This window comes from Ranitomeya imitator, chromosome 4, assembly GCF_032444005.1.
Source record: "Ranitomeya imitator isolate aRanImi1 chromosome 4, aRanImi1.pri, whole genome shotgun sequence".
Classification (NCBI taxonomy): domain Eukaryota; kingdom Metazoa; phylum Chordata; class Amphibia; order Anura; family Dendrobatidae; genus Ranitomeya; species Ranitomeya imitator.
Window position 1 is genome coordinate 644,716,741 of NC_091285.1, and position 125,563 is coordinate 644,842,303.

Here is a 125,563-nt window from a genome sequence, read left to right on the forward strand (position 1 = left end):
GCCAAATGCAGTGTTGTTTCAACAACTACTTAACAAGAGCTTCAAGATAGAATCTAGGGAGAGACAACCAGGAGAACACCTTGGAGCGGCAGACACCGTCTCTACAACCCAGACCCAACTTGTAGGCCTAATGCAGTGCTGTTTCAACAACTACTTAACAAGAGCTTCAAGATAGAAGCGAGGGAGAGACAACATAGAGAACACCTTGGAGCGGAAGACTCAGTTTGTAGACCACAACAAAACTTGTGGCCCCAATGCAGTTTTATAATTCCGACAGGCTGAAAACCAGACAATTGTTTTTTTTTGTTTTTGTTTTTTTAGAGGAGGACAGCTGTATTAAGTGGCGCAGACAGACACTGCTAGTAGGCCTTACACCACAAAGTAGGCTCACTGCAGGTTGAAAAAAAGTTACATGGGTACACGGTCGGCATTGGTGTGCTCAGCGGAGGGCAAAAGGAAGGAGGGACCGCAGACAGACTTAGTAGGCCTAAAATTTAAAAAAGTAGGCTAAAAGCTGTTTGAATTATCTTGCAGGGGTACACATGCAGCATTGGTGTGGTCAGCGGAGGACAATTTGAAGGAGGGACCGCAGACACACTTAGTAGGCCTAAAATTAAAAAAATAGGCTCAAAGCAGTTTGAATTATCTTGCAGGGGTACACAGGCAGCATTGGTGTGGTCAGCGGAGGACAATTTGAAGGAGGGACCGCAGACACACTTAGTAGGCCTAAAATTAAAAAAATAGGCTCAAAGCACCTTCGATTATGTGGCAGGGGTACACAGGCAGCATTGGTGTGGTCAGCGGAGGACGATTGGAAGGAGTGTCTGATACAGTTAGTACTCCCAAAAAATAAATAGATGTTAATGTCTCGCAAAACAACAAAACCCCCCAAAAAAGGGTGGCTTACTTAGGAACAGGGGTGGGCTCCTCTGCTGAGTTTCAGACATAGTAATTTGGCGCTAAGTATTTACTGGTGTCAATATAGGACACTGACCCTGACTATTTTAACTAGCATCATACATGTCAACAAATTGGTATTGTCAGTGCCAGGCATTGAAGGATGTCAGCGCATAGACTAAACATTGGTGGAGCTGTGAGAGATAATTTTGCAAGTAGAAGAGCACTGTTTGAGCTGGGGGGGGGGAAACTCTCTTGTGGCCGGCGGTACAGGCCCAGGGCCCCTCATGTTACAACGGTGTGTCTGATGTTGGGTGCGCGCCACCACCGCCAGGGACACTTTATTGTATTATGAGGGACCCAGTGGCAGTGCCGTTGACCGAAAGCGGGCACACCCACCTCTTCAGACAAACGGCACTCTCACGAGTGCTTGTGCCAAGTGGCGAGACCACGGCCCCGTGGGGGGAGTTAGCCCATTTAGGGAGGTCTAAACATGTCATATGCTGGACAAACAGCTGCTGCAAATTAAGAGATTGGAACAGAGGCAGAAGGGCCAATCTTAATCTCCCACTATTTTATTTTTTTCCTGGGAGAATTGTCAAAAAATCTGGCCCAGTGTTACACACTAGGTTTTCTGTGGCACAAAATGAGAGACAGATGCCACACACAGGACTGGCACAGAAGCAGAATGGCCAATCTTAATCTCCCACTTGTTTTACTTTATTGTGGGAGAATTGTCAAGAAATCAGGCCCAGTGTTACACACTAGGTTTTCTGTGGCACAAAATGAGAGACAGATGCCACACACAGGACTGGCACTGAGGCAGAATTGCCAATCTTAATCTCCTACTATTTTTTTTTTCCTGGGAGAATTGTAAAAAAATCTGGCCCAGTGTTACACACTAATGTTTTTGTGCCACTTATGTGGCACAAAATGAGAGACAGATGGCACACACAGGACTGGCACTGAGGCAGAAATGCCAATCTTAATCTCTCACTATTTTTTTTTCCTGGGAGAATTGTCAAAAAATCTGGCCCAGTATTACACGCTAGGTTTTCTGTGGCACAAAATGAGAGACAAATGCCACACACAGCACTGGCACTGAGGCAGAATTGCCAATCTTAATCTCCCACTATTTTTTTTTATTTATGGGAGAATTGGCAAGAAATCAGGCCCACTGTTAGACTGTATGTTTTCTGTGCCAGAAAATGAGACACAGATGCCACACACAGGACTGCCATTGATGCAGATTTGCCAATTTTAATCTGCACCCTTTTATTTTTTTTCTTCAGGGAGACTAGTGAATAAATCTGGGCCACTGTATTAGAGTATATTTTCTGTGGCAGAAAGTGGCTTGAAGAGATATAACGAAAAAAAAAAAAGGGGGACTGTACTACAATTACTATCTCCCTGCAGTAATCTCAGCAAAGTATGGCAGGCAGCAATAACAAGGAGTGGACTGCTGCACAAAAAAGTCAAAAGTGTGGACAAACAAACAAGATAGCTGTGCAGAAAGGAAGGAGCAGCAGGATTTGTGCTTTGAAAAAAGCAGTTGGTTTGCACAGCGGCGTACAAACAGCAATGCAGCTATCAGGGAGCCTTCTAGAGCAGCCCAATGAGCTACAGCGCTGAGGAAAAAAAATGTAGCCTCCACTGTCCCTGCAAACAAAAGGTGGTGTTGGACAGTGGAAATCACTACAGCACAAGCAGTTTGGGGGTTAATGTACCCTGCCTAACGCTATCCCTGCTTCTGACGAAGCTGCAGCAACCTTTCCCTATGCTCAGATCAGCAGCAGTAACATGGCGGTCGGCGGGAACGCCCCTTTATAGCCCCTGTGACGCCGCAGAAATCAAGCCAATCACTGCCATGCCCTTCTCTAAGATGGTGGGGACCAGGAACTATGTCATTATTATTATTATTATTATTATTATTTATATAGCACCATTGATTCCATGGTGCTGTACATGAGAAGGGGTTACATACAAGTTACAGATATCACATACAGTAAACAAACTAACAATGACGGACTGATACAGAGGGGCGAGGACCCTGCCCTTGCGGGCTTACATTCTACAGGATTATGGGGGAGGAGTCAGTAGGTTGAGGGTTGCGGGAGCTCCGGTGTTGGTGAGGCAGTAGCTTCGATAGTGATGAGGCGGCAGCGGTGTCAGTGCAGGCTGTAGGCTTTCCTGAAGAGATGAGTTTTCAGGTTCCGTCTGAAGGATCCGACTGTGGTTGATAGTCGGACGTGTTGGGGCAGAGAGTTCCAGAGGATGGGGGATATTCGGGAGAAGTCTTGGAGGCGACTGGATGAGGAGCGAATAAGTGTGGAGGAGAGAAGGAGGTCTTGGGAGGACCGGAGATCACCTGTTCTGTCTCCGCCATCTAATATTGTTACCCTGATTATTTGCTTGCATAATTGCAGTTTCCTCAGTATACAGTATTGATATATTCATGCCTTTATTCATCTGTGATGCTTTGGCTCCCTCTAGCGGCCAGAGTTATGTTGGCAGTTCAATCTTGTTTTTGTATTATCCATGTCTGATTCTCCTCCTCCTTTGCAATGCATTATGGTAGCTCAGCCTCCATTTCCCTCCATTTTTCCTTTCACTTTCTTCAGTTTGCCTTCAAGGAAAGACGCTTCACTTCATCCCCCTTGCGATTGCATTGCCGGTATGTCTTTATGCTTCATATAGATATTCCTGCTCTATATTAGCTTAGTTTAACCAGTTGTACTCCCAGTTTAGTCACTAGCTTTCTAAATGTTATGCATAATGTATATCATGTGTATTATGTATCTGTTCTATACCTGCACTGATTCTATGTATATCATTGTTCACAGTTTCACCGCATCAATATACCACTACGTTTAATAAAGCACAGACTCAACCACAGTCTCCTTATTGGACCCCGGTATAGCGGTTTAGCTGACTATATAGCTACGTATGAGCCTGCCTCAACTAGTGAGGACAGAACAGTGAAACGGCAATCATCCAACTAGTGGGATTCAAGTCACCGGCTACACAGAGACTGAATACAGCTGCAGCAATCTCTGCACAGCCAAGCACTTTCCCAAGACACCATGTCTCACAAATCACATAGGACAAGATCTGTTACTTCCGTCTCCTCAAAGACAACATACATCAGCAGCGCGGTCGCCATTGCCCGCGCAAATGCTGAAGCCGCCAAAATACGAGCGAGCTTTGCTGACCAAGAGATGCAACTTAAATTAGAAAAAGCACGCCTAGATGACGAAGAGAGAAGGTCACGCTTAGAAAGAGACGAGCAAGAGAGAAGGTTGTGCTTAGAGAGAGACGAGCAAGAGAGAAGGTCACGCTTAGAGAGAGACGAGCAAGAGAGAAGAATGCAGTTAGAGAGAGCCGACCAAGAGAGAAGAATGCAGTTAGAGAGAGCCGACCAAGAGAGAAGAACGCAGTTAGAGAAGGCACGTGTGGATGCCGCCTTAGAAAGCCTAGCAGCAAAAAGGGAAGCTGCCGCAGCCCTCGCCGAAGCAGAATCGCTAGAAGCCGCGCAAAATCCCAAGCTGCATAGCCAAAGCAGTACGTCGAGTCTGGAGTTTCCACTGCAGGACTCACCACAACGCACATCTCAGTATGTTAATGACCTTCCTGATCCAAACTATAACCCTGAACCAGTACCAAAACCAGAATTCGACACCTCCAGCGAAGTGAGCGAGAGTCGTCACGAGGCTCAGGACAGAAACAAACTCGAAAATGTGAGGCAAAACAACTCTGCTAATGACTACCCTGCCCCTCATCAGGTAACCAACGTGAATCACCCTGCTGACATACCTTACGTCAGACCAAAGCATTACGACACCGGCTGGCGCCACCATGAGGACACTAACAGGTACGAACGCACCTCACATCACTATCAGGGCGACCCATCACCAGTATACTCTGCTGACAACCGGTTCACGACAGAATTTGCCAAGTTCTTCACACGACGTGAACTGGTTGCCAAGGGACTCATGAAATTCACTGACCGAGCTGAAGGTTACAGAGCTTGGAAAGCTTCCTTCCAAAATGTCATTAGAGACTTGGGGCTACAACACAGGGAAGAGATAGACCTGTTAGTCAAATACCTGGGAGAAGAGTCAGTCAAACACGCAGTAAGGATCAGAGACATTAATATAAACCGCCCTGAGACTGGCCTCAAAGAGATCTGGAAAAGGCTGGATGAGTGTTACGGCTCAGCAGAAGTAATAGAAAGAGCCTTGTTCAAAAGAATCGATGACTTTCCTAAAATATCTAACAAAGGTCTCCAGAAACTTAGAGAGCTAAGCGACTTGCTAAAGGAAGTCCAAGTTGCCAAATACGAGGACGACCTACAGGGACTTACATTTCTCGACACAGCCAGAGGTGTTAACCCTATAGTCCAGAAGTTGCCCTACAATCTACAGGAGAGGTGGCTCACACATGGTTCCACGTACAAATACAAACACAGCGTTCCATTCCCTCCCTTCTCCGTTTTTGTAGACTTCATACACCAACAAGCGAGAATTAGAAACGATCCCAGCTTTGACTTTGCAATACCATATGCCACACCATCACCACCTGCAAATCCACGCAGAACATCTGTAGCAGTACACAAGACTTATGTTTCTTCTTCAGATTCTAATTACAGGTCTGCTGGCTGCTCCCAATCAGAGACAAAGGTGCAGGACCCTGACAAGCAGTGCCCACTTCATCAGAAGCCTCATCCTCTCCTGAAATGCAAAACCTTCAGAGGAAAGTCTATGCCAGATCGTAGAAGCTTCCTGAAAGAAAATGGTATCTGCTACAAGTGCTGCTCGTCCACAGCTCATCTCGCCAAGGATTGCAAGGTCAGTGTAAAATGCACAGAATGTGGCACCACAGATCATAACACTGCTCTACACCCCGGCCCAGCTCCATGGAGTACACAAAACACGCCAGCTGACAGTAAGCATGGCGGGGAGGAAAGGAACACTGATACAGCTACGCCAGAGATCACTTCACAATGTACCGAGGTCTGCAAAGGGACAATAGACAGTAGGTCCTGTTCAAAAATATGCCTCGTCAAAGTATACCCGAAGGGCCATAGAGACCAAGCTGTAAGACTGTATGCTATCTTGGATGATCAAAGTAATCGATCCTTGGCTAGATCAACGTTCTTTGACCTATTCAACATCAAAGGGCCAAGCACTCCCTACTCCTTAAAGACGTGTGCAGGTACTGTGACAACAGCAGGCAGGAAAGCTACTGACTACCAGATCGAGTCTTTAGACGGACAATTCTGCCTACCGCTACCTACGATCATCGAATGTAACCAGATCCCAGACAACAGATCTGAAATCCCTACGCCAAATGTAGCAATCCATCACGCTCACTTAAAACAAATAGCACACCTCATACCGGAACTCGACCATCAGGCCCAGATAATTCTGCTGTTGGGGAGAGATATCCTACAGGTTCATAAAGTGAGACGTCATATCAATGGACTTCACAATGCTCCCTATGCCCAAAGGCTAGACCTAGGATGGGTCATAATTGGCAACATATGCTTGGGACGCATGCACGCCCCATCTTTTGTGACAAGCATGCTGACAAATACATTGGAGAAAGGACGTCCATCTCTGTTTCAACCTTGTAACAATGAGTTCCATGTCAGGGAACTGCCACACAGCATCCAACTGCCCAACCATCTAATAGACTTTACTCACGACAGCAGTATAGTGTCGGGAAGCTATGAGGATCAGTTAGGGTGCACAGTCTTCCAGAGAACTAAGCAGGACAACCAAGTGGCAATGTCGGTAGAGGACAAGTTGTTCTTAGAGGTAATGGACAAGGGACTCGTTAAAGATGAGACCAACAGCTGGATCGCACCTCTTCCCTTCAAAACCCACAGACCACATCTACCGAACAACAGAAATCAGGCATTACAATGTTTCTCCTCTCTCATTCGTAATCTGCCAAAGAAACCAGAGATGAAAGATCACTTTTTCTCCTTCATGTCAAAGATTTTTGAAAACCGTCACGCAGAACTAGCTCCCACTCTCAAAGACTGTGAAGAATGCTGGTTCCTACCCATGTTCGGAGAATACCACCCTAAGAAACCAGGCCAGATCAGAGTCGTGTTTGATTCCAGTGCTAAATTTAATGATGTCTCCCTGAATGACGTTCTACTGACAGGACCAGACCTCAATAACAAACTACTGGGTGTACTTATGCGCTTCCGTAAGGATTCCATTGCCTTCATCGCGGACATCCAGCAAATGTTCCATTGTTTCCTTGTGAGAGAGAGAGACAGGAACTTCCTAAGATTCTTCTGGTACAGAGACAATGATCCTACTAAAGAAGTCACAGATTATCGCATGAGAGTGCACATCTTTGGCAACAGTCCTTCACCTGCAGTCGCCATTTACGGACTCAAAAGGTCAGCTCAGGAAGGAGAACCAGAATACGGAGCAGATGTCAGACAATTCATAGAAAAGGACTTTTATGTCGACGACTGTCTAAAAGCCATGCCTTCAAATGAGACTGCCATCAGTCTTCTCAGGAGAGCTCAGGACATGCTTGCCTGCTCGAACTTTAGGCTTCATAAAATAGCCTCAAACAGCCAAGAACTCATGGAAGCGTTCCCTTCTCAAGACCTATGTAATGGTCTCAGAGACCTGGACCTGGGGTCAGACCCCGCACCAATGCAACGCAGCCTCGGGCTTCTCTGGAATCTACAATCAGACACTTTCACCTTTCACGTCAGCCAGGAAGAAAGGCCTTTCACACGTAGAGGCGTCCTGTCTACCATCAACAGTCTGTACGACCCCTTGGGTTTCGCAGCTCCTGTTACTATACAAGGCAAGGCCCTACTAAGAGACTTAACTAGGGAAACATCTGACTGGGATGCACCTCTGCCACCTGATAAGAGGATCCAGTGGGAAGAGTGGAAGAACTCGTTAGCGGCATTCTCCAACTTGCATATGCCAAGACCATACACCCCTGTGCCATCTACTGAGATACAGAGATAAAGACTGTACGTATTTGCAGATGCTTCTGTCAAAGCAATTGCCGCTGTTGCCTACCTCAAAACTGTAGACTCCAAATGTCAGTGCCACATTGGTTTCGTCATGGGAAAGGCCAAACTCGCACCACAACCAGAGCACACTATACCCAGGTTAGAGCTTTGTGCCGCAGTCTTAGCCGTTGAGTTAGCGGAGTTCATCGCATCCGAAATGGATATCGACCTGACACAAGCCAAGTTCTACTCAGACAGCAAAGTAGTCCTGGGATATATCCACAACGAAACCAGGCGATTCTACGTTTATGTCAATAACAGAGTGCTACGAATCAGGAGATCAGTTCACCCACAGCAGTGGCATTACATACCCACAGACCAGAATCCCGCAGATCATGCAACTAGAGCAGTTGACGCAAGTCGACTAGGAAGCACAACATGGCTCTCTGGACCAAAACTCTTGTACATTGAGGAATGTTTTCCAGACACCTTTGAACTAGTAGGAGAGGACTCAGATGCTGAAATCCGCCCTCAGGTGTCTACACTACATACAATGACCTCTGTTATCCATCTTGGATCTTGCAGGTTCGACAGATTCTCAAGTTGGAAGTCACTTACTCGAGCCATTACCTGCCTGACTCATATAGCTCGCTCATTCAGGACCAACAGAACTCGTGACATGGAAAAATGTAAAGGAGCAGCGAGACTCACCCACGAAAGTCTCATCACCTTCATGGCTGAAGCTGCAGCTATAATTAACGCAAGACCCCTGGTTCCAGTTCCTAACGACCCTGAGGAGCCTTTGTTATTGACTCCAGCTACTTTACTTACCCAGAAAACAGGACTGTCCAGTGCCCCTCCAGGAGGATTCGACGCGAAGGACCTCTACAAGCGCCAATGGAGACAGGTACAAAGTCTTGCAAATACTTTCTGGGACAGGTGGCGCAAACAATATTTGTCTACCCTGCAGCCACGGACGAAGTGGCAATCTACTAAACCTAATCTGAACATAGGTGACCTTGTTCTTGTGAAAGACTGTCAGATTCACCGGAACCAGTGGCCATTTGGTCTAGTTACCGCAACGTTCCCGAGCAAGGACGTCAACGTCCGCAAAGTTGAGCTAAGGATGACCAAAGGGAATGAACCTAAGACATTTTCCAGACCGGTATCTGAACTGGTCCTATTGTTGCCTTCGGAAGAAAGGAGTAGTGACATCCGTTGATGCCAGACGGGGAGTGTTCTGTCTCCGCCATCTAATATTGTTACCCTGATTATTTGCTTGCATAATTGCAGTTTCCTCAGTATACAGTATTGATATATTCATGCCTTTATTCATCTGTGATGCTTTGGCTCCCTCTAGCGGCCAGAGTTATGTTGGCAGTTCAATCTTGTTTTTGTATTATCCATGTCTGATTCTCCTCCTCCTTTGCAATGCATTATGGTAGCTCAGCCTCCATTTCCCTCCATTTTTCCTTTCACTTTCTTCAGTTTGCCTTCAAGGAAAGACGCTTCACTTCATCCCCCTTGCGATTGCATTGGCGGTATGTCTTTATGCTTCATATAGATATTCCTGCTCTATATTAGCTTAGTTTAACCAGTTGTACTCCCAGTTTAGTCACTAGCTTTCTAAATGTTATGCATAATGTATATCATGTGTATTATGTATCTGTTCTATACCTGCACTGATTCTATGTATATCATTGTTCACAGTTTCACCGCATCAATATACCACTACGTTTAATAAAGCACAGACTCAACCACAGTCTCCTTATTGGACCCCGGTATAGCGGTTTAGCTGACTGTATAGCTACGTATGAGCCTGCCTCAACTAGTGAGGACAGAACATCACCTGAGGGAAGATATCGGGAGATTAGTTCAGAGATATATGGAGGAGACAGGTTGTGGATGGCTTTGTAGGTCAGTATTAGTAATTTGAACTGGATACGCTGAGGGAATGGGAGCCAGTGAAGAGATTTGCAGAGGGGGGAAAGGGAGGAGTAGCGAGGAGAGAGATGGATTAGTCGGGCAGCAGAGTTAAGGATGGACTGGAGAGGAGCAAGGGTGCTAGCAGGGAGGCCACAGAAAAGGATGTTGCAGTAGTCAAGGCGGGAGATGATGAGGGCGTGCACAAGCATTTTAGTAGATTGGGGGTTGAGGAAAGGAAGGATCCTGGAGATATTTTTGAGCTGGAGGCGACAGGAGGTGGAAAGAGCTTGGATGTGTGGTTTGAAGGACAGGGCAGAGTCGAAGGTTACTCCGAGGCAGCGGACTTCGGGTACGGGAGAAAGCATGATGTCATTGATTGCGATAGATAGGTCAGGTAAGGAAGATTTGTGGGATGGAGGAAAGATGATGAGTTCAGATTTGTCCACATTGAGTTTGAGGAAGCGAGAGGAGATGAAGGAGGATATGGCTGATAGGCACTCTGGGATTCTGGACAGCAGAGCGGTGACGTCTGGGCCAGAGAGGTAGATCTGAGTGTCATCAGCATAGAGGTGGTACTGGAATCCATGGGACTTTATGAGTTGTCCCAAGCCAAGTGTATAGATTGAGAAGAGTAGGGGTCCTAGATCAGAGTGTAGCATGGCTAAAGGGTGTGTAGTTGATGGGAGGTATGTGCCACATAAGTGCCTTGTTGCTGTAATGTAGCCCGGAATATTGCGTTGTTTTATATAACCATATGTTTGTGTTTCAGGACCTGTGGTGATGTCAGACCACATGGCTAATCATGTGATAGATTACTGGGTGTGGTTAGTCCTATATAAGACTGGCTAATCCTTTACACAGCAGATATGTGTGGAGGTGAAACCCTCCTGAGTGTGTTCGGCTTCAGGACTGAGCCGGATGAACTGGACACTTGTTTTCCTTTGCCTGAACCAAAGGCTATTTTGCTTTCTGTTGTTTTGCCTCATGGTTTATGAAGCAATAAACCCAGTGAACTTTAAAGGAACACGTCTCCTGAGTGTCAGCCTTCGCAGCTGAGTGAGTGAAATCGCTACAATTGGTGGAGACCTGCGAGCAGCGTTCCCAGCGGAGACGTGAGTTTATTTTTGAATGTCCTGGGTCAAGGCTGTTGCAAGCCAGCAAGCATTGCCGGAGAAAATGGAGGACCTGCTGAAACACTTGGTCCAGCAGGAGCAAAGGCAGCAAGAGACCAACAGGCTGTTGATGCAGCAGATACAACAGAGCCAGCAGCAGATACAACAGAGCCAGCAGGAGCAACGGCAGAGTCAGCAGGAGCAACGGCAGCAGTTACAACAGAGCCAGCAGGAGCATCAGCAGCAGATGCAGCTTCTGGCAACCGCCATCCAGGGCAAGGCGAGCGCCCCAACCCCAGGTTTGGCTGATGACACCCACGTCCGGAAGACGGTAAGACGTGCATTGCAGAAAATGACTCCCGGGGATGATGTTGAGGCCTTCCTGACGGTGTTTGAGAGGGTCGCTGAGAGGGAAAAACTTCCGCCAGAGCAGTGGGCAGAGGTACTTGCGCCATACCTGACGGGAGAACCCCAGAAGGCGTACTATGATTTGACCTTGCAGGATGCCAAAGAGTATCACAAATTGAAAGCCGAGATTCTCGCACGTCTGGGGGTGACACTGACTGTCAGGGCACAGCGAGTTCACTCCTGGGGCTATCACCGGGACAAACCACCTCGTTCCCAAATGTTTGATCTGTTGCACCTGGTCCAGAAATGGCTGCAGCCAGAGACCTCCGCGCCTGCACAGATGGTAGAACGGGTGATGATGGATCGGTTTGTCCATTCCCTCCCGAGGCCTATACAGTCTTGGGTTGCCCAGGGTGATCCCCAGAATGCCGACGAGCTGATCGGACTGGTTGAGAGATACCAAGGGTTGGAAGGCTCCTTCGGGAGGCAGCCCATGCCGTACTGGGGGTCCCAGAGGGCAGCTGAGTCCCAAAAAGGGGTGGTGCGTCCAAGGTCACAAAGGGCGGGGGAGGTGGTGCCCAAGGTCCCCACGGGTGATGTTATTTGTTGGAGGTGCCACAAGCCAGGACATATAGCTGCCCGTTGTTCCCAAGCCACTGAGCAGATGGACTGCAGCATGGGACGCCGTTGTTCATACTATGCGTATCCAGTCTGTAGTGTGAACTCTCCATCCAACGAGGGACCTCAAGCGTGTCCCGTAAAGGTGAACGGTCGAGCAGTAACGGCACTGTTAGACTCGGGGAGCCTAGTGACCCTGGTGAGGGCCACTTTTCCTCTTCATCTGCTCCCAGGAAAGAAGGTCGGAGTGCGGTGCATACATGGTGATGCAAAGGACTACCCTATGGCCAGGGTGGACATTGAAACGGCATGTGGCACTGAATCCCACATAGTCGGCGTAGTTCAGGACTTGTTGCACCCTATAATTATTGGCCGGGATTTCTGTTTGTTTTGGGATTTGTGGGGAAAGGGTTCTGAGCTCCCTGGCAGGGAATCAGTGAACCCTGGAACGGTATCGCCACACCCAGAGGCAGACAGCTTTCCTTTTTGTGTTCTGGTTGGGTATGAGGAGGAAGTATCCCCTACATCTGACATTCTGGAGTTAGAGGTTACCGGTGAAAATTTTGGGACTGCCCAACATAGGGACCCCACTCTGAGGGAAGCCTTTAATAATGTCACAGTTATTGACGGGGTGGTACAGGAGCCGGGGGCAGACAAAAGATTTCCCCATTTTCTGTTGAGGGGGGAATTGTTGTACCGGGTCACGAAAATAAGGGAGGAGTTGGTAGAGCAGTTGATAGTGCCGGGTCCGTATAGACGGAAAGTGTTGGACATGGCCCATTCACACATCTTGGGTGGACACCTAGGGGTGGAAAAAACGCAGGAACGGGTTGTGCAGAGGTTCTATTGGCCTGGGTGTCACCGGGAAATAGTGAACTATTGCAGGTCCTGCCCTACATGTCAGCTAACTGCTCCTACTCCTCATTTCCGGAACCCCCTTGTGCCACTGCCCATTATTGAGGTACCGTTCGAGAGAATTGCCATGGACTTGGTCGGTCCCTTAGTTAAATCAGCTCGGGGCCATCAGTATATATTAGTCATCCTGGACTATGCCACACGCTATCCTGAGGCAATTCCCTTGAGGAATTCTTCCTCAAAGAGCATAGCCCGCGAGTTGGTCCATGTCTTTTCCCGGACAGGTCTGCCAAAGGAGATCCTGACTGACCAGGGTACACCTTTCATGAGCAAGGTGATGAGGGAGTTATGCAAAGCCCTGAAGATCTCCCAGTTGAGGACCTCGGTGTACCATCCCCAGTCAGATGGTCTTGTTGAGAGGTTTAACAAGACTCTAAAGAGCATGCTGAGAAAAGCTATAGAGAAAGACGGTAGAGACTGGGATTGTCTCTTACCCTATCTGATGTTTTCCATTCGTGAAGTTCCACAGGCCTCCACAGGGTTCTCACCGTTTGAGCTTCTATATGGCCGACATCCACGAGGACTCCTGGATATAGCCAAGGAAACCTGGGAAGCCGAAGTCACGCCCCACAGAAGCGTCATTGAGCATGTGGCCCTGATGCAGCAGAGGATTGCAAAGGTGATGCCTATCGTGAAAGAACACCTTCTCCAAGCACAAGAAGCTCAAGCCAGGGTCTACAACCGGTCTGCAAGAGTGAGGCAGTTCAATTCGGGAGACCGAGTTCTGGTGTTAGTTCCAACGGTGGAAAGCAAGTTCTTGGCCAAATGGCAAGGGCCATATGAGGTTGTCGAGAAACTTGGTGAGGTAAATTATAAAATTCACCAACCAGGAAGACGGAAACCATTCCAAGTTTACCATGTCAACCTCATCAAGCCATGGCAAGATAGAGAGCCGACAGTTACTCCGTCATTGTTAAGCAACCCAGAAGGTGAGGTTGGAGCGGTTACTATAGCAGAGACGCTATCGAAAACCCAGAAACAGCAGTGCCGGGAGTTACTCCAGAAAAACAGGGACCTGTTTTCAGAATTGCCAGGATACACGAAGGTCATAGAGCACGAGGTCCTAACAGAGCCCCATGTGCGGGTGAATGTGAAACCTTATCGTATTCCTGAGGCTCGTCGAGAAGTTATCTCCAAGGAAGTGGAGCGTATGTTGAGGCTTGGAGTCATTGAGGAATCCAAGAGCGGTTGGTCAAGCCCAATTGTCCTGGTCCCAAAACCTGATGGAGAGTGGAGGTTTTGCAACGACTATCGGAAGTTGAATGAGGTCTCCAAGTTCGACGCTTATCCCATGCCCCGTATTGATGAGCTCATCGAAAGGCTTGGGCACGCCAGATATATATCCACCTTGGATCTGACAAAGGGGTATTGGCAGATCCCCATGGCGCAGGAAGCCAAGGAGAAGACAGCCTTTTCGACACCTGATGGATGCTTCCAGTATGCCCGGATGCCATTTGGCCTACAGGGAGCTCCGGCGACCTTCCAGAGGGCTATGGATAGAGTTCTTGCACCCCATAAGGCCTACGCTGCTGCGTACCTAGATGATATCGTCATCTTTAGCCCGGACTGGGAGAGTCATCTGGAGAAAGTCCAAGTGGTGTTGGATGCTATAAGAGAGGCCGGATTTACTATAAACCCAAAGAAGTGTGCCTTGGGTAAAGAAGAAGCTAAGTACCTTGGATACATAGTGGGTCACGGAGAAATAAAACCCCAAATCAGTAAAGTGGAGGCAATTCAAACGTGGCCAAAACCAGTTTCCAAGAAGCAAGTTAAAGCCTTCCTGGGAATCGTGGGATATTACAGGAGGTTCATCCCAAACTTCGCCACGATGGCTGCGCCTCTGACTGACCTGCTAAAAGGGACAAAACCAGTAATGGTTAAGTGGTCCGAAGAAACAGAGTCAGCCTTCCAAGAAATGAAAAACGCTTTGTGTAAGCAACCCGTTCTGATGGCCCCAAACTTCAAGAAAGAGTTTATTCTTCAGACAGATGCCTCAGATGTTGGGGTGGGAGCAGTCCTTTCCCAAGAACTACATGGGGAGGAGCATCCTGTTCTCTATCTGAGTAGGAAGCTGTCCTCATCTGAAAAGAACTACTCAGTCGTTGAGAAGGAGTGCTTGGCCATAAAATGGGCAGTGGACACATTACGGTACTATCTGCTGGGACGTAAATTTAGACTGATATCCGACCATGCCCCACTTAGGTGGATGAGGGAAACGAAGGGTAGAAATGCTAGGGTCACCCGTTGGTTCTTATCCCTGCAGGACTTCAGTTTCCATGTGGAACATCGGGCCGGAAAGCTGCACGGTAATGCGGATGCCCTATCAAGAATCCCTTGTTTAGTGGGAGAAAGTGCCAAGCCCCACGGCTTTAGGCAGAGGGGGGAGGTATGTAGCATGGCTAAAGGGTGTGTAGTTGATGGGAGGTATGTGCCACATAAGTGCCTTGTTGCTGTAATGTAGCCCGGAATATTGCGTTGTTTTATATAACCATATGTTTGTGTTTCAGGACCTGTGGTGATGTCAGACCACATGGCTAATCATGTGATAGATTACTGGGTGTGGTTAGTCCTATATAAGACTGGCTAATCCTTTACACAGCAGATATGTGTGGAGGTGAAACCCTCCTGAGTGTGTTCGGCTTCAGGACTGAGCCGGATGAACTGGACACTTGTTTTCCTTTGCCTGAACCAAAGGCTATTTTGCTTTCTGTTGTTTTGCCTCATGGTTTATGAAGCAATAAACCCAGTGAACTTTAAAGGAACACGTCTCCTGAGTGTCAGCCTTCGCAGCTGAGTGAGTGAAATCGCTACAAGAGCCTTGGGGGACTCCAACAGAGAGAGGGTGGGATGAGGAGGTAGTATGGGAGTGGGAGACGCTGAATGTGTCATCACGCTGCCCACACTCTGTGTCCACCTTCATTGGCTTAGAAATGGCGCTGAACGCGTCATCGAAACGCGACTTTGGCGCGAAGGTCGCCGACCGCGTGGCCAACCCCACACAGAGATCGGGTTGGGTTTCATGAAACCTGACTTTGCCAAAAGTCAGCGACTTATAAAAATGACCGATCCGTTTCGCTCAACCCTAATTGTCACTAATAACAGACATAATGAACAAGTCACATGTCAATCTTACACCCGGCCAGACAGTAGAAATCCTTAACCTCTTCATCATCTTGTTTTTTTTCGTTCTTGAGTTTTCGTTTTTTGCTCCCCTTCTTCCCAGGGCCATAACTTTTTTCCGGCCAATATGGCCATGTGAGAGCTTGTTTTTGGTGGGACTAGTTGTACTTTTGAACAACACCATTAGTTTTACCAAATAATGTATAGGAAAATGGGGAAAAAAATCAAAGTTCATTAAGATTGCAAAAAAAGTGCAATTCCACAATTGTTTTTTTTTTTTTAAATTATGTTCACTAAATGTTAAAACTGACCTGCCATTATGATTCTCCAGGTTATTACAAGTTCGTCGACACCAAACATGGCTAGGTTCTTTTTTATTTAAATAGTGAAAAGAAAAATCCAAAGTTTGAAAAAAACAAAGAAGAAAAGTCATAATTTTCAAAGACCCGTAGCTAGTCTCTATATAAAGACCAACGTGTATATTATCGCCATGTGGTCAGTGGTAAATACCAGCCCTACAGAACATATAAGAGATCATAGCACAGTTATCAGTTATAGCTAGTGACTTACAGATGACATTCTTTCTGATGGAATCATTTACTTTTCCATCTGGCCCAGACCGGCACTACCACTTCTTCCAGCCAGGACTTGGCTGCAGAGATTACAACAAAGACACATTTCACATCTCACATTTTCAGCATTGTCCCCAATGGAACCATTACCGACCTGCACAAACTCCTCCTCCTGTGTTCTCTGTGCCTTCTAAATTCTAAAGCAACCCTCTAGTGCTGGGTGCAAGTGCGCTAGAAAACAGTGCCCATATTTTGCCCTCCCCCCCCCAGAAAGTAATAATGCCCTGTCATGCCTCCCAACCGTCCCGGATCCAGCGGGACTGTCCCGATTTTTACAGTCAGCCCCGCGATCTCATGCGGGACATTAGCTGTCCCGCAGTGGTTGGGAGATGTGCTGCAATATCAGGCGGCCAGCCTCATCCCTGCACCCGCAGAGCAGCCTGAGCACAGTACACCACATATTGGCTGCTCCGTGCGCACAGGACCTATGATGAGTTCACAGGAGGGGAGGAGCAGGGGTCACATGATCGGGACCTCCGTGGATTGCAGGACTCGGCTGTGCTGGTTGCCATCTTGCCATGGTGCTGCTGGAATAGGTAAGTAAGCTGCCTTGTGTGTGGGGTCAGGAGGTGTTTACAGTGTGGATGTAGCAGAGCCATGTGTGTACGAGGTGTACGGAGCAGAGCCGTGTGTGTATGAAGTGTATGAAGCGGAGCCGTGTGTATGAGGTGTATGGAGCGGAGCTGTGTGTGTATGAGGTGTATGGAGTGGAGCTGAATGTGTACGAGGTGTATGAAGTGGAGCTGAATGTGTGCAAAGTGTATGGAGCGGAGCTGAATGTGTACGAGGTGTACAGAGTGGAGCCGTGTGTGTATGAGGTGTAAGGAGCGGAGCTGAATGTGTACGAGGTGTATGGAGTGGTGCTGAATGTGTACAAGGTGTACGGAGCGGAGCCGAGTGTGTATGAGGTGTATGGAGCGGAGCTAAATGTGTACGAGGTGTATGGAGCGGAGCTGAATGTGAACGAGGTGTATGGAGCGGAGCTGAGTGTGTACAAGGTGTATGGAGCGGAGCTGAATGTGTACAAAGGGTATGGAGCGGAGCTGAATGTGTACGAGGTGTATGGAGCGGAGCTGAATGTGTACAAGGTGTACGGAGCGGAGCCGTGTGTGTATGAGGTGTATGGAGCGGAGCTGAATGTGTACGAAGTGTACGGAGTGGAGCTGAATGTGTACGAGGTGTACGGAGCGGAGCACGTGTGTACGGATCGGAGCAGTGTGTGCAAAGTGTACAGAGCGCAGCCGCGTGTGTAGGAGTAGCTATGTGTGGCCATTATACGGTACAAAGTATCATGTGCAGCCAATATACAGTAGGGAGCATCATGTGCGGTCACTATACAGTATGGAGCATCATGTGCGGTCATTATACAGTATGGAGCATCATGTGCGGTGTTGTGAATTCTGTTGTCGGGCTCCCTCCTGTGGTCATGAATGGTACTTCGGCTGGTTCTGTCCATGGACTTCCTCTGGTGGGTGTTTCTGAGTTTCACAGGTGATGAGGTTAATTCGTTATAAGCTGCTCTATTTAACTCCACTTAGATCTTTGCTCCATGCCACCTGTCAATGTTCCAGTATTGGTCTGTTCACTCCTGGATCGTTCTTGTGACCTGTCTTCCCATCAGAAGCTAAGTTCCAGCTTGTATTTCTTTGGTTTGCTATTTTTCTGTCCAGCTTGCTTTTTAATTTGTTGTCTTGCTTGCTGGAAGCTCTGGGACGCAGAGGGAGCGCCTCCGCACCGTGAGTCGGTGCGGAGGGTCTTTTTGCGCCCTCTGCGTGGTCTTTTTGAAGGTTTTTGTGTTGACCGCAAAGCTATCTTTCCTATCCTCGGTCTGTTCAGTAAGTCGGGCCTCACTTTGCTAAATCTATTTCATCTCTGTGTTTGTATTTTCATCTTTACTCACAGTCATTATATGTGGGGGGCTGCCTTTTCCTTTGGGGAATTTCTCTGAGGCAAGGTAGGCTTTATTTTTCTATCTTCAGGGCTAGCTAGTTTCTTTGGCTGTACCGAGTTGCATAGGGAGCGTTAGGCGCTATCCACGGCTATTTCTAGTGTGTTTGATAGGTTTAGGGATTGCGGTCAGCAGAGTTTCCACGTCCCAGAGCTCGTCCTTATTATCAGTAACATAGTAACATAGTAACATAGTTAGTAAGGCCGAAAAAAGACATTTGTCCATCCAGTTCAGCCTATATTCCATCATAATAAATACCCAGATCTACGTCCTTCTACAGAACCTAATAATTGTATGATACAATATTGTTCTGCTCCAGGAAGACATCCAGGCCTCTCTTGAACCCCTCGACTGAGTTCGCCATCACCACCTCCTCAGGCAAGCAATTCCAGATTCTCACTGCCCTAACAGTAAAGAATCCTCTTCTATGTTGGTGGAAAAACCTTCTCTCCTCCAGACGCAAAGAATGCCCCCTTGTGCCCGTCACCTTCCTTGGTATAAACAGATCCTCAGCGAGATATTTGTATTGTCCCCTTATATACTTATACATGGTTATTAGATCGCCCCTCAGTCGTCTTTTTTCTAGACTAAATAATCCTAATTTCGCTAATCTATCTGGGTATTGTAGTTCTCCCATCCCCTTTATTAATTTTGTTGCCCTCCTTTGTACTCTCTCTAGTTCCATTATATCCTTCCTGAGCACCGGTGCCCAAAACTGGACACAGTACTCCATGTGCGGTCTAACTAGGGATTTGTACAGAGGCAGTATAATGCTCTCATCATGTGTATCCAGACCTCTTTTAATGCACCCCATGATCCTGTTTGCCTTGGCAGCTGCTGCCTGGCACTGGCTGCTCCAGGTAAGTTTATCATTAACTAGGATCCCCAAGTCCTTCTCCCTGTCAGATTTACCCAGTGGTTTCCCGTTCAGTGTGTAATGGTGATATTGATTCCCTCTTCCCATGTGTATAACCTTACATTTATCATTGTTAAACCTCATCTGCCACCTTTCAGCCCAAGTTTCCAACTTATCCAGATCCATCTGTAGCAGAATACTATCTTCTCTTGTATTAACTGCTTTACATAGTTTTGTATCATCTGCAAATATCGATATTTTACTGTGTAAACCTTTTACCAGATCATTAATGAATATGTTGAAGAGAACAGGTCCCAATACTGACCCCTGCGGTACCCCACTGGTCACAGCGACCCAGTTAGAGACTATACCATTTATAACCACCCTCTGCTTTCTATCACTAAGCCAGTTACTAACCCATTTACACACATGTTCCCCCAGACCAAGCATTCTCATTTTGTGTACCAACCTCTTGTGCGGCACGGTATCAAACGCTTTGGAAAAATCGAGATATACCACGTCCAATGACTCACCGTGGTCCAGCCTATAGCTTACCTCTTCATAAAAACTGATTAGATTGGTTTGACAGGAGCGATTTCTCATAAACCCATGCTGATATGGAGTTAAACAGTTATTCTCATTGAGATAATCCAGAATAACATCCCTCAGAAACCCTTCAAATATTTTACCAACAATAGAGGTTAGACTTACTGGCCTATAATTTCCAGGTTCACTTTTAGAGCCCTTTTTGAATATTGGCACCACATTTGCTATGCGCCAGTCCTGCGGAACAGACCCTGTCGCTATAGAGTCACTAAAAATAAGAAATAATGGTTTATCTATTACATTACTTAGTTCTCTTAGTACTCGTGGGTGTATGCCATCCGGACCCGGAGATTTATCTATTTTAATCTTATTTAGCCGGTTTCGCACCTCTTCTTGGGTTAGATTGGTGACCCTTAATATAGGGTTTTCATTGTTTCTTGGGATTTCACCTAGCATTTCATTTTCCACCGTGAATACCGTGGAGAAGAAGGTGTTTAATATGTTAGCTTTTTCCTCGTCATCTGCAACCATTCTTTCCTCACTATTTTTTAAGGGGCCTACATTTTCAGTTTTTATTCTTTTACTATTGATATAGTTGAAGAACAGTTTGGGATTAGTTTTACTCTCCTTAGCAATGTGCTTCTCTGTTTCCTTTTTGGCAGCTTTAATTAGTTTTTTAGATAAAGTATTTTTCTCCCTATAGTTTTTTAGAGCTTCAATGGTGCCATCTGCCATCCTGCTTTAGTAGTGCAAATGCTTTCTTTTTACTGTTAATTGCCTGTCTTACTTCTTTGTTTAGCCACATTGGGTTTTTCCTATTTCTAGTCCTTTTATTCCCACAAGGTATAAACCGCTTACACTGCCTATTTAGGATGTTCTTAAACATTTCCCATTTATTATCTGTATTCTTATTTCTGAGGATATTGTCCCAGTCTACCAGATTAAGGGCATCTCTAAGCTGTTCAAACTTTGCCTTCCTAAAGTTCAATGTTTTTGTGACTCCCTGACAAGTCCCCCTAGTGAAAGACAGGTGAAACTGCACAATATTGTGGTCGCTATTTCCTAAATGCCCGACCACCTGCAGATTTGTTATTCTGTCAGGTCTATTAGATAGTATTAGGTCTAAAAGTGCTGCTCCTCTGGTTGGATTCTGCACCAATTGTGAAAGATAATTTTTCTTGGTTATTAGCAGAAACCTGTTGCCTTTATGGGTTTCACAGGTTTCTGTTTCCCAGTTAATATCCGGGTAGTTAAAGTCCCCCATAACCAGGACCTCATTATGGGTTGCAGCTTCATCTATCTGCTTTAGAAGTAGACTTTCCATGCTTTCTGTTATATTTGGGGGTTTGTAACAGACCCCAATGAGAATTTTGTTACCATTTTTCGCTCCATGAATTTCAACCCATATGGACTCGACATCCTCATTCCCTTCGCTAATATCCTCCCTTAAAGTGGACTTTAGACAAGACTTTACATAGAGACAAACCCCTCCTCCTCTCCGATTTTTACGATCCTTTCTAAACAGACTGTAACCCTGTAAGTTGACTGCCCAGTCATAGCTTTCATCTAACCATGTCTCGGTTATTCCCACTATGTCAAAGTTACCTGTAGATATTTCTGCTTCTAGTTCTTCCATCTTGTTTGTCAGGCTTCTGGCGTTTGCGAGCATGCAGTTTAGAGGATTTTGTTTTGTTCCAATCTCCTCACTGTGGATTGTTTTAGAAATGTTCTTACCTCCCTTCAGAGTATGTTTTCCTGGGTCGTCTTTGTTCGAGTCTAATGTTTTTCTTCCCGTCCCCTCTTCTTCTAGTTTAACGCCCTCCTGATGAGTGTAGCGAGTCTTCTGGCGAATGTGTGTTTCCCAGGTTTGTTGAGGTGTAGTCCGTCTCTGGCGAGGAGTCCATCATACCAGTAATTCACACCGTGGTCCAGGAATCCGAATCCTTGTTGTCTGCACCATCGTCTTAGCCAGTTGTTTGCATCAAGGATCCTGTTCCATCTCCTGGTGCCATGCCCGTCTACTGGAAGGATAGAAGAAAAAACTACCCGTGCATCCAGTTCCTTTACTTTCTTCCCCAACTCTTCAAAGTCCTTGCAGATTGTCGGTAGGTCCTTCCTTGCCGTGTCATTGGTGCCAACATGTATCAGAAGAAATGGGTGGACGTCCTTGGAGCTGAAGAGCTTTGGTATCCTATCGGTCACATCCTTGATCATCGCACCTGGAAGGCAGCATACTTCTCTTGCAGTTATGTCCGGTCTGCAGATGGCTGCTTCTGTGCCTCTCAGTAGTGAGTCTCCCACCACCACCACTCTTCGTTGCTTCTTGGCTGTACTTTTTGCTGTCACTTGTTGCTGTGTGCCCTTTTCTTTTTTGCTTGCTGGTATTGCTTCATTCTTAGGTGTGCCATCTTCATCCTCTACAAAGATTTGATATCGGTTCTTCAGTTGTGTGGTTGGTGATTTCTCCATGGTCTTCTTGCTTCTTTTGGTCACATGATTCCACTCATCTGCTTTTGGAGGTTCTCTGACACTTTTTGCACCTTCTGTGACCAGTAGAGATGCTTCTGTTCTGTCTAGAAAGTCTTCATTCTCTTTGATGAGTTTCAAAGTTGCTATTCTTTCTTCCAGACCCCGCACCTTTTCTTCTAAAAGGGCCACTAGTCTACACTTCTGACAGGTGAAATTGGATTCTTCTTCTGGTCGATCTGTGAACATGTAGCACATGCTGCAGCTCACCATGTAGGTTGTCACATCTGCCATGTTGCTCCTAGATCCTGCTGACTTGCTGTGTGTTTTCCTTCTTGTGTAATCTACTCAGCCAAGCTCTCTTGCAATAATGTCCTACAGGCAAAAATTCCCAGAAGGCACCTGGAATATGCAAATTAGCCTCCTGAAGCTTGAATCCCTGGTTTGGTGATGCTTTCGAAGCAGCTGGTCCCGGCTGTACCCAACGATCTTCTAGCTTAGGGAGACTTCGCTTCTCCCAGAAGGCACCTGGAATATGCAAATTAGCCTCCTGAAGCTTGAATCCCTGGTTTGGTGATGCTTTCGAAGCAGCTGGTCCTGGCTGTACCCAACGATCTTCTAGCTTAGGGAGACTTCGCTTCTCCCAGAAGGCACCTGGAATATGCAAATTAGCCTCCTGAAGCTTGAATCCCTGGTTTGGTGATGCTTTCGAAGCAGCTGGTCCCGGCTGTACCCAACGATCTTCTAGCTTAGGGAGACTTCGCTTCTCCCAGAAGGCACCTGGAATATGCAAATTAGCCTCCTGAAGCTTGAATCCCTGGTTTGGTGATGCTTTCGAAGCAGCTGGTCCCGGCTGTACCCAACGATCTTCTAGCTTAGGGAGACTTCGCTTCTCCCAGAAGGCACCTGGAATATGCAAATTAGCCTCCTGAAGCTTGAATCCCTGGTGGTCAGTAACTATCAGGTCATTCCGTGTGCTCTTAACCACCAGGTCCATTATTGTCCTGACCACCAGGTCATAACAGTGCGGCCAATATACAGTATGGAGCATCATGTGTGGCCATTATACAGTATGGAGCATCATGTGCAGTCATTTTACAGTATGGAGCATCATGTGCAGTCATTATACAGTATGGAGCATCATGTGCGGCCATTATACAGTATGGAGCATCATGTGCGGCCATTATACAGTATGGAGCATCATGTGCGGCCATTATACAGTATGGAGCATCATGTGCGGTCATTATACAGTATGGAGCATCATGTGCGGTCATTATACAGTATTGACCTTCATGTGGTGTGGCCATTATACAGTATGGAGTATCATGTGCGGCCAATATACTGTATAGAGCATCATGTGTGGCCATTGTACAGTATGGAGCATCATGTGCGGTCATTATACAGTATGGCGCATCATGTGCGGTCATTATACAGTATGGAGCATCATGTGCGGCCATTATACAGTATGGAGCATCATGTGCGGCCATTATACAGTGTGGAGCATCATGTGCGACCATTATACAGTATGGAGCATCATGTGCGGCCATTATACAGTATGGAGCATCATGTGCGGTCATTATACAGTATGGAGCATCATGTGCGGTCATTCTACAGTATTGACCATCATGTGTGGCCATTATAATGTATGGAGCATCATGTGTGGCCATTATACAGTATGGAGCATCATGTGCGGCCATTATACAGTATGGAGCATCATGTGTGGCCATTATACAGTATGGAGCATCATGTGCGGCCATTATACAGTATTGAGCATCATGTGTGGCCATTATACAGTATGGAGCACTGTGTGGCCATATTTTTTTGTTTGTAATTATTCTTTATGAAACAGTGTGATCAGCAGTGCTAAATGGGTGTGGTTGGGACATGGATATGGGTGTGACTAGTTATGAATGGGTGTGGTCAGAGGCGTGGCCTAAAATTTCCCGCGCGTTGCGCGCCACAAACTTTATCCCTCTTTCCCATCTTCAAAAGTTGGGAGGTATGCCCTGTGTGTGCCACTTTGAAAATCACAGTAATATGAGTTCCCCTCAACAATAAGTGCCCACTTTACATTTAATAATGTCCCTAGTCTCCCCCTGTACAGCTCCCCTATACACAGCATGATGCTCTCTTATACACAGTATAATGCTCCCTCACTGTATAGTACCACCCACACAGTATACTTAGGCTACTTTCACACTTCTGTCTTTTACCTCCCGTCAAAATCCGTCGAGTTTTGAGAAAACAGGATCCTGTAAATTTTTCTGCAGGATCCTGTTTTTTCCCATAGACTTGTATTAACAACGGATTGTGACGGATGGCCATCTGTTTCATCCGTCGTGCACTGGTGTAAGGATTCTGGACTTTCCTGGTGCCTGTTCGCCCTGATCCAAGATGGAGTCTTGGATTTCGCCCTGTCATGGAACTTCCTGTCTGTCCTATTTATTTAAGTCTGGGTCATGTGTTCTCTTGTGCCTGAGTATTTTGTGCTGTTGGCTCCTGAGCTTCTGCCAGTTTGCTGGTGAACTCCCTGCTTCTGCTCACTACTCGGTGGTCTGCCTTTCTCTAGTCAGCTACCTCTCGCCTCTGGAACTTCTGCGACGAGCTGCGCACCTGTGGAAGTATCTTCTTTGTTTGCAAAACTTTTCCCAGTGTTGTGCCTCTTTGCACAACCACACCAGGTGAGCAAGATTCAAGTTGTGCTTGTCTCATCCAGAAATATTTACTCATCTGCTACGCTTAGATAGCGCTCTCCCTCTTTTACCCTCGTCCTCTCTTTCCCAGGACTGCATTCACACAACGCATCATCTGTGAATTATTGGACTCCTACTAACAAGTACTGGCACATGTGTGATCAAGTTTTGCTGGACTTCCTCATTTAAGTACTGTGTGCATACGCACTAATAACCTTATTGGACTGCCTTGTTTAAATATCCGTTTTTAACACATCCGTTTTTAATTTGTTGTCTTGCTTGCTGGAAGCTCTGGGACGCAGAGGGAGCGCCTCCGCACCGTGAGTCGGTGCGGAGGGTCTTTTTGCGCCCTCTGCGTGGTCTTTTTGAAGGTTTTTGTGTTGACCGCAAAGCTATCTTTCCTATCCTCGGTCTGTTCAGTAAGTCGGGCCTCACTTTGCTAAATCTATTTCATCTCTGTGTTTGTATTTTAATCTTTACTCACAGTCATTATATGTGGGGGGCTGCCTTTTCCTTTGGGGAATTTCTCTGAGGCAAGGTAGGCTTTATTTTTCTATCTTCAGGGCTAGCTAGTTTCTTTGGCTGTACCGAGTTGCATAGGGAGCGTTAGGCGCTATCCACGGCTATTTCTAGTGTGTTTGATAGGTTTAGGGATTGCGGTCAGCAGAGTTTCCACGTCCCAGAGCTCGTCCTTATTATCAGTAACATAGTAACATAGTAACATAGTTAGTAAGGCCGAAAAAAGACATTTGTCCATCCAGTTCAGCCTATATTCCATCATAATAAATACCCAGATCTACGTCCTTCTACAGAACCTAATAATTGTATGATACAATATTGTTCTGCTCCAGGAAGACATCCAGGCCTCTCTTGAACCCCTCGACTGAGTTCGCCATCACCACCTCCTCAGGCAAGCAATTCCAGATTCTCACTGCCCTAACAGTAAAGAATCCTCTTCTATGTTGGTGGAAAAACCTTCTCTCCTCCAGACGCAAAGAATGCCCCCTTGTGCCCGTCACCTTCCTTGGTATAAACAGATCCTCAGCGAGATATTTGTATTGTCCCCTTATATACTTATACATGGTTATTAGATCGCCCCTCAGTCGTCTTTTTTCTAGACTAAATAATCCTAATTTCGCTAATCTATCTGGGTATTGTAGTTCTCCCATCCCCTTTATTAATTTTGTTGCCCTCCTTTGTACTCTCTCTAGTTCCATTATATCCTTCCTGAGCACCGGTGCCCAAAACTGGACACAGTACTCCATGTGCGGTCTAACTAGGGATTTGTACAGAGGCAGTATAATGCTCTCATCATGTGTATCCAGACCTCTTTTAATGCACCCCATGATCCTGTTTGCCTTGGCAGCTGCTGCCTGGCACTGGCTGCTCCAGGTAAGTTTATCATTAACTAGGATCCCCAAGTCCTTCTCCCTGTCAGATTTACCCAGTGGTTTCCCGTTCAGTGTGTAATGGTGATATTGATTCCCTCTTCCCATGTGTATAACCTTACATTTATCATTGTTAAACCTCATCTGCCACCTTTCAGCCCAAGTTTCCAACTTATCCAGATCCATCTGTAGCAGAATACTATCTTCTCTTGTATTAACTGCTTTACATAGTTTTGTATCATCTGCAAATATCGATATTTTACTGTGTAAACCTTTTACCAGATCATTAATGAATATGTTGAAGAGAACAGGTCCCAATACTGACCCCTGCGGTACCCCACTGGTCACAGCGACCCAGTTAGAGACTATACCATTTATAACCACCCTCTGCTTTCTATCACTAAGCCAGTTACTAACCCATTTACACACATGTTCCCCCAGACCAAGCATTCTCATTTTGTGTACCAACCTCTTGTGCGGCACGGTATCAAACGCTTTGGAAAAATCGAGATATACCACGTCCAATGACTCACCGTGGTCCAGCCTATAGCTTACCTCTTCATAAAAACTGATTAGATTGGTTTGACAGGAGCGATTTCTCATAAACCCATGCTGATATGGAGTTAAACAGTTATTCTCATTGAGATAATCCAGAATAACATCCCTCAGAAACCCTTCAAATATTTTACCAACAATAGAGGTTAGACTTACTGGCCTATAATTTCCAGGTTCACTTTTAGAGCCCTTTTTGAATATTGGCACCACATTTGCTATGCGCCAGTCCTGCGGAACAGACCCTGTCGCTATAGAGTCACTAAAAATAAGAAATAATGGTTTATCTATTACATTACTTAGTTCTCTTAGTACTCGTGGGTGTATGCCATCCGGACCCGGAGATTTATCTATTTTAATCTTATTTAGCCGGTTTCGCACCTCTTCTTGGGTTAGATTGGTGACCCTTAATATAGGGTTTTCATTGTTTCTTGGGATTTCACCTAGCATTTCATTTTCCACCGTGAATACCGTGGAGAAGAAGGTGTTTAATATGTTAGCTTTTTCCTCGTCATCTGCAACCATTCTTTCCTCACTATTTTTTAAGGGGCCTACATTTTCAGTTTTTATTCTTTTACTATTGATATAGTTGAAGAACAGTTTGGGATTAGTTTTACTCTCCTTAGCAATGTGCTTCTCTGTTTCCTTTTTGGCAGCTTTAATTAGTTTTTTAGATAAAGTATTTTTCTCCCTATAGTTTTTTAGAGCTTCAATGGTGCCATCTGCCATCCTGCTTTAGTAGTGCAAATGCTTTCTTTTTACTGTTAATTGCCTGTCTTACTTCTTTGTTTAGCCACATTGGGTTTTTCCTATTTCTAGTCCTTTTATTCCCACAAGGTATAAACCGCTTACACTGCCTATTTAGGATGTTCTTAAACATTTCCCATTTATTATCTGTATTCTTATTTCTGAGGATATTGTCCCAGTCTACCAGATTAAGGGCATCTCTAAGCTGTTCAAACTTTGCCTTCCTAAAGTTCAATGTTTTTGTGACTCCCTGACAAGTCCCCCTAGTGAAAGACAGGTGAAACTGCACAATATTGTGGTCGCTATTTCCTAAATGCCCGACCACCTGCAGATTTGTTATTCTGTCAGGTCTATTAGATAGTATTAGGTCTAAAAGTGCTGCTCCTCTGGTTGGATTCTGCACCAATTGTGAAAGATAATTTTTCTTGGTTATTAGCAGAAACCTGTTGCCTTTATGGGTTTCACAGGTTTCTGTTTCCCAGTTAATATCCGGGTAGTTAAAGTCCCCCATAACCAGGACCTCATTATGGGTTGCAGCTTCATCTATCTGCTTTAGAAGTAGACTTTCCATGCTTTCTGTTATATTTGGGGGTTTGTAACAGACCCCAATGAGAATTTTGTTACCATTTTTCGCTCCATGAATTTCAACCCATATGGACTCGACATCCTCATTCCCTTCGCTAATATCCTCCCTTAAAGTGGACTTTAGACAAGACTTTACATAGAGACAAACCCCTCCTCCTCTCCGATTTTTACGATCCTTTCTAAACAGACTGTATCCCTGTAAGTTGACTGCCCAGTCATAGCTTTCATCTAACCATGTCTCGGTTATTCCCACTATGTCAAAGTTACCTGTAGATATTTCTGCTTCTAGTTCTTCCATCTTGTTTGTCAGGCTTCTGGCGTTTGCGAGCATGCAGTTTAGAGGATTTTGTTTTGTTCCAATCTCCTCACTGTGGATTGTTTTAGAAATGTTCTTACCTCCCTTCAGAGTATGTTTTCCTGGGTCGTCTTTGTTTGAGTCTAATGTTTTTCTTCCCGTCCCCTCTTCTTCTAGTTTAACGCCCTCCTGATGAGTGTAGCGAGTCTTCTGGCGAATGTGTGTTTCCCAGGTTTGTTGAGGTGTAGTCCGTCTCTGGCGAGGAGTCCATCATACCAGTAATTCACACCGTGGTCCAGGAATCCGAATCCTTGTTGTCTGCACCATCGTCTTAGCCAGTTGTTTGCATCAAGGATCCTGTTCCATCTCCTGGTGCCATGCCCGTCTACTGGAAGGATAGAAGAAAAAACTACCTGTGCATCCAGTTCCTTTACTTTCTTCCCCAACTCTTCAAAGTCCTTGCAGATTGTCGGTAGGTCCTTCCTTGCCGTGTCATTGGTGCCAACATGTATCAGAAGAAATGGGTGGACGTCCTTGGAGCTGAAGAGCTTTGGTATCCTATCGGTCACATCCTTGATCATCGCACCTGGAAGGCAGCATACTTCTCTTGCAGTTATGTCCGGTCTGCAGATGGCTGCTTCTGTGCCTCTCAGTAGTGAGTCTCCCACCACCACCACTCTTCGTTGCTTCTTGGCTGTACTTTTTGCTGTCACTTGTTGCTGTGTGCCCTTTTCTTTTTTGCTTGCTGGTATTGCTTCATTCTTAGGTGTGCCATCTTCATCCTCTACAAAGATTTGATATCGGTTCTTCAGTTGTGTGGTTGGTGATTTCTCCATGGTCTTCTTGCTTCTTTTGGTCACATGATTCCACTCATCTGCTTTTGGAGGTTCTCTGACACTTTTTGCACCTTCTGTGACCAGTAGAGATGCTTCTGTTCTGTCTAGAAAGTCTTCATTCTCTTTGATGAGTTTCAAAGTTGCTATTCTTTCTTCCAGACCCCGCACCTTTTCTTCTAAAAGGGCCACTAGTCTACACTTCTGACAGGTGAAATTGGATTCTTCTTCTGGTCGATCTGTGAACATGTAGCACATGCTGCAGCTCACCATGTAGGTTGTCACATCTGCCATGTTGCTCCTAGATCCTGCTGACTTGCTGTGTGTTTTCCTTCTTGTGTAATCTACTCAGCCAAGCTCTCTTGCAATAATGTCCTACAGGCAAAAATTCCCAGAAGGCACCTGGAATATGCAAATTAGCCTCCTGAAGCTTGAATCCCTGGTTTGGTGATGCTTTCGAAGCAGCTGGTCCCGGCTGTACCCAACGATCTTCTAGCTTAGGGAGACTTCGCTTCTCCCAGAAGGCACCTGGAATATGCAAATTAGCCTCCTGAAGCTTGAATCCCTGGTTTGGTGATGCTTTCGAAGCAGCTGGTCCTGGCTGTACCCAACGATCTTCTAGCTTAGGGAGACTTCGCTTCTCCCAGAAGGCACCTGGAATATGCAAATTAGCCTCCTGAAGCTTGAATCCCTGGTTTGGTGATGCTTTCGAAGCAGCTGGTCCCGGCTGTACCCAACGATCTTCTAGCTTAGGGAGACTTCGCTTCTCCCAGAAGGCACCTGGAATATGCAAATTAGCCTCCTGAAGCTTGAATCCCTGGTTTGGTGATGCTTTCGAAGCAGCTGGTCCCGGCTGTACCCAACGATCTTCTAGCTTAGGGAGACTTCGCTTCTCCCAGAAGGCACCTGGAATATGCAAATTAGCCTCCTGAAGCTTGAATCCCTGGTGGTCAGTAACTATCAGGTCATTCCGTGTGCTCTTAACCACCAGGTCCATTATTGTCCTGACCACCAGGTCATAACAGTGCGGCCAATATACAGTATGGAGCATCATGTGTGGCCATTATACAGTATGGAGCATCATGTGCAGTCATTTTACAGTATGGAGCATCATGTGCAGTCATTATACAGTATGGAGCATCATGTGCGGCCATTATACAGTATGGAGCATCATGTGCGGCCATTATACAGTATGGAGCATCATGTGCGGCCATTATACAGTATGGAGCATCATGTGCGGTCATTATACAGTATGGAGCATCATGTGCGGTCATTATACAGTATTGACCTTCATGTGGTGTGGCCATTATACAGTATGGAGTATCATGTGCGGCCAATATACTGTATAGAGCATCATGTGTGGCCATTGTACAGTATGGAGCATCATGTGCGGTCATTATACAGTATGGCGCATCATGTGCGGTCATTATACAGTATGGAGCATCATGTGCGGCCATTATACAGTATGGAGCATCATGTGCGGCCATTATACAGTGTGGAGCATCATGTGCGACCATTATACAGTATGGAGTATCATGTGCGGCCATTATACAGTATGGAGCATCATGTGCGGTCATTATACAGTATGGAGCATCATGTGCGGTCATTGTACAGTATTGACCATCATGTGTGGCCATTATAATGTATGGAGCATCATGTGTGGCCATTATACAGTATGGAGCATCATGTGCGGCCATTATACAGTATGGAGCATCATGTGTGGCCATTATACAGTATGGAGCATCATGTGCGGCCATTATACAGTATTGAGCATCATGTGTGGCCATTATACAGTATGGAGCACTGTGTGGCCATATTTTTTTGTTTGTAATTATTCTTTATGAAACAGTGTGATCAGCAGTGCTAAATGGGTGTGGTTGGGACATGGATATGGGTGTGACTAGTTATGAATGGGTGTGGTCAGAGGCGTGGCCTAAAATTTCCCGCGCGTTGCGCGCCACAAACTTTATCCCTCTTTCCCATCTTCAAAAGTTGGGAGGTATGCCCTGTGTGTGCCACTTTGAAAATCACAGTAATATGAGTTCCCCTCAACAATAAGTGCCCACTTTACATTTAATAATGTCCCTAGTCTCCCCCTGTACAGCTCCCCTATACACAGCATGATGCTCTCTTATACACAGTATAATGCTCCCTCACTGTATAGTACCACCCACACAGTATACTTAGGCTACTTTCACACTTCTGTCTTTTACCTCCCGTCAAAATCCGTCGAGTTTTGAGAAAACAGGATCCTGTAAATTTTTCTGCAGGATCCTGTTTTTTCCCATAGACTTGTATTAACAACGGATTGTGACGGATGGCCATCTGTTTCATCCGTCGTGCACTGGTGTAAGGATTCTGGACTTTCCTGGTGCCTGTTCGCCCTGATCCAAGATGGAGTCTTGGATTTCGCCCTGTCATGGAACTTCCTGTCTGTCCTATTTATTTAAGTCTGGGTCATGTGTTCTCTTGTGCCTGAGTATTTTGTGCTGTTGGCTCCTGAGCTTCTGCCAGTTTGCTGGTGAACTCCCTGCTTCTGCTCACTACTCGGTGGTCTGCCTTTCTCTAGTCAGCTACCTCTCGCCTCTGGAACTTCTGCGACGAGCTGCGCACCTGTGGAAGTATCTTCTTTGTTTGCAAAACTTTTCCCAGTGTTGTGCCTCTTTGCACAACTACACCAGGTGAGCAAGATTCAAGTTGTGCTTGTCTCATCCAGAAATATTTACTCATCTGCTACGCTTAGATAGCGCTCTCCCTCTTTTACCCTCGTCCTCTCTTTCCCAGGACTGCATTCACACAACGCATCATCTGTGAATTATTGGACTCCTACTAACAAGTACTGGCACATGTGTGATCAAGTTTTGCTGGACTTCCTCATTTAAGTACTGTGTGCATACGCACTAATAACCTTATTGGACTGCCTTGTTTAAATATCCGTTCGCCTCTCAGTCTGCTGTGATTTACTTTATTGTGCTGAGGACCTTGTTACTACTGCAGTAATATCTGTATTATGCTCTGCTTGCTCTTTACTATATAGACCTGAAGATCTCGCTGCAATTGCAGAAATATCCATGTCAATTCTGTTTACATTTCTGTTTCAAGTAAAAACATTTTTTGCTGCAACTTTGTTCTCGGACTGGCTTTATCCCATGCTATTAGATTGCGTAGTACCCATATAATTATTACAACTGGATCCGTTGGAAAATAGCGGTCCGTCGGGTGGAGAAAACGTTCAGAGGAATGTTTTTTTCTGCACGTCGGAAAAATCGGTTTACCGTCGCTGACCGTCAAACACTGGAATTCAGCGACGCATCCCGTTTTTAAATTCTAAGCATGCCCTGAAGGATTTTTTTTTTCCTCTCTCTTTCTCTCTCTCTCTCTCTCGCTCTCCTCCTTCGACGCATCCGTCATAACACTGGATGCGTTGCACACGTTTTTCCGCCGCTACTTTCACAACATCCATCGATATGTCGCTTCACTACAACACCTTATGATGGCCCCCTCACTGTAATTTCTACACAGTATGATGGCTCCTTAGATAGCCTCCATATAGTATAATGCACTAGATAATCCTCAATATAGTATAATGCACACTCCATAGGCATACTCTATATAGTATAATGCTTTCCCCAGAGGAAGACTCTATATAGTATAATACACTTCCCATAGGCAAACTCTATAGTATAATGAACCCCCATAGGCAGACTCTATACAATAATGCACTCCCAAAGGCAGACTCTATATAGTATAATGCACTCCCCATAGACAGACGCTATAGCATAATGCACTCCCAATAGGCAGACTCTGTATAGTACAATGCTTTGTCCATAGGCAGACCCTATATTGCATAATACACTCCCCATAGGCAGATTCTATAGTATAATGCACTCCACATAGGCAGACTCTATAGTATAATGCACCCCCCATAGGCAGACTATAGTATAACGCATCCCCCATAGGCAGACTCTAAAGTATAATGCACCCCCATAGGCAGACTCTATAGTATAATTCACCCCCATAGGCAGACTCTATAGTATGCAGGTATAAGAAATGCGGCACTCACCATCTGTCTTCAGCTAAAAATGTCCTTTATTTAGCACTTAGGCCTTCACAAACATGATGCGGCATCGGCAGGAGTATACGAGGGAGCGGGGGAGTGACAGGGAAGGACGACGGCCGTTTCGCGCACAGGCGCTTCTACGGGTCTGCCTATGGGGGTTCATTATACTATAGAGTTTGCCTATGGGAAGTGTATTATACTATATAGAGTCTTCCTATGGGGAAAGCATTATACTATATAGAGTATGCCTATGAACATATGAGTATGTTTGTGAAGGCTTAAGTGCTAAATAAAGGACATTTTTAGCTGAAGACAGATGGTGAGTGCCGCATTTCTTTCTTATACCTGCTCACTTTGATTCCTGGATTCTGTATGCAGAGCACCACCTGGATCTCATCAGAGGCCAATAGCGTCCACTCCATGTAAGATCACATGTAAAATTGCTTTGATACACAGCTTTTTAGTGCCGGTCACATTTTCTCTCTATCGATTGTAGACTCTATAGTATAACGCACCCCCATAGGCAGACTCTATATAGTACAATGCACTCCCTATAGGCAGACTCTTCAGTGTAATGCACCCTCATAGACAGACTCTATAGTATAATGCACCTCCCATATGCAAACTCATCGTAAAATGCATGACAATTGGTGTTTATTAGATTCTATGGAGAGTGGAGGCCAACACAGACATTCCGCTGCAAGTTCTCCTGAAACCACAGTTACAGTTCTCCATAGAATTTTATAAGCACCAACTGTCATCTGTCTCAGTAATGGGAAAATCTGTATTCACTGAAAACATATTTTACCTGTGAATTTTGAAATTAAAATATCTGGTCTGGAGTCAGGAAAGTGTTGCATGCTAGTGTGGCATCCGGACTCCTGGGGTTCCACATGACTGTAGGAGAAGGCGACAATAATCCTTAAAGACCCCAGCGCTGTGTATCGTTAGTGCGAGAAGGCTGGCGTCTACTGTTCAAACAGGACCATGTGTGGACTAACCAGAAGAGGAAGAGTTGCTGGGAGGACGATTTTGAATGCAGCACTTAGTCAGGTGACATTAATGACGCAGTTCCTTAGTATAAAATGTTTGTGCCCCAAACCGGAGAGGGTTTTGACACCAGAGGAGAGAGAAGTTCAGACGTGAAAAGGTGAAGATGCTGCAGCCAGAGTGACAGACCTCAGCAGGAAGCGTGTACCAGCAGGCTGTTGTCTGCTTGCAAATAGGACCCAAGTGGTACCAGGTCAGAACTAGAGTCCAGAATACTACAGTCAAGTCCCGAATACCTGATCTGTGCCGGTCAAGACCCAGAGACCAGACTATTGTAAAACAGGTAAACGGATGCAGTAACGCAGAGGCGCAGAGCAAGGGTTATCAAGAGTGTGGTTTAATTAACAATTATTCACTTTATCTAAACAGGAATAACCTCCTCGCAGGGAGAAAACAAGGGAAATACAGTTAAGGGGCTGAGGGTTAAACAGGGTAACAGTTATTCAGAGTAGCAGTCTATCAGTTTCACTTATCGTGACTGGGTTGTCCGTTTCTCTCTGAGTCCGATGGCTGTTTGGATGCCGGCTGAGGCTGGTGCTGAGTCTTCAGGCTTCCCCGCCTAACAAATGGTTCTACGTCTGGTGGCAGGGGGCGGTCACCGGTTTTGCCGGTTAGTCCATCTAACTGTGGAGCTGAAGAGTGAAGCTCTCCACAATATTCCAATCGGCATATGTGCCTCTGAGCAGCCATCGTCACCTGGATATCCACACTGCAACGCTCTTCCCGGCGAACGTCTCCCTGTGTGCCTGCTGGTCCTTGTGAGTCTTTACTGCGCCTGTCCTGGATCTGTGCTCTGCGGTTGGGAGCCTTTCCCAATAACCTCCTACTCGGCGTGCTCTGACCTGCATGCTCACTCCACGGGTCCTTTCTGCACCCGACAATTATTACTGCCGTGTGGCCTATCGCTGCTCGCGGCGCAGGTCCTCTCTCACTCAGCCCTCCGGCGGGAAGCCCCTCTCTTTTCCTGCGCAATCCTCCTTATATTCTTCTCACTCACCACGCCCCCTCCCTGCAGGTAATGGGTCTCTTCCATCCTCAGTCTCCTTCCCCCCAGCAACAGAAGGTGCAGCCTCAGCAGTTCCGGAGCCGGTGCTTCAGCAGCATTTGCAGCCTGGTTCTCACTTCTACACCATGCCGGTCAAGGCCCGAATCCCAGACCTGCACTAGTCAAGACCCAGATCCAGACGTCGCCAGTCAAGAGTCCGAGCCAATACTCATTCCCCTAGAACCGGGAGACACCCGCCATCAGTCAAGCACTGAAGATCCGTTCATACTGTATGTACAGTACAGGGGTTGGCCTTGGCTAGGACACAAGACAGGGTGAGGGTTGATTGAAGTAAATGAGGCCCAATATGCATATGCTTTGGTAGGCTTTGTCAGGAGTACTGTGGCCAATCGGGAAGAACTGGCGACCCTGGCTAGTGCCATAACCAGAGGAGGAGCCATCATGCTAGTTCTGGCATGAATGGGTCTACAAACCCTGTTAGGCAGCCATGAACATAATCCCTAAGGGTATGTTTCCACGTTCAGGATTACATCCGGATTAGCTGCGGATTGAACGCTGCGTACAGCCGCAGCGTTCAACCCACAGCATCCAGATGTTACAGCATAGTGGAGGGGATCTTATAAAATCCCGTCTCCACTATGCGTGCGAACACGCATCCGGCAGCCCTGAGTTTACGGACATGTGGCGCGTCTTTTTAGAATGCATGTCTGTTTATCTTGCGGCAACGCTGCATCGCCGCAGGGTAAATAACAGGGTCCTATGTATAGGGTGTGGAGATTCCGGATGTGTTCACTGAACACATCCGGAATCACTGCGTGTACAGAAGGGGACGGTGCTTTGGGCGGCGGGGTTATCCTCCTCCTCCTGGACCTGTCCTCTGCCTTTGACACAGTGGACCATTCCCTATTACTACAGGCCCTCTCATCCCTTGGCATCACAGACTTGGCCCTATCCTGGATCTCGTCATACCTAACTGACCGAACATTCAGCGTCTCCCATTCACACACCACCTCCTCACCTCGCCCCCTATCTGTCGGAGTCCCACAAGGTTCAGTTCTAGGGCCCCTGCTCCTCTCCATTTACATTTTTGGCCTGGGACAGCTCATAGAATCTCACGGTTTTCAGTATTATTTCTATACTGATGACACACAGATCTACATCTCTGGACCAGATATCACCCCCCTACTATCCAGAATCCCTCAATGTCTATCCGCTATTTCATCCTTCTTCTCCGCTAGATTTCTAAAACTTAACATGGACAAAACAGAATTCATTGTCTTTCCCCCATCTCACGTGACCCCCCTAAACGAACCTATCCATTACAGTAAACGGCTGCCCACTCTCCCCAGACCACAAGCTCGCTGCCTTGGGGTAATCCTTGACACTGATCTCTCCTTCACATCGCATATCCAAGCCCTTTCCATTTCCTGCCGCTTTCAAATCAAAAATATTTCACGGATCTGTACATTCCTAAACCAAGAATCTGCAAAAACCCTAGTCCATGCCCTCATCATCTCCTGCTTCGACTACTGTAACCTCCTGCTCTGTGGCCTCCCCTCTAACACTCTCGCACCCCTCCAATCTATTCTAAACTCAGCTGCCCGACTAATCCACCTGTCCCCCCGCTATTCCCCGGCCTCTCCCCTCTGTCAATCCCTTCACTGGCTCCCCATTACCCAGAGACTCCAGTACAAAAGCCTAACCATGACATACAAGGCCATCCACAACCTGTCTCCTCCATACATCTGTAACCTCGTCTCCCGGTACTTTCTTGCACGCAACCTCCGATCCTCACAAGATCTCCTTCTCTACTCCCCTCTTATCTCCTCTTCCCACAGTCGCATACAAGATTTCTTTTGCGCATCACCCCTACTCTGGAACTCTCTACCACAACATATCAGACTCTCGCCTACCATCGAAACCTTCAAAAAGAACCTGAAGACCCACCTCTTCCGGCAAGCCTACAACCTGTAGTAACCACTGCACGGCCAGCTCTATCCTCACCTACTGTATCCTCACCCATCCCTTGTAGATTGTGATCCCTTGCAGGCAGGGTCCTCTCTCCTCCTGTACCAGCTGTGACTTGTATTGTTCAAGATTATTGTACTTGTTTTTATTATGTATACCCCTCCTCACATGTAAAGTGCCATGGAATAAATGGCGCTATAATAATAAATAATAATAATAATAATAATAGTGAATTTTAGGACTCATTATACATTCTGTATCGTATGATCCAATTTTGATTACTCTGTTTTACATTGTTTAACTGTTGCCATACCTACTACGGTTTCCCACCATATCAGGGGAAATAAATAGTTCATTGACTGTTCCTGCCTCTTGACTATCTGCGTGTTACATGTGATCACCTGCTTTACATGATCTCTCAGGGGGAGAGAGACCTGATTAACTGCATGGCAGCTATGATATAAGAGAACACACAAGCAAGTAGGATGCCAATCTGGGAGCCACTGTGGGCAACATCAAGTTGTGTCTGGTGGTTGATCTATGGGGACGTCATACTGTGTGGTGGGACTGTTGTGAGAATCATGGAATGTGGTGAAGGTTCATTGTTATGTGTAAGGGTACTGTGAGGACATCATACTGTGTGGGGGGGACTGTGGAGGGTATCATACTGTGTGATGGGATTGTGGGGCATCATACAGTGTGGGGGACTGTGGAGGACATCATACTATGTGAGGGGACAGTGGGGGCATCATATTGTGTGGCAGGGAAGCATCATTATGTGTGAGGGAAGTGGGAGGACATCATACTGTGTTGGGTGAACTGGGGAGAAATTATATTATATTGGAGAAATGTGGGGAGAGTCATACTGTGTGAGGGGAGACTCTGGGGACTTTATACTATAAAACCTATAAACAAGGCCTACACCCGCAAACCAATGTGGAAGGTGTACAATAAAGTCAACCAGATTCAGTGCTGAATACACAAGACACTCATTTATAAGAAAAGCACCAACAAGAATCACATAATATAAAAATATCAAAGCTTTATTATAAACTTGTAGGTTGTGAGCCCTCGCGGGCAGGGTCCCCTCTCCTACTGTACCAGTCGTGACTTGTATTTCTAAGATTATTGTACTTGTTTTTATTATGTACAGTACAGAACAAAGGTTTGGACGCACCTTCTCATTTAAAGATTTTTCTGTATTTTCATGACTATGAAAATTGTAAATTCTTCGCACTGAAGGCATCAAAACTATGAATCAACACATGTGGAATTATATACTTAACAAAAAAATGTTAAACAACTGAAAATATGTCTGATATTCTAGATTTTTCAAAGTAGCCACCTTTTGCTTTGATGACTGCTTTGCACACTCTTGGCATTCTCTTGATGAGCTTCAAAACGTAGTTACCGGAAATGGTCTTCCAACAATCTTGAAGGAGTTCCCAGAGATACTTAGCACTTGTTGGCCCTTTTGCCTTCACTCTGCGGTCCAACCAGGGGCGGATTATCAGAGGGTCAATATGGGCGGTAGCCCAGGGCCCAGTGGTGTGGGGGGGCCCTGGGCTACCGCACAGATTGACCCTCTGATAATTGTCTGTGAATGCCCGCCGGCCAGTAGCATAGCTACCAGGGGGGCAGAGGGTGCTGTCGCCCCGGAGCTCAGAGGGGCCCACCTGGAGCTACTGCCGATATAGGTAAGCTCCACTGTAGTGTAGAGAGACATGATCTCCCTGCACTACAGCTGTCTGTTCTATAGACCGGGACGCTGAATGCCGGAACTGTACCTCTGCTGCAGGGGTCAAACTGCAGACACGCCCACATTGCACGCTGTGTCTGCAGGGGAGACCTCACAGCACAGGGCACCGGCTTCTTCCTGCTGAGAGGAGCAGGAGAAAGTCAGGACGCTGCTTCTTCCCTCCCTGAGCCCTTCAGACAGGAGCAGGACAGGAGATAGGACGACATAGAAGCTCAGGCTGCAGGGGGCTGGAGGTGACTGCACTGTGCAGTGAGGAGGAGGCAGGGCACTGTTCCCCCCTCCTGACATGTCCCAGAGGTCTCTTTCAGTCCCCCCTCCCTCTCTGTCAGTCTGTCAGTCGCTCTCTGTCAGTCGCTCTGTCAGTCTGTCAGTCCCTCTCTGTCAGTCGCTCTGTCAGTCTGTCAGTCCCTCTCTGTCAGTCGCTCTGTCAGTCTGTCAGTCCCTCTCTGTCAGTCGCTCTGTCAGTCTGTCAGTCCCTCTCTGTCAGTCGCTCTGTCAGTCCCTCTCTGTCAGTCTGTCTGTCAGTCTGTCTGTCGCTCTGTCAGTCGCTCTGTCAGTCACTCTCTGTCAGTCGCTCTCTGTCAGTCGCTCTCTGTCTCGCTGGAGGACACACTGGGGCAGATTGCTGGAGGACACACTGGGGCAGATGATTGCTGGAGACACTGGGGCAATGCTGGAGACACTGGGGCAGATTGCTGGACACACTGGGGTAATGCTGGAGGACACACTGGGGCAGATTGCTGGAGACACTGGGGTAGATTGCTGGAGACACTGGGGCAATGCTGGAGACACTGGGGGCAATGCTGGAGGACACACTGGGGCAGATGATTGCTGGAGACACTGGGGCAGATTGCTGGACACACTGGGGCAATGCTGGAGGCACTGGAGCAATGCTGGAGACACTTGTGCAGATTGCTGGACACACTGGCGCAGATTGCTGGACACACTGTCTGGGGGCAATACTGGACACACTGGGGCAATATGCTGGACACACTGGGGCAGATTGCTGGACACACTGGGGCAGATTGCTGGACACACTGTCTAGGGGCAATGCTGGACACACTGGGGCAGATTGCTGGACACACTGGGGGCAATATGCTGGAGTCAGACACTGGGGCAGATTGCTGGAGACACTGTCTGGGGGCAGATTGCTGGACACTGGGGCAATATGCTGGACATACTGGGGCAGATTGCTGGACACACTGGGGGTAATATGCTGGACACACTGGGGCAGATTGCTGGACACACTGGGGGCAGGACTGGAGGCATGGGCAGAATGTAGACACGGGGCATGATTGGAGACACGGGGTAGAATGAAAGACATGGGGCAGGATTGGATCATGGGGCAGGATGGATACGATGGAGACAGATGGGGCAGGATGGGGAGATCATATGGTGTAGAATGGATACTCATGAGTGCAGGATGGGAGAACATATGGCTGGAGCCAGGAATGAGACACACGGGGCCAGGATGGCGAATATTATTACCATAGGGGCTAATTAAGGGATATTATTACTGCAGTGATGTATTTATTTTATTTTTTGAGTATACTGTTTTAAATGGGGGGCGGTCCTGTTACTGTGCAGAGTGACACTATATCGCCTTTTTTTCTTCATGTGGTGTAATGTAGAAGTTGTGAAAAATTAAGTAATATGTTGTGCAAGCGGAGCTCGAGATAACTGTGTTATTTCCTGCAGAAACGTGTCCTGGCTGGAAGAAATGATGGCGGTCTGTGCTGGATGAAAGATGAAGGACTTCACCTAGAGACGTCACTGGTGAGTCAGTGTTACCTATACACTGACACTATACACTGTATACTATATACAGAGGTCCTGTGTACAATGTCACCAGTGATCACTGTATTACCTCTACACAGACACTGCATACTAAGTACAGATCTCCTGTGAATACTGGCACTTATGGTGATAGTATTGTGTTTTTTGGTTTTTTTTATTACTGATCAGTATTGTAGTATTCAGTCACTATGTGGTGGTAATATGTGGTCTGAAAATGGTGTTGTGGTATTTGTCCCTTGTATGTGCTATTTGGTCACCAAGTGGTGGTAATATGTGGTCTTGACATGGTGCGGTGGTATTTGTTCCTTGTATGTGATATTATTGGTCAAAATACAGCTAAATTGTATTGCAGATTTTAACAAATATTTAATAGGTTACAGTAGAGTAGGGTCCGGCCATTTTTCTGGAATAATCTGGTTCGGGTATATCATGACCCTCGTCACATGACCCCCGTCACATGACCAGGGGGCCCACAGTGTCTGAACAGCCCGGGGCCCTGGCTACCCTTAATCCACCCCTGGGTCCAACTCACTCCAAACCATCTCGATTGGGTTCTGGTCTGGTGACTCTGGAGACCAGGTCATCTGGCGTAGCACCCCATCACTCTCCTTCTTGGGCAAATAGCCCTTACACAGCCTCGAGGTGTGTTTGAGGTCATTGTCCTGTTGAAAAATGAATGATGGTCCAACTAAACGCAAATAGCATGCCGCTGCAAGATGCTGTGGTAGCCATGCTGGTTCAGTATGCCTTCAATTTTGAATAAATCCCCAACAGTGTCACCAGCAAAGCACCCAAACACCATCACACCTCCTCCTCCATGCTTCACAGTGGGAACCAGGCATGTAGAGTCCATCCGTTCACCTTTTCTGCGTCGCACAAAGACACGGTGGTTGGAACCAAAGATCTCAAATTTGGACTCATCAAACCAAAACACAGATTTCCACTGGTCTAATGTCCATTCCTTGTGTTCTTTAGCCCAAACAAGTCTCTTCTGCTTGTTCCTGTCCTTAGCAGTGGTTTCCTAGCAGCTATTTTACCATGAAGGCCTGCTGCACAACGTCTCCTCTTAACCCCTTTCTGACCTCGGACGGGATAGTACGTCCGAGGTCAGATCCCCTGCTTTGATGCGGGCTCCGGCGGTGAGCCCGCATCAAAGCCGGGGCATGTCAGCTGTTTTGAACAGCTGACATGTGCCCGTAATAGGCGCAAGCAGAATCGCGATCTGCCCGCGCCTATTAACTAATGCTTCCGGCCAGGCGGCCGGAAATGACGTCATCGCCGACCCCCGTCAAATGATCGGGGGTCGGCGATGCTTCAGAATTGTAACCATAGAGGTCCTTGAGACCTCTATGGTTACTGATCGCCGGCAGCTGTGAGCGCCACCCTGTGGTCGGCGCTCACAGCACACCTGATTTTCAGCTACATAGCAGCGAACAGCAGATCGCTCCTATGTAGCAGAGGCGATCGTGCTGTGCCTGCTTCTAGCCTCCCATGGAGGCTATTGAAGCATGGCAAAAGTAAAAAAAAAAAAGTAAAAAAAAAATGTGAAAAAAATATAAAAGTTTAACCCCTTTACCCCCAAGGGTGGTTTGCACGTTAATGACCAGGCCAATTTTTACAATTCTGACCACTGTCCCTTTATGAGGTTATAACTCCGAAACGCTTCAACGGATCCTGGTGATTCTGACATTGTTTTCTCGTGACATATTGTACTTCATGATAGTGGTAAAATTTCTTTGATAGTACCTGCGTTTATTTGTGAAAAAAACGGAAATTTGGCGAAAATTTTGAAAATTTCGCAATTTTCAAACTTTGAATTTTTATGCAATTAAATCACAGAGATATGTCACACAAAATACTTAATAAGTAACATTTCCCACATGTCTCCTTTACATCAGCATAATTTTGGAACCAATTTTTTTTTTTGTTAGGGAGTTATAAGGGTTAAAAGTTGACCAGCAATTTCTCATTTTTACAACACCATTTTTTTTTAGGGACCACGTCTCATTTGAAGTCATTTTGAGGGGTCTATATGATAGAAAATGCCCAGATGTGACACCATTCTAAAAACTGCACCCCTCAAGGTGCTCAAAACCACATTCAAGAAGTTTATTAACCCTTCAGGTGTTTAATAGGAATTTTTGGAATGTTTAAATAAAAATGAACATTTAACTTTTTTACACAAAAAATTTACTTCAGCTCCAATTTGTTTTATTTTACCAAGGGTAACAGGAGAAATTGGACCCAAAAAGTTGTTGTCCAATTTGTCCTGAGTACGCTGATACCCCATATGTGGCAGTAAACCACTGTTTGGGCGCATGGGAGAGCTCGGAAGGGAAGGAGCGCTATTTGACTTTTCAATGCAAAATTGACAGGAATTGAGATGGGACGCCATGTTGCGTTTGGAGAGCCACTGATGTGCCTAAACATTGAAACCCCCCACAAGTGACACCATTTTGGAAAGTAGACCCCCTAAGGAACTTATCTGGATGTGTGGTGAGCACTTTGACCCACCAAGTGCTTCACAGAAGTTTATAATGCAGAACCGTAAAAATAAAAAATCATATTTTTTCACAAAAATTATATTTTTGCCCCCAATTTTTTATTTTTCCAAGGGTAAGAGAAGAAATTGGACCTCAAAAGTTGTTGTCCAATTTGTCCCGAGTACGCTGATACCCCATATGTGGCAGTAAACCACTGTTTGGGCGCATGGGAGAGCTCGGAAGGGAAGGAGCGCCGTTTGACTTTTCAATGCAAAATTGACAGGAATTGAGATGGGACGCCATGTTGCGTTTGGAGAGCCACTGATGTGCCTAAACATTGAAACCCCCCACAAGTGACACCATTTTGGAAAGTAGACCCCCTAAGGAACTTATCTGGATGTGTGGTGAGCACTTTGACCCACCAAGGGCTTCACAGAAGTTTATAATGCAGAGCCATAAAAATAAAACAAAATTTTTTTCCCACAAAAATTATTTTTTAGCCCCCAGTTTTGTATTTTCCCTAGGGTAACAGGAGAAATTGGACCCCAAAAGTTGTTGTCCAATTTGTCCTGAGTACGCTGATACCCCATATGTGGGGGGGAACCACCGTTTGGGCGCATGGGAGGGTTCGGAAGGGAAGGAGCGCCATTTGGAATGCAGACTTAGATGGAATGGTCTGCAGGCGTCACATTGCGTTTGCAGAGCCCCTAATGTACCTAAACAGTAGAAACCCCCCACAAGTGACACCATTTTGGAAAGTAGACCCCCTAAGGAACTCATCTTGATGTGTTGTGAGAGCTTTGAACCCCCAAGTATTTCACTACAGTTTATAACGCAGAGCCATGCAAATAAAATATATTTTTTTTTCCACAAAAAGTATATTTTAGCCCCCAGTTTTGTATTTTTCCAAGGTTAGCAGGAGAAATTGGACCCTAAATGTTGTTGTCCAATTTGTCCTGAGTACGCTGATACCCGATATGTGGGGGGGAACCACCGTTTGGGCGCATGGGAGGGCTCGGAAGGGAAGGAGCATCATTTGGAATGCAGACTTAGATGGATTGGTCTGCAGGCGTCACATTGCGTTTGCAGAGCCCCTAATGTACCTAAACAGTAGAAACCCCCCACAAGTGACCCCATATTGGAAACTAGACCCCTCAATGAACTTATCTAGATGTGTTGTGAGAACTTTGAACCCCCAAGTGTTTCACTACAGTTTATAACGCAGAGCCGTGAAAATAAAAAATCTTTTTGTTTTCCCACAAAAATTATTTTTTAGCCCCCAGTTTTGTATTTTCCCAAGGGTAACAGGAGAAATTGGTCCACAAAAGTTGTTGTCCAATTTGTCCTGAGTACGCTGATACCCCATATGTTGGGGGGAACCACTGTTTGGGCACACAGGAGAGCTCGGAAGGGAAGGAGCACTGTTTCACTTTTTCAACGCAGAATTGGCTGGAATTGAGATCGGACGCCATGTCGTGTTTGGAGAGCCCCTGATGTGCCGAAACAGTGGAAACCCCCCAATTATAACTGAAACCCTAATCTAAACACACCCCTAACCCTAATTCCAACGGTAACCCTAACCACACCTCTAACCCTGACACACCCCTAACCCTAATCCCAACCCTATTCCCAACTGTAAATGTAATCTAAACCCTAACCCTAACTTTAGCCCCAACCCTAACTGTAGCCCCAACCCTAACCCTAATCCTAGCCCTAACCCTAGCCCTAACCCTAGCCCTAACCCTAGCCCTAGCCCTAGCCCTAACCCTAACCCTAGCCCTAGCCCTAACCCTAGCCCTAACCCTAGCCCTAACCCTAGCCCTAACCCTAGCCCTAACCCTAGCCCTAGCCCTAACCCTAGCCCTAACCCTAACCCTAGCCCTAATGGGAAAATGGAAATAAATACATTTTTTTTTATTTTTCCCTAACTAAGGGGGTGATGAAGGGGGGTTTGATTTACTTTTATAGCAGGTTTTTTTGCGGATTTTTATGATTGGCAGCCGTCACACACTGAAAGACCCTTTTTATTGCAAAAAATATTTTTTGCAATACCACATTTTGAGAGCTATAATTTTTCCATATTTTGGTCCACAGAGTCATGTGAGGTCTTGTTTTTTGCGGGACGAGTTGACGTTTTTATTGAAAACATTTTTGGGCACGTGACATTTTTTTATCGCTTTTTATTCCGATTTTTGTGAGGAAGAATGACCAAAAGCCAGCTATTCATGAATTTCTATTGGGGGAGGCGTTTATACCGTTCCGCGTTTGGTAAAATTGATAAATCAGTTTTATTCTTCGGGTCAGTACGATTACAGCGATACCTCATTTATATCATTTTTTTATGGTTTGGTGCTTTTATACGATAAAAACTATTTTACAGAAAAAATAATTATTTTTGCATCGCTTTATTCTCAGGACTATAACTTTTTTATTTTTTTGCTGATGATGCTGTATGGCGGCTCTTTTTTTGCGGGACAATATGACGCTTTCAGCGGTACCATGGTTATTTATATCTGTCCTTTTGATTGCGTGTTATTCCACTTTTTGTTCGGCGGTATGATAATAAAGCGTTGTTTTTTGCCTCGTTTTTTTTTTTTTTTTCTTACGGTGTTTACTGAAGGGGTTAACTAGTGGGCCAGTTTTATAGGTCGGGCCGTTACGGACGCGGCGATACTAAATATGTGTACTTTTATTGTTTTTTTTTTTTATTTAGATGAAGAAATGTATTTATGGGAATAATATTTATTTTTTTTTTTCATTATTTTGGAATATTTTTTTTTATTTTTTTTACACATTTGGAAAAATTTTTTTTTACTTTTTTACTTTGTCCCAGGGGGGGACATCACAGATCAGTGATCTGACAGTTTGCACAGCACTCTGTCAGATCACTGATCTGATAGGAGTGCAGGCTGCTTCACAGTGCCTGCTCTGAGCAGGCTCTGTGAAGCCACCTCCCTCCCTGCAGGACCCGGATCCGCGGCCATCTTGGATCCGGGGCTCGAGCAGGGAGGGAGGTGAGGAGACCCTCGCAGCAACGCGATCACATCGCGTTGCTGCGGGGGGCTCAGGGAAGCCCGCAGGGAGCCCCCTCCCTGCGCGGTGCTTCCCTGCACCGCCGGCACATCGCGATCATCTTTGATCGCGGTGTGCCAGGGGTTAATGTGCCGGGGGCGGTCCGTGACCGCTCCTGGCACATAGTGCCGGATGTCAGCTGCGATAAGCAGCTGACACCCGGCCGCGATCGGCCGCGCTCCCCCCGTGAGCGCGGCCGATCGGCTATGACGTACTATCCCGTCCAGGGTCAGATAAGCCCAGGGCACCTCGACGGGATAGTACGTCTAAGGTCACAGAGGGGTTAAATCACCCCCCTTTCGCCCCAATCAAAATAAATCAATAAAAAAAATATCAAATCTACGCATATCTGGTATCGCCGCGCTCAGAATCGCCGGATCTATCAACTAAAAAAAAACATTAATCTGATCGCTAAACAGCGTAGCGAAAAAAAAATCGAAGCGCCAGAATTACGTTTTTTTGGTCGCCGCGACATTGCATTAAAATGCAATAACGGTCGATCAAAGGAACGTATCTGCACCAAAATGCTATCATTAAAAACGTCATCTCGGCATGCAAAACATAAGCCCTCAACCGACCCCAGATCACGAAAAATGGAGATGCAACGAGTATCGGAAAATGGCGCAATTTTTTTTTTTTTTTTTAGCAAAGTTTGGAATTTTTTTCACCACTTAGATAAAAAATAACCTAGTCATGTTAGGTGTCTATGAACTCGTACTGACCTGGAGAATCATAATGGCAGGTCAGTTTTAGCATTTAGTGAACCTAGCCAAAAAAGCCAAACAAAAAACAAGTGTGGGATTGCATTTTTTTTGCAATTTCACCGCACTTGGAATTTTTTTCCCGTTTTCTAGTACACAACATGCTAAAACCAATGATGTCGTTCAAAAGTACAACTCGTCCTGCAAAAAATAAGCCCTCACGTGGCCAAATTGACGGAAAAATAAAAAGTTATGGCTCTGGGAAGGAGAGGAGTGAAAAACGAACACGGAAAAACGAAAAATCCCAATGTCATGAAGGGATTAACAGTTGTTGTAGAGATGTGTCTGCAGCTAAAACTCTGTGTGGCATTGACCTGGTCTCAAATCTGAGCTGCTGTTAACCTGCGATTTCTGAGGCAAATGACTCAGATAATCTTATCCTCAGAAGCAGAGGTGACTCTTGGTCTTCCTTTCCTGGGGCGGTCCTCATGTGAGCCAGTTTCTTTGTAGCACTTGATGGTTTTTGCCACTGCACTTAGGGACACTTTCAAAGTTTTCCCAATTTTCCGGACTGACTGACCTTCATTTCTTAAAGTAATGATGGCCACTCAATTTTCTTTACTTAGAATTTATATTATGGCAAGAAAAAAGCAGCTAACAGTCTATTCAGTAGGACTATCAGCTGTGTAACCACTAGACTTCTGCACAACACAACTGATGGTCCCAACCCCATTTATAAGGCAAGAAATCCCACTTATTAAACCTGACCGGGCACACCTGTGAAGTGAAAACCATTCCCGGTGACTACCTCTTGAAGCTCATCAAGAGAATGCCAAGAGTGTGCAAAGCAGTCATCAAAGCAAAAGGTGGCTACTTTGAAGAACCTAGAATATAAGGCATAATTTCAGTTGTTTCACACTTTTTTGTTAAGTATATAATTCCACATGTGTTAATTCATAGTTTTGATGCCTTCAGTGTGAATGTACAATTTTCATAGTCATGAAAATACAGAAATATCTTTAAATGAGGTGTGTCCAAACTTTTGGTCTGTACTGTATTCCCCTCCTCACATGTAAAGCGTCATGGAATAAATGGCGCTATAATAATAAATAATAATAATAATAAACAGTACATAAGACATAAAATCAGAAATATATAGGGATGTGACAGGGATGAGCCAAACTGAGTGGAACCACAGTTAAAAACAGATACCACAGGTATATAGAAAAAATCGTTATATAGCTCTAAGAATTGCACGTGCAAAACATGCAGTGAAACATGTCAGAAGTGTACAATCTGGGATAAAGTTAACCAGATCAGAAAGTCTCCAAAAGGGCTGTGTGCCACATCCAGAAAAACGAGCAAAGAAACATCTGAATTGAGTTATAGAGATTACCTGTAGGGTACCTGGAGTTCTGTGGTGCCACCGTCCCCAACGCGCGTTTCGGTGCTCTGCCTTCTTCCGGGGGACTTTATACTATGTAGGAGGCACTGTGAGGATCTGTTACTGTGGTGGCATCATACTCTGGGTAACGTACTGTACTGTAAGGCATCATTCAGTGTTTGGGGGTCTCTGTGGGTATCATACTGTGTGTGGGAGCCACAAAAGGAGTATCATACTGTGTAGGAACATCAATGGTCTTTACGACGAGCAATATTTCTTTGTGGGCACATGTAGACTGGGCGAGGTTAGGCAAGTGGCTTAGCATAGATTAAAAATTGTTGCTATGCATGTCGCAGTATATGTTCCTGTTTCCTATGTTTCTAAGATGGGAGGTACAGGTACTATGTTTCACCATAGCCTTCAGCACATAATATCTCTACTCTATTCACTATGTGGACACTTTACGAATTATGGTCACATTTTTCTATTTCTTGTTTCCTTCATGAGCAATGTTGTAATTCAATCTAAAATGATGCAATACTTTACCACATATTCTATTTATCTGCCCACACCCACGTCTATTACTCAAGGGACAGCTCTGCGTCTTGCACAATGAGACACATTGTTATGGATGTATACTGGTGAGCTCTCGAGAATGGTGATTTGAAGGCAAATGATAAGATTATGACAGCACTGAACTCACCTTCAGCAAAAATAATTGCCATAGGAAACTGGAGGTTCATGTTTGCTTGATTGTTCATTTAAACTCTTTGATTTTTTTTCCTCCTCTTCTTTCAAGAGTTATAAATTGTACATTTTTTTGCAGAGATGGCCATAGAAGGGCTTGATTTTTATGACTGATGAGGCCTAGTTTTGAATGACACTAATCATTTTACCATATAAGATACTGGTAAATATGGAAAAAATTCCAAACAGTGTGAAATGGTGGGAAAAAAAGATTCACAAAATTGTTTTTGGGGGTTTTGTTTTTGCAGTGTTCATCATGCGCTACAACTGACCTGGCAAAGTCATTCATCAGATCAGTACAATTACGTCAGTATCAAACTTTTAGGGCCTAATTCATCAAGTAGTTTCTGAAAGTTTTCTGGTTTAAGACCACTTGAAATTTTGCAAGTTTTTTGTGCAACTTAGGCTACTTTCACACCAGCGTCGGTACGGGCCCGTCACAGTTTGTCGGGCCGACGTACCGACGCATGCTGTGAAGTAAAAGCACAATGGAGGCAGCGGATGCAGTTTTACAACGCATCCGCTGCCCCATTGTAAGGTCCGGGGAGGAGGGGGCGGAGTTCCGGCCGCGCATGCGCAGTTGGAAAAAGCGGACCCGACGGACTGCAAAAACATGTCGCACGACGGATGCAACGTGTGGCAATCCGTCGCAATGCGTCGCTAATGAAAGTCTATGGAGAAAAAACGCATCCTGCAGGCACCTTTGCAGGATGCGTTTTTTCTTCAAAACGACGCATTGTGACGTGCGTCGAACGACGCTAGTGTGAAAGTAGCCTAAACCTGTCTCGGCGAGATTACTTTTTCTATGTACTATTTAGGGTGCATACACTGTTTTCATAGCTTTTTATTGCATTTTTGGGTGTAAGTGCAAAGATCGAAAAAAACAGCAATTCTGAAGTTTTGATTTTTTTTTATTTATGAAGTTTGCCGTATGGATTAATAAATTACATACTGTATTTTGATAGATCAACATTTATGGATACAACAATATCAAATAGCAAAAAAAGTTTAGTTTTTAAATTTAATTATTTTTGAATGAGGAGAAGTGGAGGTAATTTAACATTTTATCGTTTTCAATTTTATTTATTTTTAGCTCGTGCTTGCGATCAGTGGATCGCATGTAATATATATTGCAATGATACTGTAAAATAACGAATTTCTTATGAAGCCAAGCCACAGGGCTACAGTTTGCCCCCTACTGCCAATGTCATCCATTGATGGGTGCAGCTATGCTACTGTGAGAGATTGACAGCAACATTTATCTGGTTAAACAGCAGCAAACATAGATATAGCTCTGATTGCTGCTGTTAATGGAAGGTGCAGGCTGTATAATACAGGCTGTATAATTTTTAGATTATCATCTTGATTTGCATAGTGTGATCGACTACAGGATGCTAAAGCTGGATGGTCACTTATTTGGTGGCAAAAACATAACTGAATATATGAACGGAGCGGGAGGTTCAGTATCGGACACAGCAGTAATCACAGAAGGAGCTACAACAAATTTCATCATTCTACTGCATCCTGACATGAGACTGCCACTGATGAAATATTGGAGTCCTCCTATACTAAGGATAAGGAATCGATATTGCAATCCTTTATTTTCTGTCCATGATTATGTGGTGGTCACCTTGGTTGTGCTGTTGTTGACAAAATGTAGAGATATACCGTACTTTACTACTTTACTATACAGCCATATGGGAATGTAATCTGGAGGTAGCTCATTTACTTCCAGGGGGAATGTTGTGAGCATGCTCTGTGGCTTCTGCAGAGGTCATTGTGCAGGGAGGGTGGAAGGTGAGCTGTGATATCATCTATTGTGAATGGTCGATCTTATGCTATCTATTGCTAAATTGTTGTAATCCTACTTCTGATGATAATGTGATGACTGCCGATAAGTGTCAGTCTATGATGAAGCGATTGAAATCGCTAAGATGTCAGGATTTCTTTAATATAATAATTGAAATAGAAAATAATGTAAATCAAAATAAAACTTAAAAAATGTTTGCCTTCCAAAACAGTAGAACTGATTACATATTATTAGAATGCATTATTCCCCATAAAGAAGCACGCACACTAACTTTCTTATTCATTAAATGTGTGTATATGCATGTAGCATAGTGTAAGTATATTGATATATGCACATACCGCTGCTCTTTCTGGCGTCCAGCGCCATTCTTGTCTGCTTCTCATTGATGTCATCGCAATTGCAACTAGTCGGCTCTATGTGCTGTGCATGAGATGGAAGTCTGTTTTACAATGAAAGCCTATACAGCTGGAGATCGGACTCTCCGTAGACTCACATTGTAAAAGTCACTTCCAGGCTTCGCAGAGCTCAGCGTGACCTGGACAGTCTGCAGAGCGGTGACATCACTGAGAAACAGAGAAGAACGGAGAGAAAAGTGGTAGGTGAGCATATTAAAGAAGCACTCCTCCTCCCATTAAAGTTTTTATCCTCTTAATATATTGTAATCGTCATATCATATAGCACTGTGTTCTTACAATTGCTCATTTTTACTTTCAACCCAGCTAAGTCTTCTTTTTTCTCTGCTCTATGTAGAAACAGGGAGTCTCTTGTCCCTGCATTTATCATTTCCCTCTTAAAGGGAACCTGTCACCCCCAAAATTGAAGGTGAGCTAAGCCCACCAGCATCAGGGGCTTATCTACAGCATTTTGTAATGCTGTAGATAAGCCCCCGATGTATCCTGAAAGAGGAGAAAAAGAGGTTAGATTATACTCACCCAGGGGCGATCCCGGTCCCGGTCCGATGGGCATCACGGTCCAGTCCGGGGCCTCCCATCTTCTTACGATGACGTGCTCTTCTTGTCTTCACATGGCGGCTCCGGCTCCGGCGTACTTTGTCTGCCCTGTTGAGGGCAGAGCAAAGTACTGCAGTGCGCAGGTGCTGGGCCTCTCTGACCTTTCCCGGTGCCTGCGCACTGCAGTACTTTGTTCTGCCCTCAACAGGGCAGACAAAGTACGCCTGCGCCGGAGCCGCAGCGCGACTACAAGAAGAGGACGTCATCGTAAGAAGATGGGAGGCCCCGGACCGCAGCGCCCATCGTACCAGGACCGCCCTTGGGTGAGTATAATCTAACCTCTTTTTCTCATCTTTCCGGATACATCGGGGGCTTATCTACAGCATTACAGAATGCTGTAGATAAGCCCCTGATGCTGGTGGGCTTAGCTCACCTTCAATTTTGGATGTGAGAGGTTCCCTTTAAACTCCTGGCCCAGCTGTTCTCTCCTCCCACCTGCCATAGACTTTTGCAGTGACTCATGACCTATGCAGAGAAAATGTACCTACTGTTTCTACATAAAGCTTAGAAAGATTCAGCTAGTCTGTGTTTAATCACATGGAAAAGAAAATAATTATCTGTGTAGAAAGGCAAAAATAGCAATTGTAAGCGCACAGTGCCATATAATACAATTATTGCAATATATTAAGCTATATTTAGAGGACAAACACTTTGATGGAAGGAGTGCTTCTATAATTCACTCACACTACATTATTTGCACATATACACACATTTAATGAATACAAATCTTAGTGGGAGTGCTTCTTTAAGGGGGGTTCTCAGTCTTTGAATTGCTTTAATTAGATAGACAGTACGAAAATAAGGACGTTTGCAATTGATTTGTGTTTTTTCTATGTACCGTGATTCTCCTGCAATAAGATATTTTATCTTTAATGGTGCCTGGCCTCTGGTACCTGGACCAGGGTGTGCAGTAGTAACATTCCAGGAAAGGGGTTAACTCTTAACATACCAGTCACCTCTCTCAATCCATTGATTTATATACAGCAGTTAGCTGCACACCTCCCTCCCAGCTGTGTGCTTGTTCAAATGTCTTGTGTATGATTTATTTTTCCATTAAGAATAAAGAACTTCATTTATAAACTGCATTTCATATTTACTTGTGTTATCTTTGTCTAATATGCAAATTTGTTTGGTGATCTGAAACATTTAAGTGTGACAAACATGCAAAAGAATAGGAAATCAGGAAGGGGGCAAACACTTTTTCACACAACTGTATAGTAACTATATAGTTATATGTAACTGTGATAACACCAAGAAATGACATGGGAATGAATATCAATTAAGACATGGAAAACAGGGAGGCATGGCAAGAACTGGCCTACAGAGTAGCCAAAAGTTGGACACGAGTGAATGGGTTGAAACAGAAACAAAAATCATAAAGGAAAAAAAACATTTTGTGCAAGACCAGAATCAGTGTGGACAAACTGACTAAGTATGAAGAAATAATGATCTAGATCACAATAACAAAATATGTTCTTGCATAAGTTCTTCATAACTTGGGTGTGTAGACATCAGACTTTCCACTGCTAACCTCCTTGTTTCCTGAGCTCTTCTGTTTCCTTCCTTTTCTAACGTCATCTTTGTCAACCGTTATTCCCGTTATCATGCAATTCTTGCTTTTTGTCTGCCATTGGGTGCAACGAGTCAAGTACAGCTTGTTTATGTAGAGAAAATGAGAAATGCAATATGCCAAGGAGTGCTGAGATATGTAGGTCCATGGTAATGTTATTGAGGAGGACAGTCTTGGTATGACAGTACCTAGATATTTCACAATCTCTGCATTAGTCAGAAAAGCTCTAAACCTGATACATCGCTTAACCCTGCTGTTCTGTTGGTCAAAAATGACCGACTTTGAACTTCAATATTCTTTAAAATATTCAAGATGCGGCTCTGAAACCCGTGGCCGACCGACCCATCCTCATTTAAGTCAATCAACCACAAGTTTCAGAACCGCATCTTGAACACCCCAAAAAATACCAAAGTTCAAAATAGGTCTCCCCAGACCGAACAGAACAGCAGGGTTAAGGGGCTTGTTCAGGTTTGGGGATCAAGTCTGCAGTTACTTTATTACAATAGCTTATCTTCACGCCAACACTCAAATAATCTAAATTCACTTTCCAAGAGAGTAATTTGCATATTAATTGACAAAAAAGAAGAGGGGATGTATCCTTGTCTTGTGCCCTTTTTGATCTTGAACCATTCTGTATCTCTATAGCTGTCACAGAGTGACCTGATGAACCTATTCAGGTGTGTCAGGACTTCTACCTTAGTGCTTTCTGAAGGTTTTTATGCCCAGCACAATCAGAAGCCTTGGAATAATCAATGAAGCACAGGTAGAGCTTTTTCTTATACTCCATTGTGTTTTCTATAATCCACCCCAGGTTTGCGATGTGATCACGGGTCCTTCTGCCCTCACGGAATCCAGCTTTGACATCAGATAATTCTCTATCGAGCATGTTGTCCAAGTGCTTCTAAATGATCTTCAGAAGCACTTTTCTAGCATCGAGGATCAAGCAATTGCTTTATAGTTGGCATAGTCTGATCTTCTCCAGTAGTTTGGCCATGTGCAGGTCCTTCAGAAATTCTGGTATTGTGCTGTCAGTTCAGTTCTTGGGACTGGTTTGAGCAGCTCTGCAGGGATACCATCATTGCCAGGTGCTTGTTGTTTGGAAACTACCTCAGTGCCCAATCCATTTCACTTTCCAAAAGGTCTGGTTTTGCTTTCTCTTGTCCTCTGTGCTCCTCATGATGGTCAGTTCTGGTGCTAGCATATCTCTGGTTGATGTCCTACTGATCGCTATTTTCATTTAGTCGTGTCCTTTGGTGTGTTAAGTAAAGCTTCTTTACTTATTTCACTATAGCAAATAATTCCCTTGTTCAGCCCATTTTGTAGACTTTTTTGAGGGTCATGCATCGGACATGCAGGAAGTTGCTCTTATCTTTCCTAGCTTCTCTTTGGAAGTTGAGATTGAGTCACCTCATTCAACCTGCCCAGAGCCATAGCTCCTCTCCTGTTACTAGTGACCAGGGAGGATGGTCATAGTTAATCAATTTCCACCATACATTGGCTTTTAGTATGGCACATGCTCATGAGCATTTAACCGTGACGGTTCCTTTGATCTTGTTAAGTGCTGCAAAGCAGTAGTCATGACTGAGTTGCTCTTCGGTTTCACTCTGGCATTTTATAGACAGTGTCCAGTCCCAGTGTGCTGTAGGGTGTGGGGTGCATCACACTCACTTGTAGGCCGCAGGCCTCCACTGCCTCCAGGCTTTTGTCCTCGGGAGCCGCCAGTAACAATTTAGGGGTCACCAAGTTCTTCACAACAGGCAAACGTTTATTATCACTCCAAGTTCATCAGGTGGTTACATGTGGGATAGAGCACAGCAATTCACTTTCATTTTCTTACTCCTTAGTATAACTCCTATCCCTTGCCACCTGTTCATCCTGGACTAACCCAAGCCCGCTGACTCCATCAGCCTCAGAAACTTGTTGTACACTCCGGCAGTGCACTCGAGACTGGCCACCTACTGGCCATGTAATTCTACGTCCACCAACCTCGAGATGTCAGAAGACCATGCCACGTCTTGTTACCTGGTAAGGGTTCTAGGCTCCAGAGATTGCAGGAATATCCATCAGGGGACTCTATTCGGCCTCCCACTGCCTCAAACGATTGGCTCATGCTGCAGCTTGCAACTCACCGCACCTGAACTTGACCTTCACTTTTCGCATCTCTAAACTCCTCCTAACTCCTGCACTACCAGGAAGTGGAAAGGAGAAATGGCTCCAGCTCCAGGAATAAAATGTAGAAACGTTATTGATGCATATTAAAACGCTGCTGAAACATGACCGGCATGGTCGGTAGGGGAGAGTAACCAACACCCGACTGGACCCGTTTCGAACACAGACGTGTTCTTAGTCCACACTGTTCAGCGTTGTGGCAGCAACACTTTGTCTCCGTGCTCGGCCCAATATTCACCACATTGGATGAAATAGCAAGGGTGAGCTGAAATATTCCTTTTTGTCTTTTTGTGACTACCAGGAAGTGCCCCCTTTTTTGCCTACCTAAACCAACATCTCAAGTCTACTGCCAGCATTAGGAATAGCCTTTGCAGTAGAGGGCAACAACAATAGAAACATGCAATTAAATGCACACCAAATTGACAAATGTATTTAAACACCATCATATTACACCTACAGGAGCTTTAAGGACATCCCATATATCCAGAGACATAAATATAGAGTCGCCCCCTCCCTCCCCCCACACCTTTGGCAGAACTTCCACTTTTCTGGGACGACTATCTACAAGATTTTGGAGGTGTCTATGGGAATGTTAGCTCATTTATCCAGGAAGGCATTTGTACGGTTAGACACTAATTTTGGACAAGATGATCTCATTCGCAATCTCCATTCTAGTTCATGCCAAACATGGGGTACAGGAAAGGTTCTTCTGCAAACTGTTCTCACAAAATTTAAAGCAATAAATTGCTAAAAATGTCTTCTATGCGGAAGCATTTTAAGATTTCCCTTTGCTGGAACAAAGGGGCTTAGGCTGACTCTGAAAAAACCCTCATAGCATTAGTCTCCATTTTTCTAGCATTCGCCAAACTCAGATTAATCCTTCAGACTGCCAGAGAAGTGCGATTAAACACTCCACAAAACATTTTTCCACTCCATCTGATACTTGGTATTTTGCTTGGTGATGCAAGGCTCATATGCAGCTGGTTGGAGATGGAAACCCATGCCATGAACATCGCGATGCACAGATTTTGTGCTGATGTTAACACCAGAGGAAATGTGGACTCAGCAGTTATGGAGTCAATAGCGTGATGGTGACCTTTCTGCCCTCTGCTCCTCAGCGCTTGGGCCTCTGCTCTGTAACATTATGTTGTCTCCACTTAAGGGCTGAGTTGCTGCAGTCCCTTCCCAATAATATCACTCACAGGTGATGAAGGAATATTTAGGAGGGAAGAAATGTCTTGAACTTGAAATGTCTTGTTACTGTAGCGTCAGCATCCCTGCATGCTGCCCCTTCTTCCCCAGCAGGGACACCGACTCCCTCACCGCTGCTGCCCCCGTCCTGCACTTCCTCCTCCTTCTTTGTTGGTGGCTGCATGGGGTATGCAGATCCCCAGGCACTGTGCTTATGGCGCGCTCCCTCCCTCTTGAAGGGTCCATGCGTGCCGTCCTAAAGTGTCCACAGCCAATGGCTGGGAGACATTTACTAATTAAGGCACCTGAGCAATGTCGCTAGTCTGTTCCTAAACACTCAGGTCAGAGTCAGTTAGTTCCCGTTAGTTTCTGTCCGTCCCTAACCTAGTACTTGTCTTGTCAGTCTAAACATCAGCTGGCTCCGCCAGCACTTTCCGTGCCAATCTGTATATCAGCCAGACCCGCTGGCAGCTGCCGTGCCAGTCTGTACATCAGCCAGACCTGCCTGCACCTGCCGTGCCAGTCTGTGCGTCAGGTGGACCCGCCTGCAACTGCCGTGCAAGTCTGTATATCAGCCAGACTGACCTGCACCTGCCGTGCCAGTCTGTACATCAGTCTGTCCCGTCAGCACTTGCCGTGCCAACCTGTGCATCAACTGTACCAGTCCACACCTGCCAGTGCCTGCTTTTTTCACCTGTCCTCCCCTTCTAGGCCATTCCAGCTACCAGTCCCTCCTGGGTCAGCTGCTGTGCGTCCGTGGTCTGTCCTAGAGTAGCAGTTGGTGTTCATCGGGAGCCAAGCCTAACTCCACCATCAGGGGCTCTTCTGAAAAGTCAAAAGTGAAAAGTTTGTTACATGTTAGTAAATGTGGGAGGTCTGGATGTTATATACTGGGGAGTGAGGGGCCAGATGTTGTACACCGGGGCGAGGTGACAGCTGTTATACACCGGGGGCGAGGTGCCGGATGTTATACACCAAGGGCGAGGTGCAGGATGTTATACTCAGGGACGAGGTGCTGGCTGTTATACACCAGGGAGTGAGGTGCCGGATGTTATACACCAGGGGGTGAGGGGTCAGATGTTATACACCAGGGGGTGAGGGGTCAGATGTTATACATTGGGGAATGAGGGACTGGATGTTATACAACAAAGGCAATGGGACTGATGAACCAACCAGAGAAGATAATTTTCTGGATCTGGTCCTGTCAAATATATCAGATATAGTATCAGATCTGCACGTCGGGGTGCATTTGGCATGCAGTGACCATAATATGGTAAGTTTCGATATCCAATAAAACATTTCAAAGGGGAAATACAGAAACTTCAACCTTTATGAAAGCCAAATTCAATCAATGAATGGAAGATCTTAGTCTTGTAGACTGTGGGACCATGCAATGGTAACTGGGGACTGAACATAAACGGGGCATGTTTAAAGATATTTTACTAGAATCCATCCACTAGAAAGCTTATACCCTCTGGTAATAAAGTGTCCAGAAATAAAAAGAAACCATTATGGATAAATAGTACAAAGTATCATACAACCAAGGGCACTTAAAGCCTTGAAGAACGAGAAATCAGAAATAGCATCCAGGAGTCTAAAGATCTCAACAGGAAATGTAAAAAGGAATTCAACTACAAAGTTATCTACAGAGACACAAACCGCCAACGACATTAAAATAAATCCCTCCAAAATTCATAAATACATTATTGCCAAAAAGAAAACAAGAGGACAAAGAGAAGGCTAAGATATTACATCTGCACTTTTCATCCTTGTTCACCAATGAACTTCTTGTGCCAGGGATCATTGCACAAACCAGAAATCAAAGTTCACCACCTTAATTTAACAAAAGAAGAAGTAGAACTGCATCTGAGGAAATTAAACATGGACAAATCCCCTGGGCCTAACGGCATTCATCCACGTATACTGAGGGAGTTGAGATCGTTAATTGACCGATGTATCTCACTTTCTTAGACTCTCTTGTAACAGATTTGGTGCCACAGGATTGCAGGATGGCTCATGTGGTACCGATATATATAAAAAAGGTAAGAAGGTGGGTCCTGGTAACTTCCGTCCAGTCTGACATTAGTAGTGTGCAAAGTTTTTCATTATAAGAAATGACCTGCAAAAATATGTTGCAGAAAATAAAATAATAAATGACAACCAGCACGGACGAAACAAAGAGTTGTCATAGGTACGTTCTCTAAATGGGATAAAGCCAGCAGCAGGGACTGCAGGGATCTGTCCTGGGAGCAGAGGAGGAAACTTTATGCACCCTTTACATAATAATGGTGCTGTATTCAGTGCTTGCTAGTGCTGCATGTAGGTGCATACAGTATTTATGCCGGAGTATATACAACGCAGAGCACAAGTTTAAGGTGCATAGTGCTATGCAATCATAAATCGTGACAAAGAGGAGAAAGTACTAGATGATATATAACCTGGCTGCTGTGTCCCTTTTAGTTCTTTGGCTCTCTTACTACTATGTGATTCATCTTGCTCTGTTGGAAATTATTTGATGAATAGACTAGCACTAATGGCTTACTGACCCCCTTTTAATATCATTGAATCACTTGAATTTATTGCTTTCAGAAGTCTAATGATGTAGGGAGTTATTATTTATTTGAAAATCCTGTTGAATTTTACAAGCACTAACCGCATGAACATTGTTTTCAAAAACTGGATTTTATTAATGCCGATTCCTTCTTTGTCCTAACTTGGCAACAAGAGACCAATTTATTTAAAAGAAAATAATACTGTACACATAGATTTTGGTTATAATATTCCTGTGTTTGCAGATCCATTTGGTGTATACCCACTGAAAAATATACCGTATATATATATATATTTTTTAAAGTGTTTGTTCCACAGTTTTCAATAAAGATTCTTGCAAATTTTAACTTTTTGGCATCTGCTTCCTATGTATTTATAGGTATAGTATTGAATGTGGAAGTGCCATTATTGGCTAGGCCAACTTTTGTTTATTTTGCTTATAGATTGTTACATAGGATGAATGAGGAGGAGATCTCATTCATATGTATAAAAACATGTGTGGTCAGTACAAAGGACTGGCAAATGAATTATTCCTTCCAATGACCATACTAAGGACCAGGGAGCACTCATCATGGGTGGAATAAAGGCGGTTCTGGCAGTTAAATAGGAAAGGGTTCTTCACAGTTAGAGCAGTCAGATTGCGGAATGCTCGACCACAAGAGATAGTGATAGTCGATACTATAACAGCTTTTAAAAAGGGCTAGAGTGGGTTATACATAATCTAGTGATACAAAAAAATAAAGATTTAAAAAGATTTTTTCAACCTGTATTACTAAATTATCAAATTTCATAAGTTTTTAAACTTTTATTGACAAATATATTAAGTTTATGGAAAGACTCAAGATATACAGCATTGATCCTTATTTTTCGTGACTTCTACCCTTCTCCCTGGCAGCTGGATATCAGCTTCAGAGCCAAAACCTGACTGACGACCGCCCATTTTTACCTAATCAGTGCTTGGAGTTTACCACGATTTTTGTCTTTTTGTTTGTCCACCCGTTTGTTTTAGGATTGACCACATGTTCTAAATGTGTTTGAGATCTGGAATTTCCTGACCATGAACCCAAAATGTAAATGATTTGTTCACCAAGCCTCTTAGTTTTGCCTTCTAACATGGTCTTCATCATGCTGCAAAAAGCATCATCATTAAATTGCTGCTGGACTGTTGGGAGAAATTGCTCTTGGAGGATGGTTAGATCCCATTCTTCATTCATGGCAGAGTTCTTAGGTAAAATTGTAAGTAAGCCCCCTCCATGGAAGAAAAGCCCCCACGCATGGTCTCAGGAGGCTTCACTGTTGGCATCACACAGGACTCATGGTAGTCCTCACCTTTTCTTCTCCAGACAATCATACTTACAGATGTCCTAAAGAGTGCGAAGGGGGCTTCATCAGAGAAAATAACTTTTCAGGAAGTAGAGATGGGACTACAAGGCCTGGGGTAAAGTTGCCCTTTATATATTCTTTTTTCTTTATGTACACAATGAGGTCATTTACCGGTGTAGGTGATGACCTTGCTCACGATTCAGCTGACATATAGAAGACTGTAGGTGACACACTGATACATACAAACCCAAATATTTTGATAATTTTATTAAAAAACAAGAAACATGAATTGTCCGTAAACAGAATGATCGGTCCACTTAGCCCAAAATATACATAGAGCATTTATATGGAAGCCTCCCCTCCATGAAAACAGCAGCCATAGATCCAAGGGGAGGCATATAGACTGTGGTACCTACACTATCGCCGACATACATACCCCGCTGTGCCCTGATCAATATATACACATTCTGTAAATTAGCCACACTCAATGAGTTTAATATGTAGACTGCTACTTACCGATAGGACTTGATTTAAGAAAAATGTATTAAAAATTATTAAACGGTGATAATAATTGATTAAAGTTACAGGCTGGATGTCTGCAGCTTGTCCCCTCATGTAACCATATGACAATACTTATTGTTGTCCTCACCGGCAGGTCAACCCTGGATTCAACTTCCCACCGACAAATTGAAATGACAGAATTGCCATTTTTCAGTCTCTCTCCCTTATCCAAAGAAATGCAATAAAAATTAATCAGAATCTTGTATGAAGTCCTTGATGGAATCAATTAAAACAACAGCATGTGATACAAAAAAAAAGCCCTCACGCAGCTCCAAAGATGGAAAAATAAAAAACGTACGCATGTCAGAAGATGGATACACAAACCAAAATTTTTTTTTAAAGAAACTTCTAAACTTAAAGGGGTATTCTCAAATTTGAAAGTTATCCCCTATCCATGGGTTAGTAGATAACTGCCGGATCATTAGGGGCCATCATCGATCCCAAGAATCTGTAATCTGAAGAGTTGAATGGTCGATCATGTGCACTGTCACTCCATCTGTACTCAATGACACTGGTGGAGATAGCCGAACGCTCCGCTTGGCTTATATAGGGGACTCCTGTCATGATCCGTTCCAGGGTTTAATCCTTTCTGCCCTTTTTCCGGGCGGATCATGTCAAGGGTTAACTTTGCTCTGCCTCATTCTGGGTTCAGGTTTGCTATTTAGCTCCAATGCATCCTGCTGGCGGTGTCAGCTATAGTTCTACCTTCGGCGTGTAAACCTGACTCTTGATTTGTCCTGCTGTGATCCCTGACTTGCCCCGTGTCTGTTGACTCCCTCTGTCTGCACTTTTCCCAGTGTTTCCCTGTTTGTCTGTTTGATTCTCTGGTTCCTGACTTGGCTCGTAGTCGGACTCGCTTCTGCCTTTGTCTTATCCGCTTCTGACCGCTGCTGAACCTCCTGGCTTCTTCCTGACCACGTTTACTGCTTATCCCTTTTGGTACTTCTGTCTCTGATTGTATTTTGACTCGGCTTGTCTGACCACTCTATCGCCCCTTGGTGGCGCCTGTGCTGCTGCTCTGTGGTGCTTCTCTGTGTACGCAGTCTCACTTCACTCTCAAGCTCCCTCTGATGGAGGTTGCATTATACTGCACTGCAGCAACATGACAAATCCCATTAGCATGAATGGAGCGGCAGTGCATATGATGGACCTCCGCTCCATTTACCCTAGGCTCTTCAGAGCCCCAATTCTTGGGATCAGAGGGGACCTTAGCTGTGCAGGCCTTATAGATCTCTGTGGGCAACATAATCCTATAAACTGATCCATAAGTCATCTAGGCGATATATATTTCATGATCTATTATGAGAGGATGATACTGGACAGCCTGAGGGTCAATTATTGGCTCCTCTCATAGACCAATGTGGTCTGAGTCCTATCAGAATGCAGCAGTCACATACCCGCTTCTCCGATTCACACACACATCCATATATACACTGATGTACCCCTATAATGGGAGCGCACAACACCTTGTAGTTCTCAGAGTTTAGGTACTCAAGAAATATATGAACTAACTATGCCCACAATAATGACGAGGAGCATGCTGGTAAACCCCATTCTGACATCCAAACCCCCAGTGATAGAGTATACCAGGACAGATACATCTCTGTAAGCATGGAGTGTAATTATCAGTGCCGTAAAAGTGGATAGTTCTGGAGTTATTTCTCTTTTTTTAAATTTCTTAGTAAAGTTTTAATGTAAAGTTATAAAAGTTTATTTCTAAAACAGTTAAGATGGGAACTAATCATCTGGTTCGTAAAGGAAAACTCCGAAGAGACACTTCTCTGAAAGGACGGCGGTGCAGAAAATACTATATACTGCATGCGCTGCCGCCTACATGGTGGATGTTATGGGGTAGGAGCGCTTAATAAAGGGTCACTTTGGAGAGCTCAAATACAGTCCATCCAGATGAACCGTCCAGGAGTCGCCTCCAGTCCATCTAGATATTTCCCCGAGATTGAGATCAACAGTAAGTTCGGCCACACCTGGTGCAATTTTTTTGGAATGTGACACGTATATTATTAACGATCAGAAACTTTAGTCCAATGCGAAGGACAGAAACGAAAAAATAATTCTGTTGTGGTTCAAAATCCAAACCTATGGACACCTTATACATTGATGTATGCGCAGATGGGTCAATTATCGTCACTGCCTGCGAGGATCGATATGATGGAAACGTTCATTAGATCCTCAGCCAATGTTCACACTAGTGTCATTGGAGTTTGTAGTATTTTTTTACAGCACCCAATGCGCTTGCCATAAAAAATCCTGTACCTCAAGAACCTTAAAAATTAGTGGGGTATCTCAGGATTAACCAATGTCTATTGGAAAGTGTTCTTGTATAGCCGTGGCAGCTCTGTTGTGGCACTCGAGTGAACAGAACCTAAAAAGGGACAGACTGTAGAAAAAAATAGCCTCCTTCCCCCTCTGGCAGCTAACACTTTGGTTCCTTCTTACTTTCCTTGCACATGAAGGATTTCTGGCTACATTACCCTGAAGAGCAGAGTCTCTGCACTCTTTTCCTGACAAGCAGTCTGCACTGAATAGAGGATTACTTTGTAGAGACCTCAATCTAAGGAGAGAGAATTTCCTACTATGCATCATATATTAAGACATTGGTCTATTAGATAAAATAGAGCAGCAGCGTCCCTTGTTCTGGAGGATCGCTGGGCATCACTGGAGTAGTGTGATGGGGCCACGGGGAAGGGTTGACGTGGATGCTAAATTTTGAAGAAAGCAACATTTCAAAAGAAAAAAACCCCCAAAGTTATAGTAGCATCACTTGCGCTGAAGATCAAGGCTACTTCACATGCCCCGATCTTCTAGCTGGGTACTCATGGATCTCCTGTTGAGCGCCGCTGTACTTTATCGGCAACAACATGACACCAATAGAGTTGGATTCTGCGGTGGAGCAGGGTACAATAGTCGGCCCCACCACTCTTGGTCCCGTAGACTCCAAAGGGTCCCAGTGCAGGTGCCATTATGACGTCACTGGATTGCGCCGCCTGTGCCGACCCATTCTGTGTGCAGAGGAGAAGAAGGCTCGCAAGCTCAGGTTAGGTGAGTTTTTTTTTAAGGGGATGGAACAAAGGTGACATGATTACATTTGGTGGGTGCACTCAGGAGTCATCATTACTTTAGAATATTAATTTCCCTTTAGTGCTTCTCTAAAAGAGGGCACTCAGGCAACATTATTTGTTTTAGTGAGTACTCTGTATTATTACAGAGTTTCTGGAGCGCAATACTTGCCTTGCTCACGGCAGTGGCAAACCACGCTACTGCATTAACTGGTATGGATGTCAGAAGTCATAACATACTTTGCTTTTCAAGCATCCGGGAAGATTGTCCATATTGGCCAGATTTGTTATAAAGACATAGGAAAACGTGCAATATTGCGCTCTTCAGAAGTAACAGATACCAAATCATATGCTCCACTTACCCCCAATTATGCACCTCTGTCCAAAAATTGCACCACGTGTGGCCGACTTATGATGAATTCTTCCTGAGAGTAGACTCACATAGAAGCATCATTAATGATAACCATTAATAATCATCAAAATATTCTCTTCCAGATTAGAGGCTCATTCATGAAGTGCTACAGTGTAAAGCTGAAGGGAGTGACAAAGTGGTGCGCGATCAATTGCGTTAGGAGATGGAGATAAGCGAATTAATTTGGTGGACCCTAGTCTAGCGGCCATGTCAGCACTCTGCGGCCACCATACAGGCGCCTCGTAAACCTGCTCCTACCTTCCAACATCCTCTTTTGATTAGCCAGCCTTTCTGTACATCACACGCAATGGTGACACCGCGCCAGGCCAGCTAATCAAAAGAGAAGCCTGCGAATGAATCGATTTGCTCATCTCTAAGAGGAAATTCTAGTTTCTACCGCAGTGGAAATACTTGGTTTCCCCTAAATGAGCCGTTTGCCACGGGTAATGGAAGGGTGATCAAGAGCGATAAACTGATTGCTCCATTTTGTAGGGATTGTCTGGGGTGTGACAACCCCTTTAGAAAGAGAATGATTCCATAAATAACATTAGATTTAAGAATCGATATAAACAATGCCCCAACATCTGAACTAAATGACAAATGCCCCTTTAACAGTACCAGATGCTACTAAGGGTTTCAGCAAGACAGGACCGGCTGCGCTCCAACCAGTGACAGCGAAAGGAGATTTCTACATATCAAAGAACTCTGTGCACAGTGGTAAAAAGTTCCTGGGAAAGTTTTCGGAGGTTGCATTGCTGAGGCGGTTTGTACCTATAGATAGTGGCTTATTGAGCCAAAATCTAGATATGATTTGTCATTTTGTACAGTTCAGTAGACGGTAGGCAAAAGAGTAGTGCACATTCATTCAGAGATGCAGGAACACAAGACACACATAGCCTCTCATATCCTTGCATGCACTCATAGCTGCCGGAGGGAGATTATGCAGACGTGGTACCATGTCTCAGCCCACAGCAGAGGAAGAGGTCGTAGAAGACGCCGGAGAAGACGCACTAGAGCTGTTCCAGAACAACCAGCGTCTCTTGGGCTGTCTCTTCTGGTGTAGGGCCATCTCTTTCTCACGTTCCCTCTGTGCTCTTTGGAAATGGTCTTCTTCCTTCAGGTACCAGACGGGGGGCCAACGCTGCGCCTCTAAGGTCTGCTGATTCTCTGCAGGATACAACCACTTTACATCAGAGAAGATGAGTGATCACTACGTCTACAGACATTAGTTCCAATCTACAGGGGGATGATCCCATATGTATAGGGAACTAAACACACCCGATCCTGTCTTCCCCTGGGACATAAGCCCTATAAGACGTAGGCAGCTGCTAATTATCATAAGTCAAGAGAGATTTTAGACAAGCAATAGGCTGAAATTTATAGAAAAAAAAAATGCAAAATTTGATCCCAGGCCAACCAAGGTCGATGCAGATATCTGTTTCTGTGGTAGAAACCCCAGCAAATCAGCCAAACAAAACACAACTGATCTGATGGCTACATCCTCCTTCAATGGAAGTCTTCAAACGGAGGCCAGACAGATGTTTGTTTGAGCAGGAGTTGGACCAGATGACCCAGGAGGTCCCTTCCCACTCTACCATTCTATCATTCCTCCTTGATTGTCTTTGAGAATGTTTCCCAAATCTGCCATCAAGAAACCATCAACAGTTCATGTCTTAAGGGTTTCCCATCTCACTTTGTAATGGCGTAATGCTAGGATTTTCCACCACTTAATGATCGTTGGGGGCACAACCTTTCGGACTCACACCTATCCCGAGAATGAAGAAGTTGAAGCACCGCACCAGTTCTTTCTCGCCACCCACTCCATTAAATGGAGCAGTTCTCTGTACAGTATAGTGTCCAAGAATCTGGAAAGGGGGTACAGTGCTGAAGAAACACAGTTCCCCTTTATTCTCAGGATCCAAGAGTCCATCGTTAGGTTATGAAGATATGCCATCACTTGCTAAGACAGGAATACCCTTTTAATATTGCAGAGGGGACTTTATGAGCAAAAACTTTTCTCTATGGGAAGACATGGTCTGTTGGAGTTCATTAAGGGCAGTTTCTTTGGGGGGAAACACACTCAAGGGACTCTGAGCATGCTTCCATTACCAGGGAACGCAGAGGCAGGTAATGCCGGTATGTACTGTATGCATTATGCTGTTGTAGAATAAAGTGATTTAGCACCATTACTATACCGCCATACTCACCTGCTGACACCAGCTTGATGTCCCGGGGGAATTTCCTGCACACGCGGTTATAATTTGTGGAGATGTGATGTAAACACCAGGCTGCCAGCTGCTGAGCGCCATGAAACTGAAAGACACAAAGCAATGTATGTAGGATCCTCTGGAATCGGTGGCCCCGTAGAGGTGGTGCCAGGACATTGGCATATGCAGGCTTGGCAAACATGGCTTGGGATGTGTCAGATTTGGCTATGGATCTGCAGACCAACTTGGCAAATGTGACCTTGCATCTTGTACACTAGGTACGTGGGGGGATAAAAAATGTATAATACAAGGACAATCTGATCTTATGCCCAGGTAAGCAGAGAAGCGGTAGAGCAGTTACCTGAGCAGCTTCCAGTAACACAAGTGCTTCCCCGTCAATATCCTTATTATTCAGAGAGGCGTCCATCATGACTGATACCGTGTGTTTCTCTGGAAAGACAGAATGAGATGCTTATTATGTCGGTAAAATAAAAATCAATATTAATTATCATCATTGCAACATCTGCACATTAACCGCACAATGGCGGATTTTAAAATCATTTTTCAAGCTGGTGTTATAAAGTATTCTAATTTACTGAGATAATGACTTTTGGGTTTTCATTGGCTGTAAGCCATAATCATCAACATTGACAGAAATAAACGCGTGAAATAGATCACTCTGTAATGACTCTATATAATATATAAGTTTAAATTTTTGTATTGAAGAACTGGAATAAATTAACTTTTTGATGATATTCTAATTTTGTAAGAAGCAGCTGTACATGTGACTTGTCATCTCCTCTCCAGTGCTTTTACCAACTAAGTTTTTCTCTAAAGCTCCGCAGCGTATCAGCGCAAAACATACATGTTTGTAATGAGGGAGTCGGACTCTAATTCATGCTGCCAGCGATTTGGTTGTGCTCAGATGTTATCCTAGTGCAGTCCGATATTTTCCATGCACTCATTGACTTGCATGGTAGAGGGCAATCCCAATATCGGGTCAAACTCGGGCATGCTGCATCTTTTTCCTCGGACCGGGCCGGTCTGAGGAAAAGAATCAGACGTGCACGGCCCATAGGATAACATTGGTCCAAGTGCAATCCAATGTTCTGTTGGATCGCCTTTGGACCGAAAATACGGCCATCTGCACGAAATTGGAATTGGAGATTAATGGTGTCCAAACCAACAGTACCTACTCATCCCTTACCGGTCAGTGCTACCAGATGTGGCAGACAGAGTCGATTAGCCAGTATAATGAGGTCCAAGGGGTCAAGATCGAGTCCAGCGGTGAACTGTCCAGTATACAAATACTCTAGCACCGCACGCATACTGCCTCTGGAGGTGTATGGAAGGACTACCTGGACACAGAAAAGATTAGATATGACACTGCTATTATTGCTATGCATTATGTAAGCCATTCAGTTAATTATTTCTGTACTAATAATCCAATATGGGGTTTATTTTCAGACCATTGACAAGTTGTCAAGGTGAGATTCCTGGGGTCCCATTGTCAGACCCCCATGATGCAAAAATGATTGCTTTTTCTCATTGAAAGGGTAGTTGTACCAATCCAAGTAGACGGCAGAGCTCACCAAAATGTTGGTCCCCAGTTTCACATGTCTAACATTCATAATCCGACAATGGATCTCGATGATCAGAGCGGCCATGGGTCTACTGATCTAAACTCAAGACCCTTATCGCCATACATGAGCCTGTTGAGTTCTGGTCAAGAGACCTGCGGCAGTTCTGAACATTGTGGTTTGTTCTCAGATCATGAATGTCGGACATGTAGAATAGTCAAACGCTTTATTTGGTACAATAGAAAACTGAAAAAACACACAAATAAAAACATTTAAAAGTCATGAAATGACATCAAAACTATACATATTTTCTCACAATAGAGCTACAGCCCTCAATCAGGTGACATGACATAAGTACTTGGTATAAATATGGATATGCCAATATGCAATAATGTTAGCGTAAATAAATATGATCAGCACACCGAAAAACCCAAATAAATAATAATATGTATATGTCAACACATTATGATTGATAAGTAGCATATAAAAAAGACCTGTAGTTTAGAGAGGTCAAAACTGCCAGTGAAATCGCAAAGATATATAAATGAACGCAGACAATGTTGATCCATGCGGAGATATTTAAGAAATCCAGGACAGAGATCTTGTAACACATCCTATATCCTGAAAGTTGATCAAGATACAGTAAGTATCCCTCAATAAATCAGAGTTAAATGTTTTCATGTGTTTTTTCAATTTTCTATTGTACCAAATAAAACATTTGACTATTCTAGGTGATCCCGGTGTATATGGCCCGTGGCTTTTCTCTTTTTATCTTAGGTTCAGTGTTCAGTGTTTTAACAGGCCTCAGATGTTCCCTCTTACTTTGTGGGGCCTTCCCATACTAGATTTAGATGAATGTCAGACATGTGAAACTAACAAAGCAATCACTGAGTGTGAAGTTCCCCTTATTCTTGGGTAGGGATCCAAGCAATCAAAACCAGCACTAATAACATGTCCAATTGTAATCTCATGCCCGAAAAGTCAATATAGAGATACCTTTAATGATTAGAATTACTGATGTATTGAAAATATGGATGATGCCTCCTCCGCCTTATACACAATCCACTCAGAGAATCATCTCACAAGCTCTTTCCTGGTAGAGGAATCACGCTTGGTAGGTGCTAACCCGAACCCTTTACTACGAACACTGTTGTGAATTCTGTTGTCGAACTCCCTCCTGTGGTCGTGAATGGTACTTCGGCGAGTTCTGTCTATGGGCTCCCTCTGGTGGCTATGAGTGATGCTGCTGCTTCTGAGGTTCCTTACACAGGTGACGTGGTTTATCCTTTGGTTGGCTGTTCTATTTAACTCCTCTCAGATCGTTACTCCATGCCAGCTGTCAATGTTTTTGCATTGGTTCAGTTCGCTCCTGGATCTCTCTGGTGACCTGCCTTCTCCTGCAGAAGCTAAGTTCCTGATAGTCATTATTTGTTCACTGTTTTCTTGTCAAGCTGGTTTTCATGATTTTGTCTTGCTAGCTGGAAGCTCTGGGATGCAGAGTGGCCCCTCCGCACCGTGAGTCGGTGCGGAGGTCTTTTTGCACACTCTGCGTGGTCTTTTGTAGGTTTTTGTGCTGATCGCAAAGTTACCTTTCCTATTCTCTGTCTATTTAGTAAGTCTGGCCTCCCTTTGCTAAAACCTGTTTCATTTCTGCGTTTGTGACTTTCATCTTTACTCACAGTCAATATATGTGGGGGGCTTCCTTTACCTTTGGGGAATTTCTCTGAGGCAAGGTAGGCTTTATTTTCTATCTCTAGGGCTAGATAGTTCTTAGGCTGTGACGAGGCGCCTAGGTCTGGTCAGGAGCGCTCCACGGCTATTTCTAGTGTGTGTGATAGGATTAGGGCTTGCGGTCAGCAGAGCTCCCACATCCCAGAGCTCGTCCTGTATGAGGTTTAACTATCAGGTCATTCCGGGTGCTCCTAACCACCAGGTCATAACAGTACAGCTGGCCCAAAGTATTAATGCATCTCAATAGAGGGATAAGAGAACTTTTGAGACCATTTTTTTTTCTTTGCACTGTGTTTTGTCTTTCTTTTCCCCTAGACCTTTGGGTGGTTCAGGACACAGGTGTAGATATGGACATTCAAGGTCTGTCCTCTTGTGTGGATCATCTCACTGAAAGGGTACAAAACATTCAAGATTCCTATTCCTGACTTATTTTCTGGGGATAGATCTAGGTTCTTGAATTTCAAAAATAATTGTAAACTGTTTCTAGCTTTGAAACCCTGCTCCTCTGGTGACCCCGTTCAACAGGTAAAAATCATTATTTCTTTGTTGCGTGGTGACCCTCAAGACTGGGCATTTTCCCTTGCGCCAGGAGATCCTGCATTGCGTGATGTTGATGCGTTTTTTTCTGGCGCTGGGATTGCTTTATGATGAACCAAATTCAGTGGATCAGGCAGAGAAAATCTTGCTGGCTTTGTGTCAGGGTCAGGATGAAGCTGAGGTGTACTGTCAGAAGTTTAGAAAGTGGTATGTGCTTACTCAGTGGAATGAATGTGCCCTGGCGGCAATTTTCAGAAAGGGTCTTTCTGAAGCCCTTAAGGATGTCATGGTGGGATTTCCCACGCCTGCTGGTCTGAATGAGTCTATGTCTTTGGCCATTCAGATCGATCGGCGCATGCGTGAGCGCAAAGCTGTGCACCATCTGGCGGTATTCTCTGAGCATAGGCCTGAGCCTATGCAGTGTGATAGGACTTTGACCAGAGCTGAACGGCAAGAACACAGACGTCGGAATGGGCTGTGTTTTTACTGTGGTGAATCCACTCATGCTATCTCCGATTGTCCTAAGCGCACTAAGCGGTTCGCTAGGTCTGCCACCATTGGTACGGTACAGTCTAAATTTCTTTTGTCCGTTACTCTGATTTGCTCTCTGTCGTCCTATTCTGTAATGGTATTTGTGGATTCAGGCGCTGCCGTGAATTTGATGGACTTGGAGTTTGCCAGGCGCTGTGGTTTTTTCTTGGAGCCCTTGCAGTATCCTATTCCATTGAGAGGAATTGATGCTACGCCTTTGGCCAAGAATAAGCCTCAGTACTGGACTCAATTGACCATGTGCATGGCTCCTGCACATCAGGAGGATATTCGCTTTTTGGTGTTGCATAATCTGCATGATGTGGTCGTTTTGGGGTTGCCATGGCTACAGGTCCATAATCCAGTGTTGGATTGGAAATCTATGTCTGTGTCCAGCTGGGGTTGTCAGGGGGTACATGGTGATGTTCCATTGCTGTCAATTTCGCCTTCCACTCCTTCTGAAGTCCCTGAGTTTTTATCAGATTACCGGGATATATTTGAAGAGCCCAAATCTGGTGCCCTACCTCCTCATAGGGATTGCGACTGTGCTATTAATTTCATTCCTGGTAGTAAGTTTCCTAAGGGCCGTCTGTTTAATTTATCTGTGCCAGAGCACGCCGCTATGCGGAGTTATATAAGGGAATCCTTGGAGAAGGGTCATATTCGTCCGTCGTCGTCACCATTGGGAGCAGGGTTCTTTTTTGTGGCCAAGAAGGATGGTTCTTTGAGACCTTGTATTGACTACCGCCTTCTTAATAAGATCACAGTCAAATTTCAGTATCCTTTGCCGCTGCTGTCTGATTTATTTGCTCGGATTAAGGGGGCTAGTTGGTTCACCAAGATAGATCTTCGTGGTGCGTATAATCTTGTGCGAATTAAACAGGGTGATGAATGGAAAACGGCATTTAATACGCCCGAGGGCCATTTTGAGTACCTGGTTATGCCATTCGGGCTTTCTAATGCTCCATCTGTGTTTCAGTCCTTTATGCATGACATCTTCCGAGAGTACCTGGATAGATTCATGATTGTATATTTGGATGACATTTTGGTCTTTTCGGATGATTGGGAGTCTCATGTGAAGCAGGTCAGAATGGTGTTCCAGGTCCTTCGTGCGAATTCCTTGTTTGTGAAGGGGTCAAAGTGTCTCTTTGGAGTTCAGAAGGTTTAATTTTTGGGTTTCATTTTTTCCCCTTCTACTATCGAGAGGGACCCTGTTAAAGTTCAGGCCATTTACAATTGGACTCAGCCGACATCTGTGAAGAGCTTGCAGAAGTTCCTGGGCTTTGCTAATTTTTATCGTCGCTTCATCGCTAATTTTTCCAGTATTGCTAAACCGTTGACTGATTTGACCAAGAAAGGTGCTGATGTGGTCAATTGGTCCTCTGCGGCTGTAGAGGTTTTTCAGGAGTTGAAGCATCGTTTTGCTTCTGCCCCTGTGTTGTGCCAGCCATTTGTTTCGCTCCATTTTCAGGTTGAGGTTGATGCTTCTGAAATTGGAGCAGGGGCTGTTTTGTCACAAAGAAGTTCTGATGGCTCGGTGATGAAACCCTGTGCCTTCTTTTCTAGAAAATTCTCGCCTGCTGAGCACAATTATGATGTGGGCAATCGGGAGTTGTTGGCCATGAAGTGGGCATTCGAGGAGTGGCGACATTGGCTTGAAGGAGCTAAACATCGCGTGGTGGTCTTGACGGATCACAAGAATTTGACTTATCTCGAGTCTGCCAAACGGTTGAATCCTAGACAGGCTTGATGGTCGCTCTTTTTCTCCCTTTTTGATTTTGTGGTTTCATACCTTCCGGGATCTAAGAATGTGAAGGCTGACGCCCTGTCAAGGAGTTTTGTGCCTGACTCTCCGGGTGTTCCGTAGCCGGCGGGTATTCTTAAAGAAGGGGTAATTTTGTCTGCCATTTCCCCTGATTTGCGGCGTGTGCTGCAAAAGTTTCAGGATGATAGACCTGACCGTTGTCCTACGGAGAAACTGTTTGTCCCTGATAGATGGACTAGTAGAGTTATCTCTGAGATTCATTGTTCGGTGTTGGCTGGTCATCCTGGAATCTTTGGTACCAGAGATTTGGTGGCTAGATCCTTTTGGTGGCCTTCTTTGTCACGGGATGTGCGTTCTTTTGTGCAGTCCTGTGGGACTTGTGCTCGGGCTAAGCCCTGCTGTTCTCGTGCCAGTGGGTTGCTTTTGCCCTTGCCGATCCCGAAGAGGCCCTGGACGTATATTTCCATGGATTTTATTTCTGATCTCCCTGTTTCTCAAAAGATGTCGGTCATTTGGGTGGTTTGTGATCGCTTCTCTAAGATGGTCTGTCATGATCCCAATGGCAGGGGATCACAAAAGGACAAGCACAAAAAACAAAACAAGCTGTAGGGTGATGGAAACTGAGCTGACCGCGATCCTGAACCTCAACACACATCTAGCTGTAGCCGGGGAACGTGCCTACGATGATTCCTAGACGTCTCGCGCCAGCCGAAGAACTAACTTTCCCTATTAGAAGAAACACAGACCTCTCTTGCCTCCAGAGAAACACCCCACAGAAATAGCAGCCCCCCACATGTAATGACGGTGAAATGAGAGGAAAGCACATACGTAGTTATGAAAACAGATTCAGCAAAATGAGGCCCGCTAAAGCTAGATAGCAGAGGATACAAAAGTGAACTGCGCGGTCAGCGAAAAACCCTACAAAAAAACCATCCTGAAATTACTTGAACTCATGTTCCAACTCATGGAACATGAGGAGTAATATCAGCCCACAAGAGCAACCAGCAAAAAGGAATCACATATCTGCAAGCTGGACTAAGACAAAAATTAAGCAAAACGTGGAACAGGAAAATCAAAAACTTAGCTTGTCCTGAAGAATACAGAAGCGGGAAGCAGAGGTAACAAGACACACTGATTACATTGATAGCCGGCGAGGAAATGACAAGAAAGCCAGGTTAAATAGGAAACTCCCATATCCTGATAGAACAGGTGGACACCAGAGACCGCAGAGAACACAAGTCACCCAGTACCATCTGTAACCACCAGAGGGAGCCCAAAAACAGAATCCACAACAGTACCCCCCCCTTGAGGAGGGGTCACCGAACCCTCACGAGAACCACCAGGGCGACCAGGATGAGCCCAATGAAATGCACGGACCAAATCAGCAGCATGAACATCAGAGGCAACCACCCAAGAATTATCCTCCTGACCATAACCCTTCCACTTGACCAAATACTGGAGTCTCCGTCTGGAAACACGAGAATCCAAGATCTTCTCCACAACATACTCCAATTCTCCCTCCACCAGCACCGGAGCAGGAGGCTCAAGCGAAGGAACAACAGGTACCTCATACTTCCGCAACAACGACCGATGGAACACATTATGAATAGCAAACGATGCCGGGAGATCCAAACGAAACGACACAGGGTTAAGAATTTCCAAGATCCTATAGGGACCGATGAACCAAGGCTTGAACTTAGGAGAAGAGACCTTCAAACAAAGGAACAAAACGAGAAGACAACCACACCAAGTCCCCAACACGAAGTCGAGGACCCACGCGGCGACGGCGATTAGCAAACTGCTGAGCCCTCTCCTGGGACAACTTCAAATTGTCCACCACATGACTCCAAATCTGATGCAACCTATCCACCACCATGTCCACTCCAGGACAATCAGAAAGCTCCACCTGACCAGAGGAAAAACGAGGATGAAACCCCGAATTACAAAAGAAAGGAGAAACCAAGGTAGCAGAACTAGCCCGATTATTAAGGGCAAATTCGGCAAGCGGCAAAAAGGTAACCCAGTCATCTTGATCAGCAGAAACAAAACACCTTAAATAAGTTTCCAAGGTCTGATTAGTTCGTTCCGTCTGGCCATTCGTCTGAGGATGGAATGCAGACGAAAAGGACAAATCAATGCCCATCTTAGCACAGAACGTCTGCCAAAATCTAGACACAAACTGGGATCCCCTGTCAGAAACGATGTTCTCCGGAATCCCATGCAAACGAACCACGTTCTGAAAAAACAGAGGGACCAACTCAGAGGAGGAAGGTAACTTAGGCAAGGGTACCAGATGAACCATCTTAGAAAAGCGGTCACACACAACCCAGATGACGGACATTTTTTGAGAGACAGGGAGATCCGAAATAAAGTCCATGGAAATGTGCGTCCAAGGCCTCTTCGGGATAGGCAAAGGTGACAACAATCCACTGGCCCGAGAACAGCAAGGCTTAGCCCGAGCGCAAACTTCACAAGACTGCACAAAAGAACGCACATCCCTCGACAAGGAAGGCCACCAAAAAGACCTGGCCACCAAGTCTCTAGTACCAAATATTCCAGGATGACCTGCCAACGCAGAAGAATGGACCTCGGAGATGACTCTACTGGTCCAATTATCCGGAACAAACAGTCTTTCAGGCGGACAACGATCAGGTTTATCCGCCTGAAACTCCTGCAAAGCACGTCGCAAGTCTGGGGAGACAGCCGACAAAATCACCCCATCCCTAAGGATACCAGTGGGCTCAGAATTTCCAGGGGAGTCAGGCACAAAACTCCTAGAAAGAGCATCCGCCTTCACATTCTTTGAACCTGGCAGGTATGAAACCACAAAATCGAAACGGGAGAAAAACAGTGACCAACGAGCCTGTCTAGGATTCAGACGCTTGGCAGACTGAAGGTAAATCAGATTTTTGTGATCAGTCAAGACCACCACACGATGTCTAGCACCCTCAAGCCAATGACGCCACTCCTCAAATGCCCACTTCATGGCCAAAAGCTCCTGATTACCAACATCATAATTCCGCTCAGTGGGCGAAAACTTTCTAGAAAAGAACGCACATGGCTTCATCACTGAGCAATCGGAGCTTCTCTGAGACAAAACCGCCCCCGCTCCAATCTCGGAAGCATCAACCTCAACCTGAAAAGGAAGCGAAACATCTGGCTGACGCAACACAGGAGCAGAAGAAAACCGGCGCTTAAGTTCCTGAAAGGCCTCCACAGCCGCAGGAGACCAATCAGCAACATCAGCACCCTTCTTAGTCAAATCCGTCAAAGGCTTAACAACACTAGAAAAATTAGTTATGAAACGACGATAAAAATTAGCAAAGCCCAAGAACTTCTGTAGACTCTTAAGAGATGTAGGCTGCGTCCAGTCACAAATAGTGTGAACCTTGACGGGATCCATCTCAATAGTAGAAGGGGAAAAAATATACCCCAAAAAAGAAATCTTCTGGACTCCAAAGAGACACTTTGAACCTTTTACAAACAAATAATTGGCCCGCAGGACCTGAAACACCTTCCTGACCTGCTGAACATGGGACTCCCAGTCATCCGAAAAAACCAAAACATCATCCAAATACACAATCATAAATTTATCCAGATATTCACGGAAAATATCGTGCATAAAGGACTGGAAGACAGAAGGAGCATTAGAAAGTCCAAAAGGCATCACCAAATACTCAAAATGGCCCTCAGGCGTATTAAATGCGGTTTTCCACTCATCACCCTGCTTTATCCGCACAAGATTATACGCACCCCGAAGATCAATCTTAGTGAACCATTTAGCCCACTTAATGCGAGCAAACAAATCAGTCAACAATGGCAAAGGATACTGATATTTAACTGTAATCTTATTCAAAAGACGGTAATCTATACAAGGCCTCAAGGAACCATCTTTTTTGGCCACAAAAAAAACCTGCTCCCAAAGGGGACGAAGATGGACGGATATGTCCCTTTTCCAAGGACTCCTTAACATAATCCCGCATAGCAGTATGCTCTGGCACTGACAGATTGAACAAACGACCTTTAGGAAATTTACTGCCAGGAATCAAATCTATAGCACAATCGCAATCCCTGTGAGGAGGAAGCGAATTGAGCTTAGGCTCCTCAAAAACATCCCGATAATCAGACAAAAATACCGGAACCTCAGAAGGAGTAGATGAAGCGATAGAAATCAGAGGTGCATCATCATGAACCCCCTGACATCCCCAGCTTAACACAGACATCGTTTTCCAGTCCAAGACTGGGTTATGAGTTTGTAACCATGGCAGACCAAGCACTAAGACATCATGTAAATTATACAGTACCAGGAAGCGAATCACCTCCTGATGAACGGGAGTCATACGCATGGTCACTTGTGTCCAGTACTGAGGTTTATTCATAGCCAAAGGTGTAGAGTCAATTCCTTTCAAAGGAATAGGGACTTCCAGAGGCTCCAGACTAAACCCACAGCGGTTGGCAAATGACCAATCCATAAGACTCAGGGCAGCGCCTGAATCCACATAGGCATCGACGGAAATGGCTGATAATGAACAAATCAGAGTCACAGACAGAATGAACTTAGACTGTAAAGTACTAATGGCAACAGACTTATCAACTTTTTTGTGCGTTTAGAGCATGCTGATATAACATGAGCTGAATCACCACAATAAAAACACAACCCATTTTTCCGCCTATAGTTTTGCCGTTCACTTCTGGACTGAATTCTATCACATTGCATTGTCTCAGGTGCCTGTTCAGAAGACACCGCCAAATGGTGCACAGGTTTGCGCTCCCGTAAACGCCGATCAATCTGAATAGCCATAGTCATAGACTCATTCAGACCTGTAGGCGCAGGGAACCCCACCATGACATCTTTAATGGCCTCAGAAAGGCCATCTCTGAATCTTGCAGCCAGGGCGCACTCATTCCACTGAGTAAGCACCGACCATTTCCGAATTTCTGACAATATATTTCTGCTTCATCTTGCCCCTGAGAGAGAGCCAATAAAGCTTTTTCAGCCTGAATCTCTAGGTTAGGTTCCTCATAGAGCAAACCCAATACCAGAAAAAACGCATCCACATTGAGCAACGCAGGATCCCCTGGTGCCAATGCAAATGCCCAATTCTGAGGGTCACCCCGCAGGAAAGATATAACAATCTTGACTTGCTGAGCAGGGTCTCCAGAAGAGCGAGATTTCAAAGAAAGAAACAACTTGCAATTGTTCCTAAAATTCAGAAAACTAGATCTATCTCCAGAAAAAAACTCTGGGATAGGAATTCTAGGTTCAGACATAGGAGCATGTACAACAAAATCTTGTATATTTTGAACCTTAGCAGCAAGATTATTCAGGCTGGAAGCCAAACTCTGGACGTCCATGATAAACAGCTGAGGTCAGAGCCATTCAAGGATTAAGAGGAGGTAAGACGCAGCCAGGCTGCAATTAAGGCTATGCAGCAAACTCTGAGGGGAAAAAAAAAAAACTTCCTCAGACTACTTTTCCTCCTACTTCAGCCAATACGATTACCACTTTTTGGCCGGCTATACTGTCATGATCCCAATGGCAGGGGATCACAAAAGGACAAGCACAAAAAACAAAACAAGCTCTAGGGTGATGGAAACTGAGCTGACCGCGATCCTGAACCTCAACACACAACTAGCTGTAGCCGGGGAACGTGCCTACGATGATTCCTAGACGTCTCGCGCCAGCCGAAGAACTAACTTTCCCTATTAGAAGAAACACAGACCTCTCTTGCCTCCAGAGAAACACCCCACAGAAATAGCAGCCCCCCACATGTAATGACGGTGAAATGAGAGGAAAGCACATACGTAGTTATGAAAACAGATTCAGCAAAATGAGGCCCGCTAAAGCTAGATAGCAGAGGATACAAAAGTGAACTGCGCGGTCAGCGAAAAACCCTACAAAAAAACCATCCTGAAATTACTTGAACTCATGTTCCAACTCATGGAACATGAGGAGTAATATCAGCCCACAAGAGCAACCAGCAAAAAGGAATCACATATCTGCAAGCTGGACTAAGACAAAAATTAAGCAAAACGTGGAACAGGAAAATCAAAAACTTAGCTTGTCCTGAAGAATACAGAAGCGGGAAGCAGAGGTAACAAGACACACTGATTACATTGATAGCCAGCGAGGAAATGACAAGAAAGCCAGGTTAAATAGGAAACTCCCATATCCTGATAGAACAGGTGGACACCAGAGACCGCAGAGAACACAAGTCACCCAGTACCATCTGTAACCACCAGAGGGAGCCCAAAAACAGAATCCACAACAATGGTCCATTTGGTACCCTTATCTAAAATTGCCTTCCTCCTCTGATTTGGTTCCATTGTTTTTCCAGCATGTGGTTCGTTTGCCTGGCATTCCAGAGAACATCGTCTCGGACAGAGGTTCCCAGTTTGTTTTGAGGTTTTGGCGGTCCTTTTGCGCTAAGATGGGCTTTGATTTGTCTTTTTCTTCGGCTTTCCATCCTCAGACTAATGGCCAAACCGAACGAACTAATCAGACTTTGGAGACATATCTGAGATGCTTTGTTTCTGCTGATCAGGATGATTGGGTGTCCTTCTTGACTTTGGCTGAGTTCGCCCTTAATAATCGGGCCAGCTCGGCTACTTTAGTTTCTCCTTTTTTTTATAATTCTGGTTTCCATCCTCGTTTCTCTTCAGGGCAGGTTGAGCCTTCGGACTGTCCTGGTGTGGATGCGGTGGTGGACAGGTTGCAGCAGATTTGGACTCATGTGGTGGACAATTTGACATTGTCCCAGGAGAAGGCTCAACGTTTCGCTAACCGCCGGCGTTGTGTTGGTCCCCGACTCCGTGTTGGGGATTTGGTTTGGTTGTCATCTCGTCACGTTCCTATGAAGGTTTCCTCTCCTAAGTTTAAGCCTCGTTTCATTGGGCCATATAAGATTTCTGAAGTTCTGAATCCTGTGTCATATCGTTTGGACCTTCCAGCTTCTTTTGCCATCCATAATGTGTTCCATAGGTCGTTGTTGCGGAGATACGTGGCGCCTATGGTTCCCTCCGTTGATCCTCCTGCCCCGGTGTTGGTCGAGGTGGAGTTGGAGTATGTGGTGGAGAAGATTTTGGATTCTCGTGTTTTGAGACGGAAACTCCAGTACCTGGTCAAGTGGAAGGGTTATGGTCAGGAAGATAATTCCTGGGTTTTTGCCTCTGATTTTCATGCTGCCGATCTTGTTCGTGCCTTTCATTTGGCTCATCCTGATCGGCCTGGGGGCTCTGGTGAGGGTTCGGTGTCTGTTGTCGAACTCCCTCCTGTGGTCGTGAATGGTACTTCGGCGAGTTCTGTCTATGGGCTCCCTCTGGTGGCTATGAGTGATGCTGCTGCTTCTGAGGTTCCTTACACAGGTGACGTGGTTTATCCTTTGGTTGGCTGTTCTATTTAACTCCTCTCAGATCGTTACTCCATGCCAGCTGTCAATGTTTTTGCATTGGTTCAGTTCGCTCCTGGATCTCTCTGGTGACCTGCCTTCTCCTGCAGAAGCTAAGTTCCTGATAGTCATTATTTGTTCACTGTTTTCTTGTCAAGCTGGTTTTCATGATTTTGTCTTGCTAGCTGGAAGCTCTGGGATGCAGAGTGGCCCCTCCGCACCGTGAGTCGGTGCGGAGGTCTTTTTGCACACTCTGCGTGGTCTTTTGTAGGTTTTTGTGCTGATCGCAAAGTTACCTTTCCTATCCTCTGTCTATTTAGTAAGTCTGGCCTCCCTTTGCTGAAACCTGTTTCATTTCTGCATTTGTGACTTTCATCTTTACTCACAGTCAATATATGTGGGGGGTTTCCTTTACCTTTGGGGAATTTCTCTGAGGCAAGGTAGGCTTTATTTTCTATCTCTAGGGCTAGATAGTTCTTAGGCTGTGACGAGGCGCCTAGGTCTGGTCAGGAGCGCTCCACGGCTATTTCTAGTGTGTGTGATAGGATTAGGGCTTGCGATCAGCAGAGCTCCCACATCCCAGAGCTCGTCCTGTATGAGGTTTAACTATCAGGTCATTCCGGGTGCTCCTAACCACCAGGTCATAACAGTACAGCTGGCCCAAAGTATTAATGCATCTCAATAGAGGGATAAGAGAACTTTTGAGACCATTTTTTTTTCTTTGCACTGTGTTTTGTCTTTCTTTTCCCCTAGACCTTTGGGTGGTTCAGGACACAGGTGTAGATATGGACATTCAAGGTCTATCCTCTTGTGTGGATCATCTCACTGAAAGGGTACAAAACATTCAAGATTTTGTGGTTCAGAATCCTATGTTAGAGCCTAGAATTCCTATTCCTGACTTATTTTCTGGGGATAGATCTAGGTTCTTGAATTTCAAAAATAATTGTAAACTGTTTCTAGCTTTGAAACCCTGCTCCTCTGGTGACCCCGTTCAACAGGTAAAAATCATTATTTCTTTGTTGCGTGGTGACCCTCAAGACTGGGCATTTTCCCTTGCGCCAGGAGATCCTGCATTGCGTGATGTTGATGCGTTTTTTCTGGCGCTGGGATTGCTTTATGATGAACCAAATTCAGTGGATCAGGCAGAGAAAATCTTGCTGGCTTTGTGTCAGGGTCAGGATGAAGCTGAGGTGTACTGTCAGAAGTTTAGAAAGTGGTATGTGCTTACTCAGTGGAATGAATGTGCCCTGGCGGCAATTTTCAGAAAGGGTCTTTCTGAAGCCTTAAGGATGTCATGGTGGGATTTTCCACGCCTGCTGGTCTGAATGAGTCTATGTCTTTGGCCATTCAGATCGATCGGCGCATGCGTGAGCGCAAAGCTGTGCACCATCTGGCGGTATTCTCTGAGCATAGGCCTGAGCCTATGCAGTGTGATAGGACTTTGACCAGAGCTGAACGGCAAGAACACAGACGTCGGAATGGGCTCTGTTTTTACTGTGGTGAATCCACTCATGCTATCTCCGATTGTCCTAAGCGCACTAAGCGGTTCGCTAGGTCTGCCACCATTGGTACGGTACAGTCTAAATTTCTTTTGTCCGTTACTCTGATTTGCTCTCTGTCGTCCTATTCTGTAATGGTATTTGTGGATTCAGGCGCTGCCGTGAATTTGATGGACTTGGAGTTTGCCAGGCGCTGTGGTTTTTTCTTGGAGCCCTTGCAGTATCCTATTCCATTGAGAGGAATTGATGCTATGCCTTTGGCCAAGAATAAGCCTCAGTACTGGACTCAATTGACCATGTGCATGGCTCCTGCACATCAGGAGGATATTCGCTTTTTGGTGTTGCATAATCTGCATGATGTGGTCGTTTTGGGGTTGCCATGGCTACAGGTCCATAATCCAGTGTTGGATTGGAAATCTATGTCTGTGTCCAGCTGGGGTTGTCAGGGGGTACATGGTGACGTTCCATTGCTGTCAATTTCGCCTTCCACTCCTTCTGAAGTCCCTGAGTTTTTATCAGATTACCGGGATGTATTTGAAGAGCCCAAATCTGGTGCCCTACCTCCTCATAGGGATTGCGACTGTGCTATTAATTTCATTCCTGGTAGTAAGTTTCCTAAGGGCCGTCTGTTTAATTTATCTGTGCCAGAGCACGCCGCTATGCGGAGTTATATAAGGGAATCCTTGGAGAAGGGTCATATTCGTCCGTCGTCGTCACCATTGGGAGCAGGGTTCTTTTTTGTGGCCAAGAAGGATGGTTCTTTGAGACCTTGTATTGACTACCGCCTTCTTAATAAGATCACAGTCAAATTTCAGTATCCTTTGCCGCTGCTGTCTGATTTATTTGCTCGGATTAAGGGGGCTAGTTGGTTCACCAAGATAGATCTTCGTGGTGCGTATAATCTTGTGCGAATTAAACAGGGTGATGAATGGAAAACGGCATTTAATACGCCCGAGGGCCATTTTGAGTACCTGGTTATGCCATTCGGGCTTTCTAATGCTCCATCTGTGTTTCAGTCCTTTATGCATGACATCTTCCGAGAGTACCTGGATAGATTCATGATTGTATATTTGGATGACATTTTGGTCTTTTCGAATGATTGGGAGTCTCATGTGAAGCAGGTCAGAATGGTGTTCCAGGTCCTTCGTGCGAATTCCTTGTTTGTGAAGGGGTCAAAGTGTCTCTTTGGAGTTCAGAAGGTTTCATTTTTGGGTTTCATTTTTTCCCCTTCTACTATCGAGATGGACCCTGTTAAAGTTCAGGCCATTTACAATTGGACTCAGCCGACATCTGTGAAGAGCTTGCAGAAGTTCCTGGGCTTTGCTAATTTTTATCGTCGCTTCATCGCTAATTTTTCCAGTATTGCTAAACCGTTGACTGATTTGACCAAGAAAGGTGCTGATGTGGTCAATTGGTCCTCTGCGGCTGTAGAGGCTTTTCAGGAGTTGAAGCGTCGTTTTGCTTCTGCCCCTGTGTTGTGCCAGCCAGATGTTTCGCTCCCTTTTCAGGTTGAGGTTTATGCTTCTGAAATTGGAGCAGGGGCTGTTTTGTCACAAAGAAGTTCTGATGGCTCGGTGATGAAACCCTGTGCCTTCTTTTCTAGAAAATTCTCGCCTGCTGAGCACAATTATGATGTGGGCAATCGGGAGTTGTTGGCCATGAAGTGGGCATTCGAGGAGTGGCGACATTGGCTTGAAGGAGCTAAACATCGCGTGGTGGTCTTGACGGATCACAAGAATTTGACTTATCTCGAGTCTGCCAAACGGTTGAATCCTAGACAGGCTCGATGGTCGCTCTTTTTCTCCCTTTTTGATTTTGTGGTTTCATACCTTCCGGGATCTAAGAATGTGAAGGCTGACGCCCTGTCAAGGAGTTTTGTGCCTGACTCTCCGGGTGTTCCGTAGCCGGCGGGTATTCTTAAAGAAGGGGTAATTTTGTCTGCCATTTCCCCTGATTTGCGGCGTGTGCTGCAAAAGTTTCAGGCTGATAGACCTGACCGTTGTCCTACGGAGAAACTGTTTGTCCCTGATAGATGGACTAGTAGAGTTATCTCTGAGATTCATTGTTCGGTGTTGGCTGGTCATCCTGGAATCTTTGGTACCAGAGATTTGGTGGCTAGATCCTTTTGGTGGCCTTCTTTGTCACGGGATGTGCGTTCTTTTGTGCAGTCCTGTGGGACTTGTGCTCGGGCTAAGCCCTGCTGTTCTCGTGCCAGTGGGTTGCTTTTGCCCTTGCCGATCCCGAAGAGGCCCTGGACGTATATTTCCATGGATTTTATTTCTGATCTCCCTGTTTCTCAAAAGATGTCGGTCATTTGGGTGGTTTGTGATCGCTTCTCTAAGATGGTCCATTTGGTACCGTTATCTAAAATTGCCTTCCTCCTCTGATTTGATTCCATTGTTTTTCCAGCATGTGGTTCGTTTGCATGGCATTCCAGAGAACATCATCTCGGACAGAGGTTCCCAGTTTGTTTCGAGGTTTTGGCGGTCCTTTTGCGCTAAGATGGGCATTGATTTGTCTTTTTCTTCGGCTTTCCATCCTCAGACTAATGGCCAAACCGAACGAACTAATCAGACTTTGGAGACATATCTGAGATGCTTTGTTTCTGCTGATCAGGATGATTGGGTGTCCTTCTTGACTTTGGCTGAGTTCGCCCTTAATAATCGGGCCAGCTCGGCTACTTTAGTTTCTCCTTTTTTCTGTAATTCTGGTTTCCATCCTCGTTTCTCTTCAGGGCAGGTTGAGCCTTCGGACTGTCCTGGTGTGGATGCGGTGGTGGACAGGTTGCAGCAGATTTGGACTCATGTGGTGGACAATTTGACATTGTCCCAGGAGAAGGCTCAACGTTTCGCTAACCGCCGGCGTTGTGTTGGTCCCCGACTTCGTGTTGGGGATTTGGTTTGGTTATCATCTCGTCACGTTCCTATGAAAGTTTCCTCTCCTAAGTTTAAGCCTCGTTTCATTGGGCCATATAAGATTTCTGAAGTTCTTAATCCTGTGTCATATCGTTTGGACCTTCCAGCTTCTTTTGCCATCCATAATGTGTTCCATAGGTCGTTGTTGCGGAGATACGTGGCGCCTATGGTTCCCTCCGTTGATCCTCCTGCCCCGGTGTTGGTCGAGGGGGAGTTGGAGTATGTGGTGGAGAAGATTTTGGATTCTCGTGTTTCGAGACGGAAACTCCAGTACCTGGTCAAGTGGAAGGGTTATGGTCAGGAAGATAATTCCTGGGTTTTTGCCTCTGATGTTCATGCTGCCGATCTTGTTCGTGCCTTTCATTTGGCTCATCCTGATCGGCCTGGGGGCTCTGGTGAGGGTTCGGTGTCTGTTGTCGAACTCCCTCCTGTGGTCGTGAATGGTACTTCCACGAGTTCTGTCTATGGGCTCCCTCTGGTGGCTATGAGTGATGCTGCTGCTTCTGAGGTTCCTTACACAGGTGACGTGGTTTATCCTTTGGCTGGCTGTTCTATTTAACTCCTCTCAGATCGTTACTCCATGCCAGCTGTCAATGTTTTTGCATTGGTTCAGTTCGCTCCTGGATCTCTCTGGTGACCTGCCTTCTCCTGCAGAAGCTAAGTTCCTGATAGTCATTATTTGTTCACTGTTTTCTTGTCCAGCTGGTTTTCATGATTTTGTCTTGCTAGCTGGAAGCTCTGGGATGCAGAGTGGCCCCTCCGCACCGTGAGTCGGTGCGGAGGTCTTTTTGCACACTCTGCGTGGTCTTTTGTAGGTTTTTGTGCTGATCGCAAAGTTACCTTTCCTATCCTCTGTCTATTTAGTAAGTCTGGCCTCCCTTTGCTGAAACCTGTTTCATTTCTGCGTTTGTGACTTACATCTTTACTCACAGTCAATATATGTGGGGGGCTTCCTTTACCTTTGGGGAATTTCTCTGAGGCAAGGTAGGCTTTATTTTCTATCTCTAGGGCTAGATAGTTCTTAGGCTGTGACGAGGCGCCTAGGTCTGGTCAGGAGCGCTCCACGGCTATTTCTAGTGTGTGTGATAGGATTAGGGCTTGCGATCAGCAGAGCTCCCACATCCCAGAGCTCGTCCTGTATGAGGTTTAACTATCAGGTCATTCCGGGTGCTCCTAACCACCAGGTCATAACAGAACACCACAAAAGACCCGTCATTTATTGATGCTCTGTGTCATCCAGCCATCATTATTTGGCCTTTAGTCACTTAGATCTTCACGATAATCAGAGTTATTCACTTCACCAGTCAGTGGTTGTAATGTTTTGGCCAATCAGTTTATCTAATTTTTTCATCTATATACACTAAAAATATTGGTAAACACGTCTTAATCATTGAATTCAGGTTTTTCATTCAGTCCCATTGCCCCCGGTGTAAACATCCGTCTTCTCGCCCTCCGGTATAATACATCTGGCTCCTCGACCCACCAGTGTATAATATCCAGCCCATCACGCTCAGTGTATATCATCTGGCCCCCCATCCCCTCAGTGTATAACAGCCAGCTCTTCTCCCCCTGATGTATAACATCCGGCCCCTCACCCACCGGTGTATAATATCCAGCACATTACCCTGGTTTATAATATCTGACTCCTCACCCCCGGTCTATAACATCTGGCTCCTTGACTCCGGTGTATAACATCTGGCCCCCTCACTCTCGGTGTATAACATAGGTCTCCTTGCCCCCTGTTGCATAATATCCAGCTCTTCTCCCCCCGGTGTATTATATTTAGTCCTTCACCCCCCCCCCCGTGTATAATATCCGACCATCACCTCTGATGTATAACATCTGGCTCCTGGCCTCCGGTGTATAACATCCGGTCCCTCACCCCCAATGTAGAACTTCTGGCTCCTTGCCCCCCAGTGTATAATATCCAGCCCCTCGCCCCGTGGTGTATAATATCTACCCTTTGCTCCGGTTTATAACCTCCGGCCCCTTGCCCCCATGTATAATATCCAGCCGCTTTGCCTCTAGTATAAAACTTCCAGCCCCTTGCCCCGATGTATAATATCCGGCACCTTTGCCTCCAGTGTATAACCTCTGGCCCCTTGCCCTCGGTGTATAACATGTGGCTACCGAGAGAAGAACATGACCGGCCTGATCTCAATGCTATCCAACACTTTTGGGATGAACTAGAACGGAGATTGCCTCCGTCGGGTCAGTGTCTGACCTCACAATTGCTCTTCTGGATGAACAGACACCTAAAAAATGTTGTAGAAATCATTCCCAGAGGGGAGGAAGATGTAACCTCACTGTTTATATACATACATGCTAATATATGGATGTAGATGGATTCTTGGCATATTTGACCACACCCGACCTGACTCATAGGCAGGATGATAAAGCGCTAATATGAGCTGCCTGAAGACTAGAAGTAATGGACTCATTGGTAATTTCCTTTTGTCACTGGGTATAAACAATTGTGAGACGTTTATATAATCTTAAGTACGTAATATCATCTATGATTGTGCATCAATTAGCCAAAAATAACCGGTAATTTATTTAACGACATGAAATGGAGAAGACACCACAACAGTAGGATTTATACAGTGTCGGGGTGAATTCCCCAGTAATTGACTGGCCGCCTGTTTATACATGTTGGATCGTTGTTTGGGAGGCTAGATGTAAAGATTAGAGGAGGAAAGAGTACTAGGGTTATGTTGTGTACTTACCGACATTTTGCAAAGATGTTAATAATGCATAACTATAAGGAAAGAGGAGCCACAAATGATTTCACGTTCCTTACCTCAGAGGTGCTGCTTTCCAAAAAGGGTCCCCCAAACATGGCGGCCATCCAGTCGCAACCAGAGATGAGAAGTGGTTTATGGGCGTTTATGCTCCCGTCGTCCAGAACGAAAGTGACATCTAATGGAGAGAAAAAGGGAAAACAATGACTAATGAAAAAAACATAAATTACGGTACCTACTTAGATTTCGGATAGATTAACTTAAAGGTATGACAGGCTGTAATTGAAATGTATTCAGTATTTTTTACAGCAAAATTAGTATTGCAGGCAATACTCTACTACTTGGTGTAAAAAATACTGGAAATAAAGTATTATGCCAGTGACAAATTCATCGATTCACATAGATTTGACAAGTCACATCCCATGCAAGTGAATAAGGTTTATACACGTACAATAAAATCTGGCTGCTGTGAAAATGTATTACGTATATCCGCAGAATCCATATGGGAAAGCTAAGGATTAGTCACAGTTTATGACATCGGGACTAATCTTCGTGTGGTTCTGCGGCAAAAAATGCAAATGTAAGTCATGAATCTCTCCTACAGATGGAAATGGTGTTTGTATTCTTTTATAGCAACATGTAAATAAGTTCTGAAATGTGTGCCACACTTGGAAACACAATACATGAACACCTCAATTCCATAATATACAGCTCTGGCAAAAATTAAGAGACCACCACATCAAAACCCTGTCATGGGCAGCCCAATCTCCAGACCTGAACCCCATTGAACACCTCTGGAATGTAATCAAGAGGATGATGGATAGTCACAAGCCATCAAAGAAAAACGTCTTACATTTTTGTGCCAGGAGCAGTGTGAAAGACTGGTGGAAAGCATGCCAAGACGCATGAAAGCTGTGATTAAAAATCATGGTTATTCCACAAAATATTGATTTCTGAAATCTTCCGGAGTTAAAACATTAGTATTGTTGTTTCTAAATGATTATGAACTTGTGTTCTTTGCATTATTTGAGGTCTGAAAGCACTGTATTTTTTTTTTTTAATTTTGACCATTTCTCCTTTTCAGAAAAAAAATACAAAATGTAATGCTTGGAAATTCAGAGACATGTTGTCAGAAGTTTATAGACTAAAATAACAATTTACATTTTACTCAAAAATATACTATAAAGAGAAAAATCTGAGAAAATGAACATTTTGCAGTGGTCACTTAATTTTTGCCAGATCTGTATATCTTTTCATGGTTCCACTTGGCAATTCTCACCAGAGAAGATCCCTTTTGTCAGACACTCCTTGATACGATTGCTCCTTCTGACATGGAAAGCTCTTGTGATCTCTTGATTCATGAAGGCCTCTCGATTCAAGATATTTGCCACCATCATACGCAAGTCAAACACTTCCAAAAGCTCAGCAATGTGTGCCACCTCCATCAGCTCGGGCTCTCTTTCGTCCAGTTGGCCAGTGTATAAATATTTCAGCACAGCTCTGAATGGTCCAGACCTCACCGAGCTGTCCATCTTTACCACAGTTACCCTTCTGGCCCGGTAGCCAGGTGGCTCCTCCAGAACTCCACTTCGTATGCTTTCAAAAGCTCGGCTCCACCCTGACAAATCTCTATCGCCTTCTCTACCCAAAGTCCCATCACTGGCTGAGGTTCTCATTCCTCCTCCCTCCGTTTCCGAGCCCTCACAAGCATCAAAGCTAGAGGCACGTAGAAGGGGGTCCCTGGCTTGAGATGGTGGATCTCCATCCTCCATTAGGAAAAGGTCACAGAATTTCGAGGAAGCGGTGGAGAGGTAGATGCGGTGGGCGTAGATACGAATCCTTTCTTGGACCACCAACACCACGTCGGCACAGGAGGCTTCCTCTAAAAGGTGTCCAGGATGATCTTCACTCTGAGCAGGAGGATCAGGCACTATGATAACAGGCGGAGGGGGCCGGGGAGGAAGAAAGGGGGCTTGTGGTAGAGGTTTGCGTACACTCCTCAAGTGCGACTTCCAAAACTGTAAGTGACGACGAGAGATGAGTGCCGAACGGATGGCGTTATCGAAAACTTCCTTAATGCCACATTGCGCCACCACACTGGTTTCGTAATAGGGAATGCCAAGCTCTTTGGCTACTTCTCGACCTTTCTCTGGTGGAAGAATCTCTTGGGGTCGAATTGGCCTTAAAAAAAAGAAAACGAGAAACAACGATCAGAACAGGTGAGAAACCGTATTTAACCAAAGTCCACCCAAATCCTCAGCCTAACTCCAGCCCAGTAGTTGAACTCTACTGCCCCATTTTTTCCGCGATTGTCAGCTTCCTAGCACCTGAACCCCCACCAAATTAGAACTTCTGACGTGTCACTATGACAAAAAAGTTTATGAAACCGTAAGTACAATATTAATAGAGCAGAATTTTTCTGATGGTGCCCTGCCACACAGTCCTCCTATTTGTTGGGGTCTTTGATGGGAGCACCACCATTTTCACACTGCATTTCACAGGCTGTTTGGAGGCATAATCCTGAGGGGTTTCCTGATGTATATCTCTGATAGATGCCACTTCCATGTTAGAAACAAAAGTCTAAAAAAAAGTATAATACCGCTGTATAGAATATCACAAAAACCTGAGCTACAACAACAGCAGAAAAAAGGTATACTGTCACGTACTAGCATAATGGAGGGCAAAAAGACAGTCTCATTCATACGTCAGCGTTTGTTGACGGTGCGTTGTCCGTTTTTTCAATGAACTGCACACAACCACATTATGTTCTACGGGGCTGTTCACATGGCAGATTTATTTTACTAACTGATGGCCCAGAAAAAAAAAAATTCCTTCTTTGGTCTTTACCAAAGTAGCCCACTGAAGTAAATAGATTTTTCACTCGTTGTGCAGAGAAGCTTGGAAAATTTCCATTTTTCTTTCAAACAGGAAAAAACAGATAATATATAGAAATGGTAAAAATGGACGTCCAGACCGAAAAACAGATGAAATATGGATTCAGCACTCCATTTTGCAGATAATATTAATAATCTTTATTTTTATATAGCGCTAACATATTTTGCAGCGCTTTACACACATTATCGTTGCTGTCCCCGTTAGGGCTCACAATCTAAATTCCCTATCAATATGTCTTTGGAATGTGGGAGGAAACCGGAGTGCCCGGAGGAAACCCACGCAAACACAGAGATGTTTGCAGATGCTGTCCTTGGTGGGATTAGAACCCAGGACTCAAGCGCTGCAAGGCTGCTGTGCTATCCACTAAGCCACCGTGCTGCCCGATAGGAAAAAAAAAATAAGATGTGGAATAAGATACAAGGTGAATAGAGGCCTAATCCTGTGTTCACACGTGCATTTTCGCAGCTTTTTTTTGCTATGTTTTCCTCTGCACTGTGTTTAACAGATTTAAAAAATCTCAGGCACACTTGCATTTTTTTTCCATTTTTTTTTTCAATCTCCTACGTGCCTTGAAATCTTCACAATGTTAATACTTTCACAGTTTTTGCAGCATTTTTCACCCATTATAATAGGTGTTTTTTTTTAACGTGCACTTGGTCTGCAAAACAACAGGATATTTGCAGCTAGCCATAGATAATAATGGATAAGAGGGGGGGCTGTATGGGGCGCAGCTAAAAGGAGGCCCCCACATGACTGCGTTGCCATGGGAGCAGTGCAGTAAGTTTTTAAAAAATAAAGAAGTTATGAGAAAAGGGGCCCGGGGATTGGAAGAGTAGGATTGGGGGTGGGGATTTATGCAAAAAGGGAGGTGGGGGCTTGGGAAAGTGCGGGAAAAGGGAGATCAGTCACCTTAGACGGGCGAAGTGAGTGGACCTGCTGCCACAGCCTCTTACCATGTCTTCCGTGGACAGCCTGGTCGCTCAGCTTCGCCGGGAGGCCAGATCCAGGAGGGCCGGATGGCTGGAGGAGCAGCTCACAGGGCTGCTCGGAGTCAGTGGGAGCCAGGACAGCGGGAGCCGGGGCAGCAAAACCAGGCGGTCTAGGCCGCCAGACAGGCTATCCCACGACACGACACCGCGCGGCAGGCGCAGGCCGCGGAGCCCCTCCCGGGACCCTGCGGGGGCTGGGGGACGCGGCGGATCCACCTTGCCCGCCCCCTCCCCCGGCAGGAATCCACCTGGCGGCCCTGCCGGCGCGAGGCGGCGTGGTGCTGGGCGAGCGGTGCAGACGCGGCAGGACGCCGGCGCTGCACAGGATGCCAGGGCCGCACTTCCGGTGCGGCCTGGCAGAGGGCGCGGCGGCGCCGCAGCACCGAGAATGGCAGCTTCTACCCGCCGGGGAGCATCTCCCGCGGTGGCGGCAACGCGAGCGGCGGGACGGGGGAGGAGCCCAGCGGCGGCGGCAGCATCCACCAGGCAGGAGCCGGGAAGTATGGCGGCGGGTGCAATTGCGGCGGGTGCACCCGGATCCCACCCCCCCAGTGCACCTGGCTCTGCTACAGGACGGCAGAGCAGATTTTCGGGCAGGACAGCGGCGGCATCACGGCAAGGAGTGGGTCGCGGTCGCGCCGCAGGAGCGGCGTCCAGAGGAGACAGTCCAGCGGCTGGAAACAGAGGGATCACGGAGCCGGACAGATCCAGATCCAGCAGGAGGTCGAGGGACCGGTCGCCTTCGCCAGTCTCGGTCCCCCCTGGTGACGTGGAGGCCAGGGGCGCGGGCCTGGGGCAGTTGAGCGGCAGCGATGATTCCGGGAACGAACATCGCGACGAAATGGACCAGCAGGATTCAGGAAGCACGGCTGGTGGGGACACAGCACCTGCGCAGCCACGTGAGTACATGTCCAGTCTTTCCCCAGTGCCGGGTGTTTCGGGTGTAGTGGAGCGGGGTGGGGGCAGTACTGAGGTTCCGGGGGTTAGAGAGCTTTTAGCGGGTATGTCGCAGATTTTGCGTAGATTGGATGGGGGCGGGGGTAGCTCAGTTGCTAATAGTGTGGGATCGTCGCCCGCTGGTGCCTGGGTGTCGGTTGCCGGGGGCGTAGCAGGGGGTTCGAACGAGATTGCGAGCTCGGGTAGTGGGACGCCTGTTCCTGCGGCGGGGGTGTCGGTGTCGGTACAAACGGAAACGGGAAAAGGTGATACCGTTAAGTTAGACGACAGGGCAAAAGGCGAGGTATATGTGTGTTTTGAGGGTCCGCTGGGGGCCCATTTGAAGAAAGAAGTCAAGGAGAGGATCTGGAAAGATGAATACGTAGAGATTTTCTCTCTCCTTCCTTTAGAAAAATTTAACTTGGATAAAGGAAAGAAAGATGACAGCAAAAAGGAGGAGGAAGAAAAGAGGCGTTGGCGCCTTATTCCTCAGACGTTCGTTAACTGGCAGCAGGCCTTTGCCATTCTAGCGAGTGTTATAGGGGAGAAATTCCCCGAGAATTGCTCGGGCCTGTTTTGTTATTTGGATGCTATTGGTGAAGCGCATCGTACCTATGGGGGCCAGGCTTGGCTGAGATACGATGAACAGTTCAGGCAGCGAAAAGCAGTGAGGCCGGAGATAAGGTGGGACCAAAAAGACATCGGGTTGTGGTTGAAGGTGATGGCTCCGGTGCGTTATGGGCAGTCCTTTCAGGGGGGAGGGGGGGTAGCAGTCAGCAGTCAGGACAAAGTGGAGGACACGGGTCTCAGGGTTCAAAGGAAAAATCTGGGACATGCTGGCAGTTTAATGAGGGCCAGTGCAAGTATGGCACCACTTGTAAATTTAAACACGTGTGCTCCCACTGCAATGGGGCCTCTCACGGAGCCGCTAAGTGTTTCAAGAAATCACGGGGTAAGCCATCAGTGGGTGGCGGTCAAGGGGGTGACTCCGGTGAGGGTTCAAAAGATGGCCCCTTATCTAAGTAGATACCCGGATGTTAAAAAGGCGGAGGTTATTAGGGACGGTTTTCTTGAGGGGTTTAAGATCCCTCACCCGATGCATGTTGTTCCTTTTTCTACAAAAAATTTGAGATCAGCTAGCTTGCATGCGGAGGTGGTTTCGGCTAAATTGGCGAAAGAGGTTGAGCTGGGAAGAATGGTGGGGCCTTTTAGTTCGTTGCCCATGGCTGGTGTAATTGTTTCCCCGCTTGGGGTGGTGCCCAAGAAGGAGCCGAACGAGTTTCGGCTAATTCAGCATCTTTCGTATCCCAAAGGATCCTCAGTTAATGATGGGATTGCGGAGGAGTTGTGCTCCGTTGTTTACACATCGTTTGATGCGGCTGTTCGGTGGGTGCGAATGTACGGGCCTGGAGCATTGCTGGCAAAAACGGACATCGAGTCGGCCTTTAGGCTCTTGCCTGTGCACCCGCAGAGCATTCCTTTGTTAGGTTGTTGGTGGGAGGGTGGTTTTTACTTGGATAGGTGTTTGCCTATGGGATGTTCGATTTCCTGTGCATTGTTTGAGACTTTCAGTACCTTTTTGAAGTGGGTAGTGAGAGATGTATCGGCCGTTCCTTCTGTCATTCACTACTTGGATGATTTTTTGTTTGTCGGTCCACCGGATTCAGCAGTGTGCGGTCATTTACTTGGGACCATGGAATGGGTGGCCGGACAGTTTGGTGTTCCTTTGGCACAGGAAAAAAACGGAGGGCCCCTGCACGGTCCTGAGTTTCTTAGGGATTCTCATTGATTCTGAAAAAATGGAGTGTAGGTTGCCTGATGATAAGTTGGAGTTGCTTAAGCAAGAGGTGAGTCGGATTGGAAAATTGCGGAAGACTTCATTGAAGGAGTTGCAGTCGCTGCTGGGCCGCTTGAATTTTGCTTGTCGTATTATGCCAATGGGCAGGATATTTTGCCGCAGATTGTCCAGGGCGACGGCTGGAGTCCGGTCGGCTCATCATTTTATTCGTTTGGGTAGGGAGCATAAGGAGGACCTTCTTGTTTGGCAACGTTTTTTTTGGAAGGCTATAATGGCAGGTCGCTTATTCAGCAGGAGGATCTGAATGCTTTTGATTGCGAGATCTACACAGACGCAGCAGGTGGAGTTGGTTATGGGGCCTACTGTGGAGGAAAATGGAGCGTCGGGGTGTGGCCAGAGGATTGGCGAAAGAAGGGGCTTACCAAGAATTTGGCATTGTTGGAGTTGTTCCCGATTGTGGTGTCGGTGTTTGTTTGGGGTGACAGCTTTTGTGACCGGCGAGTACGTTTTCATTGCGATAACTCGAGCGTGGTGTCCGTGATTAATAGCTTATCTTCTTCTTCCCCCCCAGTAATTAGGCTGGTCAGGGAGTTGGTCTTGAGATGCTTGGAGTTGAATGCATGGATTTCGGCGGTGCACGTGCCAGGAGTTCAGAACAATATAGCTGATGCTTTGTCTCGTTTGCAGTGGGACCGATTCCGGGATTTGGCTCCAGATTCGGAGGCGGCAGGAGCAGCATGTCCTTTGCATCTGTGGCAGGTGGTTACGGAAGGGGAGGCCGATTGATCCAAGCCTCGGTGTCAAACAGGACATGGTCAGATTATGCGGCGTCATGGGCCATGTGGGAAAGTTGGTTGTTTCAATGCGGCTCGGCTGAGTCAGATAGCGACAGGGCAATGGCGTTATTGGCACTGGTAGGTAAGGTCGTGGAGTGGGGTTGGTCCGTGTCTAGGTTAAACAAGTTTATAGCAGGTTTGGCTTTTGGTTTTCAGTTGCAAGGATTGAGGGACGTCACAAAGGACTTTGTTATACGGCAGGCGTTGAAAGGTTTTCGTAAGGGTAATTCGACTTTTGATAAACGTAGGCCCATTTCTTTTGGGATGTTGCAGCGGTTAGGGGAGGCATTGGGCGTCATTTGTTCATCTCAGTTCGAGGTGGTACTGTTTCGATTGGCTTTTTCTTTAGCGTTTTTTGGTGCTTTGCGTCTGGGTGAATTGGTTTCCCCGAGCAAGGACAGGTCGGGTGGTCTTTTGGCGGAAGATGTGTTTTTTTGGGAAGGGGGAGTTGCTTTTTGGATAAGGCGTTCAAAGACGGATCAGCTAGGTAGGGGAAAGAAAGTAGTGCTAGGAAGAGTGGCGGGTAGCGGGATGTGTCCGCAACGCTGCTTAAAGGCATATTGGAATTTGTCATCGGTCAGGTCAGGCCCTCTGTTGCAACACCAAGAAGGGGATTTCTTGTCACGTTTCCAGTTTGTAGCCATTTTGAAGAAGGGCTTGGGTTTACTGGGTGTTAACCCGGAAAATTTCGGCTCGCATTCTTTTAGGATTGGGGCCGCATCTGAGACCGATGGTTTGGGCCTCGGGCCGGAGGTGATCAAGAAAATAGGCAGGTGGAGTTCTAATCGTTACCTGTCTTATGTGCGGCATTAAATCAACAATGCGGGGTGAAGAAGTGCGTCTTTACGGATTGTTAATTGTGGTTGTGTTTTTCAGGTCGTGCCCCTCTTTTGGCGTGGATTGTCGGACACTCTTTCGTATATTGGGGCGCCCTCCGGGCTGATGCGCGCGCGAATGGTAGGCAACTGGGTTTCGGCCGAGAGGCAGTGATCATCCGTTGGATGGGGATTCGTGGTATGTCGTGGCGTAGTTTCTTGCCGGAATTCTCCCGCGCCGCCCGTCTGGATCGCCCCCCGGATATTATAGTGGTTCACTTGGGGGGTAATGATTTGGGGGCAAAACCCGTGAGGGAACTCATTCGGGATATCCGTTATGACTTGTTGAGGCTGTGGGTATCTTTTCCCGGTATGATGACAGTGTGGTTGGACATTGTGCCACGGAAGACGTGGCGGGAGGCCCGTTCCCATAAAGGGATTAACAGAGCCAGGGTAAAATTGAACAGGATGGTGGCGAGTTTTGTGTCCCGGAATGGGGGTATTGCCGTGAGGCATTTCGAGCTGGAGGCCGGGGTCGGTAATTTCTGGAGGGATGATGGAGTGCATCTTAACGAGATCGGGATGGATTTATGGGTGCTCGGTCTACAGGAAGGAGTAGAAAGAGCTTTGGCGGTGGTGGGGCACTCACGAGCCTGAGGTGGTCAGGGCTGTTCGTGTGTGGCGGGGGGTGGGGTTCTTGGAGTTGGTGATGATGCTGATAGGGTTGATCTGGCTTTTGGTACGGGCTCTGGACGGGGTGTTTACCTCGGGAGCTTTGTGGTTGGTTTGCCCGAAATGGGTTACATGGTGCCCTCGAGCTGGTGGTTACGGCTGAGGGTAAATACGTGTTTTTTGGTCAAAATTTTGGGTAGGCTCTCTGCCTATTATGAGCCAGATTTTTTAGCTCCAAGAGCCCCCCCCTCGAGGTTTTATATTTACTGTTTACATGTTGTTATTTATGTATTTGTTTGTTAATAAAATGGCCGCTGTGGCCAAATTATCCAAAAAGAAATTAACGTGGTGGTGTGTTTTCCTGGGTAATAGATGGAGGGGTTAAGAGGGGCAAGGTAGTTGGGGGTGGGGGATGCTTTACGGAAAGGATCCTTTATTGGCTATACGCGGTCAAGAGGGGGGGCTGTATGGGGCGCAGCTAAAAGGAGGCCCCCACATGACTGCGTTGCCATGGGAGCAGTGCAGTAAGTTTTTAAAAAATAAAGAAGTTATGAGAAAAGGGGCCCTGGGATTGGAAGAGTAGGATTGGGGGTGGGGATTTATGCAAAAAGGGAGGTGGGGGCTTGGGAAAGTGCGGGAAAAGGGAGATCAGTCACCTTAGACGGGCGAAGTGAGTCCCTCCCACCCTCCCTGTTTTTTAGGGGTACTATGAGGCAACGTAATTTTAGTCAAGATCGGCGAGTTCGTCAATTCTTAATGTACAAAAAAAAAAAAAAAAAAAGAGGGGGTCTTTTAAAATATATTTTCTTTTCTGTTGATTTATTGAAGGCAAGAATTTTGTATTATTGTCACAGTGGCGTTGGCGGGGGGTGGGGTTCTTGGAGTTGGTGATGATGCTGATAGGGTTGATCTGGCTTTTGGTACGGGCTCTGGACGGGGTGTTTACCTCGGGAGCTTTGTGGTTGGTTTGCCCGAAATGGGTTACATGGTGCCCTCGAGCTGGTGGTTACGGCTGAGGGTAAATACGTGTTTTTTGTCAAAATTTTGGGTAGGCTCTCTGCCTATTATGAGCCAGATTTTTTAGCTCCAAGAGCCCCCCCCTCGAGGTTTTATATTTACTGTTTACATGTTGTTATTTATGTATTTGTTTGTTAATAAAATGGCCGCTGTGGCCAAATTATCCAAAAAGAAATTAACGTGGTGGTGTGTTTTCCTGGGTAATAGATGGAGGGGTTAAGAGGGGCAAGGTAGTTGGGGGTGGGGGATGCTTTACGGAAAGGATCCTTTATTGGCTATACGCGGTCATGTGATGTATCCATGTAAAACACTGGAAAAAGATCACATGTGCATTATTATTACACTGTGCGTTATTACACTAAGGATCCGGTGGGTGAGCAGCTAAGCTGAGGAAGGACGACTCTTTAGCAGTGCCAAGTGGCTTCACATTCTTGGCTCAGCATGGCACCAACGCTCTGACATTTAGGATCGGACAGGTGTGAGGCAAGAGCTGACGGGCAGCGTTAGACAGTTGTTCCCTCATTTCAGTGTCATGCCAGCTCACTGAAGGATTGGCACTGATATGAGAAATATATTATTAATGTAATTACCCACAAACCTTATAACATTTAAACATACAAAACAAAAAGACAACCTGGCCAGTGGGCGTCGGGCTCGGTTCACTGCTTCCAGATCAGCATAGCGAAGGTCCAATTGGCAGCCAACCAGAATGACTGGCGCTCGTGGGCAGAAGTGCTTTATCTCCGGGTACCACATAGTTTGGACATGCTGCAGGGAGTTGGGGTTTGCAATGGAAAAACAGAGAACAACCACATCTGACCTATAAAAGACAACAGAAAGGAATCATGAGCGTAGGATACGACAGGATGGGCTGAGGATGGAGAAATAATAGGTGCCGAAACCTGGGTCTCTGCCTAAGAGGCTGCAAACACCCACCTGGCACTAAAAAGACACTAGTGTTATAAAGTGCACGTGATAGTTGGGGAAGCAATTCGAATTTTGCAATTGGATCCAAGAAAAGTGACATTGGATGCCAAGCGACACCTTTGAAGGAAATATGGTGTTGATTACTCAGCCTAATAAAATGGCTACACCCCCTTCAGCTAAACTTGGACCACTTTTTTAAATAGTTGGAGGAGCTGGTTGGAACTTGAGTAAAAATGCAAAAGTGCACAAAAGTTTTGCACTGCACAAAAAAGTTTGAACAGGATTCTCTTGAAATCTGTTTTACGAATTGGGATCATAAGTGTTATGCTTATTATGTGGGTTTATGGCGATACCTAATTTATGTAGTAATAGTTATGCTTTATTACTTCTATCAATAAATATACATTTATTTTTTATTACTTTTATTTTAAAAAATGTATATTGTGAGAGCTTTTATAATTAAGGCATATTTTTTGAGCGACTAGCTGTATTCCTCATTGCTATTGTATTGTGGTACATGCAACTTTTCAATCAATTTTTATTACATTCTTTGGCATGCAAAATAAAAAAAAACACACAAAAAATCAACAAAAACAGCAATTCTAGATACTATTTATTTTTCTAATCACCATTCAGTATAATTGACATGTAATCTTTATTCTCTAATTCGAAACTGATATGATGATACCAAATGTCTACGTAGTTTTTTAGGCTTTAGTACTTTTGCACACAAGAAAAACACTTTTAAATTTATTTTTTTTTTGGCCATAATATTCTGAGACACCATAACTTTTTATTATTTTTCAACAGACAGAGCAGTGTGATTTTGCGACAGGGGGTTAATACATTGACCTTATCATACCTTCCATATGCGAATCGTCTGTCTTTATGGTGGTCTCCAAAAGTGTCCCAAAGCCTCAATGACACACTGACATCATCCACGACATCTCGGGAGCGCTCTAACACCTACATCAAGAAGGAAGAGAAAGAGGGTAAGGATATCTCAGGAGAACGCTATATAAGTCCCTGATTGCTCCCCTCATTATAGGGAAAGGTATTCATGTATGTTCTATAGTTAACTATGCACATAAATTTCAAGGCTCACTTCACCTTCTGGGATCAGTGACCATGCTATAGGAAAAAAAATACTAGAACGGTCTCCATGTAAATGTTAGCTTGGTTCTCTGGATTTAAAGGAGTTGTACACCTTTTGGGACTTTTTTTACTTAAAGAGGTTGTCCATGCTTGAGGTTCAAGTGCTGTTACTGTATGCACCTCATTGTGCGTGCTGTTAAGATTCTCCAATGCCGATGCCGAGAGCGACCAGTCGCGTGAAATCAAGTATTGTCATTCATGCAGTCACGTACCAACTAGACGTGCGCGGCCTCGCTCTGTACAAGTGTATTGAGGCGAGGCCAGACATGTCTAGTTGGAATGTGGCCGGAAGTATGCAAATCAAATACTTGTTGTCACATGTCCGCCCGCTCCAGGAGAACAGCGTGCACTATGAGGATTCACACAGACTGACTGCAGACTTAATCCCCAAGCCCTTTTAAATGCATGTAATTTTGTCTAAAAATAATATTTGCTATTGGGTTTCATTAAAAATGTAATGAACCGCTTGCTCTCAATAGCCCGTGTGTTGCACTATATATAACTGGCTGCAGAATGAGATAACTGAGAATCCATCAGTGAGCTCTCTCTGACAATCAAATACTTGCATCTGTCTCTTTTTGAGCTCCTCTGAGCTGTTTTATGATCAGAGACCACATCAAAGTTGAATATGCATGGAAACATTGAGCCTGTAAAAGTAAAACGGTGCAAAATTTTTAATTGCCAAAATTGCTTTTTTTTAGCATCAAATACATGCATTTACATAAGAAAAAAAGTGACCTCCTTTAAAGCCACTAACCACTATACCCCCTTATACCAGGACTCCCCCCAGTACTGAATACTTACCTCTTGGCACACACGATACTGATCTATGGCCCAGACAGTTGGCACATGTGTGGCAAGAAGCTGGTATTGCGTCAGGGTGGCGTTACATGCCCGAGCACAGATCAGACGAGTCTTCCCGACGGCGTTGTCTCCGACCACCACACATTTTATCGTCTCAACATTGGGACGCTCATAATCCATATCAGTGTCCAGCAGCTGGGATCTGTACAATAGCGGAAAGACAAAATGAGGTTGGCAGGCGGATTTATATGGGATCCGTACTATCATCCACTCACGGGGCGCAGACTGCAAAGTAAATGTCACATTCGACCTCAGTAAAAACACACGATGGGGCAGATTTATCAACACTGTCTAAAAGAAAATTTGTCGTTGTCGTCCAGGGCGACCAATCACAGCGCAGTTTTCATTTAACCAGAACTGTTTAAAAAATAAAAGCAGAGTTCTAATTGGTTGCTATGGGCAACAGTCCTGTTTTTCTATTAGAAAACTGTGGCTTAGCTTAGGCCTTGTATGTTTAGCACACGGGGACAGAGGGGATTTTATCTTAAAGGGGTTGTCTAGTTTAGAAAATCAATTTTTATACTCTCTATTGGGGTCCTCAATTCAGGATCCTAGTGTGGAGAGCGGAAATTAAGAGTATTGCTTTCTCTTGAGAACATGTCCTGTCCTATATTACTACATTACAGAGCTCAATGATTTAAAGGGGTTGTTCTTAATAAGTTATCACCTATCCATGGGACACGGAGGGTGTCTGACCAATCATCAGTGTGGACGCGCACCGATCACCGCACATGCTTATTTCCTATGGGGCTGCCGAGTACTGTGCTCGGCTTTTACCGTCAGCCCCAAAAAGAATGAATGGAGCGTCAGTCCAAACTGGAGAGATCGTATTGCTCCATTTTGTAACGGTGATAAAAGAGTCCTGTCAGGGATAAAAATTCCTCGCGGACAGGTCCCAGAGGTTGGACCTTCACTGATGAATGATTTCAGCCAAAACAATAATTCTTGAGGTAAAAACCTAAGACCAAACGATGGGTTTAGCCAACCATTTACACTCCATCATCCTATAAAATGAAATCTTGAATATTTTATTGTTTTTGTCTGGTAGAACAACATACTGTTATCTAATGTGTATGGGGTCTTTACTGCCGGGTTTCCCCACAGATTACAGCTGATCGCTGGAGTCCCATTAGGGGTATACTTTGTGATCAGGACTGTCCAAAGTGGAGAACCCCTTTAAAATGAGTTCTGTTGCCTATTTATTACCATCACACCAGGGTTGGAGCCAGAACTTGCTGCCCTCTGACCATTTCAGGCTAATAGGCAGTTTCGACAGTTACGTTCCAAGCATGATGTCCGGACCGCTGCAGGTCCCTGATCAGAACTCCATCCCATCATATATGAATTTATAAGTTCGGACCAGGGAACCCGCGACCAGTCTGGACAGATCACGTACTCGTAACTGTTAGGCTATGTTCACATGTTGCTTCTTTGCTGCTTTTTTTTTTTTTCCTGCAGCCAAAACCTATTCACTTGGCAGTGAAAAAGCTGCAGACAAAACGCAGGATTTGCTGCTTTTCTTGCACCGTTTTCTTGCTTTGTTTCTAAGGATCCCATAATTCAGCCTTGCTTCTACCATGCAAGCATGAACAATGCAAGGCGTTAGGCCAATGCAACAATGCAAGAATTATGTGAAACCATTAAATATTTTTTTTGGGAAAAAAAGGGCAATTTGACCAAATTATTTAAGGGAAAAAGATTTTTTTTAAAGTTTGAAATATCGTGACTATTCTGGACCAAAAAGTTCATGACAAAATACACAATTGCAAAGGTAAAAACAGCAGGGGGAGACAGCTTTTAACTTACATAAAAATGCAGCAAAAACACAACTTGTGATCATAGCCGATGTGTAACGCTGATTTCAGGGCCAGCCTGAGACAGCCCCTTTTCTCACACAGGGCCTGAATAAGCTTCTAACTTTTAGTATTTTAATCTCCCCTTCATAGGTCTCTAAAGTTTCATGACATTTAACACTATATTTGGTTTTCCCATGTTATTGTGAATTGACTTGCAACCTTTTACAAAGCTTACAAAATCTCTGCTTGCAGGCAAGGAATGGCAAGGATCTAATTTGTTTCACTGATGCGACTGGTTCGTAGCCATTCGGTAACTTGCAATAATATAATGGATATTGATCGTTATCACGGAATCGTTCTGCCGTGCTCGGCACGCTGATTTATTATTCAGCTGCCAAGAGATAATCCAGCAAGGATTTTGTTATGTTTCTTACAACAAAATGGCCACTAATCCCTAAATAAGGACAATAAGTGACCTGTATTACTTGTAAGGGGCCACACAAGGTACAGCCCATAAAGCAACGCAACCTGGCACAAGGCATTCCTATTAGGCCATGATAAAAGCCAGTTTTAACATATATGTTATGACCACAAGTCTGGCCTGATTGTGAGTGTACCGGCCGATTCACAGATCCCTTGCAACCATAAAAGATAGGTAATACTGGCCTCAAAGGAGGAGGAAAGAGGAGCATTGCATGGCCTATAAGTCTCCTTACACTGACATGTCACAACATTACCACTTAGATCCCAGTCCTACAGCCAAATCAGATCTCACGCTTTGCACTGAGGAGGGGCAACATCCCAAAACATCAGGTCTACAAACTGAGATTCTGGTTTGGTTTTTATCCTAAGTCATGTGACAAGGCTCGTTAAAGGGTCGGTATTGACTTTTAGGATTGCTACTTCCAGTACGTTGCACTAGAGTTCAAGTCCTCTTCCTCTCTGAAGAGGTGATTTGCACACTGGTCTAAGACACATCTGAGTTTAACAGTCTGCGTATAGATTGTGACTTCTAGATTGGCTGTGGGTCTCCTGACTCAAATTAATAGCCTTCATAAGCATATATAAGGCTGTTGAGCTCAGGTCAAGAAACCCATGACCGGTCTGTTCTTAGGCTGAGTCTGAGCCTTGTTGGCAAATTTCCCCAATATATTCTTCTATGTATACATTACCCATAGGGGTCCACTGTAAAAAAACAAAAACAAGTCTGAAAACAAAAAAGTATACCACCCAAATGGAAGCCAAAAGGAGCCCCAGGGATATGTTGAATGTTCGCTGTATACTACTGTTCACACAAGCAGATCTGATGTTCCAGTGATGTACAGATAACCTGCGCATGTCTAGATGACACAAACTACAAGTCTCAGAATGCAATACTCCTACCTATATATCTATAATGACATGATAAAAAATAAATAACTATACAGATGCAGCAGAGCTGCGTATATGACATGTAGCTGGGCCACACGACTCGAGAGGGTAGCACTTCTCACTTCCGCACAGGGATGTGATGACCGTCAGCCACCCGCCAGGTCTTGTGCATGGCTGGCATATATATCGTGCACCTGTCCTATTAATTAGAATACGTCAGGGGGCGCAATACCTGGCAAAAGCCAATGGATGCCACTTTAATAGCACCTTTCCCTGGTTCAGGCAGAAGTGAGAGGAGCTGGATAACCCCTTCCTTTATAGGGGTGCAGAGGTTGCATCACATCCAGAATCCTGCATTGGTCTCCTCATATTAGGAGACCAATGCTATAAGGCTTAAATAATTGGGGGAATCTTATTTTGGACTCCAAATTGGTTCCCTGAATATAACAATGGTTTACATAGGACTGCAGGTTAAACTGGGTAAAGAAGGAGCAATACTGGAGCCCATTGCCGTCCCCTAACCATTTCAGTACTGCACGATGAGTATATGTGAATTATGCCATTGATCGGATTAAAAATCGCATAACTTCCAGCTCAGCATTTCTAAGAATGAAAACTATTGAAGCAGCCGAGAAATCCAGGTCATAGTACGCCGCGGAATACGGCGTCTCCAGGGCTCCGAGCCTGGTTAAAAAATAATAACTTTCTCTCGCCTTTTAGATTATGCCGAGAATCAGGTCGCATTCTTACCACTGAGGATCAAAGTTCGGGAGCGAAAGAAACCATCGCTGGAAAATCACAGGACAGAGGGGGGATGGGGGGGTACACATACTATTGTACAATGACATAAACAGCCCCCCCAATCATAGCATGCAATATAAATCACAAGACCCCATAATAATAAGCCGTCATCCGCCGACATGACACACACACAGCTGATACTACACCCAGTCTTGTTCCATACATGGCAGCCATGTTGTCACCCGCGCATCCTCTCTGCAGTCCGGAAATCGTCAGGCCACGGCTATGGGTATATGTGCCTAGCTATAACTACACGTGTATGGTGCTGGTGTGTGCGCGTATCCATGCCATGCCTGCACGGGGCACACACGTCCCAGCTGCAATGTGCGTGCGTATGCCCGATGGATTTTGCCCTTGCAGATCCGAGAACAGATCCTGTGCCTATGGGATGGCACTGTATACGCACGTCACGTTATCAGTGCGGTGTTAGTGTGCATTATGTATCGGTGTGTGTGCTGCAGTCTGGATATCAATGCGGGAAGCTGTGCCTATGTATCCGTATACCGCAGCCCAGTGTCATGATGCAAGTGCCTGTAGCTGTGATGGGCGCAGGTTGCGATTCCTCAATTCCAGCCAGGAGGTGTGCGTGTATATGTATGAGATGTGCTTCCAACCAAGGGGAGGAATTTCTATTTTCACTGGATAGGAAAGTCTTGAGTGCCATCTGCAGGCGCCGTGGCGTTACAGACATCTTGGGAAAATCCAGATGCAGCTGCTGCAAATGATCAGGATGTTCTTTATTTAATCTGCTGACAGCTACGGAAAAGAATTGGCGCTCAGAACACGGTGAACCGATCACATCTCCGAGTCTACGCTATTGTATTTCGGTCATCCGTTGAGAAATCCGGATCAGGAACGCAGGGGCCGGCAGGGGGAATGGCCGCAGGGGGCATCCGGGAGATAGGGTAATGTGCACACGCTAAGTGTTTGGTGCAGAAATTTCTTCCTCATCTCTGGATCTCTTGGCAGGAAAAATAGACGCTTTTTTTTTTTTACACGTGTTCTTTGGAGCAGATTTTTCATCAGTATGGGTGAAATCTGCGTTAAAAACGCTGAAACGTTTGACATGCTGCAGATTTATATCTGCAAGGGAAAAAAAGCAACGTGCGTATGAAACTTCAAATTGAGATAAATCTGCACAGAAAAAAATGAGACAAATCTGCACAGAAAAAAATGTCACAAATATGCACAGGCCCCTAATCTGACACCAAGTTGGAAGCTAGTCCATCAGCCAAGTCAGTAATCTGTGGCCCCTGTCCGGGAACCCTGAGGACCACCTCTGACCTGTCGGCATCCGTGGCTTTTCTTTCGACTAGCCAGTTCAGCATGAAATGATCAGTGCTGCGGGATATCATTCCAGGTCGGCTAATCAAAAGAGGAGCTGCAGAAGTGGTCGGGTCAAAGGTGGTCCTCAGGATTCCCGTCCAGCGGGCGGCCATAGATTTCCAGAAGCCTAAACGCCCAAGCTGTAGCCACATTGTGCGCGCCTCAATGGGCTCGTCTATGTAAATCAGACAAGCCACGATTTTTTGTTCTGTGCGGGCCCTGCCTGTGCGGGTCACATACTCACACGGTGTCACAGAAAATGCCCCCTATCACTTACAAATCCATCCTGTCCGTGATTTCCGTCTCCCACCTTGGATCGTCAGGATTCATTCCTGGGAGAGCTTCTTTCTGCTGCTTCCCTCTCTTACCCAACACTACACTTTTGGATATAATTGTAATTTGACTCTTGGGTGTTTCCTAAATGATCCATTAATTCCATCCAGGTCATATAAGTTATGTAGATGACTGCAGTGCATAAATATCCCTTGGCATAATAAAATAAAGATTGATCAGCGGTAGAAACAAATCTTTTTTTTTTTTTCTGAAACAGCGCCACTCTTGATCAGGCGGCATTTGGTACTGCATCAAGTAGAGCTGCTTTTAGTTGCGTGCAGTACCGCACACAGCCTATGTATAAGAGTGGCGCTATTTCTACAAACCCTTTAATTTTTCAAATCTTTTAACCAAAAGAATAGAAAAAAAAATGCACAAATACTCTATAGTTTATCCTCTGCTTTTGCAGTGGATTTTGGAGCATTTTGCAAATTTTTTCCCGTAGCTAAATCTCCAGAACAAAACTCTACTGTGTAATTAGGGGTCAATTTACCATGAAAAACGAGGACATTAGTATAACACCTGGCAGTAATTCCTCTGGTTAATCCGTATTAAAGTTTAGCGGCCTCTATTACGTTTAATTATGGCACATGCAGGCGTCCAGAAGAAACGGCGCAGGTTAAATATTTACACCCCTGAGCATGTGATGTTTCCTTAGGACTGGGCTTAGGGTTGTCAGATTTGCATATTCATAGGATGCAAATATTAGCAGGCGGTGCATGCTGGGAGTCGCATTTACAACACTAAGTTGCTTAGGAACGTAGAGGCTTGGAAGGAGATGAGGAAGCGGAGAGCATGTGAGAGAGGCCGGGCTGGAGGAGACGTGACGTGGGACCTTATATAACACCACGCACGGTTCACGTAAGGTAGCCAGGCAGCGTATTGTGCCAGAATAAAAGCAGCAGGAAAAATCTGACACTGCCTATAAAACATCAGCAGGGAATAAAAGTCCATAAATCATCCACCTTTAGGGATATATATATTTTTTCTTCCTTAAATGCACGTATTTTTGTCAAAAAATAATTTTTGGAATTGGGTTTAATTAAAAATGTTGCACCGTTTGCCTTCTACATCCTCTATTGCTGGCTGCAGAATGAGTTAACTGAGAATCTGTCAGTGAGCTCGCTACCACAGTCCAATGGGAGAATTTGTACCTCTTTTTTTTATCTGAGCTCCTCTCAGCTGATTTATGACCACAGACCACGTCAAAGTTGAATGTATAGAAAAACAAAGAGCACGTTAAAAAAAAACAAAAATAGTGCAAAATTTATAATAAAACCAAATGGCACAAATGATACACAAAAGCAGACAACCCCTTTAATTACTTCTAATTTCAAGGAATACTAGATGATGAGCATAATGTCCTCAGTAGTGATCCAGCTTTCCCATCTTCCGGAATAGCAGACAATGATATACTGTACATGCCCGCCACTTATACTATGACAACCCCTGCGGGAGCTGTAATTTTTACAGTTGTCGTTTCTTAAAGGGGTATGCAGATTAGCTCTCCTTGAGAAGATAAAAAACTCTATAGGTAATGTATAGCCTTAAAGAACCTCAACATCTAGCGATTAATACGGGGTCATTACCCATTGGTGGCACTAAGAGCTGGATGTCAGCAAGGGGAGGCAGAACCATTGAAGAGATTTAAAGGGGTTGTCCAAGACTTAGATACTGATTACCTATGCTTAGGATAAGTCATCAATATCAGATCGGTGGGGGACTTACACCTGGCAGCGCACTGATCATTGGTGTACAGAGCCGCTGCCCTTTGAAGTGAATGTGATCTGAGCCGCAGTACCTCTGAACGGCCACTACACTGCGCTGTTTCAGGTCTGCACATCGAGCAGATGTGCTGATCGTGGGGGTGCCAAGCGCTGGACCCCCACCAATCTGATATTGATGTCCTAACCTAGGGATGGACATAAATATATAAGTCCTAGACGATCCCTTTAAGTAGGAATAAAACAGATACAGCCATGGAACCAATGAGTAAAAGTCTAAGAAGCGGACACCTAATATCAGGTGGTTTTCTATTAGGTGGAAATGCCCACTGCTTCATAGACTTCCTGGAGTACCCACTGTGCATTGGTTGTGACAGACACGCCCGCTCTTCTTGGCCAATCCAAGAGCAGGAGGCGTGTCTCAGACTACCCAGCGTACATTGGGCGGTCTGAGAAGTAGTGCTGCCATGCTGGGGACAAGAAGAAGAGGAGCCCAGGAATTAGCTGTTCGGTTTCACAATGAAAAAAAGGAGGGTGCCCGATGAGTATACCAATCACTGCCTCGAAAATGCTACGTTTATATGTCAGACCGGAGGGCCACTTTAAGTGTTTCCCACCAATCCAGTTTGGACTTCCGATGCAAAACACAATGTATATTAATATTAGGATTTCATGACTTTCGAGAGTTAGTCTAAATAAAAATAAACACTATCTATGCATTGGATGGGTGCTAAATGTTATATCGATGGGGTCCAACTGATGGGACCTCCATCAATGGCTAGAATGGAGAACCTACCACTCCATTCCATCGCCTCCTAGGCACAGACCGGGAAAGTACGGGAGAATGGTCCTCATTCTAGGTTTTTGTAATGTATTTTTAATGGAAAATTGTTTAGTTTCTAAACCACTCTAGACCACCATGAGTATGACGGTAGTACAACCTCTAACCCTCAGGCCATATTTACATAGGGTAGACATTAATGTGGAGAAATTCCACATCGGAAATTCGTTCCATAATCATTTTTATTTTTGCGCAGAATTATCCATGGACCGCCTCTGTTTTTGCCCCTGTTCTTCTAATCAACAAAGGCACAACAGTGAGGAGTAAATGACACCACGACCCCAGCTTTTTTTCAGCCGCTTTTCCTTTGCACCACTTTACAATAGTTTTGATAAATCTCCCCTTTAGGCCTCTGATTTTCGTGCTGGAGCGCTATCCATGTTTTTCAGGAATGGCACCTGGTACCTGTGATATTCTATGGGTGAGTTCACAATCTGATTTTTTTCCTAGGATTGAGTGGCCTGCGGAAAATATTGGAGAGGAGTCCAATTTTGATCAGGGGGTCGGATCAAAATGGGTCAAAGGGTCCGTGGAAAAAAAATCAAACCACACTCAGACAACATCTGCTTGTCACATAGGAGAAAGTGGAGAAACTTTTTTTTTTAAATTTCTCCAGTCTAAGTGCTCCAAGCTGAAACAACTCATTGTTACTATAAGTAATGGGAATATTTCAGAAAATGGTAAATATAGATATTTTAAGACCCCCATACACATTAGACTAATGTCAGATGAACGTGTCGATATCGATAGCTTCAGCTGACGGTCTAAAAAGTATGGGAGCACCGGCCAAGTGATGGTCAGTCAGGACCCCCTCATGAATCATCCTGTAGTTTATTGTCTGCAAAAATGTATGGAGTATGGGTCCAAGTAACTTCCACACGATGCCAGGACACAAGGTTTCCCAGCAGACATTCCCTATCACTCTGCTTCCGCAGGTTGTCTTCTTCTCCTCATGGCACATCCTGGCACCATCTCTCCCCAGGTGACGCTCACGCACTCAGCCGTTCACAGGGTGTAAGATGTGATTAATCAGACCAGACACCTTCTAATGCTCCATGGTCCAGTACTGATGCTCATGTGCTCATAGTAGGCACTTTTGGTGGTGGCCAGGGGTCAGCATGGGTGCACTGACCGATTTGAGACTGTCTTGACACCTTCTGTGAGATCAGCCCAGACGGCTTGCCTTCACTACCCACGTGCATCAATGACCCCTGGCCATCCATGACCCTGTCCTAGTGTCTTCTCTCGTAACAATTTTGCTTCGTACATACCAGGAACACCCTAAAGCACTAAACATCCCAAAGTACAGATCACTACATCAGGCATTTTGCACTTTCACCACTTCCATTGACATCACGCATTTATTAAACCTGTTCCTCCTTGTTTTTACACCCAGGCTTCTTCTCCGGTTACGTATGTGTAATAGTACGAGATGCGATCTCCACACACACCCTTATCTTGCTCCATCCAGAATATGCCGGTCCTGTCTTGTGTCACATAGAAAAGGGACAGAGAGATGCTGAGAACAGAAAAACATCCTGAGGAACAGAGGCCGTGACGTTTCTAGATAATGACCATTAACCAGGACACGGAGATCCCTGTATATAGGGGTGCGGTACAAGCGTATTTGTGCCAATGGTTATTTTTTCACAGCTGATCACTCGAGTGATGACCGACGTAAATATAAAGTGGGTGCCCACAGAAAGTTCATTTGGCACTTGCAGCAATATCGTTCCCCTCAAATATGTGGACCCTAAAAGTAAGAAGGCCACCGATACCTTACAAAAATAATATCTGTTTGATGTACCGTATTTCCGGTGAGGGATTTTCTTGAGGGTCATAATGGAGATGATCCATGGCATGTACCCTGTCCTCATCACATTTAGGCTAGGGTCACACGGCCGTATGTTCTCCATCCAAGAAAAGCAGCCAATTGTGCTAATCAGACTCTGATCAGAGTAGGATCCGCCATTGCGTCAGTCCTTGAAAATCAGACCGTCCTTGGATGATTTTTTCAAGGACCCCTAGAGTTGAGTGGTTTCCGATGTTTTGACAAATTGCACTCGTACCGAAAGTACGGTCGTCTGCACGAGCCCTTAGAGTTAAGAAGTGATTAGAATTGCGTTGTTCTAGTCCAAGGTTCCTGTCCTCCATGGTATTTGTTTTTTACTTCTTGCTTCCTGGGCACCTCTGGCCATGATGGCACGATGGTGTATGAGTCTTCACCTCACCACTATGAGTCCAGCCACTATTACATCTTGATGTAGTAAGCACCAGCTTTGCCCCAGGATGATAAAGCGAGGCGCAGACTTGATGGTGGACCAGCACAGCACAAATCGAATTGTGATTCGGATGTCTTCCAGGTATGGACCGCGATGGTCGGACTGGCTGCGGGTCTCCTGACCTGAACTTGACAGTCTCATTTGCAGCTGTAAAGTTCAGGTCAGGAGACCTGCGGCCGATCCAAACATCGAGGTCCATACTTACAAGGACATGTATGGGAGGCCTTAGAAAGTACGGGTCCCATATATCGCTCTTACCCATAAATCAACATGAATTTGAAACTGAAAAATTGAAAAATCTCCAAATTCCTTCTATTATTCCGAGACTAACTCTACAATGAAATCGAGGAAAAATCTTTTATCTTCTCTGTCCTAAAACCCGAAATGCAACGACTACTATTTTCCTTCCTTTCCTAGAATCCAATAATCTGGAGCCCAATTACGGCATGGCCGTCCGCAGCGTGCCTCATACCTCAGTGTTTTACAAGTTCACGGTGACTGACAGGTTGGATATTGCTTCAGATGACAGTATGGGGAATTCCACTATCTGCAGACGACCGATCCATTCTTACACTGTTTTCTCTGTATCGTCTGATCTTATCAGCAGCAGAAGTAGCTCAGTGACATTCTGTTACCTGCTGAACTCACAACCTGTTCTGACCGCCTCTCAATAATGGCCGTCTATTCCCTCAGGGAGACCCCATTACAAGGTCACTATGAGCTGCTTGCACAAAGAATTATTGTATATGAGCGGTGCGATTTAAAAAACACCAGCATGTGCCCATGAAACTCATCAGTAGCCATCACTCGACCCCATACATTCTGCATTGGCCAGTATTACGGGGGCTTTTAAATGAGCGCCGATCGGCTATTTACGTAGCCAATCACCAAGCGTCATGGGCAGAAATATGTTAGCGTAAATAAAACTTCATCCTACCTAAAAATTTAAGTCCTTTTGTAAATACATTACATTAATTATCTGGTACTGTTCCTGAGATCCATCTTATATTATAAGCCAGAGCTGCATTCGTAATTCTGCAGCTTTGCATTCCCACATTATGATGTAAAAAGCTAACTATATTGTAGGAGCTCAGCTAAATTGCTGAAGGCGAGTCTGAGAACAAACGTCGTATGCAGAATTGGCAGAATTCTAAATGCAGCTCTGAAGTGTGACACAAACTACAACTCAGAATCGGTGCAGTATAAGTAATGTAATGGATGCACAAAATTACTCTGCGTATTTCTATATATAAAATGGGTGTTTCAAGGTGGATGAAGTATTCCGACCAGTGGCGTTTATCACTCATGTACCTTTTGATAGGCGGTGATATCAGATCGGTCCATGTCCGACATACTGGTCCTCTCCTATTCACAAGACCACAGCTAGAAGGAGATTGAAGACAGCTCTGGATGAAATTATGCCCTGCCACTCCTTTTAAAGTCTAAGAGTCTGATTTTAAAAGCCCAGTGGACCATTCTATTACTAGATTTCAAGATACAAACTTTATAAATTATTAAAGGAGTTTTCCAAGGTTATTTTTTTCAGAGTGACAGGGGGTAAGTATGGCTGATTTTGTTCTTTTTTGAGCAAGGATGTGCCCTAAAAAATTCTGAAACGTGAAAACCCCCTTTAGATTTCTTGAACCCGATGAGGCTGGTGTACTTACTTTGAAAATTCATGTCAGAATGGCTGTATAATCCTTCTATTAAGATGAGTACAGCTAAAGAATGAGAAAAAAAAACTCATGATACCAAGCGTAACTAGTCTATCTAGGTTGTCTGACAGCTGCAGCTTGCACTGAGCAGTGTGAGATTTGAGCAGTAGCAGGGAGGAGGAACACTGAGGAGATGTCAACCTGGTTAGGTGGGCGCAGAGTCAGCAGAGAGGAAGGACACTCGGGGGGCTGTTAAATCCGGCTAGGTGGGCAGAGATTCAGCAGAGAAGAGGGAAGTTGTGAATCCAGCTAGGTGAGCAGAGATTCAGCAGAGAGGAGGGAAGTTGTGAATCCAGCTAGGTGGACAGAGATTCAGCAGAGAGGAGGGAAGTTGTGAATCCAGCTAGGTGGGCAGAGATTCAGCAGAGAGGAGGGAAGTTGTGAATCCAGCTAGGTGGGCAGAGATTCAGCAGAGAGGAGGGAAGTTGTGAATCCAGCTAGGTGGGCAGAGATTCAGCAGAGAGGAGGGAAGTTGTGAATCCAGCTAGGTGGACAGAGATTCAGCAGAGAGGAGGGAAGTTGTGAATCCGGCTAGGTGGGCAGAGATTCAGCAGAGAGGAGGGAAGTTGTGAATCCAGCTAGGTGGGCAGAGATTCAGCAGAGAAGAGGGAAGTTGTGAATCCAGCTAGGTGAGCAGAGATTCAGCAGAGAGGAGGGAAGTTGTGAATCCGGCTAGGTGGGCAGAGATTCAGCAGAGAGGAGGGAAGTTGTGAATCCAGCTAGGTGGACAGAGATTCAGCAGGGAGGGGGACACAGAGGAGCTGTCAATCAGACTAGGTGGGCAGAGATTCAGCGGTGAGGAAGGACACAGAGTTGCTGACAATCAGACTAGGTGGGCAACTTTCAAAAATAATTATACAGCCATTTTGCTATGAATTATCAAAGTAAGTATACCAGCCCGATCAGGTTTAAAAGATCTGCTTAATAATACAAGCAGTTTTACAATTAAATCTTGTGATTGATCTGCTTTAGGGTTCAAGATCCAAGTTGACGCCTGCAGCTTGTGAAGAACTGATGAGTGACTAGTAATCTCTCTTACCTACAGAAGAAAAACCGAAGTACTGAGCTGCCTAACTGTACAGACAGCATGTCAGGGAGGGATGACTTATTACTTCCGCCGATCATCGACATCTTACAAGATCGACCAGAGAGTCTGGTCAATTAAATACCTGTCAGGGAGACGTCGATGGATATTTCCAGCCATGGCCTTTACCCTTCTCACGTCATGGAAGTCCATGCTCACTGAAGGCATCTGTCATCTGACTGATTGATCCACCCTAGGCCGGGGTCACACAACTGTATGTTCTCCATCCAAGAAAAACGGTCTGATTATACTATTCACACTCTGATCACAGTTTGATCAATGTGGGATCTGATTTTTTTCAGATGTAGGGAAGAATTTTTTTTTAAATTTCTCCATCTTCCCCATGAAAATCAAACCCCACCTATCATCCGAGAGTGGTCTGACTTTTTCCATGGACCAATGACATGAATGGCGGAGTGCGACAAAAAAAAATCGGACGTGTGAATGGCCTCGTAGAATAACATGGGTGCGAGTGTCATGCGTCAAAAAGAAACAAATTTTTAAGGTCACCTGCCCGAGCCATTAGGACTAGATGCGGCACACATTGTACAAATGTTTCCCATAAACTGAAATATCTCGCTTTGTAAGAGGTGACATTTGTGTTACACTTAGTTTATGATGTGACAGGTACGTGTATTGTGCTGTGATGGGGACATGATGGAGGTGTTCACACATTCCTAACATACCCAGAAGAGAACGGCATGTCTGAGACTTCTGCCCATCAATACAGTGCGCTTCGTCCCATATCTGTCACTGATCAATGGTACAGCGGCTGAGCCAATTTCACACTGTCCGTCCACCATATCGCACGCACCACACACACTGTCAGGATTCTCTAGTGCTGGGAGCGGGCAGGTGGGTATGTGCATACATGCGGTCACATGCCAACTAGACGTGTCTGGCCTCGCTCAAATGCAAGGTCGGGCACGTCTAGTTGGAATGTGATCGGAAGTATACCTGCTCCTGGAGAATCCTCACAGCAGCCAGTGCGCGCAATGTGAGGATTCGCTAGTCTGCAGTCACATAGAGTGACTGCAAACTTTTAACCTAAGACCAGGCAACCCATTTAACAAGGACAGGGTGATTTTCAGTTTTTTGGCACTTTTCCTCCCTTTTTTTCAAGAACCATAACTTTTTTTTAAACTTTTTTTCTGTCCATGTAGCCGTATGAGGGCTTTTTCATTTTTTTTTTTTTTTGGCTGGACGAGTTGTACTTTTGAATGACACCATTTATTTTACGTTATAATTTACCGAAAAAATTCCAAGTGAGGCAAAATTACGAAAAACAAAAGGATGCAATCCGCAAATTTTTTTGCCGTTTATTGTGTAATAAATATGATGATAAAATATGTTTATCCAGGTCAGTACAATTATGGCGATGCTTGCCATAAACGTGCATATTTTGTTTTTGGCAAAAAAAAAAAATTAGAAAAATGCGTAAAAACAAAATTGCTTATGTCGCCATTTTACAAAACCCGGAATGTTTTCAACAAATACAATGAGATTGTATTGTTTTCTATATTTAGGAGGGCACCAACCCTTTGCCTCCAGGCCTCTTGCCATTCATCATAAATTACGCCAGTCCCTGCACATGGCTTTTAAGGAATTTGGAGCATCTTACTCCAGGGATCCCTTCAATAAGACGAGCGTATACCACTTATTCCGTATAAATTGTTGCCTTCGAGCTCATTCAGCCGTCCGCTTTTTTGCATTCGAGGGCTCCCGGTGTTTTCCATAGATAATACTTGTACCTATAACAATCTATAGGGTTTGGCACATCAGTGATTTTTTTGCGGACCGAGTGATCCGTGTAAAATCGCAGAAACATGTTCGATATTGATCCAAGTGTCAGATCAAACACGGCAATGAAAGTCTAATTTCTTTGGATTTTCTGTTCAAATTTTGCAAACGGCAAAATTGTTTGTCGTGGACGTATCCTCAGACGCTTCCAGTTCTGGCTGCCATAGGTGGTTCCTGAACTAATCACACGTTGTGTGGAGCGGTGCTGTATACTTTCCTGTATGTATAGTATCTGGTTAATAGGGCAGATTTCTGCTGTAGCACGGCGTCAATTGTGATTTGCAAAAAAGCTGTGATATTACATTTTCATTTAACTACGATGCAAAAATTTGCGAGGACAATGGTTGTTTTTTTGTGGTTTCTGTAATGTTGCATGTAACTAGAAAACATTGAAGTTCCCCATGTGTTAAAATAACACCGCGCTACATGTTGAGTCACTATTTGATGTATACGGGAAAAATAGCTTCCAACACACACCTCCGATGGAAGCAACATTCCTGAATGTGCAGGTATACTGGGATACGTCAACCACGGACTTTAATTGTAAAACTTTACCTCTTTCCTCACTGTACAGATACCAAGAAGAACTGGACAAAGTCCAATGAAGCAGTCCAACACACTCATATGAAAAGCAGAAAAAACTGCATCAAAAATCTTTTGCGCTGAATCCACATCATCCAGATTCCTTTTCCATCACCCATCCAGTATGTGTGTCCCATCTGATAATGTTGTTCTCTGTCCTACTGAGACCAGCGATCCTCACAAACACTATTGCAGCGCCCCAGAGTCCTGGTTCGTTGCAGTAATGTTGTTCTTCCACCAGAGGGAGTGATGTTACGTCTGTTAATTTATTATTGTGGGATAGCACTTAGTAGATAATAGATAGAACACCTGTATGGGTAATTGTATTTCATAGTTAGATAATAATTGTTTTAGTAGTGCGCGGAATGTAAAATATATTATTGTTTGCAACGTTCAAGTGTTCTCACCTCCCATAAAGGGAAGCATTGTTAAATTAATTTGTTCATAGCATTTCAAAAATTTTCCATGTCTTTTGCTGATGTTTTGTTGTTTTCTTTTTCCCAGTCCGGGAGTACTGGATTCAACGAGGGGGGGGGGGGGGGGGGAGTATTGGGGGGGGGGAATAGTGGGGGGAATGGGGGGGAATGGGGGGGGGATTTGGCGGCGCCCCAGAGTCCTAGTTCGTTGCAGCAATGTTGTTCTTCCACCAGGGGGAGTGATGTTATATCTGAAGGCAATGAAGGAGATCTTCTGTTCAGATATCACAGCCACACACACACTTCAGACGTCAGTCCACCAGGGGGAGCTAAGGGTTCTATCTATTAGGCCACTCCTCACATAGGGTAAAATTGGAGGGTTGGTTAGGAAGTTAGTGAGTATCAGAAGGAGGAGAGGAGAGTTCCTGGCTGGGGACCGACGAGGAAAGGTCTCCCGGTCGAGCTGGCTGGGGTGATCCCTGGTCAGATCCAGACTGAAGTCTGAGGAGGAAGGAAAGGAGGACACAGAGCTGCACCTGCAACCCATGCGGCAGCATCCTAAGAAAGGACACGAAAGGAATTGTGTCGTAGTGAGTGAGAAAAGAAGTCATAGCAACAGGAGTGAAACATCAGTGGGAGACCAGCTAGAAGCAGGCTGCCTCCTTCTGAAGCGCAGATCTGGTGGCCAGAATACCAGATCCGGTGGCCAGAGGGAGTAAAGAGCTCTATGCCGTTACTTCAGAGACTGGCAGGGCAGTTGATTCCAAGTTGGCTGTCCGACCTTTATACCTAAGCAGACACGGTGGCAACTTGTGGGGGTTGGGGCGTCTCTAGGGTCCCTATAAACAAGCCTCAGGCCATCAGTCATATGCGTTTTGTCCTATCCGTACCATCTGGGGGACAGAGAGAGAGAAGTAACAACAGTGAAGACCTTATGGTAGCTTATGCAAGTAGGGACCTACTACGTTACTGTGCGCAAGGGGAAGGCTATTGAATTACTCCTGGATAAGGGGACTCTGGATTTGCCTTCAGACCGGCCGGACTCTGCCTGCCCTGTGGTCCCTACTCTGGACTGTGGATGCCGAACCTTCAGTAAAAGGTAAAGAGACTGCAACCCCTGTGTCCTCGTTCTTCACTGCACCTTACACCATCCACCACCTACACTCTGGGAAGCCCTGGGGACATACTTCACGTGTGGGAAGGTATATCATCTAGCTGCCATAACATCACCCCAGCGGACCCCTAAGCAGCGTCGGTCACTCTGACCGAATACCACAGGTGGCGTCACGAACATTATCCCTTTAAAGACCTTTCCCCATTTCATCAACGGACCTCCTGAGGGCCACGGACTGGGTCAGCCGCCATGACATCCCCATCGACTACAGAAGGACTCGGTACTGAGTATCCCCTAGCCCTTGGGGGCGATCCACTATCACCATATAATAATAATAATAATTTTTATTTATATAGCGCCAACATATTCCGCAGCGCTTTACAAATTATAGAGGGGACTTGTACATACAATAGACATTACAGCATAACAGAAATACAGTTCAAAACAGATACCAAGAGGAGTGAGGGCCCTGCTCGTAAGCTTACAAACTATGAGGAAAAGGGGAGACACGAGAGGTGGATGGTAACAATTGCTATAGTTATTCGGACCAGCCATAGTGTAAGGCTTGGGTGTTCATGTAAAGCTGCATGAACCAGTTAATTAATTTTTTTTTTTTTTTTTTTTAATATAGGCCACACAGGGATCGTTAGGTTAATGCATTGAGGCGGTAGGCCAGTCTGAACAAATGAGTTTTTAGGGCACGCTTAAAACTGTGGGGATTGGGGATTAATCGTATTATCCTAGGTAGTGCATTCCAAAGAATCGGCGCAGCACGTGTAAAGTCTTGGAGACGGGAGTGGGAGGTTCTGATTATTGAGGATGCTAACCTGAGGTCATCAGCGGAGCGGAGGGCACGTGTAGGGTGGTAGACTGAGACCAGAGAGGAGATGTAGGGTGGTGCTGAGCCATGGAGTGCTTTGTGGATGAGGGTAGTAGTTTTGTACTGGATTCTTGAGTGGATGGGTAGCCAGTGTAATGACTGGCACAGGGTAGAGGCATCGGTGTAACGGTTGGTGAGGAATATGATCCTGGCAGCAGCATTCAGGACAGATTGGAGCGGGGAGAGTTTTGCAAGAGGGAGACCGATTAGTAGAGAGTTACAATAGTCCAGACGAGAATGAATAAGTGAAACAGTAAGAGTTTTTGCAGAGTCGAAAGTAAGAAAAGGGCGAATTCTAGAAATGTTTTTGAGATGCAGGTAAGAAGAGCGAGCCAGTGATCGGATGTGGGGGGTGAATGAAAGGTCAGAATCAAGGATGACCCCAAGGCAGCGGGCATGTTGCTTTGGAGTAATGGTGGAACCGCAAACGGAGATGGCAATGTCAGGCAAAGGTAGGTTAGTAGAGGGAGAAAACACGAGGAGTTCAGTTTTTGACAGGTTTAGTTTCAGATAGAGGGAGGACATGATGCTAGAGACAGCGGTAAGACAATCACTGGTGTTTTCTAATAAGGCAGGCGTGAGATCAGGAGAAGAAGTGTATAGTTGGGTGTCGTCAGCATAGAGATGGTACTGGAAGCCAAATCTACTGATTGTTTGTCCAATAGGGGCAGTATACAAAGAGAAGAGGAGGGGGCCTAGGACTGATCCTTGAGGAACCCCAACAGTAAGGGGAAGGTGAGAGGAGGAGGAACCAGCGAAACATACAGTGAAGGATCGGTCAGAGAGATAGGAGGAGAACCAGGAGAGAACGGTGTCCTTGAGGCCGATGGAGCGGAGCATAGTGAGGAGGAGCTGATGATCCACAGTATCAAATGCTGCAGAGAGATCCAAGAGAATTAGCATGGAGTAGTGACCATTAGATTTAGCTGTTAGTAGGTCATTAGAGACTTTAGTGAGGGCAGTTTCAGTAGAGTGTAAAGAGCGGAAACCAGATTGAAGAGGGTCGAGAAGAGAGTTATCTGAGAGATAGCGGGTAAGACGGGAGTGGACCAGGCGTTCGAGGAGTTTAGAGATGAAGGGAAGATTAGAGACAGGTCTATAATTAGCGGCACAGTTTTGGTCGAGGGATGGTTTTTTAAGTAATGGATGTATGATGGCATGCTTAAATGAGGAGGGAAAAATACCGGAAGTGAGGGAAAGGTTGAATATTTTTGTTAGGTGAGAGGTGACAGCCGGGGAAAGGGACTGGAGGAAATGTGACGGAATGGGGTCACTGGTGCAAGTGGTCGGGCGAGAAGATGCAAGGAGCCTGCTTACTTCTTCTTCTGTAACTGGTTCAAAGTCAGAGAGTGAACTAGATGCAGTGGGGGAGGGAGGACAGTGCATGGTATGAAGAGATTGGGAGATGATTTCCTGTCGAATATGGTCAATTTTTTCTTTGAAGTAATTGGCCAGATTGTCAGCACGGAGATCCGTGGTTGGGGCCTGCGCTCTTGGGTTGAGTAGGGACTGGAACGTCAGCGGGTAAGGGCTCATGAAGAAGAGCGTATAAATGGGACGTGTGCTATCCGATTTGTAATCAGGTAGCGCACTGACCCATGTTATACAATAGTGCTGTTTCCTCGGTCTGAGAGTCCGTGAGAAAAAAAGACGCAGCGTACACTACTTTCATCCAAGTCCCGGATGAGACTCACACAGTCAAGTCTATGGATGCGGCATCCAGGCAGCGGGCACACGCAGTAGTTTCCAACTTTTGGGTAGTTTCCATTGAGCTTTATGACTATAAACTATGAGTTCGGAAGTAAAGTTGACCATTTAATGTGTAATTCATCAAAGAAAGAATGGATTGGTTGCATTTTGGGAATACACCGCTGCCAAAGGTATCGCTCTGCCCCTTGAAAACACACGGACACATGGACAAGACAAAATTTTGAATGAATGGGAAAAATAGGAGCTGTATCCATTTGCCGACCTAATGTAAGTACAGCAGTTTGTTCCCTCCTCGTAATCATAAGTGACAGGTTTGATCATCCCTATTACATGACTGTCCATTTGTCACATTTTTGGAATTCACTGAGGAGGCTACCAGGATCTCTAACATTGGCGTAGACTCACAAACTTATCCGCAAAAAAGTCTCACGTTACTATTGGAAACACGATAAAATACTCACTCGTCATAATCAAAGTCCGTCAACTCCATCATCTCTCTCACCTCTTCCTCCATTTTCAAAGGGGGTCTTTGCAGATTTAAAAAGAAAAAGAAGAAAGATCAGTATGAGCTCAGTCCACCATAGGTCTCAGTTCTTCCCCCTAGGAGTCCGGATTGTTACCTGATTTTTCGTGCTCAGGATTCCAAGATGACTGCTAGAGTTGTCTCCTCTGCAGAACCCCGCTACCTCGTTTAGTCGCTCTACAGATGTAGACAGGTGTGTACTGGAGCGAGGACAATGACAGGTATATAGTACACCCCCCTCCATTCCTCCAGACGTCACCAGGTGGGAGTCGGGCAGTGTGACCAATGGCCTGGAATGGGTGTGAGCCACACTTATATCTAACCTGATCTTCTACAATTCTCCGCAGCGCACAACCATGCAGGACGCGGCTCCGTGCCCCAGAGCAGTTTTTTTTCCATCGCCTTTCTTATTAAACTCCCCATAGAATTTCCTTATTTAGTACATAGGTGAATTACCATGTACCGGTATAAGCCAGTAATAGAGGCAGGGCACCGAACAGAGCTAAAGGGCATTTTAGTTCACAAGCATTACCAAAGGGTCAGCAGGCGGCTGTCGACAGACGCTGACGGCACATGTATCTGCGCACACTATATCTTTTAAAACTCAGGTGAACCTGCCGAGTTTTTCAAGCAGAAGACCTTTCAGGAAACTCTGGAGTTTCTTTTTTTTTCTTCCTGGAGCGACTTTTGTGTCATTTTTCAGACGCTTCCTGAGCATTTTAATGATGTTTTTAGCTGCCGCCATATTTTTTTTTTTGTAGTGATGTTTTTTTTTTAACTGTAATTTTTTTTCACTCTATTGAAAAATGAAGAAAACACAACTTTTTTTAAAGCAAAAATGCTGATAAAAGGCATCTTTTGATCTTGTAATGTAAAGTGCAGTGAGTCTTCCGAGAGGAAAACGGCAGAAGAATGAATGGTCAGGTCTCTTCCACTTGACGTTTTTAGAAACATGAAGTGGTTAAAAGACGTTCAAAAACCTGAACATCCGCACGGCGAGTCGTTTTTACAAAGAAATGTATGTTCATTCTTTGGCGCGTTTTCTGCAGGCGAATTCCGAGGAAGAATCTGCCAGAAGATGAAGCGTCTTCCACTAGAAAAGCTTGGAAACTGCGGCGCATCAATGGATGCCGTGGGCAAAAAGCCTAGGGGGATGTTCACATTGCGTCTATTAAACGCCGGCGCAGTTTTTCTAGGTGAGGTCACTTCAGCAAATTGTCAGTAGTTGTTTTCCAGATTTGCAGCTGATTCTGTCGTCGCTCTTGTGTCTTTCCTTTAGGGTTTATTCAGACGTTAGTTTTTCACGTACCAGTACTATCTGGGTTTTTCATAGACAGCACCCATACCTATGATATCTATGGGGCTGTGCACACGTCCATGACTTTTTGGTCATTGCAAAATCGCAGAGACATGTCCAATGATGATCCGAGTGTCCGATCAAACTCTGCAATGCAAGCCTATAGGTCCGTGAAAAATATTCGACCGCACTCAGATGACATCTGTGTGCTCTCCATTTTTCACTGACTGATAGATAGGAGTGGAGAATCAGTGAAAAAAACTGATGAAACTCTGATAAAAATCAGTGATGAATCTCGGTCTGTTTTTCTCCTACAAAAAAACTGAGAGCAGCTGGCGTCCTATATGAAGAATGAGCATGTCACTTCTATTAACCACACTTCACGGTTTCGGAACCTTGAAAGAAGTGACATAAGACGGAACGTGTACGCAATGTCATTTTTATGTACATTTTATGGGGCACTTTTGTTGTGCTTTTTTTCAAGCGGAATCTGTCTGAAAAAGACATCATAGGTGTAGCGCTACCACTACCCCACCATGTCATGCTCCCAGTTTAGTTTGGAACCAGGAAGATCAGGATGAAGAGAGATTAGCAGAACTCTGCAATGTAATCTATTGGGACCTCCTGAAGATGATGTTTTCCACGTTGAAACCAAATTGCACGTCTGAACACTGTTTTTGGGAGCGCCATATTGAGTGCTGAGTGGGGAGGACACAGTGTGAACGCTGCTAAATTGTTGCATGACACATTTAAGCAATAGGAAAGTGGGTTACACAATATCACCGGCGCTCTGCATTCTACCCTTATCTTTTTTATCTTTACACACATTTAATAACATTAACGTTATTTTTAATGAAAAATTAAGGACATAAGTCGTGACCGGTATTACAATGGCTACTTAGTCCCAGGGTCGGCTATCGCAGCCAGCCGTAGGATATTACTGTGACTTAGTAAAGCCATGTAAGGGTATGTGCGCACGTTGCGGATTTGACGCTGCGGATTCGCAGAAGTTTTCCATGCGTTTTACAATAGCATGTAAACCTATGGAAAACCAAATCTGCTGTGCACATGCTGCGGAAAATTCCACGCGGAAATGCGGTTTATTTTCTGCAGCATGTCAATTCTTTGTGCGGATTCCGCAGCGTTTTACACCTATTCCTTAATGGGAATCCGCAGGTGTAAAAACGCAGGTGAAATCCGCACAAAATCCGCGGGGAATCTGCAGGTAAAACACAGGGTGTTTTACCTGCGGATTTTGCAGAATCCGCAATGGAATTCGCAACGTGTGCACATACCCTTAGGGTATGTGCACATTCTTGGCCACTGCGGATTTTTCCGCAGCAGATTTGATAAATCTGCAGGGCAAAAACACTCCGTTTTTGCCTGCAGATTTATCGCGGATTTATCGTGGTTTTTCTGCGCTTTTCACTGCGGTTTTACAACTGTGGTTTTCCATAGGGGCAGCTGTGAAACCGCTGTGGAATCCGCAGAAAGAAGTGACATGCTGCGGAATGTAAACCGCTGCGTTTCTGCGTGTTTTTTTCCGCAGCATGTGCACAGCGTTTTTGGTTTCCCATAGGTTTACATTGAACTGTAAACTCATGGGAAACTGCTGCGGACCCCCAGCTACAGAAACGCTGCGGATCTGCAGCGTTTTCCGCAGTGTGTGCACATACCCTTAAGGTCCATATATAGGGCACAATTATCATGATTTTTTCTAGGAGAAATTCTCATTTCCCGATCATTTTCTATGTCATCTTTACATGACATAGAGAATTATTCGATGTAAAAGCTCATTTTAAAATCGCATTGCATACGGATTGCATATGGATGCCATTGAGAAACATCGCATTGTACTCGCATGACACTCGTCCGACTTTTCAGGAACACCATCGGACTGATATAAGTAACGCTGAAGGGAATGAGACCTAAATCCGCAGCTGTGATGACAATTTCATGTAAAACCTGAGAATAGTGTGGACTTAATATAATTCACTAATTGGGGGCAGTAACTCTTATGGGAGAAATGCCTGAGTTTACATTACCTGGCAGAACATTCTCCAGACGTGGCAGAAGAGTCGCAGCCTTCTCTGCTAGCAGTCCCGGATAGCTCCATTATTTTTGGGACGTCCCGGTAGCATCGATATGTATAGAAATACAAAAAGGATTGAAATACCTGGAAGAAGCAGAGACTCTGAATAAAAACATAGGACAATGCATGAGCATGAAGCTGAAATATAAGCACATTCACATGGTCAGTATTTTACCTCAGTATTTTACCTCAGTATTTGTAAGCCAAAATCAGGAGTGGAACAATCAGAGGAAAAGTGTAATAGAAAAACGTCACCACTTCTGTATTTATCACCCACTCCTGGTTTTGGCTTACAAATACTGATGTAAAATACTGACCAAATACTGATAGTGTGCATGTGGCCTTAAACAAAGTCACCTCAGGAAACAGCTGGCAGCCTTTTTTTCCTGAAGCAGCTCCTCTGACATTTTTGAGCCCGTTTAGGGTATGTGCACACGTATCTGTGTGGGCTGCGGATTTTTCCGCAGTTCAAAACCGCTGCGGTTTATCCTGCAGATTTATCGCGGTTTCTATTGCGGATTCCGCTGCGGGTTTACACCTGCAGTTTTCTATTGGAGCAGGTGTAAACCCACAGCGGAATCCGCACAAAGAATTGACATGCTGCGGAATATATACCGCTGCGTTTCCGCGCGTTTTTTTCCGCAGCATGTGCACTGCGGATTTTGTTTCCCATAGGTTTACATTATACTGTAAACGCATGGGAAACCGCTGCGGACCCGCAGCTGCGGATCCGCTGCAAAATCCGCAGCGTGTGCACATACTCTTAAACATTGCTGTGAATTTCATCCATTTTTTTCGCCTTTTTCAGTCAGATTAAAGGCAGAATCTGCCTGAAAAAGATGTGTGCACTTCGCCATATAGAGCTTTCTATGAGCATAAACTCCTCACGAATTTACTTCATTTTTTTTCC

The 125,563-nt window shown here is 45.3% G+C and overlaps 1 protein-coding gene and 2 long non-coding RNA genes across 6 annotated transcripts; 2 read left to right on the top strand and 1 right to left on the bottom strand.

Annotated features, from left to right (window-relative positions):
- Positions 1-31,947: 31,947 nt before the first annotated feature.
- On the top strand, positions 31,948-32,597 carry LOC138674323 (uncharacterized). The gene is made up of 2 exons (XR_011320594.1): positions 31,948-32,155; positions 32,259-32,597. It is a non-coding gene; the product is annotated as an uncharacterized lncRNA (long non-coding RNA).
- A 6,805-nt stretch (positions 32,598-39,402) lies between these two features.
- Positions 39,403-117,080, top strand: LOC138677089 (uncharacterized). Its single transcript, XR_011320859.1, has 3 exons — positions 39,403-39,550; positions 41,016-41,093; positions 116,614-117,080. It is a non-coding gene; the product is annotated as an uncharacterized lncRNA (long non-coding RNA).
- Positions 61,375-121,452, bottom strand: RHOBTB2 (Rho related BTB domain containing 2). Of its 4 annotated transcripts, XM_069766951.1 has the most exons (11): positions 121,362-121,452; positions 121,203-121,268; positions 100,907-101,108; positions 99,810-99,913; positions 98,655-98,840; positions 89,342-90,243; positions 88,122-88,240; positions 68,586-68,736; positions 67,740-67,828; positions 67,379-67,484; positions 61,375-66,338 (listed from the first exon to the last, which is right to left on the bottom strand). In XM_069766951.1, the coding sequence occupies exons 2-11, from the start codon at positions 121,253-121,255 to the stop codon at positions 66,133-66,135; spliced, it is 2,118 nt and encodes a 705-aa protein (XP_069623052.1). In that variant the 5' UTR covers positions 121,256-121,268; positions 121,362-121,452; the 3' UTR covers positions 61,375-66,132. The 4 variants fall into 4 exon arrangements, with proteins under 4 accessions (XP_069623052.1, XP_069623053.1, XP_069623054.1 ...); XM_069766952.1 differs by lacking the exons at positions 121,203-121,268; positions 121,362-121,452 and adding an exon at positions 106,538-106,624; XM_069766953.1 differs by lacking the exons at positions 121,203-121,268; positions 121,362-121,452 and adding an exon at positions 105,098-105,510.
- Between the last annotated feature and the right edge of the window lie 4,111 nt (positions 121,453-125,563).

Coding starts and splice junctions, on each gene's coding strand:
- RHOBTB2 (XM_069766951.1), bottom strand. CDS start 121,255: ATGGAGGAAGAGGTGAGAGAGATGATGGAGTTGACGGACTTTGATTAT. Junction 99,914..100,906: donor AGTATCGTGTGTGCCAAGAG/GTAAGTATTCAG, acceptor TTCTTGATGTAG/GTGTTAGAGCGCTCCCGAGA. Junction 66,339..67,378: donor CATCAAGCTGGTGTCAGCAG/GTGAGTATGGCG, acceptor TGTATCCTGCAG/AGAATCAGCAGACCTTAGAG.